The sequence below is a fragment of the Panthera tigris genome, chromosome B4, assembly GCF_018350195.1.
Source record: "Panthera tigris isolate Pti1 chromosome B4, P.tigris_Pti1_mat1.1, whole genome shotgun sequence".
In the NCBI taxonomy this organism is placed as follows: domain Eukaryota; kingdom Metazoa; phylum Chordata; class Mammalia; order Carnivora; family Felidae; genus Panthera; species Panthera tigris.
The window spans coordinates 124,594,260-124,729,785 of NC_056666.1; the positions used below are offsets into that span (position 1 = coordinate 124,594,260).

Below are 135,526 nucleotides of genomic sequence, written 5' to 3' on the forward strand. Positions count from 1 at the left end.
TATGCCTGAAACCTGTGGACTTCCCAATCACGCAAGCCAACAGCTTGCAAGCCAATCAGCTTATGTTTTCCTTAAGCTGATTCGACTTGGTTGGGTTGATTTGTTGTTGTTGGTGGTGGTGGTTTGTCACTTGTATCAAAGTCTTAATACATTTCCCATGATGCCCAACCTGACTAGAAATCGTTGGCACCATCTGGTCAGGTGGGTCACTTTCGGGCAGCAAATTTCCCACAGCCCTTCACACTCAGCGGGGGCTAGACTCCCTTGCAGCCTCCTCTTACGACTTTTCGGTCCTCAGCCACCAAGTGGCTCGGGTGGCATCACATCCGCAGCTACCCACACCGCAGCATTTGAAGCAGGAGGGACAGAGCAGAGGCAACGGGCTGGTGTCTATTCCAGGCACCTTAAAACCTGCAAATCCAGTTTTCTGAGGGAAAGTTAGTGGAGTGCCAGCCGAGCAGGGGCAGCACAGAGCAGTTACAGTTTTCCTGTCGCCCAGACGGACGGCTTCCAAAGCTGGTACCACACGTCCAGTGTGTGCTCTGCGGAGAGATGCAGTTCGTCTGCCGTGGCTTGTCTTTGTGCCACGGGGAGGGCGGGGCAGGAAGAGCCAGCCCCTCCATCCACAGGACACAGAGACGTGAAGTCAGCTTGCATCCGAAGACCATCCTGGCCGTGTGACATGTGACCAGGGCACCAACTTCCGAGGAAAGCACAGCCCCACGTGTTCATTGGATAGTCCAGGGTCTACCAAACAGACCTGCTCCTGTCACCGCCCCAGCCCTGTGGGTGACAGCGCATCCGGGAAGTAAGAATCCACAGCTTGATGGCATTTCCTTCCCTTCGGACCCGTGAGGGGCTCTCACAGGAGTCGGCTCCCACCAAGTCTGAGGACAGGAGGAGGGGACAGGGCAGGAGTGAGTCTCTTCCGTGTGTTTCATGAGGAGAGAATGAGGTTAAGTGACAGCAACTGCTTCCTCAAAGCCACATTGTCAGCCCCATGCCTCACTTTCCCTTCCTCAGCCTCTCCCAGCTGTACCTCATCTTGGCCTCTGGGCCCATCCACCCACAGAACTCATGAAGACTTAAGCAATCCTGTGGCAGCCTGCCTGACCAGCCGGGACTGAGGCAGAAGTTTCTTCAGCACACACACAAGTAACCACCTAAACACACACACATCCTTACACGCATGCCTATACACACGAGCATACACTCACATGTTCCCACGCACATACGTATACACTATACATTCACGCATACAGGCTCGCGACAAGCACACACGCAAACGTCCATGCAAATAAATACGCAGCAGAAAATCACACCCACACATTCACCTAGGGTGGCCTATCGTACCCTGGCACATTTTTTAGTCAAGTTCATAAAACTGAGGCCTTTTTCCTCCATTGAGCTGAGTCACTGAGCCCGTAAATCCCTCCCCTCTACCCCCCATTCCAGTTATTTCATCCAGGATGAAGATCTGAGTTTTTCTTCACTTACAGCCTCTCACGGATGCTCCAAAGATATAGCTCTGTCATGACAGCTGGAACAAAATCTGTCACTAACATATGTGGAAATGAAACAGAGAGGAGCCAGTGGAAAGACCACGGACTCACTTGCGCCAAAAGCCCAACACTGAGAGCACACAAATAAAAAACCATAGTCCACAGGGGCGCCTGGGTGGCTTAGCGGGCTAAGCATCCGACTTCGGCTCAGGTCATGATCTCGCGGTCAGCGAGTTCGAGCCACGTGTCGGGCTCTGTGCTGACAGCTCGGAGCCTGGAGCCTGCTTCGGATTCTGTGCCTCCCTCTTTCCCTGCCCCTTCCCCTGCTTGCATTCTGTCTCTCTCTCTCTCTCTCTCTCTCTCAAAAATAAATATTAAGAAAATTTTAAAAAACCATAGTCCATATTTACCGAAATAGATGATAAATTCCAAATGAATATTAACAGATCACTCTCAGCACTCTAATAACTGAAATACAAGCATCATGAAGTAAGGCATCTATTATTGTAATTCACTCCATTAACATTCAAAACTAGTTATTGTGTTATTTGAATACTCACTCTTTGCCAATGTAGTATTGGCTTCATTACAGAGAATCAGAGCAAAATAGATGGATGAATATGATGACGCCTATAAATACATTAATAGGAGAGGAGATTCCAGAGACGGACCCACACAGAGGGAGAAATTTAATGGTAAAGGTGACAATTTTTTTTTAATTAAATATTTTTTTAATGCTTTTATTTATTTTTGAGAAAGAGAGAGAGAGAGACAGAGGACCAGCAGGAAAGGGGCAGAGAGAGAGGGAGACACAGAGTCAGAAGCAGGCTCCAAGCTCTGAGCTGTCAGCACAGAGCCCGACACGGGGCTAGAACTCACGAACTGCGAGATCATGACCTGAACCAAAGTCGGATGCTTAACCCACGGAGCCACCCAGGTGCCCCAGTGACCGTTTAAATCAGAAAGGAGAAAGGAAAGACCATCAGTATGTGGCCCTGACACAACAGTTCATTTACAGGGGAAAAATAAAATTAGATCCTGCCCCACGTCATTCAAAACAATAGATCCCAGATGCATGAAGCTTCAGTATAAAAACCCAAACCAAGAAGCTGACTCGTAACTACAGAGAACAAACTGAGGGTTACTACAGGGGAGGTGGGCGGGGTGGCGCCTTAACTAGGTGCTGGGGATTAAGGAGGGCACTTGTGATGAGCGGCGGGTGTTGTTGGAAGTGTTGAATCACTATATTGTACACCTGAAACTAATATTACACTGTGACTAACTACCTGGAATTTAAATAACAACTTAAAAAAAAAAAAACCACCAAAACTACAGAGCATGCCCAACGGCAAATGAATTCAGGTAACATGACGGGGCTTGCCAATTAGCAGAGTAACACTGAGTCCACATTTTGAGCCATAATACTTTGGGCCCCGCTTCCAGCATTATGCTGGGGTTTCGGTATGCTAGGAGAGAACACGGTAGAACATTCTTACGAGCTTCGGACGGAGAGACGGTCTTCCTAAGCAAGAGGGAAATCTCGAAGCTGCAGAAGGAAGACTGACAGATGTGGCTGAATCAGAATTTAAGATTCTAGGGGTGCCTGGTGGCTCAGTTGGTTGAGCGTCTGACTTCGGCTCAGGTCATGATCTCGAAGTCTGTGAGTTCGAGCCCCGCATCGGGCTCTGTGCTGACAGCTCAAAGCCTGGAGCCTGTTTCGGATTCTGTGTCTCCCTCTCTTTCTGACCCTCCCCTGTTCATGCTGTCTCTCTGTCTCAAAAATAAATAAACGTTAAAAAAAAATTAAAAAAAAAAAGAATTTAAGGTTCCATCAAATGACCACCAAGTGAAAGTTCAGATGTGAAGCGCTACATTTTTTCAATAGAAATATCATCAGTGTGTTCGATTACATCATTTATTATACAGCCTTAAGTAGTGGTTACCAAAAATGATGCAAAGTTGTATATACAGGTTTGGTAAAATTTCCAAGACACAGAGCTAAGGGTCCAAAACAAGTTACAGAGCTGACTAGATAGACAGATAGATCCCATTCATGTTTAAAAAGTGTGTGTGGTTTGGCCATAAGAGACTCTTAAAAACCGAGAATAAACTGAGGGCTGATGGGGGATAGGAGGGGCATTGAGGAGGGCATCTGTTGGGATGAGCACTGGGTGTTGTATGGAAACGAATTTGACAATAAATTTCATATTTTAAAAAAAAGTGTGTGTGAGGGGCGCCTGGGTGGCTCAGTCGGTTAAGCGTCCAACTTTGGCTCAGGTCATGAACTCACGGTTTGTGAGTTTGAGCCCCGCGTCGGGCTCTGTACTGCCAGCTCAGAGCCTGGAGCCTGCTTCGGATTCTGTGTCTCCCTCTCTCTCTGCCCCTCCTCCACCACACTCTGTCTGTCTGTCTCTCTCTCAAAAATAAATAAACATTTAAAAAGTTTTTTTAAGTGTATGTGAAAATTATTATAAAACTTCGTGGAGACTCCTTTTTAAATTTTATTTATTCTTGTTTATTTTAGAGAGAGAGAAAACCTTAAGCAAACCATGCTCAGCGTGGAGCCCGACGTGGGGCTCGATCCCACATCCCTGGGATCACGACCTGAGCCGAAATCAAGAGTTGGACGCTCAACTGACTGACACACCCAGGCGCCCCAGCGGGGACTGTTATCAATAGAGAACAGACTGAGGGTTGCTGGAGGGAGTGGGTGGAAGATGGACTGGATGGATGATAGGTATAAGGAGGGCACTTGTGATGGGCACTGGGTGTTGCACGTAAGTAAGAATTACTGAATTCTACTCCTGAAACCAATATTGCACTGTGTGTTGGCTAACTAAAGTTAAACAAAAAAAAAACTTTATGGAAAATGGACTATATTCATCCATAATGAACTGTTCGTGCTGGTATCTCTGGGCAGGCGGCTGGCATCAGAGGGTGAGGGATGGATTTCACTTTCTAGTCCATAAGCTTCTGAATTACTGAGTTCTTACAAAAAGAACGGATGCATGCATTTCATTGTGTCACAGGTAAGAGACAAAGAAAATCATAACATTTGGAATCGGGCCATTGTCCTGACTCCCATGTATTTTTAGCTTTGTCGCCTGTGGCAATTGGCTCCATCAAAATGAGGCAATAACCGCCTGCCTCATAATAATGATTTGAGCACTGACTAAGATAAATTACAGCTACCCTTTATTGAGCGCCCACTGTATACCGGGCTTTATAAATGCACTGTTACCTTTTCAATATACTATCGGCTAATTTTAGTGATTTGCATATAAGGAAACTAAGGCCCAGAGAGGTGAACTAACTTACTCAGGGTCACAGAGCTGCTACGTAGCAGAGCTGGGGGGAAACCTAGATTGTTCTGATTCTAAGATCAAGCCCGTTCACCCATGTTTGCCACTCGAGCTCCTTTTGTTTGCTCTCCCAGAAGGGTTCTGGCACTGGCTTAGGCAACACCCAGGGATCGACCAGCTCTAGCACAGCCCCCAGGCTGGACCCTGCAGAAAGGGGACCAGGAATTCCTGACTCATAGCCACAGCCGATTGCTCACAGGCCATGTCTGGAAGCGCCCATCTCCCACTTCCTCTGAAATAGATAACAGCTATTTTAGCCTCAAATGCCCCTGGCATAAACACATGAACAGTAATAAATCTGAACTGAAAAAAAAAAAAAAAAAAAAAGAACCTCCTAAAATAGCAGCCAGGGACCTGCATTATAAAACTCTCCACCCCTCTACAGCCTGCTAGAACCCTCACTCTGGGGACCCCACCCCCCCCCCCTCCACCAAGGAAAGGGAAGGAAGAAGAGATCAGGAGACAGGTACCACAGTCAGTAGGGACTAACTAGAAATAATCAGTGGCGGAGGCTATACATATGTTAAGGACTAGGAATGGCTAATTGGGTATTCTAACTTTTCAGAGTATACACAGTCTGACTTCTATGAACCTGAAATTGTAGGTGAAGTCAGATATACCTACAAATACTAGCTAAGCCCGTTCAAGGACTTACTATGTGCCAGCAACTGTTTTAGGAATCTTCACAAATTAACACATTTAATCCTCCGCAACAACTCAATTGTTACCCCAATTTTCCAGATGAGGAAGCTGAGACACAGAGAAGGCAGGTATGTTCCCAAAGCTAGTAAGTGACAGGCCCAGAACCACTTCAAACCGCCTCCCACATGCTTGGCGTGGGGAAATTGTTTGCACTGAAATCAAAGAAGGAGCTGGAAGTCTGGATTTATGCAGTGCAGAGAGGTTAGCCTCAAGACGAAAAAGACCTTGAGGATATCAAGATACTCAGAAGTCTGGAGAGAAGAGAGTTGGACTGGCCAGTGAATGGAATGAGGTTTCAAGCTGATCTTATCTGGATCAGAAGTTTCAGAGACCCAGCTGTCACCTGGGTTATGTTTCCAAAGGATGTTACCCTTCCTCTCCTCCAGATCGCCCTTGGGGGTGAAGAAGTCCTACTGTGTGCCTGGCCTGGCATCCTCTGGTCCTTGGCTACTGGGGTTCTCCCTCCCAGTTCCCCTTCCAGGTGTCCCACTTGTGCCATACCACTGTCCTTGCTTCGTATCACTGGGACTTCGTATCATTCTAACTCTGCCCCACGACCTCCAGGACAAAATACGTCTAGAACTATAATCACAGAGGTCAAATGAAGGATACACAGCCCGGCTATATTGTTGGTATCGCCTGAATGGAGGGCATGACTGGTACTCCCTGGCTAATTGGTTCCATCAGCTTTCCCTGAAGTCTAGCCCAGTGCCATCCAACGGAACTTCCCGCGATGAAGAAGATGTCCTGTATCTGCTCTGTCCAATAGGAAGCCACAAGCCATGTGTGGCTACTGAGCAGCTGAAACGTGGCTAGTGCAACTGAACAAGTACATTTTAAATTTGTACTTAATTTGAATGCCAAGAGCTATATACGCCTAGTGGCTACTGTTTGGGACGGCACAGCTCTAAACCATGGGGAAGAGCCAGACACCATGGCAGCAAGAAGGGGAAAAGAAGCCTAATGTCACTCGAGTCTGTATTTGTTTCCTATTGCTGCTATAATAAATTACCAGAATGTAGTGGCTTCACGCAACACAGCTCTATTATCTTATAATTCTGGTCGTCAGAAACTCAACACATATTTATTTCACTGGGCTAAAACCATGGTGTCACAGGGCTGCATCCCTTCCGGAGGCTCTAGGGAAGAATCTTTTCTTCATTCCTTGGCCCACAGCCCCCTTCCTTTATCTTCACAGCTGGCATTATCAACACATCACCTTCCCTCTTACAGGGATGCTGTGATTACGTTGGGTCCACACAGATAATCCAAGAGAAGCTGCTCATCTCAAAATCCTTAACTTAATCACATTTGCAAAGTTCTTTTTTGCCATGTAAGGTAATATATTCCGAGATTCAGGGAATTAGGATGTGGACATCTCTGGGAGCGGAAAGTCATTATTCTGCCTACCACAGAGCACCAAACTGGGACAGTGAGAAATGGACTTCCAGATCTGCCTCTAAAGCCTGTCTCTGGGGCCTGATCCAGAGGTGTTTACCCCATTGGGGCTGGAATTGGAAAAGAATACAGGGTACCTGGGTCAACTCCAGGGAGTGCAATTTGCTCCTTTTATGTAAAGGAGACGCCATGGAGTTTTTGCAGCGCACAACCTGAGCAATTGTACATGGGGCTCTGGGAGAAAGCTTCTATCCAGCAGACAGGCCATCACAAAAGGAGAGAGAGAGAGGAAAGGTAAGCACACACACTCAATTCCTTTTCCTGGTTTGGTGAATCAATAAGGCCTTCTTCATCCCTTGGGGAAAGATTCAGTGAACAAAAGGTAGGAAATGCATTACTTCCAAGTACTTTCCGCCTCTCCTGGAAAGTGGGGTGAAAGTTCCTCATAGAAACATTAGGATAGGAAAAGAAATTTCCACTAAGGGGCTGTCTAGCTCAAAGTATCCAGATCCTAGTTGGCTGGAGATTCCTCCCCACACCGCAAGACATACCCAATACCTCCCCACCCCAAATGCTCTTGGACTGACGCAGCCACAAGACTGATAAGACCAAATGTCCCTCACTGGCAAGGATCGCCCTTTACGACAAGCCCACAAAAATGTCCTGTGACACTTGGCCTTTCCCCACTGTGGAGGACTCAGTGAAATCAGCATTTTTTACAGTTCTCTCTGCCTTTGGCCAGTTAACTGAATCCCAGCTCCCTTAAAGAAGAGCGTTTGTCATTTTAGCCTAAATTTTCCCCCTGAAATTCCCAGAATTTCTCTGGCTCCTTCCCCACAGTTGGGCAAGCTCTAACTACCACGGGGGAGTTCTCTGGGAGTCCTCGGGGAGGGCTCATGGGTACTCACCAATGTCCCCTCGCAGCCACAAGGTAGCCTCATCGGACACTTTCTCTGCTGCTCCAGCAATGACATCTCGTGGCCCCTCCCAGCGTCCAGGTGCATCCGGGCCTCTCCAACTTCTCTGATGGTGTGGCCGGCTGGGCCTGCTCCCAGCTTGACCGCTCTTTGTCCCAGCCCCTCCCACAAAGGCTACCACCTGAGCTGCCTCGAGTGTCCAGGGTCTGACGAGAGCCACCGGCATCATTCCCTTAACGTCGCCTCCTACTTTGTCACCATGGCCCCTTTCTGGGGCTCTGTCTTAAATAGCAATGAGTGTCAGGAAAGCAGTGAAACACAGAGCTATGTGTGTGACTTGAGGGCGACGGGAGGGTAACTTTAATCAGGTGGGCATGACGTCTCCTCTGAGGAATAAGATTTGATCCCTCCCTTAACCTGAAGGAGGAGACGAAGCAGCCTGCAAGAGTGCCCCAGGCAGAGGCCCCCAAGGCCAGAGCAGGCTGGCTTCCGTCTGAGGAACAGAAAAAAAGAGCAGGGTAACTGGCACTAAGGGAGTGAGGACAGAGGGCCCAGAGACAAAGTGGGTAAATGCAAGAAAAGAAAGTGGTCAGGTCATCAGGGCTTTGTCGGCCACAGCCAGACATTTGAGTGACTCCTAAGTTGGGGGGTCTCGGAAACTCAGTAGTCGGGGTACCATTTACTGAGGTGGACAAGTGGGAGAATAGAGGAACGGGTCTGTGAAGGATTGTGAGGTGGAGTCAGACTTCCCATCCAATGGAGCCAGTAGGACTGACTGCCGCGAGCTTGACGCTTGGGACCGTTGTCCCAGCGAGAAAGGTGATTTGAGCAGGGTGGCCCAGTCTCTCTTGTGGCTGCAAAATCAGAACGAAACTCATAGACACACTGACAGACGGCATTCTCATTCCATTAGCCCCACCCTCGCTAAGTCAGCTAACAAACTACTCTGTCCGAAATATTAAAGCAGCCACGATTTAAATCAGGTGGTTTTGTGCTCCCGCTGAAAACCTTCTGCTGAGCTCCCATTACAATTAAAGGAGAAAAAAAAAATCATGCCCCCTTTCCAGGTGTTGAGGCAGCACTAGCTGCCTCTCAGGCACATCCCCGAATCTCAGTGGCCAAACCCAATAGAAGTTTACTTCTGGCTTATATGCTTTAGACTGAGTGTGTGCCCTGCAAAGACATATGTGGAAGACATAAGCCCCAGTGTGATGGTGCAAGGAAGTGGGGCCTTTAGGAGGTAATTAGGTTCAGATGAGGGGTGAGGGTGGCGCCCCTGTGATGGGATTAGTCTCCTTCTAAGAAGAAGAGACTAGAGCTCTCTCTCTCGCTTGCTTTCTCCTTCCTCTGCCACAAGAGGATACAGCAAGAAGACAGCCTTCTGCAAGAGGGCTAGCACCTGACCTTGGACTTCCCAGCCTCCAGAACAGTGAGAAATAGATGCCTTGGCTAAAGCCACCCAGTATGGTATTCCATGATAGCAGCCCAAGCAGACTAAGACAATCAGCACAGTCCAAACAGGTGATCCTGGTGAATGGTCAGCAGGCCTCCAAGTAGTGACTCAAGAATTCAGGTCCCTGTCATCTATGCCTCCACCATCCCAAACATGTGGCTTCTAATGTCACCATATTGGAGAAAGAACAGCAAGCACTGCACCATTGGAGGTGCCATTGGCCAGAGCTCAGTCACATGACCACACCTGCCTGCAAAGAAGGCTGGGAAATGTAGTCTAGTTGTGTGGCCAGGGGGGTGAGGAGGACAACATCTAATGGGCTCTGCCCTCCACGCTTCCAGAGTCCCTCACAATCTGGCTCTTGTCTACATCTCCAACCTCATCTGCCACAATTCTCCCCTCACCTACTATGCCTCAGCCTTCTTTCTGTTTCTTGAATACCCAAACCCAAGCCTTCCAAGCCTTTTCCTGCCTCAGGACCTTTGTACTGGCTGTTCATCTACCTCTCACTGGCCGATTCTTCCCATCATGCTCACTTTCATTCAGAAATTACCTGCCAGACGCCACAAGATTCCAGCCTCCAGTCAAGTCCCAGTCCTTGATTGGGACTTTGATTGTCTTAATTACATTTGCAGCATCCAAAACTATATTATTTATTTGCTTATTTATTGTGTCTTCCTCTATTAAAATGGAAACATCAAGAGTCCAGGAACTTTGTGTTGTTCTCCGCTGCACTCTCCAGCACACATAGGGGCTCAATAAGTATGTGTTGAACAAAAGGATCAATATCACCAGGATTGCATCTCTATCAGGGATCCCCTCGGCACTTTCAAGGCAGCCTGGAGCAGGGCTTAAAGTGTGAGTTTTGCAACCACGCAGCCTGGAATCAAATCTCATTTCCACATGGTCTGGGACAATAAATTGACAAGCCTCTTAGCCGTAAATCGTAATTATACCGACTTCAGTTTTTGTGAAGATTAGCAGTAATGTCTCTTAGATGCCTGAGACGTTATAGGTGCTCAGATAGGTGGTAAGTGTTGAGAGAAATAAACGGCTATTTTAACTAACTTTTGAAGAGATTCCACTCCATGCCAGCCACTGGGCTGATGACTGGGATGAGCGATCGTGGTGATCATATCATGATCATAAGAGAGGGACTCCTCCTATTCCTACTGTGCAAATGAATAGGGTTGCCAAATAAAAACATAGGATACTTAGTTTAATTTGATTTTCAGACAAATGAATGATTTTTCAGCATAAATGTGTTCCATGCAATATAGGAGACATACCTATGCTTTAAAAAATTGAAACACAATGGTACAACTGAGTTTTACGTTGAAATCTGTATTGCATAATAGATGTCAGGCACGGCCTAGTAAACAAAGGTAATAAAACCGAATCCCCGTCCCTTGAGGAATAATGTTGTCCCAGCTGCGAGCATTCTGGATCAGTCTTTTGGGGGGAAATTTGGCAATGACTATCAAGGGTCTTAAAGACATTCTCATTCCTGGGGCACTTGGGTCGCTCAGTCAGTTAAGCATCTGACTCTCCGTTACAATCTCTCAGTTTGTGAGTTTGAGCCCCGCATCAGGCTCTGCACTTTGGATTCTCTCTCCCTTTCTCTCTGCCCGTCCCCTACTCATGCTCTCTCTCTCTCTCTCTCTTTCTCAAAATAAATAAATAAACTTAAAAAATATATATTCTTATTCCTTAACCTAGAAACTCCACCGCATATGAATTTCTGACATATTAGCTGATTTTCTAAGTCCTTAATATATTTCACAATTTTTTTTGGCAAAGCAGGTTACACTTGCAAAACATCTGTTGTTTCATCAAGAAAAATAAAAAAGAATGATCAGGACTAATATCCTTACGGTAGTAATTGGGAACTGTTATCGATTGAAGTGTGTCCTCCCCCCAAAAAATTCTGCTGGAGACCTAACCCCCAGGACCTCAGAATGTGATAGTACTTGGACATAGAGTCTTTGCAGAGGCAAACGAGGTAAAATGAAATCATTAGGGTGGACTGTTATTCAATATGACTGGAGTCCTTATAAAAAGGGAAGGTTGGGACACAGAGACAGACACACAAGAGGGAAAATGATAGAAAGAGGCACAGGAAGAAGGTGGCCAACTATAAGCCAAAGAGAGAGGGGACAGGTCATTCCCTCACAGCCCCCGGAAGGACCCAACCTTGCTGATATTCTGATTTTGGACTTCTGTTTAAGCCATTCACTTCGTGGTATCTTGTTACGACGGCCGTAGCAAACTCACACAGGAACATCTTAGCTCATTTTCAAATTGGGGTATGAAACTAATCATGAGTTTCTTTTTCCTGTTTTTTTTTTTTTTTTTTTTTTTTTTTTTAATTTGGCACACGATTTGAAACCCATCTACCTTTTGGGTTAAATGAATCGTGGTATAATAGAAAACACGGCAGCCATAGTTATGCACAAAGCATTACTATGGCAAGATATTCCCATCTATTGTTAAATGAAAAACATCGGGGGTCAAGCTGCCAAGATTCAAATACTGGCTCCATCACTTATCGCTGTGCCACCATATTTAACCTCTCTGTGATTCCGTTTCCTCATCCCTCATTTGGAGATGATTGTATTAATACTTACCTCTTAGTATTATTTTGAGGATTAAGTAAGCCAGAACAAAAAAAAGATTAGAATAATGCCTGCACATAGAAGGTCCTCTATAAATATCAGCTATTAGAATTAGTACAGTTTGATTCCATATTTGTAAAAATCACTTATTTAAATGATATAAACGGTGTCAGGGATAGAGATAGAGATGATAGAGAGTGAGATATGGAGATGATAGAGCGAGAGAGAGAGATGACAGAAGAGAAATAGAGATGATAGAGAGATAAATGTCCTAGGTAAATAACAGCTATTAATTCTGGAGGTGGGATGACAGGTGATTTCTATCTTCTTTTTTTTTCTTTATATTTTTTAGCTGCTACAAGAAGCATGTGTTACTTACATAGCACATTTTAGTGAATATTTTCGTTATTTTAGAAATGTTGTGTCTTTTGACATTCCTAAAATTATACTGCATCACAGTAATACAGAAGGAGTTGATCAACAGCCAGTTAACAAAAGAGCATTTCATCCCTGTGGCCTGAGCTTGGGCTTTTGGTGGCAGAGAGAGAGACCAGCAAGTTTGCCATTGACAGAGCTTGGCAGTTCTTGTTTTGGGACGGTCAGCCTGAGGAGGAGGACTGTGGGCGAAAAGGGGAAGGGGTCACGGACCGCAGCCCAGGAACAGAGGGAAGAGCTAACCTCTGCCAACAGGTGGCGTTTTGATGATTGCTTCCTCTGTATACGATGTGTGCCTACATTATATGACGCGTGCCTCACGTATCTACTCACGTATGTTCGTTCTACTTACGCGTTCAAGAAACATTTATGAAGCGTCTACCGCACGCCAGGTCCTATGTTAAGGATAAAAAAGACAATTCAGATGTAGTCCATGCCCTCAAAAAGCTCACAGTCCAATGCCGAAGACAGACGACAGATGCCACACCATGAACGGTGACAATACACACCAACAGCCGCAGCGACGATCCACGCGGGAATGCAAAGGCCCTCAAGAAGGCCGATTGAGCCACAGGAGCTGTGGCCAGCATCTCATCTCAAGGACTCCCGCAGAGCCTGTCTGGTTGATTCGGAGTTGTTACGCCCCATACCAGATCCCCTGCACCCCTAACCCAGGGGCAGGGTCAAACACTGCCCTTGACATTTTGTTCTTTGTATTTATACAACCAGCTGCGGAGATGAACCCGGACACCTGAGAATAAAAAACATTCCAGTCCCACCAAATGCAAGCATTCCACTTTCGGACACAGGTATACCCCTGTTGGCTTAATAACAGGCATCGTAAAAGATCCCGGCCGGTGTTGAGAGATACGTCAATGTTCCAGTAACAAGCAATCATAACTGGATAGCATTCGATAAACTCACTCCTGAATCTCAGGCCTCGGGCCAAGAAACCGCCACTGTTTCCCGTTATGGTCTCCGGGGCCTTGCCTTCCTCCTCAACGCTGAGCCGTCTCCTTTTAAAAGCTCGCTCTGTGGGCTGTTCTTTGCAACAGGTGCTGCCCGTTATCCTCAGGATGCCAGAAAGACCCAGGGCGAGGCTCTGAGGCGGAGGTAGGTCGGAAAAGGAAAAACAAATCTGAACCTGGGAAGGAAGGAGGAGATGAACGAGTCCTTCTCGTCGCCACCGATGCCACTGCCACCATCACCGTCATCAGCCTGCCCTTGAGGAGGTTTTATTGAGCACCAACTGTGTGCTCAGCATTACTGGGCCTGTGGCATGAGCAGCACAGAGGAACTCACGTGGAACTCCCACGCTCCTGGAAGAGAGACAATAAAAAGTTCTCAGAAATTTCCAGATGATGATGAATGTTAGGACAGAGATAAAACAGGGGCACCTGGGTGGCTCCGTCAGTTAAGGTCTGACTCTTGGTTTTGGCTCGGGTCATGATCTCACAGTTGGTGGGATTCTCTCTCTCCCTCAAAATAAATAAACATTTTTAAAAAAGAAAAGAAAAGAGCTACAACTAGGTGATGTGCTAGCGAGGAGCTTGGGTGAGAAGAAAGCTTACTAAGGTGATGAGAGGGTGTATCATTGGAGGTTAGAGCCTGGTGATAAGAAAAAGCCACGAGGCCAAGAACCGGTGAGGAGAGTTCTCAGCACAGAGGGAGCCGCATGTGCAAAGGCTCTGAGGTAGGAATGGGCGTGGCCTGTTTGAGGAGCCGAAAGATTGGTGAGCTTGCACAGCAGACGATAAACTGCTGGGAGAGGGTAGGAGATGGAGTGGGAGACACACAAAGGGCCGGATGAGGTGGGGCTTGTAAACCATGACCAGGAGATTGGATTTTGCTCATAGCTTTATTGAGCACCTATTGTATGCCGGGCGTTTTACGGACACCATCTCTTGAAGTCCTCCCATAGTGGACGTAATGACCACCACATGATAGACGACGATGGTATGACACAGAGAGATTACAAGATGTGTTTTATCTTGGCAGAGTTAGAACTGATATCCACATTTGTCGGACTCCAAAGCCCGCACAGCTAACCACTACACCATGCTTGGTAAAAAGATAGGACTTTAGCGGTGACAGTCCCTCCACGGGATCCCCTCTCCTCTCTCCTCTTCACACCCCCCAACTTCCTGTCCCCCCCTCACTTCCCCTGCTCTTCCCCCTCAGACTCCTGTAGTATAGGAATAACTGGAGGGCCGGGGCAACACAGCCTCCCCCAAGCCTGACACGACTCTCAGAGCCCAGGACCCTGCACCAACGACCAGTCCTCGTGCTTCCTCCCATGCAGTGCAGGAGCTCCCCTGGGGTAACTCTCTCTGCTTCTCGGGGCCCCTCTCTCCCCTCCCCCCAGGGCAGAAGGGCTGACAACGTGATTGGAGAGGTTGAAAGGAAGCCCCTTTCCCTTCCCTCTCCTCCTCTCTCACTTCTTCCTTCCCCTTCCTCTTAAGACCATGTTGCCCCCCCACGGCACATCCGCTGTGCCCTCCCACATCATGGCAGGCTCTGACCTCACTGGGGTAGGTGGGCCAGGGCTGGCTGCCTGTGGCTAGTGGGCAAATTCGTCCATTGCAGGGTTAGCATCAGAACACCCACGAGTCCGCCATCTGACCCACAGCTAGCTCACCTCGTGCGTTCTGAGGAGCAAATGGCATAGAGGAGCCATTAGTGTTCAAGGGTGTAATGCCTTTATTAAACAGCCAGTGCATGCCACCATCATCCACAGGCCTCCGCTTAGGTCCCCTGAGCGTGGTTGGCACAGCAGGAACAGTTGAGTTAATAATCTGAGCTCTGCTTACCTCCCTGAGTTGCTGTGGGAACCAGCTGGAACAACATAGTGAACAACAAGGTGGTCCATATTCAGAGACCTGGATAATTGGAGCATGAAATTGCACTCATAGCCAAGGTGGCTTGTTCAGAAACAGACACATGAATCTCTTCTCATTCTGAGACTTTAATGGAAACTCTCAAGAAGAGGATATCATCCGATTTTGAAGTGGGTAGATTATCAAACTGGAGCTACTGGAAGAAAAAATTGTCCCAACAGGCAGCCTGATTGAGAAGCAGATCCAAGGGGTAGAGAAAATAAGACGAGGGCCTGATGACATTTTCTGAACTCCTGGATCTAGCCATACCTGAAGCACAAAACTTTTCCAATGCAAATAAATTATCTTTATTTTGCTGAAGCCAGTTGGAGAGATAACCTGTTACTGAAAGTTTCAACTAATTGAGCATTTAATTTAATAATGTAGTCCAAGTGCTTCAAGCCATGCCTGGCACACCGTAGCTACTCAATATCTCAAGGCCATTATTCTCAAGCTTGTATGAATCCACCTCGGTAATAAGGCCTGAACTGAAGGTCTTAAGGAGGTTTAAGTTAAGTCTATATCATAGAAAGCAAAGGGCACTTTAGCCCTCTTCTACAGCTTCTTGCCTCCTACAAGGAGCCTGTGAGGCATCTCTGACATTGGAGCCTCTGGCTGCCAGCCAAGCACTGTCTGACACACTAAAGTTCTGCCATCCTCAGGACACTGAAGGAAAGGTCTGATCCCTTCTTATGCCTCAAAGCAGATCCAGTGACTTCCTTCCTCAGTTACATCTAAGTCAGAGTTCCTTAACCTTGGCACAATTAACACTCTGGGCCACATAACTCTTTATTATAGAGGACTTCCTGTGCTTGTAGAACATCCCTGGCCTCCACCTCCTGGATATCAGTAGTGCCCCTAGGATTGCAACAACCAAAATGTCCCCAGACCTTGACAAATGTCCCCTGGTGGGGGGGGGGGGGGGGCGGGGGGGAGTCATCCATCTGAAAATCACTGACCTAGACCAAAGCCATGAATGTTCATTTCATTGAGTAACCTTGGTATTGAAATGTACAACCCAAAGACTCCACAATTTTCAAAGCACAAGCAGTGTGAGGTTAGGAGAATTTAGTGGACAGCTTGGACAGCAAATTACATGATAGTGGCGAGAACCACTCCGTGGGCAAAAAATACAACAAAGCTTATGAAGCATTGTCATTGTCATCATCATCTCCATCATCATCATCACCATCATCATCACCATCATCACCATGACCATGACCATCACCATCATCACCACCATCACCATCACCATTAGCATCACCATCAGCAGCATCATCACCATCATCATCACCATCAGCATCACCATTCTCATCACCATCACCATCACCATCATCACCATCACCATCACCATCAGCATCACCATCATTATCATCATCACCATCATCATCACCATCAGCATCATCACCATCATCATCACCATCACCATCACCATCAGCATCACCATCAGCATCATCATCACCATCATCATCACCATCAGCATCACCATCATCATCACCATCACCATCAGCATCATCATCACCATCATCATCATCACCACCATCAGCATCACCACCATCATCATCACCATCATCATCATCACCATCATCATCATCACCACCATCACTACCACCAGCATCATCACCATCATCATCACCATCACCATCACCATCATATCATCACAAACCAGCATGTATTGTGTGCTAGCAAGCACTTTTCACTTATTATCTTTTATAATCCTCATTGAACAGCCCCATAAGAGGCACAAATATTAAGACATAAAGCACAGATGGGTAAACAGAGGCATAGGGAAGTTAAGTAACCTGGCGGAAGTCACACAGACAGCAAGGGGCAAAGGGCTTGTCTGGGATTCAAACATAGGTAGTCTGACTTCCCAGCCCAAATTTTTAACCATGATGCCATATTTAGATTTTGTCTGAGATCCATCAACTGAGTGCTAAATTTATTTGATAATAATCATAGGTGACATCTAAAGAATTCCTGAGACATAGCCTAGATAGATAGATAGATAGATTATTGATAGATGATAGATAGATAGATGGACAGAAAGACAGATGATAGAATCAGAACTATGGAGCCAGAAAAGGTGTTCGATATCATTAAGATCTGTGAGTCCCATCTGGAGTCCTGGTATTCCAACACTGTTTACACTGATTAGAAGCCCTATTTGGCTACCAGGGCCATCATAAAAATTCCTAAAATGTGATTTCCTTATACAATCAGAAATACTTCCATATCTGAATCATAGATAGCAGAAAAGAAAATTAGTTACTATTTAACAAATAGTCTGCCCCGAAGATAGTATCTTTCAAAACACAGGGAGGAAAGGAATCAGAAAAAAGTCCCAGGCACTGAAAAGTGTGAGACCCTGCTTCAGTCTGATCTTGTTGCTTCTAATGAAGGTGGGAAATTATGTGAGCCAACGTAGACAAAACCATAAAAAGAAAAATTCAATTTTCCTAAATTCATAGTCCTGTCATAGTCCTGAGGACACTATCAGAGGAAGATGTACACATACAAGTGTATTTTTTTTTCCAGTTATGCGTGGACTGAACTTTCCAAAGGACTTCTTATTATGGCCAGCTAGTTGGCCAACCTTTCTAGAAAGGGAAACATTCCCATAGAGCCTCATAAGATGATCATGTGACCAGCAGGTGGCTCTGGAGAAGACAAAAGAACAGAATCACCAGCCTCCTGTATCCTGCCCGGACTAAGCGGGAGTCGGAAGAAAGGCTGGCTTGTCCAGTTCACACAGACATCGATGCAACACACACACATTTGCAGAAGGAAACTATAAACCCCAACAGTTTGCCCATTTACTGATCTCCCTTACAGGGAGACTATAACCTCCTCTTTGCATCTCTAGTGCCCAGCACATTTCTTGCCATACACTCTATGAATGCTGGTTGAGCCATACAGTAAGCACTCCATAAATGTTGGTTGAATTAATTCATTTGAACAGACTAAGGTGTTACTCAACAATGATTAACACAGACTTACAGAGGACTTACGGACCCACAATTCAAAATCTGACTCTCACTGGAAAACTTTGTGACCCCGTCTAGGCCTCCTTGACTTATCTGTAAAATGAGTAAATTTGAAAAGTAAAAACTCTATGTCGTGTTGGTGGAAAAGTAAGTCATTACGGACATTTCAGAAAGCAATCGGCCAGCCCTAAGTGAAATGAAATGTGTATACATCCCGCTGCGTGCATGTATCCCAGAGAAACCCTGGCCTGTGGTAATGGGTGACACTGTCGAGGGGCGGTATGGGGGGGGGGGGGAACAAAGTGAAACTGTGATGAATACGGTCTGTGGGAAGCAAGGCCGCAGAAAGAAGCAAGAAACTAGACATCCCTAGAGCAGCGTGGACAGATTTCAATGCAGTGTTAATATGCAAAACAGGCAAGCAGCCAGAAACACATAGAAAGACCTACGCAAACTAATAATAATAAATAGAATGGAAGCAACCTGAATTTCCAGCAACAGGAAACCGGTGGAACAGCAGGCAACTGAAAAATCACCACCGCAAAGAAAGACCAGAAACCAATGTTAATAATGGTTACTCTTAATGGGTATGGGGGCCGGAAACAGGCTCGAGGGGGAGGGATGCAAGGGAGAAACCTTCGAGCGGAATTTGTAATTTACTTTTGCCTGTTCAACTATGCAGTTTACGTAGTCAAAAAGTAAACCAAAGAGAGAAGGGGTGGGTGGGAGACAAACCTCAAAACTGAAAGCAAGCTTTTGAACACAACGTCCTAACTGTTCCTCCTGGAGTGGACTTTATTCAAAGAACCGCACAACAACCCAGGAATTTTGCAAAGAAGTCTTAAGCTTCACTCAGTATCTTTATCGTCAGTCGTAACATTTGTGCTTTTAAAAAAACCATAGTCTTGGGTGAGAAACTAAGGAAAGAGTAAGATTTCTAGCACAGTGCCATCTGTGAACATTAGAAACACATACACCGATGCCACCTGACAAGGACGCACCCCTATTTGAAGATGGAATTAGAGGGAGTGCCTTCTTGGGGAGAGGGAAGGTCACAGGTGTTGGGAGAAAGCGGGAGATAGAGGGCGAGAGTCTTTGTGGGACTAATGGTGACAATGTGCTGTGACTGGAGTGACTTACAAGGTTCTCAGAGCTGAGGGAAAAGGTAGTAGGGACATAAAACAAATGAAATGAATGGTCGGACTTGAGTAAATGTCTGGAATAATTTCTCCTTGCTCTTATCTAAATTTTAAAGAAAGAAAATTTGAGAAGGAAATGAGCTACCTGATGTCATTCTTTTGCTTCCAGAACCCAGAATGTCTGGCTTATGACAGGTGCTCATTAAATGTACATGGAGTCGATGCACATACAATATGAAGTGCGCTTGACTGCCACACGAAAGAGAATTAGAAGTAGGCAGTCCAGGACAAGGATGGTGGATCCCTGGTCGTTAGGGTCACAGACATTTATCTTTCTGCTCCACTGACCCCCATCTTACAGCTTTTGTCCTCAAGGTCACTTCATGGTCCAATACAAATGCCAGAGTGCCGGTCATTTCATCTACATCCCAGGCCAGACGAGGGGGGAGATGTGGAAGACCAAAGAGAAAGAAGAATAGCTTGTCCCCTCCCTTTTAAGGAAACTTTCTGGAAGTACTAAAGAGTACTCGCCATTACATTTCATTTTATATAACTTAGTCACTTGGTCGCACCCAGATATAAGGGCCCAGTAAGGGAAGCTGGAAAATATTGTCCCTTATTTTGGATGATGTGCCCAGCTGGAAATTGGGGTTTGTTACTGAGGAAAGATAGTGATAGTTAACAGGTGTTGGGTAGACAGCCAATAGTCTCTGCCACTGGAGAAGGAAACGATTTTGGTTAGCAAAGCCGAGTAATCCTATACCCTTAGGATTTAGTAAAGGTTAGCAGTTGATTGGGAGGCATACGGCTTAGTGGTAAAAGAAGGCAGACTCCAGAGTCTGAGTTCAAATCCGCATTGAGGATATGAACTTGAATAATTTCTTAGCCTCTTCCTACGCTTCAGATTCTTTTAATCAAAAAGTCTCTCTTAGGATGCGCTTGTCAGGATTAAGATGAGCTACGTGAGCAAAGAACCTAGGGCAGAGTATGTCTAAATAGATACAGGAAGTGGGGTTTGGACAATGGACCCCAGCCATCATCTTGTAGTCCCACCTCTCGGACACCCAATAGGCTGTGGTCCAGATAACACCTGTTACCACTGACCCTATACGTTTTGTAATCATGACTATGACCAATCATGATGATTAATCATAATAGCAGCAATTGTAATCATCCATCCACTGCACTTGGCAGGATAGGAGACCCATCCCCCGCACATTAGATCTTCACCGTATCATCTATAAAACACCAATGACGACACCCACCAGTGGCTGATACGGCTAGTGAATGAGATCCTGTGTGTTGAGTGCCTGGCGCATAGTAGGTATTCAGCAATCCTTGCACTTAATTCCTATACTCGACCGCATAGCCCTAGGTGTGCAACAAATATCAAAGATTTATGTATTGACCACTTTGTAGATTTGAGCATTAAATGTATATTTATATGTGTCTCGAGTATATATGTATGTATTAAATATTTACCAGAAATAAATGTCTAAAACGAAGCGATTCTTGCCAGAGCTACTAGTCACCCTCGCAGATGACTTTTCCTGGTGTCCCCTACTGCGAGATCTGAGTGTGGCTTGTTTGCCTGTAGCCTGGCCCTCGCACCAGTAACTCAAACCTCTTTCGATCAATGGCCTGTGTCTGGATGTGCTCCAGAAACCCCGCGTCAGGAAATAGGCTCCAAATGAGGGCTTTTTAGTTCTTTCTGGTATTGGCCTGGATTCAGAGCGAAGGGGATAGGGGGCAGAAGGAAAGAACTACACAAAGGTGCCAGACGGTGCCCAGAGTGCTGGACGCACCAGGGGGATCCCATGCCCCACGAATGCTGAGATTTGTGCCGTCGTGCCCAGGCACAGTCCTGGGTGAGTGGGATTCTCAGGACTCCATCTCACTTCCTTTGCAATGTTGAGTGGGGAAGGACAGCGAGGCTGGGAGAGCGTTGATGTCTGGTGTGGGTGGGCAAGACAGAGACAGGTGAGCTCTCCCGATGGTGGTCTCCAGAAGGGCCTCAGACATCCCTTGTCTACATTTGAGGTTGACAGAGGGCAGGCCGTGTCACAAAATAAATGGTACAAAAGGGGACCACCTCGGTGTAGATATTAGAAAGCGTATTTTACCAAATAGGGAAGATAAAGTTCTGCCATGCTCAGGCCTCGCAAGCAAACGGGACAGGACTGTGTCTGGCGGGCTCCTGCTCCCATTCAATCCATCTATCCAGAGTCCTCTGAGCCAAGGACTAAACAGGATCCACCTGGCTCTTCTTTCCTCGGAAGAGATCTGAACCTCGACTTTCACCCAGCAGCGACATCCCATGTGATATTCTCAAGGCTTAGGTGACCCGGGTTCAAGTCACTTTACCTCCCCAAGGGGCCTCAGTTACTTCATCTAAATGGGGATAATAAGAGCCTCTTGTGGATTAAATGAAATGACATAGGATGATCTGTCATTTGTTGTGGGTCATTTTTTTGGCTTCCCTACATCTGAAACTTCTAGGTCTACAACCCAGTCCAGAGAAAGCAGGCGCACCTGCCCAGGATTTCAAATCTCAGAGTGAGTATCCACAGAAGCAGGGAAGGAGGAGGGTCCATTTTGGCCATTCTGACCCGGACCGTCTCATTTTCTAGGGCAGCCGAGCCCTGTGGCCAGAGGTCAGACCCGGCTGAGGTAGCAAAGCAGCCAGGAAGGTGGTGGAGGTCTCCTCAGCAAACTGGCTCTGTGGCCCGATTCTGGCTGAGGTCTGGCCACTCGCTTCCTTTATATTCCCAAGCCTTTAGTTTCCCAAGCCTTGTTTCCCAGACCTTCTGGAGATTCTGGGAGTCATCTCCCGTCCTCTTCTGCTGAGATCAACTGGGGCTCCTCTCTGGTGTTTGCCGCTCAGGGCGTGGTCCGGCCCAGCAGTGGGAAGGACCCACCACAGTGCCTGGCCAGGAGCAGGTGCACAGGGCGTGCTCAGCTCCCTCGGAACTGGCGTCCTGTTTGTACGAGTTTGCTAGGGCGGCCACGGCAAAGTACCGCAAATTTAGGGGCTTAACACAGCAGCCACATGTTATCGCACAGCTCTGCAGTTCAGACATCTGGCTTGACGTGGCTGACCTCTCTGCTCAGGGGCTCACAAGGCCGTAATCAAGGTGCTGACAGAGCCGCATTCCTTTCTGGAAGCTCTAGGGAAGAACCCACTTCCGAACTCATTCGCAGTGTTGACAGAACTCAGTTCCTTGCAGCAACAGGACTGGGATTCCCGTTTCCTTGACCTGCGGCCCCTCCATCTTCAAGCCAGCCATGGCTGGCCACTGAATCCTTCTCGTACTTGGAACCTCTGTGGCTGTCCCTTACTTAGCCTCCCTCGGCTGCCGTGAAGAGTTCCTGTGATCGCACCTGGCCCACCTGGTTCTTCTCCCTATCTTAAGGTCAACTGATTCTCACCCGAATTACCCGTGCCAGGTAGGTAGCCCATTAGGGCTGGAATCTCGGGGGGGCCCCAAGCGTGCCCACCATACCCTTCTTCCCAAAGCCACTCTGCGATGCGTGAAATGCCCCTCCTTGCTAAGCAGGTCGATGTCACCTAGAAAATGTCTTGAAGTGGGGTCGGATGTATGTTTTAGAACGACAACTCCAGAGTCTGCGTGCCTGCGTGCAGGCGTGAGAAGGGGCAAAGCAGTTGGGGAGTTCGGCTCCTGAGAGAGAAGGTGAGGGTGAAAGCCAAGGTGATGGTGATGGTGGTGGTGGTGGAAGGAGAGGCAGCCTGGAGACAGAGAGGGGGAGGAGGAGGGGGGAGGGGAGGGGAAGGGAAGCAGGGCTGGCTCCTCCCAGGTTTCCATCCTGTACATCCGGTGCCATTAAGCAAAATGGGAAACCAGCGAGGACGGGAAGCACGTTTCCTGCGCGGGAGGAAGGGATTCTGATTTGAACGCAATGAACTGGAGAGGCCTGAAGTGTATCAAAGTGAACATGCATCCCCAAGCGCTTCGAGGAGGCAGGCGAAACCTGAGAACACCGCAGCTGAAGCAAAAAGAAAAAAAAAAAAAAAAAAAAGAGCGAAAGCAAGTGAGAGGGGAGGAGAGGAAGCCGGAGAAAGTGCAGTCGAAGGAGGAAGGATGAGACACATGGCGAACATATGACCACTCTGCCGGGGAGTCAGATGCTGCTGGCTGTGGCCGCGCCGCTCCGCCGCGCGATTTAGGCTCCCATCTGCAGCAGCACCCTGCGCGGCCGCCTCTTCCCAGAGCACAAGGCTCGTGTGCTTCCGTGCGAAGCTACAGCCCAGCATGCACCTGCTGTCCCGATTTTGCGGGAATAAATGCTGCTTTGGGGCTCCGTGGAGCTCCAGATGGCATTCCGGGATTCCTGCCCACACGCCTTATGCTTCCCAGCCCCAAGAGGGTCGTCGCCACCTGAATGCCCCTCCACTGCCGCCCACCTTCTCCAAATGTCCCGCGCTTCTTTGCCTCGCTCTCCTTCGCCCTTCCTCTCTTGCCTCGTGCCGCTGCCCCATGACACGATGGAAGGATCATGGGCTCTGGTATCCGACAGACCTAGGTTACTACCTTACTTAATAACCCAGCTGTGTGGCTTTGAGCAAGTTACTTAGCCTCTCTGAGACCGAGGTTCTTCACACATGGAACGGAACCCATAACACCTGTCTCAACGGGCCTGTCACATTAACTGCCTAGTCCCTTGTCTGACACAAAGATGAAACCCAGTCGATGTCAGTCCCCCTCCTCCAGCCTGGCACGCGGGCCTGCGGGTCTCTTGGCAGAGGCAAGAAGGCACAGCCAGAGGCGCCACGGGGACTGGTGAGCGCGAGCTGTATAGTGAGGGGAACGAGCCGTCATCTGTCTTTGCCACATCTTATTGCTAGATCCTTGGGCTTGTTATCTGGCCGACCGCTGAGCCTTGGTTTCCTTGTCTAGAAAACAGGGACAATGGCAGCATGTGCCTCTGCTGGGCACCTCCCACCCGCCCCTCCAGAGACACCCTCCGTCTTGCCCCACTTTGCTCAAGGTGACCAGTGGCAACTATGCCAACCGAGATCCCCGCCAGCGTGGTCATTTCTGAGCTTCCTCCCCACAGGGTCACAGTCGAGCAGAATTCCGCACACCAGCTCCAATCCCAGCAAGGACTCTAAACGCTTCTGCCCCCTGCATCTTGGTACCGGAGTTGCAAGAAGAACATGACACAGCCAAGTACCGAACAGAACAATGCTTTCCATACACAGAGAAGAGACAGAACAAGGTCAGCTTCAATAGTGGGCATGGGTCCCCAGGGCTGGTAGGTCTCTCCCAGTGGCCAACGCAGGGAAGTCGGCTTCTGGGCACCCTTCTGTGCCACGGCAGAAGACAACTCTCCTCTCCCCATGGAGGACAGATCATTAACAGTGGGGTTGGCCAAGCACCATATGACATGCATGCTTTGGACAGAAGAGTATCTGTCCTGCCTGAAACAGGGGAAGATATTCCCACACAAGGGGATAAGCCTGGCACGGGCCATAGAGGGTCCTTATCTCCCGGGAAGGCCTGAGAAGGCCTGTTCTTGCATGGCCAAGTGGGGCTCGAAAAACTGCACAGGAGACAGCCTTTTCCAGTGGTCACCCCTGGCCAGCCGCTTGGCCTGATGACAGCCCCTGTCACGGAGGCCTTCCTGACATAGCTGTGTCCTTCTAGAGCCCAGGACCCGCCCCATCCTCACTCCTTCTTCATTACCCCTGGGTACTGAAGTTCCCTGGCGTCTGCCCTACTCCCTAACCATACCCCCAGAAACTGTCCTTTTATGAAAATCTCCTCAAGTTATCCTATTTCGTGCCAGAACCCTGCTGGTGAGAAACGAGTGAATAGATGCCAAGGGCTTAGAACATTTCCTGGCATAAACACTAAATATGTGTTAGCTCTTATTGGGTCATTTCATCAGGTTTTCATGAGAATTCAATGAGATCATTTTTATAAAGTGCTCAGTAGCCTGTCTGACACAGAGGAAGACCTCAAGTAATGATGGTACCAGGAGAGCATTTACTGCTCCCGTTTGGACAGAGGAGGGCGGATGTCCCTTCCTCTTGACAGAAGGGAATATTGGTAAGAGGGGCACACGCTGTCCTTACCTTTTCTCCTCTCTCCCATGGTGCGCAGCAATTATCTGCCTGGTCAGACCGGAAAAGGGGCATAGGGCAAGCTCCCCTGGGGCCATTTGGGGTCACTCTTTTCTTACCATCTGCCCACAGGAATTTCAGTTTCTTCCCCTGGTCCCAGGTGATACATCCTGCATGGGGAGGCTGTGTCCATCCAGTTTCTCCACCTCTCCCTGCCTCCCTTAAAGACAGAAAGAGCAAAAGCCCCAATATGGCCGAGGGCCCAAGCCATAGCCTCTAAGTTTTCTTTATCAGCAATAAAGCTAGTAATCAAGCTAACTACCTAGGTGGGTTTCTCCATAGACTCAGAGCTGAGAGTAGAAAAAGTGAGATTATTCGCTACCTTATCAATCTCAAACTGGAAGTTAATTTTGTCTCATGATTATTATTATGATTCTACTAGAAGGTAATTTGCAAGCAGGAAAGAATCAGCGTTCGTTGTGTGGCTTCATGGGGGAAAAGGCCACATGCACCTACTTTGCAAAGCTCGTCCGACCTGGGCCTTCCATGCAGCACACTTCATAGTTTTTGGAGTTGGGGCTGAAGATGGTATGTGCTCAAACTTAACCTTCCCTAATATGGTCAACACTGTGGGAATTTGTCATCCTATCTGGCTACCTAACATATTTAAGGCATGTGCTATGTCCAAAGACGTCCCCATCTTGTGAGGCATGATGCAACGTAGAGGTTACTAGAGAGACCGGGTAATCACTTCCACTGCCATCAGAGTGCAGGCATGCAACCTCGTCCCCACCAAATCCATGCTTAGCTTTGACCCAGGTACAGACCCCACAGAGGGTCTATTCTAGGAAACGTGGTGGCAGCTACCTCCAATTTTGAGAGGCAGTCACCGTGACAGATACTGTGTTAATAGTGGCCTGTCCCCAGCATTACCCTGTCAGATGTTGGCAGTGCAGGGGGCAATGTCTATGACCACTGGGGCTGGCTGGGGGGGGGGGGTCCCCTCCTGACAAGTTCTACAACAGAATTCTGTTTCTGCACCTATAGTCTCAAAGTCTGGCCTTCCTGAAGGTTCTGTGTTTACTGAATAACCTTCAATAATTTCCATTTCTGCATAAAAGAACCAGAACTTGGTCTGAAGTGTCTGAAGCTAAAAACTCTGACTAATACAGCCATTGAAATGACAGCCCTTTGGACCATGAACAATGTGAGGGCAGAAGCCAAGTTTGTCTTCATCACCACTATTCTACTAAGAGTTTCTTTTGGCTTTTGAGTCCATGTTATGCTCAGAGACTGTATCAGTCAAGAATCCTTCAGTTGCAAGGGACAGAAATCCAAATCAAACTAATTAAGCTAAAAACCAAAACCCAAAGCAAAAAACAGGGACTAAGTCTCATAATTGTAAAGTCCTGGGTTAGTGTTTGCTTCAGGGACAGCTGGACCCAAGAGTTCAAATAAAGCTACAATACACATTTAATTTACCTTCTTAGTTCTGTTTTGTTCTCTCTTGGCTTCATTCTCAGGTCATCTTTCTTACCACCTGGTGATAAAACTGGCTGCCATTAGTATCTCTAGGTTTCCATCAGTCCCATGGTCATTCCAAAAAGAAAAGAAAGAAGGAAAAGAATACAAGTCACTCTACCCCAACATGCACACTTAACCACCCACATGGTACTGCTGGGCTCTGTTTTGGAGTGAACCCAGGACCAATCATTGGGTCCAGGAGAAAAAGAAATCCAACCAGTTAGGGTGGGTGAAGAGCTCATTCCTCCTTCAGGGTAGAAGGTGACGCCCGCCTGGAGCCACCTTGCATTGGGAGTGGTTGATCCCCACAGAAAGTGGTGCAGGACCAACAAAAAGAGCAGATTTGTATTATAGAGCTTTCAGTGACAGAATATTATTCAACAAAAGCTACTAGAATGGAAACTAAACGGGCTCGTCTAAGACTGATACATTTCTCTGTGTCCCTCTCTCTGTCTCTCTCCCTCCCTCCCTTTCATTGTCCCCTCCCCCCATGCACATCTCACATACGCATACAAGGCAGCGATTTCAAACAGTCCCTGTGCCACTAACAGAGGAAAAGGACCGTGAGGATCAATCCCAGAATTGCTCAGAGGACAGAGCTAAAGTCTCTTGTTACATCAAGAGGAAAAGAAAAATCATGAGCTGAAGCATAAACTTCCAAATTGTAAGGACCATGATTGCTGGGCAGCGAAAACCTCATCATTCTCAACTAGACCATAATCTTCAGGAAGCTTTCAATAAATAACCTGCTACTTTGACATGAATAAAGTTGAGAAGAAGTGACCTGTGCTGTGACAGTAAAGGCTGAAAGAGAAAAACAAAAGTTGTTTCTGATGTCCCTTGGTGTCGCTCTCTTATCCAGACACTGAAATTGAAGCACCACATGAGCCAAGTATCATATTCTCAAAAAATCTGCCAGACATTCCTGCCATTTCAGCTTTATTGAATTACTATGGAGTGCAAGCTTAGAAATATAAATCAAGGGGAAGCAGGAAGTGCGTTTATTTCATTAACCCATCTAGCCTTCATCTGAGGCCTGCCGGTGCCTCTGTTGTAAACAGCCTTGCAACCTCACCCTGCAAATACGTTGCATTTTGTTTTCCAACGGCAGCAAACCAATGATAGGCTATCGCTTTGTTCCTGCTCTCCTCAGAAGCGTTTTCTGCCCAATTTAGTTGCCCAGATGGAGCGCAGAGCTTTAAGATGAGAACATCTCTGTGTCCTTTTGTTTGTCATTTCTTGGTCTCCCAGGCGCTCGTTGGCCAGACTTGCTTTTCACATCCATTCCAACCGACCAGCCACAAAGGGGAAGAACTGGTTCCCAAGATGGGCCACAAACATCTGGAGGACACCCATGAGCCCAGATGACCTTTGGCACAAAACGTAGTGCTGTGTAGAGGGGTTGCACATGCAAAATGCTTAATAGATGGCAGGGGTAATGAAGGTAGAGATTTTTTGGTCAAAGCAAGCAACTTTGCATTTTCAGATGACAGAGCAGACTTGGGACGGGAATCCCCGTAGTCAGATTGACTGAGTTCAGGTTCAGACCATGCACTTACCAGCTGCATGACTTGAGCCCGTGACTTCCCTTCTCCAAGCTTCCATCTCTTCTGCGGTGTTGATGTTTACTTCCAGGGACTATCGAGAGACAGGACAAAATGAGCTTGGGGGGGACCCGTAACCTACAAGATGTCACTCACCTTGGTTGTCATTATGACACCCAGACCGAAGAGGGCAAGAGCCAGCTCCTTAGACGGCTCAGCTTGAGGCAAAATTTCAGTCTCTCTTGCCACCTTTCTTGTGAGAATTCCCTTGCCTTCGCCTTCTGTCCCAAGGATTCCCAAGGGGTCTGTGCTGTTCTCCATTCTTACTCCCAGTTAGCACTTAATAAATCTTTCCTGAAACATTAATGGCTGGCTAAGGTTCAGCTGACAATAGCTTAATGTGTGATATCCTCCCAGGGATCCTGGTGCTTATTTTAATATGGGAAGAGGCCTTAACTTCCCTCCTAGCCACTCAGAAGCTCCACCAGAATCCAGGGAGAGACAAACCTACAATGTCACCATCTGGGCCCTTTCCACATGCTCACGTTAAAGGTTTGGGGGAGTGAGCAAGGAGAGGGGGAAAGACAGTGAAAGAAGATCTTTAGGAGTTCCCTCTCCCTTCCCCTCTCAAAGAGAAGCCTAGTGCCCGGAACACAGTAGGTGTTCCATAAATAATCTTGAATGGATGAATCAATGATAGAATTGGTAAACGAGTCAACAAATAAATGAAGAGCTGTCCCACGCTTTCTCCACTCACTCACCGGGGAAGAAAATAAATGAAAGCTCTCTTTGGCAATGGCACCTCTGAGAAGCAGCCCAACTATAATAGCAAACTCCCTGGCTAACCCTTTTTACTGAAATTACCAGCAAGCAAAATAACCAATTTGCTTTTCACTGATAGAATTTTTACTTGACTTCTTTCTGGAATGTGATATTTTAAAAACAGAGAGAGAGAGAGAGAGAGAGAGAGGTTGGGGGGAGAACAGGATCTTGATAAGAGTGAAAAACATAGGGGGCCCCTGGGTGGCTCAGTTGATTAAGTGTTCAGCTTCAACTCAGGTCACAATCTCACAGTTCATGAGTTTGAGCCATGGGGCCCTGTGCTGGCAGCTCAGAGCCTGGAGACTGCTTCGGATTCTGTGTCTCCTTCTCTCTTTGCCCCTCCCTCACTCACAGTCTGTCTCTCTCAAAAATAAATAAATATTAAAGAAAAAAAAAAGAGTGAAAAACATAGGCTTTGACGTTTGTCATATATGAGTTTAAGACCCAGTTCTGCCATCGCCTATCTCTGTGATTGGGCAAATGGCTTAATTTCAACTTTTCTTCTATCTATGAAGGAGAAACTCCTATGAAATACCTCCTAACCCCATTGTAAAAACAAAATACAAGACAGAACAGATTATATTAAACAATTGTGCTCAGACATCAGGCAACAAGCAATGTAGAACTATGATCCCCAGTAGAAAAGAAAACACAAGGTAAACCCTCCAATTATACCAGCTTAACCTGGGGGAAATTTCTATGATAAATCTCTTCCCCAGAAGGAGGAACCCAAACAGAGATCATGAAGGCCATGGGCAGCTAGATTGTAGGGCACAGAGTACTGGAAAGGAGGGCACTATACAATCAAAGAGCTCCAGAAATCTGCATGGGGATACTGAGACTTTAGATAAATACTGATCTGTGCATGTGTAGGGAGAAAGCCCATGAAGCTGGGCAAAGGAAAATAACAGGAAGAAGAAGAAGAAGAAGAAGAAGAATCATCACTGGGAAGCTACAAGCTAAACAGTTCTCAGAGTTCACCCAGGGCTGGAAATATTCATGTTTCCACCAGCCAGAGTACAGAGACATTGCTGAATGCATATGTATACCAAATGGAACTTATAGGGATGAAAAACACAAAATCTGAAATACAATTTCACTGGGTGGAATTAAGAGCAAATTAAACACTATCAAAGAAAAGATCAGTGAATTTGAAGACACACCAAAAAAATCCAAAACAAAGCACAGAGAGAAAAAAAGATTGAAAAATGTCAACAGCCTCATTGTCAGAAATGTCGACAATATCAAGTGGCATAACATGTATGTAACTGGAGTTCTAGAAGGAGAGGAAGAAGAGGAATAAATATTAAAAGTACTTGAATACATAATGGAAATTTTAAAAATCCAACTTTTGGGGACACCTGGGTGGCTTAGTTGGTTAAGCATCCAACTTCAGCTCAGGTCATGATCTCGTGGTTTGTGGGTTTGAGCCTCACATGGGGCTCTGGGCTGATGGCTCAGACCCTGGAGCCTGTTTTGGATTCTGTGTCTCCTCTCTCTCTCTCTGCCCCTCCCCTACTCTCACTCTGTCTCTGTCTCTCTCAGAAGTAAAAATGGAACATTAAAAAAAGTTTTAAATACAAGTTTTGATGAAATCTATAAACTTATAGACATAAGATCAATGAACCCAAAGAAGGCTAAACACACACACACACACACACATACACAAAGTATCAAGAGAAATCATAATCAAATTGCCAAAGGAAAAAATAATAAATAAAAAATATTAGGTGTTGCACAGAAAAGAAAAATGTCACAGAGAAGAGAGAGAAAAATGATCACAGACTTCTAATCAGAAGGTATGCAAACTAGAAGATAATGGAGTGATAACTTTGAGGAACAAGAGACAAAAATGATCACCTAAAATATTATAACCAGAAAAAATATCTTTGCAAAATAAAGTTGAAACAAAGATTTTTATTTCAAAGAAAGAAAACCTGAGAGAAGTAGTCTCCAGCTGACCTTTACTAGAAGAAATGTTGATGAAATTTCTCCATGAAGAAGTATGATACCAACAGGCAGCTTGGAACACAGAGGATAGAAAACACAGCAAACATAAAGTTATGTGTAAATATGAAAGATATTGTCTGATTTTTAATTTTTAAGGTAATTCTATTTATTTGTTTCTTCATTTAAAAGGTCATTTTAAGGTCATTTAAAAGAAAACCAGTAATAATGCACAGCCGTCTCAACAAATTGCTCTCCAACAACTGAAGATCTGTATGTAAAAAAAATGAAACTCGACCCTTTCCCACACGGTAAACAAAAGTTTACCTCAAAATGGAGCATACACCTAAGGGTAAAAAATTCAATGTAAAGCTACTAGAAGAAAACAGAGAAAACATCTGCAACACTGGTGTAGGCAAAAATTTCTTTGGACACGAAAAGCACAAACCATTGAGTATTTTATGAAAAGGATTCTGGCAAGATTCAAAACATCTGCTTTTCAAATCACTCTGTTAAGAAATACAAAGGCAAAAAAAACAGAATGGGAAAAATATCTGCAAACATATATCTCATAAAAGCCTGTGTCTAGATATATAAAGAACTCCTACAACTCAACAATATGAATATTACCAACCAAATTTCTAAAACTGGCAAAATTTTGGAGAGATACTTTACAAAGGAAGATACTCAGCCCAAAAGCACATGAAAAGGTGCTCAATATCATTAATCATCAGGAAAATTCACCTTAAAACTATAATGAGATACTACATACCCACTAAAGTAACTAAAATTAAAAAGACTGACAACGTCAAGCGTTGGAATAGATATGGAGCAGCTGGAACTCGCCTATGTTTTCGGAAATACTGTCACACGGTACAACCACTATAGAAAACTCTGCGGTTCTTTTAAAGTTAAGCATACATGTACCATAAAATCCAGCGATTCCACTCCTAGGTATTTACCCAAGAAAATGCTAACATATGTCCCAATAAGGATTTTTACGCAAATGTCGAGAGAAGCTTTGTTCGTAATAACAAGTGGTGGTATGTTCATACAATGGAATACCACATAGCGATAAACAGGAATGAACTACATGGGGCGCCTGGGTGGCTCATTCGTTAGGCATCTGGCTGTGGCTCAGGTCATGATTTTATGGTTCATGAGTTCATGCCCCGGATCGGGCTTCCTGCTGTCAGCACAGAGCCCACTTCGGATCCTCTCTCTTTCTCTCTCTCTCTCTGCTCCTTCCCTGTTCACTCTCTCAAAAATAATAAATAAAAAAAAATTTTTAAAGGAATGAACTACGGCTACTTGCAACCACATGGATGGATCTCAAAAGCGTTGGGCTGAATGAAAGAAGCTGGACACAAATGAGTACATGCTGAAAACTTTCATTTATATGAGATGGTGTCAGAAGGCAGATTGGGAGTTTGCCTAAGACCAAAGGTGTGGAGCGTAGACAAACTGGGAAGAAGCATTAGAAAGACTTGCGGGTGGTGAAAATGTTCTCTATCCTCACTCTGGAGGTGATCACGTGCACATACTCATTTTTCAAAACCTCCTCAAAACTAAACTCACGTATGTTTTATTGTATGTGAATTGTACCTCGATAAAGCTTATTTTTAAAAAGACACCCCCTTTATAATGGTACAGATAATGGAATAATAGCAGCCTCTAGCATTCTAGGTCGTAGTGATGAGGAGAGATGAGATGTGAGCACCGCGCCATGTGTCACTTCCAGTGGAAACGTAAAGAGCCAGGACGCATTTCCGCACCCTCCCTTTCCAGTGGGGCACTGGACACAGAAGAAGCACATGTCAAGATGCTCTCTCATTAGCTCCAACAGCCTCAAGGGCAGCAGCATCCCACGATTCTGGATCCCAAAAGGATCTGAGCATGTGATTACGAGTTGTTTCTCTGAAAAGGGGAGCTGATGTTTCCCAAGCCTCCACGAGTCTTTACTTTATCACCATGGTGCCCAGATTTACATGTTTATGAGAAGCCAGTCTAAGCAGCTTCCCCTGCCAGGAACCATCTGTAACCCACAGGGACTGAACCCACAACCATGGCCTCTTAGGAGCTGACCAGCAGGCCTGGTTCAGAGGTCTGCATCTGGCTTTCTGCTCTGCACACATCCTTTTGTCTGGGCTCCAAAGCCTAATGGTTGAAGCTTCTGGAATGCCCCAGGCACTGCCGCATCAGATGTTTTTCAGCTTCAGCGATTCACAAATTTCTATTTGAAGTACTTTCTCAGGATAGCTATATTATTGGAGCCCCTTTTCTCCAGCTGCCTCCAAAATGAGCTGTTCCCCACCCTCAGTTTCTCCTGACAGGGAGGTGTTCCTCTGGAAGTCTGATTTGAGGCCATGCCTGTATTGTCACCTTGCCCTAGGTTTTGAAAACACGGTGATGTTCTGTTTTTTGTGATGGAAGTTTTCGCAATGCCTGATGCCAAGCAGGTCCGTGCAGCCAGCCTGGCATCCTGTGTTTCCATGTGACTCCAAAGCAGTTGCTTTGAGCTTTCAGCCCTCCGATAGTGGGCTCCCCTGAGATGACACATCAGCACAGGAGAGAGTTTATACAGCACTGTTGGGTGTGTGTGAATACACATCTTTGGACAGAAGAAATCTAGCCACTGAAGGCCTACTACTGAGTTCGGAGCCACAGCATGTGCTCAGAATAGAGAAGGACTCATTCTCCATCCCGTTCCACTCAAGAGGAGTTAAGACGCCTGAACCCACTCTATTAATTTTATCTACTGAGATGAAATCTTCTAGACCGTGACACCATATTTGTTCGGAGAGTGCATTGATTTGGGCCCGTGTCTTCATTCCCGATTGTGTCCATTTAGCTCCTGCAGGAAAATGCCATTTACATGGACAAGGATAGTGACAAGAAGGGCCTTATGATCAAGGAGTTTGACTTAAGGAAGGATCATCCCAGGGGCACAACACAGCAGTTAAGAGCTTGGGCTCAGAAGCTAGTCAGCCAGGCTTGAATCTAGCTCCACATTTAATAGTTGGGTGACTCAGGCAAGATGCTGCACGTCTCCAACACCGTTTCCTCATCTTTAGAAATGGAGATCAGGAAACATTGAAACATTAAAGAGCATTAAAAGGGATGATGTATGTAAAGGGTAAGCACACTGCCTGCAGCACAGTAAGCACTCAGTTAATATCAACAGAAATGACTTTTCTTTGTGCTGGACCTCCCTGTGGAGAGCAGACATAAGCTGTGGAAGAGCCGTTGTTATGTGCCCATCTGACTCCATTTTATTTTCCACTTTTTAAGTATTATAGGCTCAAAGACTACCCGGGAAATTAGGTTGGAGTCAGGTGACTGAGTTGTGGCCAACGGGAGGAGGGTACACGTGACGTATACACATTCAGGCCTGACCCTTACAAGGTCCTCACTCGTGGTCTCTCTATCCCTCATTTGCATAGCTAGAAATGGAGGACCCCAAGATGGCGGACCCACAGGATGGAGGAAGCTCAGATCCCTGAGCGCCTGTGTGGAGAAGACATGACAAAGAGAGCTGCCCCACATGTTTTGGACTTGGTGACAGTAAGAAATAATCGTTGATCATATTGAGCCACTGACATTTCGGGACTTGTTACTTTAGCATAACACAGCCTATCCCGACTGATTCACAAATGGAAACCAGCACAGGGGCTGGATGGGGAAAAACTAGCGGGTCGTGACGCAATGCACATTCCCAGTCAGGTGGAGACGAGCACCATAAAGTTTCCTTCACTAGGAAAATAATTGTCATAATTTAAAAACATTGACTGCCAATCCCCCCCCCCCCCCCCCCCCCCCCGCCAATTTCCCACTGGAACTAGACCGTTGTGACAGCACGGGGCAGGTTTTGTGACATGAAACCCTTCGTCTGAACTTTCTGGTCTTCATAGAGCACTACTGTTGCTCTGCTTCCATGCCCCAAGCTTTGCATGAGTCTGCGGATTAAAAACATCTTCTCCATAAATTTCAATAAATTGGCAGTGATTTTTCTGCAGTGGAAACATATTCTTATTTAAAATTGCACGTCATGGCATGTATCTCATCTGGGGACCACCTGTCAAAGGAGGCAGCCATTTGTAATTAAGGGTACACAGAGTCCTAAATGATCATAGCCAGTCCATGTTAGAACCTGACCACATATGTTTAGCAAAACCCCAGACTCCCGGGACCAGGATTGTCCTATGCCAATGGGCCAGAAATTAACCCTGTAAAGCTCTGATTTGAAGACCCCAGGGCCTTTGCATATACTGTTCCCTTTGTCTAGAATGCTCCCTCTTCATAGAACTAGTTCTTCTTCCAATCTCTTACCAAATGTCACCTCTTCAGAGATACCTTCCCTGACTATTCTTTCTATAAAAGGTACCCCCTCCCTTAATTCTCTATCTCTGTACCCTATCCATATCCTTCATAGCAATTATTACAATCTATAATTTGGGTGGGTTATTTGTTTACTTGTTTATTATTCATTTTCTCACTCCAGTCCAGTTTGAAGGAACCGGGCCAGTAGTCTCTTCTGGAACCCAGAACTGAGACTACCTGCAAGGTATGGGGTAAGTCATAAAATCAGGGAGAAAGCAAGGTTACAAAAGGAGGAGAAGAAGAAAGCTGGTGTGCAAAGAAGGGCAGAATAAAAGGGCCTGGAGTTTTCTTGGCTCCTACTGCTCCAGTGCTGGTTCCAGCTGCATTTCCTTCTCCAAAAACTTCAAATAAATTCCCCTTTTGTGTTTCAGCTAGCTTGGGTGGGTTTCCGCTACTTACACCCAGTCTGTCACTTAATTAACTCAGAGGAAAACAAGCAAATAAAGAAGCAAGGTCCCAGTTCAGTTCAGTTCATTGCAATTTATTTAATTTAAAAAATAAAAATGGAAACAAAACAAAACGAAAAATGAAAAACAAAACAAAAATCAGTTTCCAATGAAAATACACACACTTTGGGTGGTTATCCAGCTTTTTCCCCCCTGTAGGCTGTTCTGGGCTCAAACCAATCAAATGAATGAAAACCAATTTTGACTGGAGCCATAAAGCATGTTGCACCAATTAAATTACACCAATATATTATTATAATACCTTTGAAATGCCTTTCAGACCAATAAATAAAAAAAGACAAATTCAAATAAAAAAGTCAACTTTTTATTACCAAAAAAAAATAGAAATTAAATAAAAGTCACAACACGGATTTAAAAAAAAAATGTGCAGTCAAGTTTCTCTCTCTTTTTTTTTTTTTTTCTTCTTCTTCTAGGAATGATACCATGCCAGTAAATCCCTACAAAACATTTCCAGTTTGGCAATAAGCAGTCAGTCGATCATTCACATTTGTACTCAAGACAGCAGGCCAGAGCAACACTCACCTGAATTCCCCACCCCCCGCAAAGGGCTCCCCATCATCTGAAGAAGCAGCACCTTATAACAGGGATGGAAAGTCAGAGAGCACTTAGCATTTTCATCTCGCCTAGGGTCTTGAAGCACTTCCTGAAAACTGATCATGCCTTAAAATTTACCTGTAAAAAGAAGTAGAATTCTACTCCTTTGGCAGATGTGTAAACTAAGACACCGAGAGGCCCACAGAGGCAGGGAAAGGACCAGGACAGCTGACATGGATTCTCCTGCTTGGTCCACCAGGTCATGAAAGTGTCTCTCACCTGTTAATTCCATGGAAATGAATCGAGCATGACTTCCTTGGTTGGGGATTGACTGGTAGGGATGATAGGACTTAATCAGGAAGCAGGGGAGCTGCTTGTCAAGAGCTCTTCTCTCTATTCCAAGGTTTTCCTTGAAAGGACACAGTCAACATGGCATCTAGAATCACAGGATGTTAGCAGAATGTTGGAACCAGGCAGGGCCTGAGAGACTGGCTAATCCACCCCTCCAGCCCTCGATGAAGGGAGAATTTAGCCCTCAAAACACTGCAGGTGCCTAAGGCCATCAATTGGTTAGCAGCACACCAGGACTCAGCTCGGAACCTCCGCCTCTGGGTGGAGGTTGTCTTTGCCACAACCCACTGTTGGTGTTTATTGACAAAAGAGAACACGCAGGTGTGGGGCTTTGGGGGGAGGGGGAGAAGCAGAGTGATTTTCCTTAATAGTGTCATTTTAGAAGGATGGAAAATATTAAACAAATGCAATCACTTGGCAAAAGGAAAAAACACATCAACCAGTAGGTAGGCGCTATACCTTCGTAGGTGTTATACCTTAAGTCATACTGACAGCCACCAACTAGGCTGGCCGAGCTGCCACGCGTGACGGACCAGCAGTGTGGCAGTATAGGCTGTTCAGAAAAGGTTGCATGAAACGAGACATGGAGTGGGGAGCTCACAGGCTGCAGGATGCCCTCCATGCACCCACACATCCCCCATACACAATTAGCTATCTACAGATTTTTTTCCCTTTGAACCTATACTGGAGTTCAGGAAGGAGGCGGCATTGAAGGAAAGAAAATCGAGAAGCTTCCCGTAATGCACCGCTCAGTTCAACCTGAAGGCACGCACAAGCCACAACCCCAGAGCTAGCGACAGGGGGCAACTGGAGCCATCTCCTCAAGAAAAGGGCACTTTCATTCCAATGACTGTTCTCAGTGCCTTAAGGTGAATTCTTTCTCATCTCTTTATGAACTACTGTCTATTGGTTTTCCCAAAAATACCCCCAAGACTAGTCCTCCTTATATATCTATGTGGCTACCAGAGGTTGGCCATCTTGAATCAAAGGGTTCAATTTTCCCAGGCCAGTAGGATCTGAAGTCATCCCAAATTCCCCAAAGAAACCACTAATTCCATACCCAGTATCTGAAGATGTCCCACTGTGAGACTGACATCTTACCACCGGCAGTCTGGGGGTCCAGAAGTTAAATACTTAGTTATATTACTTTTTAACCGAAGAGTCCTGCTACACCTCTTTCCTACCTCCTCCAGAACCATCTGGATGGCTCCTTGGGAAATGTTCCCTCTCCTGTACGCTTTCTCCCAACCCACTCTGCTCTTTCAACACCTTATTCATTTGAATGGATTCAGCTTTCTTTTCCCCCAAAGCCTAAGAGTTCAAACCCATGACAGAATACTTAGATATGGGCGGGGGGGGGGGGGGTGGTGGTGAGGAAGTACCTTCTGCCTAACTTTCCTTTTCTCATCCAAATATCCCACACCAAACACGAACTCCCTGGAAGCAAACTCACCTGCCTCTGTGGATTCCACACTCGGTGGATGGGAACCCATCTGCTATTAGCAAACAGGGTAAATGGTTGGGCCCGTGACTCCTATGGCAACATCACATCCAATTCGTGCAGGTGAGAACCCCAGAGGCAGCATTCCAGTTAACAGTGAGATGTTAAAGAAAGCGACAAGTTGCCCCCTTGCTGGTGAGGATCAATTTCCATTCATCTGCCCAAAGACCACAGAGGGTCCCGAGCTCAGTTACACACCATGGTTTGACCTCTGATGCCACCAACTTTTTCCCTGTCCATCCTCGGAAGGCTGTGCTGAAGAGCAAGGCAGACATCAGGAAAGAAGAGGCAGACGGCAAAAAAAGCCCCCAAATCACCACGGGCTGACTCTTTCTTCTAAGTCCTTAGCAGTGTTCAGAGCATTCTCCTCTGACCGAAGCCCTGTCTTCCATTCCAGGTAGACTAGCAAATTAACAAAGGTCACACTAGCGGCATGAAGGACAAACACAGAGCCCACAGGATGCCTTGACCCAACACTCCCAGGGCTGAGCTGGGTCCAGGATGGCGACTACGTGGCGTGGGCACTACCACCCTCTCTTTCCAATCCCGTGGCACCACTGCGGTTCAATCACGACACTCCTTCCCATTGTGCCTAGGCGACTCGAACCAGCACCCCCGGCAGCCACTATCAACAGATCACTGACTCAAGTTCAGGTTGCTGAAATCTACTTGCCGACCCCATGCAGTCAGACCAAGCCTGCCAATGTGAGGAGGAGAGAAGCAAGCTCTGAGCTCACCCCAAGCAGACGGCCCCAGGCTCTCTTGCCCCTCCTCCAGAAGCATTTGGATGATGTTTAGGGAGATGCCCCCGCTCCCATATGCTTCCTCCCCACCCTCTTAGCGCTGGCCACCACCACCTCCCCCGGACAGCCGGTCCTCCGAGAGGTGCCTCAAAGTAAATGCCAATTCGGACCCAAATTCTGACTGGCAGCTGGCAGGACTGGCAGAGAACCCACTTCTCCCTTTCAGGTGCTGGCGCAAGGCTGCGGACTTGGCCAAGCAAGATGGTACCGATCCTTTTTCAGTCTATCATCGTGGCCAGCAAAGAGGTAACCAGCTCACAAGCACAAGTCATTGCTCCCACTCCTCCCCCAAAACCCACCCACAACCCACCCCCTGCACCCTGGGGAGCTAGTTAAGCTTGTTGCAGATCTCCAGCGCTTTCTTGTAGACCTGAGTCACATCGTCCATGTCCACGAGGAGGGAGAAGCTGCTGTCTCCCAGCCGGTTCCGGTACCGCTTCAGGTACTGGGGCCGCGGCCGGTTCTGGAGCCCCTCAAAGTCCTGGATCTGGAGGAAGTTTTCAGCAGAGACGCAGCTGCGGATGCGCTGGCGGGCAGGGCGATTCTCCTGCAAGTCCAGCAAGTCGAAGGAGTCGCTGGACAGGACGCTGTCGTCACTGATGACGCTGGAGGGCCGGCTGTAGCTCCGGGAGAGGCCTTCGGCGGGGACGCCGGGCTCCAGCAAGGATTCCAGTGTGGGCATTTCGGGGCTGACGAGGGCCGGGTCCATGGTCCCTGCTGAGTACTTGCTGCTGTGTTTCAAGATGCCCTTCCTGCGGCAGGAGAGGCTGTGGGAAGTGCCCCTGGCTGGGTCTGGGGGGCTGGGGGATGGGATGCTGCTGCCCAGCCCATCGTTACTGTCCAACAGCTCGGAAGATTCGCTGCGCTCTGGGGAAGAATAGTACCCCGATTCTCTCTGCTGGGTCTTCTTCAAGATGCCCTTCTTGGGCATCGTGGCCGACTGCTTGGGGCTGAGTTTACCCGGCACCTCTGCCTCGGGGGAGCTTGGGAGGGGCACACCAGTCCGACACAAGTCCTGCTCCATCTTGAAAGCAGAGGGCAAGGCAGGGCTGACCACGCCTTCGATGAAGCCCGTGCTGTGGGAGCGATGTTCGCTGTTGCTCCGCTTCTTCAGGATCCCTTTGGGCCTCTTGGAGCTCAGCTTGGATGGGCTTTCGGGCACCGAGTCCTGGCCAGACTGGGCAAAGTCATTCTCTTTCTTGGACTTTTTCAGTGACCGCTGCCGCTCCAGCATGACTTCTGAGGCCCCGGGTTTGGCCAGGCCCTTCATTTTGGCTTCAGCCTCGGCCTGCAGCCCCGTGGAACGGTGATGCCAGTCGATAATGCGAGCCAAGAGCGGTGACTCGGAGTTGTGCAGTGCGTCACAGTCACAGACGCTGCTCTTGTAGCCCCAGTTCACCCACCAGTGGTTGGCGATGTCCTCAATGGTGGCCCGGCGATCGGGGTTCACCATCAGCATCCACCGAATGAGTCCTCGAGCGTCTATGGGACAAGAGAGGAAGAATGATATGTCGCACGGAAGCCTTTGGCCTTGACGGGGCCACCACTGTAGGGGTAAGGAGACCCTACTAGGGAATGGGAGCCAATGTCTTCCAGACAGTACATCAAAAGCATCATCAGGACGCAGAACCACAGGCCAGTGCATTGTCACATCTTGGCACATTTTTCCATAGAAATAAAGGAATGTCCTAGAACTACCAAGCTCTCCATCAGCTCAGATCTTCATTAAATGGGGAAGTCCAGGTAACCAGAACAGATTCCAGACCCGACCCCAAGCAGGCCCCATCATTCCTTCGGTGGCTATCGTTTTACCAAAAGGGAAAACAGGTGGAGGTTACCGAGGCTTTTCTTTCGACCTCCAAGGTAGGCTCGTGGAAACACACCATGCTCAAGGTCATGGGGAAAGTGTGTCAGCATGAAAAGGAAACTGAGGGCTGAGATGGTGAGGAAAAGGCTCCTCATCAGAGAAGGAAAGACAGAGAAGGGTGGAGAGGGGCTCACATCTGGCATACCTGGGCAGGGAGAGGGGCCATCCCCAAGGCTGGCCTGACCCCGGGCCTTGGCCAGGTTCTGAGACCCACACCCTGTGAGCTCACCTCTTCTCCCTCTCTGACATAAGCTGACGCCTACCGAGCTGTCAGATCCGAGAGCTCATCTAGATCTGCTATCTGCTTATAGCCTGGCTGAGATATACCATGTGCAAATCTCTGCTGCCAGAGGATTAGGGGAAAGGCCCAAAGGGATGTTGAGGAGGCCACAGGAACCAACTGACTCTCACAGCTTATAAATTGACTTTTCAGATCAAACTGTGCTTCCCCCAATGGGAGTTGAATTAGATCCTGGGAAGGATCTAAACTTCCCAGGCCCCACCTCCCCCTCAGCAGCTTGTGTAGGCTAATGAGTAGCTGGTGGGGGCCAGGCAATGAGACCAGGGGTGAGCTACACCCCTGAAAAGTAACAGGATGATCGTTCCCTTCAGACATTCAGGAAATATCTTCTAAATTCCTGCAATGTGCCAGGAACTGTGTTTGTGTGTTGGTTAGCCGATGAGGCAAATAAGACCACCGCGAGGGTCACCTGGAAATTTCTTAAAAAAAAAAAAAAAAAAATAAAACAAAAAACACCAGGCTGGCCTATTTAAATAAATAAATAAATAAATAAGCATCTACATATATACATATATGTATAACACAGTAGTCAAGAGTCAACCCTCATTCTTCACCTTCTCCTGCTCACTAAAATGGATTTGTAACCCCAAAACCAATACCTGGCCACTCTCCCTGTCATTTGTATACATTTGCAAAGTGGCAAAAATTTGAGTCACCCCCAGCCTGTATGTGTGTTCCCAGCTGAGTTCGAAGGAGGTGATGACGCCCTGCCTTCTTCTTACCCTCATACTGTAAAAATGTGTACTTTTTACAGCCTGTAATAGTCCATTTTTTTCCATATTTTTGTCCTTGTTTTTTGGTGATTTCACCGTGTAAAATGCTCCCCCCCCCCCACCATAGTGCTAAAGCACTGTCTATGGTTCTTAAGTTCGAGAAGGCTGTGACACACCTTATGGAGAAAATACGTGTGTTAGATAGGCTTCATTCAGATAGGAGTCATAGCGCTGTTGGCTATGAGTTTGATGTTAATGAGCCAATAAGATATTTCAAATGAGGTGTCTTTAAACAGAAATATACATAAAACAAGATCATATGCTGATCAGTTGACAAAAATATTGTGACCAGAGATTGAACCCTGTATTTCCTCTCAGAGTCGTGCTTCAGTATTCACTACCTCAGTGCTCAGAGCGACTTTGTAGAATGTAACTACTGGGAAGAATGAGAATCCATTGTGTGTGTGTGTGTGTGTGTGTGTGTGTGTGTGTAGCATGTCTATCTATGAAGGTCTGTGTTAACTACATTTCAAAGATGTGCACAGACTTTCCATCCACACATGACCTTCTCCTATCAAGGGATGAAGCTTATGACCTTGGCTGCTTTGACCCACAGAACATGGCAGAAGTGACATTATCTGGCTTCCCGGTGCTGACATGAAAAAGGCCTGGAAGCTTCTTCTTTCTCTGTCTTAAGAGCCCTGAGCTGTCATGTTAGAAGTCTAGGCTTCCTCCTGGAGAGAGAGGCCTGGGGAGGGACTTCGTGGAGGGGAGCCCACGCGGAAGGGCAGTGAGCAGGGGTCATACAACCAGACCCAGCCAGGTGGCCATCTGAATGCAACTGTAGGAGAAACCCAAGCACGGCCAGGAGAGCTCTAGCCAACCCAGGGAATCGAGAGATACGGTACCTAGTTGTTGTTTAAGCCACCGAATTTTTTTTTTATTGATTACTGAATATTTTATTTTGTGATTCAATTTTATTTTGATATGAGAAGAAAAATCAGGAATTGAATTAGATTTGTTATCCAAAGTAGTAAAACAGATCAGAAAAACTTCATGAAAGAAGAACCATTCAGAATCCTTCATGACCCAGCTCGTCTATTTTCATCCTAAACATACAAAGAAAAGAGCTAATTCAGAAACCACTAACTAGCTGGATGCGTTTTGATAATTGTTCGTGAGTAAGAATATTAGAGACCCAGCTCCTTCTAAACCCTTACGTAGCTACTATTTCTCGAGGTGTGTATAGTTCTTCTCTCACTTCTGATCGGTAACTATAATTCATGAGAGAACGCCTTATTCTGTAAGAGTAAATGTCCCCTGCTTTTGTATATTCAGCTCAGCTGAATTTGTTAGTGCTGTCTCTTACAGGACAACTGGTTAGGGAAAAATTTAAAAATTGGATATATTTAAGGCGTATAACATGATTGGTATACATACACATAATTAAATGATTACTACAGTCAAACCAATTAATTCATCTCCTGACATAGTTAAACTGTGTGTGTGTGTGTGTGTGTGTGTGTGTGATGAGAGCATCTGAAATCTATTATCTTAGCAAATTTCCAGTATAAGAAAGAAAGAAAGAAAGAAAGAAAGAAAGAAAGAAAGAAAGAAAATAAACCACCAATTTACTTGGAGTGGTGGGGGGAGGGGTAGAGTTGCTATAGCAATAAATGATGCAATAAATGATGCCAAGCGCCATACCACATGCCCCCGGGGCACAGCAGTGAAAAAGAGCGGTTGCCACCCTCCTGGCACTGAGTCTAGTTGAAGGTGGTTTATATGACTGCATGGGCTAGAAAGGACTTCATAGGATATCTCTTCCAAAATTTAAAAAAAAAAATTAATGTTTACTCATTTTTGAGAGAGAGAGAGAGACAGTGAGCATGAGTTGGGGAGGGACAGAGAGAGACAGACACAGAATCCAAAAGCAGGCTCCAGGCTCCGGGCTGTGAGTACAGAGTCCGATGCAGGGCTCGACCTCATGAGCCATGAGATCATGACCTGAGCCGAAGTCAGACGTTTAACCGACTGAGACACCCAGGCGCCCCTCTTCCAAAATTTTAATTAACAGTGGAGAGACTAAATCCAAATGGTAAGGGACTTGCCCAGGTTCGCGTAAGCAGGACTCCTAGCCTGCCTACTGTATAGAGCATTTGCTCTAGAAATTCCATTTGGGAAGGTTTGGGCAGAGCAGCGTTATCAAGCCAGCTTTGCCAAAAGGCAAAAATCTGAAGAGGAAAAACAGGAGACTCCTTATAGACATTCAAACAGAAGCAGCAAGTGTGAGCAAAGGCAGGACAGCCAACCACTCCGCTCGACCTCTGACCCTCCAAGGGCACCGCACCTGAGGGCTGCGTGGGCTCCCGATACTCTCCACTGCTGATCTGCCGAATGAGGTTTTTGTGATCGAAACCATCGAAAGGCATCGTTCCATAAACGAGGGTGTAAAGCAACACGCCCAGGGCCCAGCTGTCCACCTGGAGCAGAGAGACAGGGTAAACAGGAGCTCAGAAGCAGGTTCCAGGATGCCTTCCAATCCATCGGCCTCACTGCCTGTGAGCAGCCACCCACAACGACCCCAGGAACTGAACGTAGCCCCTGGCAGACAGGTTCCCGCCCGCAGCCTGACAACTATAGGCAAGGCAGCTGTGGGCTGCTTCAGAGCCTGACCTTTCCATTTCCAACAGAGACCGACAGTACCAATCTACGTGAGAATTTTCTTAAAAAGATTATCTTCTTGGATCCTCAGTATAATGTGAAATAGGTAGGGCCTGGATTATATTCAACCCCATTTGACAGATGAGACTACTGAGGCATAAGAAAGCCAAATGATATTTCCCCAGAGCCCCTCTCTGCCAACGTGATGGGTACAAGACTGGGCCATAGGACCCTTCATTCTGAATCCAGGAATCAATTCCTTCCTGCACCTTCTTCAGATGGGTCAGGGGCTAAAGACTCAAATGCTTATGAGAGCCAGGCACGCAACAAACATGAACAAAGCAAGAGAGAATCTGGGGTACGACGTGGAGCACTGGGGACGGAGACAAACTGTAGAGTGCATTGATCCACCTTACAGAGGCAGCCTCCCCTTGGCAAACTGCTTCCACATAGCCAGGCGAGCCCAGCACTGCCAGATCCTCTGGTTTTTCAGGAGAAGTCAGAAACTGGACTTTGATGTGAAATCTCCCAATTATTAAAGGTTTGGTCAATTTTCTTTTAGAAAGACTAATGTGGCCAAATAAAGCCTGCTTGCTGGCCAGATCGCAGGCTGCCAGCTTAGAACCTTGGGAAGAGATCATCGAAGATCAAAGAAGCATTTATTACCTCTGATAAATGTAGTGTGTCAGGTTTTTAGAGTTTCGTAAATTGAGTCTGATGCTCCTTCCTTACACTCTTATTTTAGAAAGACTTTCTCTTCACTACAATTGGTAGGGGGCCTTGGCATCCTTCTTTCACCCTTCAGCCCTGCCTTCAAACACTCTCAAACAGATAAATATTTGGAAGGAAACATTTCAACCCACTGAGCAGCTGCTATTTAAGGGATAACCAGCGGGTGGATCTCTCCATAAAGAGAACCTTCCTTTTAAAGAGAATAATCACTCACAACTCACGCATTTTCAAAACAGCATTTACACATACGCATCTCTCACAGTGGCCCTGAGAGCCTTTAGGCATATAAAGAAATAAACACATTTCTCTTGAATTAGAAGGTACAATTAAAACTGTAATTCCTTAATCAAAAATACATGCTGTCAAAAATACATGCTAAAAGACAGTCACTGCAGAGTCAGGGGTTTGGTGGTTTGTTTTTTGATTTGTTCCAACAGGGAAAGACTAAAAACAATCTGTCTAAATCTAGGGAAGTGATTAAGTTATGGTATATTCATACAATAAAACATGTCTTTATCAGAAACCGCGCTTTTAAGTAATAACAAATTTAGAAAATGTCACAATATGATTTTAAGCTAATAAAAAGCCAGACACACATATGTATACACATATACATAATGACTGCAATTATTTTTTGAAATGCAGAGATCTACATTGGAAAAAAGTCTAAAAGAGAAGTCACAAAAATGTTAAGGTAACTTTATCTTCTGGATTTCTCAAATTTTCTCCCAGGTGTCTACATTATGGCTTTTATAATCATATAAGGAAAAGTCTTCTTGCATGGCATGCTTTTTTGTTTGTTTGTTCTTAAGTATTGCTTAGATCCAATTCTCGCCCTCCCTCCTCCCTTTCCTCCCCCACCTCCACCCCCCACGCACCAGCAGCTTGCTCACCTCTGGCCCCCGGTAAGGTCTCCCATTGACAATCTCAGGAGAAGCGTAGAGCGGGCTCCCACAAAATGTTTGCAAGAACTTGTCCTTCTGGTACAGGTTGGAAAGCCCAAAGTCAGCAATCTACAAAGAGAAGCAAGGCCAAGGGGGGCCTGTTAGTGTTCCAGTGAATGTCTACATTAGATCATCTGAGCACGAGGGCGCCTGCGTGGGTCTGCGGCTGGGTCACCATTCTCTCTCCGGTCCTTAGTCTTCATAAAGGAAAGAGTCCACAGGACCGGGCCAGGGACTCCCAGCTGCAGTCCCTGCCACCCACCACAACTCTGTCACATCCGCCCACTACATGCTCTCTTACTTACTCAAAATTACTCCCCGCGTGGCCTTTACCTTCACTGCAGTTTAGGCCTGCCCTGAGAAACACCCAGGAAATCACTGGCTTGATGTTTCTGATGCACAACGAAGTACACAACTATTAATCTGGAAACCGCCCATCTGTGGCCCGGCTAAACTCACTCTGCACCCACAGAGCGTATCACACTTTGGAAAACCCCGACCAGTGCCGCTGATACCCCGGCATTTTCATCTGCCCGCACTCTGACCAGAACCGTATTTTGCCAAACCTTGTGACCCTAGATGAAATGGACCCGGAGCCCTGGATTTTGAGTCATTGTACAATCAGGCCAAGCTCTGCCGCCAGCCCTCTGTGCGACATGGAACAGGTCCCTTAGCTACTCTGAGTTGAACCACCAGAAAATGGGAACCCAGGATCCTTTCCTGTTCTGGATCACAGGATTATTGTGAGAATTAAAAAAAAAAAAAAATCAATCCAGATGAGAACATGAATGTAAACCTTTAAGTCTTCAAGCTCCATGCAAATGTTTTACCTAACCCTGTTTCTCTGGTACTGCACATCCCTTAGAATCACTGTCTTCTGTCCTGGTTTCACTACCCTCTATGGCAGTACTCTTCTCTGTGTGTGTATGCGTGTGTGCATCATGCATAAATATATACATCACATAAATACACACCCATATTTACAGATATTGTACATTTACGTACGTATATATACACACATGCCGTATATATAACTTTCCCTTGCCTGTTAGACTCCAGTCCCCGAGGCAGGTTGCATGTTCCACGTCTTCCCTCCCCACCCAACGAATACTTGCCACGCCAATAGGCAAAATATTTTGAAAAGCACAAGGTAATTAATAGAAAAATGAAGAAGGTGGAGGAGGAGGTGGAGAAGGAGGAAGAGAAGGGGAAAAGGAAGGAAGGAAAGAGGAAGGAGAAAAAGAAGGGGAAGGGGAAGGAGGGGAAGAAATTTGCACCACTTACTGGACAACCTCCAAGTATCGAGCACTGTTCTGAGCACTTTCCCCTTCTCTAATCTCATCCAAAACCCCATTTACACAACAATGCAAATGTACTTCATGCCACTGAACTGTGCAGCTAAAAAGATGGTTAAAGTGGCAAATTTCATGTTATGGATATTTAAACACAATTCTTTAAACAGATGAGGAAACGGGTTTAAGGAGACGAGGTGATGCATCTCAGGAGAGCTGACTAGTAGGCGGCCGTGGAAACCCCGTGCCTCTAAAGCTTCAGTCCACTGCGTGCACAAGACCACCCCCCGATAATCTGCAAGCTTCACCCCAGCCTTCCGAGCTGAGCTTCTGCCATTCTCCAAGCCAATTTCCATCTGGGGCTTATAAATAGGCTGAGTGATTCACATGCCCAGAGCTCAGCCTGGCCCCAGTGGCGCTGAGGCTCTGTCTTGAATGCAGCCCCCAGAATAAGGCTATTTTCTAAAAGTTGTCCCTGAATGAATGAATGGAATGTCATTGAAAGCAGCTGGTGTATAACCACGCTCAGAAAACGCATTCTCTGGGCTCACATTGCACTTAATTGCCCTGAATTCCACTTTCTTATCAAGGCCTCCGATTTGCTTGCAGGAAGTTGGTTGGAAGCTTATGAAGTGTGCCCTGTGGATCAGGAAAGGAAAGGAATGGCTGGATGCCCTGGGGCCTGCCCCGAAGTCCCAGGGCTTCGGCCTCTGCAACCGCAGCCAAGGCAAGGTGCAGACACAGCGAGCGCAGTGCGCGTCCCGAGGAAAACATATCCCCTTCCTACCCCGCGATGTCCACGGTTGCCAAATACATGCGTGAGAGGCACCCACCACCATGGCGTGCAAATCCCTGCACGCACACACTCGCACCAGACTTCTCTAAGTCTGGGCACCCTTGCTTTCTGTGCAGCTGTCCTGAGAAGCATGTTTATGTTAGGGACCCCTCCCGTCCTCTCAGACTGATGCTTATCAGCCTTGCCCAGTAAAACTGTCATTGCCACTGACAGATTTATAAAAATGTAGATTAGCCCCGTGTTCTTGGCACTTCAACGGAAAAGAAATATTAATCAACACACACACACACATACACAGAGTTCTTAAACCTTGAACCACCTAAACTTAGGCTCCAGCTCTAAGATTTCATACCATTGGGAGTGTCTATCGACTATAAGAGCAGAAATGGCCACTGGTTAAAACTTCTCAAAGCCTCAATTTCTTATCTGTAAAATGGAGGTAGGGAGGCGCCTGGGTGGCTCAGTCGGTTGAGCGACCCGCTTTTGGTTTTGGCTCAGGTCATGATCTCAAGGTTCATGAGATCGAGCTCTGTGCCAGGCTTGGCACCAACAGCAAGAAGCCTACTTGGGATTCTCTCTCTCTCTCTCTCTCTCTCTCTCTCTCTCTCTCTCTTCCTCTGCCCAGCTCATGCTCTCTCTCTCTCTCTCTCAAATAAAATAAAATAAAATAAAATAAAATAAAATAAAATAAAATAAGATAGAGTTAGGAACAGTACCCACCTCCACAGTGTCATGGTGAAAATTACATGACAAAAAGTATGTAAAATGCTTAGGACAGACATTGGCACAGAGTTGGGCCTCCATAAATATTTGCTCCCCACCATTAAATCTGTATCCATAGCTTTATCAACCTCACGATATTCAAAACAACACTGGCTTTCCAGTTCAGGAAATTATTTAAGGCCCCTTTTTCAAATTAATACACTTTTTACAAGTGAACGGAACAAAATAAAAATATGAAGTAAAATAGCACAGAAGATACGAGGGAAAGGCAGAAACCATGAAGACAGTGTAATACAAAAAATCTGGGAAATTTGAAAAACCTGAAATTTTGGAAATAGTGATTTTAAACATAATAAAACAAAAATAACCGAATTAAAGTCGTATTTTGCCGACACATCAGTAACCTTTGGAGAAGGGAACTACTTTGAATTTTTTCTGGTGATGGGCTTGTTCTGCCCCGTATCGGCTCAAAATCACGTCCCCACACTGGGCCAATACCCGTTCAGCCTGGGCCCCAGAAAAGAATCTGAGAAGACAACACGCAGGTCCTTAATTTTTGGAGTTTTTGTTATTATCAAGCCATTCTAGAAGGATGTCCTGCTGGATAAAAATCAAAGGTAGAAAGATACGGTAGGAAGTGATTATTCACATTTCCAAATAGCCTCGCGACAACACAGATGCACTTTGAAGACTCCCAGCTAAGTGAAACAAGCCAGACACGAAAGGGTAAATATTATATGGGTCCACTTATACGCGGTACCTAAAGGGGAGGGGCGGCGGTTAACCCTGGGTCTCTGTGAATAATTGCTGTGAGCTCACAGGATGAAAAAGGAAGTATCTGCTTGCCGGTGGGTAAACGATGGGGGAAAATGCTGACGAGGAGGGTGTTGGAAGCAATGGTCTGACGGTCATTTGCAGTGTCTAAGAGGAAGTGCAGCAGACTGGACAGATCAGAAGAATCTGGGGCTGACCGTGGACGTGGCACTGGTGGGACCTGCCACGTAACTCAGTTTCCTCACCTGCAAAATGGCACTAATAATAGAACCCACCTCGGAAAGCTGCGTGAGAGAGAAGAACAGGCACGAGACACCCTTGGAATAGTCCTGGGACGACAGACTCTAGATTACAGCCGTCATGATGTTGCTGGTGGTTTGGTCTGCTTAACAATTGTTTGCTAAGAAACAGTGCCCACCAAAGAGCCAAAGGGAAATTACCATCACCCGCTTCTGGAATAGGCATGCCCAGGGTGGGAGGCTGTTCTGCACGACGGGAGAAGTAAGGGATGAAGGGTTTGAGGGTTTGGGTTCAAATCCCAGCCCTACTGATTACCAGCACTGAGTTTAGGCGGTTCGTTAATCCTTCCCTGCTCCACTGAGGTCCGCGGGTCAGCAGCTTCCGCACCAGCTGGGAGATGACCAATCCCAAGTGACCTGGGAAAGCTCTTAACTGAGAGCACCTCCGAGAAGCAGCTTCTCAGGGGATGCTAATGAGCAACCCATCACGGCTCACCACGCACTCGACTGGGGCGTCCCGACACAGCTGCCCTGGCCATCATGACTCCGGCAGCCTGGCCGGTGGCTACCAACAGCTTTTGGAGAGTCCCTCCTAGGAACAACTGTCTACAAGCTGCCTCCAGACAAGGCAAGGCAGACTGAAGCAAAGGCCAAGAAAGTGCCCGTGTGTGATGCTCGCCTAGATTTGGGGCAAAATTGGGTAGTAGTGGTAGAAGGCAGAATTTATCAGGTGCCTGGGTGTTTAGAGTCCGGCGGCCTTAGGTTTGCAGCCAGCCCCATTGCCAATATTAGCTGCAGGAACCTCCTCATCTGTAAAATGGGGATAATCAGACCCACCCCAGTGGAGACATTCTGAGATCCAAATGATGTAAGGCATGTGGCAGGTCCGGCACAGGACTCCGGCTTCTAGCAGAGGCTCAATGAAGGTCACTTTCCTTTCCCAGCCTCCGTGCACTATTCTTGTGCTTGCTGCTCCTTCCCTGCAGAAGGCTGTCGGCACATTTCTATCAAACTCCTACCCATCCTTCAAAACCCAGTTCAATCACCACTGCCTCAGCAAAGGCTTTTTGGTCCTTTTATAATTAACAGAATCACTACCTCCTGCTCAGCACTTCCAGAGCACATTATACGGGCACTATGAGGCACATAGCAAGGCCATCTGGTCCTGCCAAGAGAGGATCAGGGAAGGCTTCCTGAAAGAAGAGGCATTCAAGCTGAGACTGAAAGGAGGGGTAGGCAAAGAGCAGTGGGAAGAGCATTCCGAACACAGGGAACCACGTGTGCAAAAGCCAGATTGTCCTCACCACCGGACAATTACATTCTGTATCTGTTCGTCTGTTGCTTGTGTCCCCAGCTGGAATTCTAGGTCAAATTCAGTACCTTATCTTCCTCACTCACCTCTATATCCTTCTCATGGCTCATTATGCTGGTTTAACAACTGTGAGATTCCGAGCTCCGAGAAGATAAGGACCTGGCCCTCTGGTTCACGCTTAAATCCCAGCATCCAGCACGCGGCCAGGTACACAGTAGGAACTTAGTACATGTCTGTGGTCGAATATGTACTGCCCATAGGACATAACTCAATTTGCTCAACAAGTAAGTGCGGAAATAGATGAGTGAATGCAGCCACGCACGGAGACACGCATATACACAAACACACACGTAAATGGGTAAGTGAACAAATGAACAGATTAATTAATGCACAAATGCAGAGTTCTCACGCGCATGTAATCAAAGCCCAGAGGCCATATCCTGAGCTGCCCCATTTGGCCTTGTGAAGCCTCAGAGATTTCTATCTCATCTTAGCCCTAGCCATTCAAATTTCTTTTCTTGTCCGCAGCCGCTTTGAGTCCATTGTCATCAGGGGCAACAGGCCATCTCCCCTATGCCCCTCTACTCTGAGCCCTGGGAGCTCACCAAATTCCCAGCCCTCTTTGAGGAGGCGAGCTGACCCCAGTGCTTGGACCTCTTACTTCAAGGCATTTTTACAGGACCCTTCTATGGGAATTGTCAGCATTCCATTCTCCCAGAGAGTGGGATGTGAATCTGGCCCATTTTTATTAATTGCAAATTACTGCTATGCCGGGCGTCTATTTTAGTAGACATAGGCTTACTCCACAGAGGCTTTAACAGGCCTCTCCGCAGTACGGAATGCAACCCAAAGAGGCACATTGCTCTCATTCTTTCTGCCAACAGACTATGTGAATATTTTTAGAAGCCACGCCCTCTCACAGTGGCCCGATAAATAATTTCCAGTGCCAGATGTGCCCTTTGCAAATCAACACCAGGCAGAGAAGAGGGGACAACGAGTTACCTGGCTCGCACCAAAGTGCAGCGGCATGGGTCACATTTAAACCAGTAGCATGCTCAGAGGCTTCCTGGGCCAAAGCCCCCCCTCCCCCCACCCCCAGCCTTGGAATCCCGGAGAAGGAATCGGAATCGAGGCTAGGGAGGCACCAGCGGGGGCTGTGAGAGGGACCTGGCTGCTCTTATCCCGCTGGCTTTCTCCCTCCGGTCCAGACGCTGATGCCACGGGCTCTCCAGAACACGGAGGCCGGTGTGTGGTCATGTGTCTGCTGCCTCTGCCACCAATGCCCTTTCTAAGTATGTTTCCAGCAAAGTGCTGAGTCAGGAAGAGAAGAGCAGGCAGATACAGCCGGAAGACAAATCAACACCAGCTGAAACGTATTTAAAAAAAAAAAAACCTTGGGAGTGCGTGTGAAATGATGAAAGAGAATTTGCCCAGAAGTCAAACATGGGAGTTGTAATCCTGGCTGTCATCCTTTCACCCCAAACCCAAACAGCTTAAGGGTACCCGCTGTGTGGCAAGTGCTGGGCCACACTCTGCAGAAACAGAGACACAGAAAGCCCACATGGATTCACTGCACATGATCATGGGCGTGTCACCTAGACCTCCTGGGCCTTCATCATGCAAACAAGGGGGTCAGAAAATGACCCTCAACGTTCTTCAAGCTCTAGGATTCTCAGATCCTAGCAGCATCCCTTGAACAAGCAGAAGGAAAAATTCGTGTTGGGGAATGGGGAGGTTTGGTTTCTGTGCGGAGGTGGGGGGGAGGGGCGCGCGTGGGCCCATGCTTGTGTGTTTCACCTTGGGCAATGCCAGGAGTAGAGATTCTTAACGAAAAGACAAGGAAAAAAAACATGACTGACAGTTCAATTTTATTAACGTTCTGTGGGTCTGCTATGCACCTACACAAAGGACAGGGAGCGCAGACTGAAGGGCTCAGTCCTGGGAGCCTTGAGGCCCAACACCACTGCCCTATGGCTCATTTGCATGAGCCATTCCCCTGGGCTCCTGCACCATTGTTCCCAGAACAATTGCCTTCAGAATTCTAACTATTCTTCTCCTCCATTGGGAAATTCTATGACTCCATAGGAAGCTATGCGCCTTATCACTTCTGGGACTACATCATGGGACCAAGAGGTCACATTGTCCCACAGAAGCCAATCCCCAAGCCAGAGGCTCACATTCCAGGCCTTGTAAAGACTACATTTCATTTCGAGAGCTCCCAGGGCAGGTGGCAGGATGAATCGCTGAGAAAGTTACTAGGATGGAAGGCACAAACCCTTAGAAATGTGTCCCTTGGACAAGAACCCAATTATCTAGCCATGGCCTGGCCACCACTCCCCAGGACCCAGGCACCTTCCCAGCAGCTGACTCCCTGTTCAACGTCCTCTCGTGGCCAACCATTTGCACAGGTGCTTCGGACACGAAGACCTGAGTGCCAAGTGCTCTGAGTATATATGGTCTAAAATCCTCACATTTGCCATGGACTCCCCAGGACTGGGCACAAGTCATGGCACATGGCAATTGCTCAGGAAGTACTCACTGTAAACTTGGACAAGCAGACAACAACCCCCAAAGACAGGACCAGCATCCCTACCGGACAGACAAGGAAACTGAGGCTTAGGCAAGTACTTTATCCAAAATACTGCCATTAGTAAGGGGCAGAGTTGCAGTTCAAATTCAAATTCCAGGCTACCCAACTCCGAAGCCGCCGCTCTGAACCCTGACTCACTGCATGGTGCTCAGCAATGTATGAAGCTACACACGGGGTATCTTGCTTAGTCCTCAAAACAAGCCTGTGAGCATCACGGTTACCCCGTTTTATAGTCATAGAAGCAGGATGAAGCGGCTTTCCCGATGGCAAACAGCTAGTAAGCCATGCGGGACAGAATTTTCCAACCACACAGTCAGTGCTCCAACGAGACTAATCCAGCCACTTTGCCAGAAAGGGAGAGACCTTGAGACTGCACCGCCTGATCCTAGGAAGAAATTGTTTGACCAATTGTTCCCTCCTTATTCTGTGGACTAACACAGAAATGTGTGACCACAGTCCACTACTCGCAAAAACAAGACGTCACCTTAACATGGCTTCTGGGAGCCTCTCAAAGGATGACGCTAACCCATGGTTGCCACCATGATCTGCAAACAGAATCCAAACTCCAAGAGAGGAAACAGTCTCCCTGTGATGCACCCCCTCAAATGAAAGCAACAGCAACAAAAAGAGGGGACGATGCGAGGTCATTCCCATGCTTTGTCCCGGGACCAGGGATGAGGCACTAACGTCACCAGCGGCCAATTAGAGGGATCCCCTGGTGGCGGGAGTACTGAGGCCATTTCATAATGAAACCCATGCGGCGGGCTCCGTTTATTTTGAAACCGTATTTGCTTATTTTGCAGACGTGATCAAAAGGACATTCAGAGAGCTCCGCAGGAGGCACTTGAACCCCGTTGGCCGGGAGAGCTTGCTTCAGCTCCAGCGGCAGCCAGCAATAACACTCTCCGTAAAAGTACGCCCATCCCTTGATGGTATGCTCCTTCCCGGCAGCACAGGCCATCGTCCTGTCCGGCAGCTGCCCAGTCCCAAGGCTGGCTACGGGGGTGGGAGGGTTGGGAGGGCGACGGAGGCGGCACGGCAGTGACAGGAGGGTGGCAGGGAAGGAGTTCCAACTCTTCCATAACCTGGGACCCTGCTGGCAACTCAAGCATTCAGGAGTCACGCAGACATGGGCTCACACCCCAACTCCACTACTTACGGCTGTGTCACCTTGGGTTGGTTACTTAACTTCTCTGTGCCTCACGTCCCTATCTGTGAAATGACGTAAATGACAGTGCCCGTGTCACAGGGTTGGGAAGATTAAATGAAAGTGATATCAGGCAAGTTGCATATCAGTAACATGTGCAACCTGTTACTGTCCTAAGCGTTTTTATGGAGATGATTATAGACCATGAGCTTCCTGGGGACGGGGACTGTATTGTAGTCATCCCAGTGTGAAAATCAATGTGTGGCATCCAGTTGGAGCTGGAGAAATGCTTGTTGAATTTCAGTGTTGGAACTGAACTGATGGCTTAAGCCCCATGACTGCCTGCACCTGCCTGCCAGGGCAGGACCCAGCAGCCGCCTGATGCCTGACTTCTGGGCTGCAGCCTGGGGCTGCTTGAGCCCCACCAGCCACAATCCCCAGGCTCCGTATTATCAATCAACGAGACACGAGCTTTACCTTAATATTGCAGTTGTCATCAAGCAGTATGTTTTCCAGCTTCAAGTCCCGGTGGACCACACCGTTCTGAAACGAGAACACAGGCAGGGGACTGAATGGGATGGCTGGGATGAGATCAAGAAAGAGGGAGCAGGAGCCGGGGAGCAAAGGGAACGATTTGACAGATTAAAGAACTGCGCCAGCCCGGTGGTCTTCGCCTCCATCCTTCAGGGCCTTTCTCACTGTCATGAAGCTCTCCGCCAGCCAATGACCAGGGACAGGAGAGCATTAGTCACTTGCTGTGTGGTTAAGGGAAAAATGACTGGAATCCATTCTCCCTCAGAGCCTGTAAAACAGCAGGGGGATTCTTTGTCGGAATGTAATTCCACTGTGTGAAAGCAATATAGTCGCAGGCAGGGACAAACAATGTCTGTCTGTAGTGTGCTTCCCAGGGAAGAAGCAGATATCTCTGCTGGAGACTCAGAAAGTGGGGCTCACAGACCTGGCTTGTCTGTCTGTCTGCCTGCCTGCCTGCCCAAGGCTGGAAAGGGGACTTGCTCAATCTATTCTGACCCATGAAACTAATCCAGATCTGTTCAGAGCAGAACAGTTAACACCCCCATGGAAATTTCCTAAGCAGCTGGGAGGGAAGGTTCAATAAGTCCCTCTCTGCTGGCAGGACTCAGGTGATGGGAGGCGGTGGGAGGGGCCAATGAGACCCTAGCCACTGGACTGACCAAAGCGGGTTCCTGCCATCCTATGTGACCTTTCCATTCAAGCCAACTCTGGCAAGGCTGGACGCTGAAGTGCAGTGACAGGCTGCTAGCCTACAGAGGGTGAAAAGCAGTCATTAACCAACAGACTGCTGGTCTATACAGCAGTAACAACTAGTACTCATGATCCTTTGTAAAACCCAATGATCTTTTAAAGAGGTGGGTGGGCGTGGGCAGAGAGGTGGAACGGAGACAACCAGCTACATTGATTCGGCTGGGTGCACAAACAGCAGGGAGGAAGTTTTTAATATCATTCGGCATAAAGGGCATTTGCAATCGAACCTGCTGTTGTAAGCAAACCAACTGGCTAGAAGCTCTTAGTGTTTCATTCAAGATTTCTTTAGGGGAGCCTGGGGGGCTCAGTCGGTTAAGCTTCAGACTCTTGATTTCAGCTCAGGTCATGATCTCACGGTTTGCGAATTTGAGCCCCCACATCAGGCTCCGTACTGCCGGAAGCTTGGGATTCTCTCTCTCTCCCTCTCATTCTGCCCCTCCCGTATGCACTCTCGCTCTCTCTCTCTCAAAGTAAATAAATAAACTTAAAAAAAAAAAAAAGATTTCTTTAGTTCAGAATCTGGCATGTTTATAGTTGGTGCTTTATTGTTTATTTTCCTTTCCATCTGACAGTTCCTAATATCCCCAAAAGCACTGGCTGAAGACACAAAAGTTGTATTTCTGCTACGCTTTTTCTAACACAAAACTTCAAGGATGTGTTTTTGAATTCAGAAATATACAAACCAAGGCTCCTGGAGGAAAGATACAGAATACAAGCTACCCCATTTTTCTCTAGTTTTAAATATTGGGAGTAGTTTGGTTTATATTATTGCATTCTTAGTTTTCATAGTAAGATGGAATGAGTCTGATAAAGCCCCATTGATACAAAAGCCTAAGTCTTCACCCACTACAGATAATGAAAATATGATCTGTAGTGCTTTAAGATGATGCCTGATGATAAAGCATAAAATACTGTTTGATCTGATCGGTGCCTTTGGAGTCAGCAAAGTGAAGTCCAACAGTGTTCATGTGGATTAAAGGTTTTAGATTTGAATTATCAAATTTTTTTCAATTTTTTTAATGTTTAATTTGAGAAAAAGAAAGAGAGAGTACCAGCAGCAGAGGGCCAGAGAGATAAGGAAACAGGGGATCTGAGGCAGGCTCTGTGCTGACAGCAGAGAGCCTGATGCAGGGCTCAAACTCCTGAGCCATGAGATCATGGCCTGAGTGGAAGTCGGCCGCTTAACTGACTGAGCCACCCAGGCGCCCCTGAATAATCATCTTCTAATTACTTACAGAGCCACTCTCAATTAACCAGAATATTTAACAAGCCAGAAGGCCCCATGTGGCAATCATTTGAATGAAGAAGCTGACTCTATTTTGGACGCCATGTTGGATTCAAGTCACTATTGTCCTCAAAGTGAAAGAATGTTCCTGAAATAAACAGCATGAATAGGATGGGATCATGATTAACATAATTAGTAACAATGATGGCTGAAATACGTCTTGGAATCATTTGTGCCCTTCATTTCCTTCTCCAGAGACAAAGGGTACCCAACCTGGCTGTATCATGAGCACATCCCATTAGGCGTGTTGCAATAAAACGTACGTGTAGGTACGTAACCTTTGTGGGTGTAACCTATGTGAGGAAAGATACCGAGAGCACAGGAAGTTCACAACCAGCGGCTTAGTAACTCCACTTCTGGAATATCCCTCAGGTAAATCATTCAGATGAGTGGAAGAGGTTAATATATAAAGATAGCGATCACTACAATATATTAACCAGAAATTGGAACCAGCCTAAATGGCCAACAATCACAATAATTACAGAGAATTTTTAGTAATGTGGGAAAATGGTTTACATTAAAATACTAAGTGAAAAGGCAAGACACCAATATAAAAAAATACACATACTGTGGTGCTCTGGATCCTGGAATGGAGAAAGGCCATGGGGGGGGGGGGGGCGGTGAACTGGTGAATTCTAAATAAAATCTGTAGTTTTGTTAACACCAATGCCTGAATGTTAGTATCTCGGTTTCAACAAACGTACTGCCATAATGTCAAATGTTCCCATTAGGATAAAAGTGAATGAGGGGCAAATGGGAGCTCTCTGTATTATCTTGGAAACTTTGCTGTACCTCTGAAATCATTCAAAATAAGAAGTTTGAATTAAAAAATAGATGTTAGGAGTAGGAGGAAAAAGACTGGAAAGCAATGCACAGAAGTGTCACTTGTGGGCTATGCCTGGATTCTGGAATCACGGGGGATGGTGATTTTCTTCTATTTTATAAGCTCTCCATGCATATGACAATGAACAGATATCACCTGAATTCTATGAAAAGGATCATGTGGCACCATCAAAACCATCTGTGAGCAAAGCCCCGGTGGGGCGCAGCCGTACCTTGTGACAATAGTGCACGGCGGAGACGATCTGGCGGAAGAAGTGTCTGGTCTCCCTCTCGCTGAGGCGTCTCCTCTCACTGATGTAATCGTACAGCTCCCCCTTGCTCGCGTACTCCATGATGATCACAATCTTGTCTTTGTTCTCAAACACTGTGGGGGGAACGGCAACACACAAACACCCTGTTTATCCAACAAGCTCACTTATGACCGCAGAGGGTGCGAGGGAGGACGACGGAGATGTCACTGAGCAGGGGCCAAGAGACAGCAGTCAGGCCATTCCACGTCACGAGGGGCTGGGCGAGTGTTCCGGCCAGGTAGATGATGACATCACGCTATTGTTACTGGACACACCTCTGTAACCCTAAGGGAAAGGTGTCTCTCTCCTCCGATGGCCCCCTGCCCTTGATCAGGATCATTTTCCTAAGCCCCGCCCACCAGAACAGCCCCCTGTACGACAAACAACTACCATCCATTAACCATTCGATATGGACCAGCGACCTGGACCTCACGAGCTACTCTGAACCCAAAATGGGTGGCTGGACTTATCACCTCTTTGCTCAAAACCTTCTAGACTTTTCCATCTCACTCAAAATAAAACCCAAAGTTCCAAATGTGGCCCACCAGGTCCTGTGTGGTCCTGTGGACCCTTCCCAGCCCTATTCCGTGTATTCTGCATATTTATTGATTTAGTCACCCCCACTAGAATGTAAATGAGGGTTGGTCTATTTCATTCACGGCTGTATCCCCAGCACCCAGAGCGCTGACATGGGAGCTCAATGAACAATTATCGAATGAGCGAGCTCAAAACTTCCTAAATGCGTTCTGGACAGTTACAGTAAATAATTACATAGCCTTTACTCTGTGCCAGGCGCCTGTATGGTTTTGAGTGCCCCACATGTACTGACTCATTTAGATCTTACAGCAAACTTTCAGGGAAATACCAGTAATTGAAAAATGAGGACACTGCGAGCGAGAGAAGTTCGGAGACTTGCACAGTTTGGCTGAGCTGCCAGACTGGGACACGGCTCACCTCTGGCTTCTGGCCTTGGTGAGGACCCGTGATGACATAGCCTAATGTGGTGGCATGTCAGGACCACTGCAATCCCCCCCGCCAGGCTGGGTTCCCTGACTCAGCCCCTTCCTACTCAACCCCCACACAACCAGGGAACTTGTTTTCCAAAACACTTGTAACCGCTTCTCTCTCCCCAACCCTGATACTCTCTCTAGCAGTGATGTTCACACTCTGCCAGACTAAGTCCTTGGGAGGGAGCATCAAGCAGATGCCCATGGGTGCTGGTCAGGGGAGGCCACAAAGCACAGGCACTAGGTCCTCGACACCACCTGCACCAAAGCCACTTTGCTGCTATTGGGCTCCACTGGGCTTTCACAAAGATGGACATCCTTTGAGCAAAGACAAAATAAAGAATAATTGTTTTGAAAGCCATCACTCCCAAGGGACATGGTATAAAAACCTTTGTAGGGTACCCAAGACCGTCCCTGAAGGACCCCTGCCTACATCCCTCCATCTCATCAGTCTCTACCATTCCCCCATCAGGCCCCTGATGTCCACCAGTGCTGGACCATTTGTCGTTTCTCACAATCTCTCTCTCTCTCTCTCTCTCTCTCTCTCTCTCTCTCTCTCTCTCCCCTTCCTTCCATTCAAACCGCATACATTTATGTGCTGATTTACATACCCATTTCCTCTGCCTGGACTGTGAGTCTGGACTTTTAGACATAAAACGTTTGGTTTTAGAATCAGACATGCCTAAGTAGGATTCCTGGGTCTGCCTCTTAATTGCTGTGTGACTCTGGGGGATTTGCCCGCCCTCTCTGTGCCTCAGTTTGGTCAACTGTAAAATGTAAATAACGTTAGTAAGCACTTCTTAGAACTGTTGGGAGTGTTTATTGACACTGGGTTTGTTAAATGCTGAGAACAAGGCCTGCACTTATGGCAGGTGCTCAGTGACATTAGCTAGTATTGTGACGATTGATATTATCGGACCCCAGGGCCTTAGCACTGAGCCAGACTCCCAGATACACTCAATGAGAACGGAATGGAACTGGAACATGCCCCAGGCCTGGGTCCTCTGTCCTCCCACACCTTGTCACTGGCTGTTAGAAGCTCAAGCCCCTCCAGTTCCTTCTTGGCTCCTTCAAGTCCAGCCAAACGTCTCTGATAAAATGAAGGGGGAAGGAGGAGGAGGAAGGAGAACAGCCAGGCAAAATTGGCTGCTTCTGCGTCTGCTGGCCTCGGGGTACCCTGCAGCCTTGGCTCCTGCCAGGGATATCAGCCTGTTGTGCCCTTTTCATTAACAATAAACTATGGAAACTGGAAAAGCTGCCTCGGGAGACACGGCTCAGGCTCCAAAAATGATGGAGCGATATGTCCTGGACAGGACGGCGGGCTTTCTAATTTTAAAAGGTGGGGAAGGAAGAAAGAGGGAAGGTTCCCTGACAGGGGAATAAAGAAGGAGCCTCACCCCCCTACACACAAAAGTCTGATGCGTCCCCAGGGGAGGCCAAACCACTGGTCCCCTCAGTGACTATCAGAAGGTGTGGGTCACTCGCCTGGTACAGACACAGGACCGTTTCGGTCTCTTTCCAATCGGCTGACTTGGTATCATGCAGACATAAACACACTCGTTTCAACAGTTCACTGCACCGGACGTTTTCCTACACAGCTTCCATCAGTAAGTCCTGCTAGGCCTCCCTCTAAAATACATCTCGATTCTGTCCTGTCTGACGTCCCCAGCCACCCCTTGCTCTGCAGGCCCCGTCCTCACTGGTCTCCTGCCTTTCACTCTTGCCCCTCAGCTGGCTTTCTGTATTTAGAGGGGGGCCGGGGAACGGTTCCAGATGCATGTGCTGTGGAGCACAGTCCTGCAAGAGACTCTGGAGGAAAAATAGGGTTCCGCGATCAAACGTAGGCAAAATGTTTGGAAAATGCTAATTAATGCTCGATCGCCCTAGGAGAGTCTGGTTTCTTTGACTCTGAGTTTGGCGGGTTGATTTGGCCATTTCAACACCCCTACTGACATCCAGAGGAACTAACCAGGAGCCAGGCTGGGGAACAATGGGTGAACGAGGTAATATCCAAGTGATAAAATCGGCCCCTCAACTGTTGCAGGCCGGGCTTGCGGGCAGCGGGTGACAGAACTGTCCAAGTGGCCACGCTGGGCTCTGCGACCCCACCCCCATCCCTCCCACAGGAAGCAGCACAGCCAAGCCTCAGGGTCAAGGCCCTGATTGTAACCCTAGATTAGCTAAATGCAAACAACAGTTCCGGACTTGGTACCTCAATGACTCACCAAGAAGGCCACACGGTGATATGTATGAAGCTTCCAGTCCCTCCTGGTAACAGCGCGCTTACTGAAGGCTACTGTGTTCAGGCACTGAGCTGATCAGTGTTTTGCAGGAATTGTGTCATATGGCTTTGGTCCTATGAGTATCCTCATTGCACACGTGAGAAATTCTGGGTTCACCCGGGTTAATAACTGCCAGGGCCACAGAAGAGTCTGAGGCGGAGCCAGGCCGAGGCCCGCAGTCTGACCACACCCACCACGCTCTTAGCCACTACACTAATACACCTATATGTGAACCCCCTGACCCTTGGTCTCATCAGTCAAACACAGGGCACTCCGTGAGCTCACGGGTCTTACTCCTCCAGCGTGCTGCCTCGGCCAGTGCTCCATAAACGGGAGCTCTCCTCAGAATTACTTCATCTGCCTCTTAGCCAGCTCCTGCAAAATAAAACCCTACGACTTTGCTCTCCCCGCTTCCATCGCTCTTTAAAACGTGTTGTGGCTGCCGCAGAATCACAAAATTTTCAAGCAGGAAGGACCTTAGAGATCAAGTACTATGTTTTCCAGAAGAGCCCAGGGTTTCTAACATATAAGAAAGCGCAAGGCCTTGGGGGTCTGTCCTGAAGAATAACCAGCTTCCGCGCCCTTGGCCCCAGACTCCTTGCCCACGTTAAGGTCACTATCAGCGAGGTGATAGGAACTCTTGGCCATTCTTCTGGCAAAAAGGGCCGCTTCCCTTGGGCACTTTTACAACTGGTTATTTATAAGCCCAGAAATCTTGTCTGTGTTTATGTTATTAGTCACTAAGCAAAAGCTTATTTTCCACCAGTTGGGAAGGGTTTCCTTTCTGAAAAATGAAAGCCTGTGTCTCTTGGCCAGTCTTACCCAGAAGCCCAGTGGCTCCAGAATGGTAAGGAAAACTATGGCCCTTGACATGCCAGGCCTACCAGGAAAATCAAAACCCTGAATAGAAACTTAGCTCAACTTGAGTCAGCCCACAGCACCGGGCCATGTCCATTTGCTGCAGATCCAGGATTTAAGTGTAACGATACACTTCTGTAAAGTACCCACGATGGGAATGGCACAGCGGGGGGGGGGGGGGGGGGGGGGGGGGGGGGGAGTCACTTGAGAGAAGACTTGACCAGGTTAAGACTGGGGAAGGCAGGCCAGGCAGAAGGAGCTGCATGAGCCAGGGCAGAGACAGGAGCAGAACCAGCGGCAGTTGGCAGGTGCTAGGAACTAAGGGACAAGAAAGGAGAGGAGGGCTATGAATGAGCCGCAGAGGCCTTGAATGCCCACAAGGAGTTCTGAGGTGGGGCGGGGGGGGGGGAGGAGTCAGATATGCCCAAACATTGCCAAGAACCATCATAAATAGACGGAGCAAGGGACAGGGCAGCACCCAGGATCCTGGGCCTAAGAAATAGACCAGAGCTCCCTTCCCCTCAAGAGCCTTCCCTGTCAGATGGTAATCTCTCCTTCCTCAGAAGGCTTATTTGTGATAACAATAGTTAACATTTAGTGGACAATTACTGCATGCCATGGATTGTCACCTTTAATCCTAACAATCCTACGAGATAGGTATTAACATTATCCCTACTTCATAAACAGGGAGCCGGCACTCTGATGGTGAAACAACAGGGCTGACCCCTGCAAGACTACATCCTCCGTGATGAATATCGGTCAATATCAGGGATAAATTTTGCCAATTTTCTAAAAATGGAATCATGCAGTATATCTTCTTTGTGTCCAGCTGGCTGCATTTAGCTCAACACTGTAATAATCCATGACTGTTCCAGGTGATGGAAGATCGTTCACTCTCCTTGCTGACCAGTACTCCGTTGTGTATGTCAAGGCTGTGTCCCTTCTACTGTTGATGGGTATTGGGGCTGTTTCCAGGTGCGGGTCATTGTGAATAGTGTTGCCGTAAACATTCTTGTGCATGTCTTTCGATGCTCATCTGTACGCATTTGTGTTGGGCGGGTAACCAATATGGATTTGACCCCAAATTTATATGACTTACAAGTTTCTGTTCTTCCCACGACTCTCCACCACTTTCCACCATCATCCATTTACTTTCCTTGCATAATACTCAATAAAGAGCCTCCTTCATTGAAGAGACCAGCATCACTGCTTTTCTGAAAATGCTTTTTTACCAATCTGGAGCACTTTTTGCTTTGTTTAGTTAAAGGGGATACAAAGGCAACATAAGGCACTGTTTTTGCCCTGAGGAGCTGCAACCTAGCTGGATACAACTAGCAGTGTTTATAAAATAAATCAAGTGCTAACCTGTGTGATACAGACTTTAAGTACCTAGATGATCAGAGAGAAAAATCTGTGAGATAACTCGAATGGCTTGAAAAGACTGCTAAAGAAACAGGCATGGAACTGGACCACCCAAAATGCCTTGAGAGTTTTGCTTGCATGAGATGGTTTTACCATTGTTTCTGCACACACTGATATGCAAACTCTGTCCATTTTCTTCTACTGTCCCGCAGAAAGGCCTTCTTCCCAGACACCAACTTGAATGATTTCTCTTGTTTTCTGTTTATTTTCCATTTCAAGGGAGAGTGGGGATTGGTTACTATAGCAACAGCTACTTCTCCAAATTAATTCTGAATTTCATCAGATGTTCAGTTTGACAGTCCAGCTCTGCCTTCTGATTGTCTGGCTTTCACAACCAAGCTAATTACCCAGCTCCTAACGACTCCCTCCTGCTGCCCCCGGGGGAATAACACAACTTGTATAACTCGAGAAAATGAGTATTACAAAACAATGCTCTGGCCTGGGAGAAATACTGATGAGTGAGGAGATCTTGGGATTTTAACCATCCGCCAGCCATTTTAGAACCAAATACACAAGGCCATTTGGGAAGAAGACGGGCTTGGGAAGGGAGAGGGTGGGAATCGTTTTACAGGATGCTCCGTGGAGAGCAGGTTACAAAAAATGGAGGATGTCTTTCTGGTTTACATGTAACGTCAGAAGAGGAACATTAGTTTCTGTCGATGTGAAGCAAAATGGCCAAGGGCCTTAGCACCTGGGTGGCTCAGTCGGTTAAGCGTCCAACTTCGACTCAGGTAGTGATCTCGCAGTTTGTGAGTTCGAGCCCTGCAGTGGGCCTCTGCTATCAGCACAGAGCCCACTTCAGATCCTCTGTCCCCCTCTCTCTCTGCCCCTCCCCCACTCATGTTCTCTCTCTTCCTCTCTCTCTCTATCTCTCAAAACAAACATAAAAAAAAAAAGACAAAGACAAAGCCAAGGGCCTAGAGTGGACCAGTCAGGATTCTCCTCATGCCTTTGCCTTCAATTAACTCCATATCTGAAATTAGTTCATTCTTTCCATGGGATTGCCTCCCTGCATGACAGCATTTTACTGCTTTCCTGAAACCTCAAACAGACACACCGTTCCACTCCTCAGAGATGTGCTCTTATTAAAGGTCATAGGATCCTCATGGAAAGTAGTTTATTTTTCATTTCAGAAATGGAGTTATCTTTCCTTTGCAAGAACTGTCTGCAACCTAATTATAGGCCCTTTAGTCAATACAAGATCCATTCTTCAAAAGTTTCCTCCCCAGAACTAAATTTCAAGCACCTCATGGGCTCATGGCTTCATAAAATGGTCCTCTGATCCCTTAAGTCCGAAAGCCCATGGCAGTGAGAGCGAGAAAATTAAACTGGGCTGGCAGCTCTCCACTGTCAATGAGTTGGTCAGAGTTGAATCAATGTGTTTCCTGGCTTAGACAATGAAAGGCTCTTTAGTTCACTAATTGTCTTTTCTTAAACCAAAACTCTCTCTGGATGTCGGTTGGCATGTGCAAGGAGAACCATAGCCAACCAGGCCACCCACTACCAGCAGTGGACCCCACAGAAGGCAGAAGAAATAGTAAGAAAGTGTATGAGCTACCTGCAGAAGAAAGGATGCAGAAGGCTTGTCAAGAACCATCCATTCCTGGTAGGACCATCAGTGCTACTTGGGAGCCCAATAACAAATCCTAGGAGGGCAGGGGATGTGGCCAGGAAAAAGGAAGGAGCTTCATGGGAGGGAGAATCAATGGCACCATGTTGGCCCAGCCATTGGACTCCATCTTCCTTCCACAACCACCCCCTGGAGGTATTTCCATGGAAACAAGCAGGGCTATAAGGTGATGTGTTCCATCAACCATCACCACACACTCATCAGCCATGCCCCACAGTCTCCCTGATCGTTTTCTCTATTGCTCTGTCCGGGCCTGTTTGTTACACACACACACACACACACACACACACCCAATCCTGAATCTGAGAGAGCCCTGACAATTGATCAGAACATCTCAGAACCACCCCAGGCTGATACTAAGGCTCTTGTACTTGACACAGTGAAGTTCCAAAAAAAGCATGCAGTTTGGGCAACGAGTATAGTAGAACCTCTCCCCACGGTGAAGACCACCTTACTGTTCCCCTCCCCACAGAGGGCTTTGCTACAGGGGCTCATCCCACCCTTACCAGCAGTCAGGGTGGAAAAGTCAGCCCTGCTGTTATCACACCTCTGCTTCTAGCCATTGTTTGCTCCACCACGTATGGTTCAGGACTATCTTGTCAACTCTGAATTCTGATCTGCCTCATCATGCAACACAGTACCATAGTTAAGAACCTGACTCCCTGAGCCAGGCTACCTGGGTTCAAATCCAGGCTCTGCCACTTACCAGCTGAAGGACCTTGGCAAGTTACCTTACCTTTCTGAGCCTCGGTTTCCTCATCTGGTAAGTGAAGATCACCTATCCTCATTGTGCAGATTATCACAGCACGTGTACATGTGTTAGCCTGTTATTAGTAAGGAGTGAGTCTTAGTCATGCCTGAATCAAATCCAGGACTATTAAGGATATGTATGGGCAAAATCTGCACCTGAGGTCACAAGTGTGCTCTTGAGGGATGAAAGGGAGGTGGGAGAACAGAGAAATAGAAGACTAAGACTCAGGGACATCTTACTCAACGCATGCCGCTGACCTCTGAGGCAAATTAGCAGAGCCATCCCACTTAAGTTCAAAAGATCCTATATTAAACGACAACACAGTTCCATTTTTTTTCTCTTTAAAAATTAACTTCAAGTGGTATTATTTGAGGCATTAGAAAATATTGAATTCCAGGAAACCCAAGAGGGCGAGGCAGGACAACCACGGAGTAGCATTAGTTTTTAGTTGTTTTATTTCTAATCTCCAGCCTCTAAAAAATTACTTGGGTGTAATCAAATGAAAACAATGAAAATAATACACTTGAAGGTCAAATAGCTAACTTAATAGGAAACTCATTAGAAACGTGGCTGGACAGATTCAGGGCCGAAGAGCTCGTTCGTCTGACTAACAGTGAAGAAAACTCCGGTGCTGTGTTATTAACCAGGGAAAGTCCTTACTTTTGGATCCGGTCTGCAGAGACGTCGCGTGGAACTTGCGAATCTGGCAGCAAAGGCAGTGTGTTAAAATGCTCAGCGATTCGCCATGGGTTCAAAAGAGTAAACACAAGCATAATACACTACTTTGCCAAGTTCAACAAACTGTTTCATGGGGCTCTGAGTCCCTGATGAGGGCAGCAACCAAATGGCTAAGTAAGTAAACCCAAGCCCAAAGGTATCGCTCACTGCTCACTGGGGATCACTGCCAGACACACGTTCTTCTCTGGAAGTCACCGATGACAAATGATCGGACCAAGACAACTTTCTAGAGCAGGGCTCATTTCCTCTTGGTTGCGGGATTAAGTCCATATTTCTCAGGCTGGCCAATTAAATCTGAATACCCAAGGGTGAGGCCCAGGCATCAGCATTTTTTACAGACGCCCCATGAAACTTCAGTGTGCATCCAGCATCCAGAATCCCTGATGTAGGCGATCTGGCCTCAACCTTCTCTTCTAGCACCTCCCAAAAGAAGGTGATACTCTAGCCATGAAAAGACCTCTCAGAGTCCTAAAGATCACATCAGGAATAGTCCATATGCTTTATTAAGCATATTTATTAAGCATGTACCTGCCACTGTACTTAGCAATTTTATTCATGATCTGGTTTAATCCTCACACCCTTATCTAGAAAGTATGGAGCTACTGGCCCAATATTATAGATAACAGAACTGAGCCTCAGAGAGGTTAAGTCACTAGCCCAAGGTCACATAATACCAACTAGAAGAGCACCTGGCTCATTCAAATCGAAGCCCACTTGGATCAATAAAATATATATTCACCCTACTGGCAAAGTACCTGGGACATAAGTCCTCAATAAATTTTTGTGAAAGTAGTAAGTGATCAAATGAATGCATGACTAGACGAGCGAATGAATGAATGAGAACACTGGGTAGAATTAATGACCAACAGCCCTTGTTAGATCAATTCTGCCATCCCCTGCCTTCAAAAAGGCCTCAGTCAGGATCTGCTTGCTGCCTGAGAAAGCTGGATTAAGGCACTCGAACCTGAGAAGAAAAATGTGAACTGCTTCGACTGAAGGCATTTCCAAACAATTGATGCTAGAAATGAGCCCTGCCTTGGTTTGTGACCTGCTGAGCTGCTGTTTCTCTAATAGAGTGGTTCTCAAACTTGAGAGTGCATCACAGTCACCCAGAGGGCTGGTTATGACACAGAACAGGGGACTCCACCTCCATCTGGGGGGGGGGGGGCACAAGCCATGTTGTCACTGTGGTCTGGGCTCCCTCTGAGAACTGTGGCTCACCTACATTACTGGAGTTTATCAGGGTTCTGCCATTCTCAAGGGGTTACTTTCCAGAGGCAGCCATACTCTGGGACTCCAGGACTTCTGCTGTATCCCAGGGACGCACGTCTTGCACCAGCCCCACTGCCCCTGGCTGTTAAGTTGAGAGGTGGAGGTAGAATGCTGTCCTCCAAGCCTGCAGCGCACAGTACAGCCTTTGCGCTCTTGCAAAGACCCTGTCTCTTGGTTTCTCCTCTGCATCTCTGGCTGGAGTTTTACGGCAGTGATTTTCGCCAGGAGGCAAGAACAATAATATGCCCTTCCGGAAAGGTCTATCACATCCTCAGGAGGCAAAGGTAGCTTGAAAAAGCATACTGTAATGTACACATCTAGGAAGGTGGAAGGAGCTTTTAACTGATAGAAAACCCACCCAAAGTGTCTTTATGGTAGGAATTCAGAGAATTTTCTAGAATGCAGACTCCTTTACATCTTCTCCAGGGCGGCAGGTCTAAGGCTCACAAGACTCATATGCTTATCGAGGAAGGCACGTTTGTTTGTTTGGTTTTGCTTTTTTAAGCTTCAGAAACTCTTCCAAAGGTGGGAGATCACAGCTGACCAATGCCCAATAGGCTTCCCACTTGGTTCCAGAATGCCAGGACCACCCTTACCTAAGATAGGAGACGTGATGAAAGAGTTGGCCCGGTCTAGCATATGGCAATGCAAAGGGCCAATGAGGCGATATAATCTTGCAGGGCCAGGAAGAGAGATTTCCAGGAACAAAAACCAAGGGCAGACACGTGAAGGCACCAGGGGAATCTCCCTCACTCACTCCACACACACCCCATCCCCCTCCCTCCCTCCACCCACCCCTCCCCCCCACCCCTACCCTGAGGGGTGCTGTTACCAGACGGGGTGCTAAGTTTCCCTAAAGTGCTGTGCGGCAAGAAGTTCATTTCTGGTGGTTTTGCGGATCGGGTCTCCTAGGCTTTCAAAGGGGAAGCCAGGGCGAGACAAAGTGCCTTTGATGTTTGCGCTCTGGGTCCTGAAATCAGAACCTCAGGCAAAAACTGTTTTTATCTCTTCCACCCTAGGCAGCCGAGTTGAAAGCTCTGGCGGGCACTTCCTTTTCAGCTGTTATTTCCATACTGTCAATTCCCACCCTGCTGAGAGAATGGAATTCCTTTGACTGGAAACAGGGTCCATCTCAGAGATGGTGCCGGAGATTTCTTTTTTCCTCTTCTCTCTCCATTAAGTGATTATCCTTAGTACCACATACTAGAAGGTGTAGGTCTATCCTCTTTTATTTACTTAGCATTAGAAACCAGTTACGGCTTGTGTTGACACAGAGTTGACAAATTTGAGGGTTAATCACCTTCACCCACAGGTCAATAGGAAAGTAACCCCAGGGTCTGGTTTGAGAAAAAAACATTTGAAAGGAAACACTTGATCTTCGAGTTTACCAGATCTGGGCCCCACACTTCTTCCTGAGATGTCTGCAGAAATATTTTCTAAAATACCCACAGAGCTGGGATTTAATGCTCTCACATATTTAGGGCAGCAACCCCTATGAACGCCAGGGAATTCTCTCAATCATGGGTTCCAGAATAACGCTTGTCCCCAATTAGGGGCATCTGTAGACCACTAGATGATCTGGCTTGGATCAGGAGCACCGGCCTCAGAGTGCCAGGGACTAGGTTCAGCTCTCGGGTCCACCACTGGTTAGCTGGTGTGACCTTGGGAAGTTATTTGGCCGCTAAGACAAAACTTCCTTACCATAAACTAGAGCTGTTAACAGTATGCATTTCGTGGACATAAGGAATTAACTGAGATGATGCAAGCACACATCCTAGCACAGGGTAAAACTCAATAACTCATAGCTATCATTAGTATTATTTTAAAGTGCAAATAAAAACTATTCTCTTCCTCAAAACCGGTGGCTTTGCCCTATTCCTGGAATGAAAGCCACAGCCCTCCTTTAGTCAATGTGGTCAAAATCTGGCCCTCCTCAGCCTCCTCCACCCCCTCCTGCTCACTGGCTCCCTCAGCCTCATAGACCCTCTGTCACTTCTGTCAACACGAGGTCCTTCCCTCCTCTGAGCATTGGTTCGTTTGCACATGCTGTTCCCCTTGCCTGGCATGCCCGCAACTTCGGCGGGCTCACTACCTGTCCCACTGAGGCTTCAGCTCAGTAGCCACGTATCTGTTCACTCACTGAATGTCAGCCCCATGAGACCAGAGCTTGTCCTGTTCACCCCAATATTCTTAGTGTCTAGAACAGGCCCTGGCATGTGATAAGCATCCAATTTGTATTTTTATTTTGTTAATGAACGAATTGCTTTTTCTCTGGAACTAGTATGTCAATATCATGGATAGTACAGTCCAAGATAGTGCCTTCCCCTTGTGAAAGCCCAAAGTTCCTAAACATACGGGGTTAGATACATCATTGCTCTGCCACATTGCTACTGCTGGGACGGCTGCTGCTGCTACTGGGGTGTGTGTGTGTGTGTGTGTGTGTGTGTGCGCACGCTTTAAATCATAACAGTCCTGGCTAAAGAAGAAATTGTAAGGATCTTCAATAGTCCTATTCACTTGGCTAATGCCCAAACAGCCGGTTAGATTCGAAGCACTGATTTTTCATTCGGCAAATTTCTACATTTCCGTACTCAGCTAAGGCTCTTGATTGGCCTGTCAGGCAACCAATCAGCTTCCAGGGAAAAGGTTCCCCTTCACACTGTGATTGGCTGAGAAACCACACACTCAGGTCCCCCCACCATTGTTGCCACCACGCTGCCCCTACCACACCCCAGGGATGCAAAGGATTGAAAAGGCCAACCTAAGGAGGATGCCTAGGGCACAGAGGTAGGCTGCGGAGCCTGCAAATTAAGACACAAGATCAGAAATACAGGGTTGAGGCCCGGCGGAGGAAAAGACAAATGGGGTCGCTAGGCCTGTGTGCCAGGGCCACCAGCTAGCCATGATACCCTGTGTTATGAACTCAATTGGGTCCCCCAAATTCATAGGTTGAAATTCCAATGCCCAGGACCTCAGAATGTGACCCTACTTGGAGACAGGGCCTCTAAAAAGATCATTAAGATTAAATGAGAACATCAGAATGGGCCTTAGTCCAGCGTGACTGGTGTCCTTATAAGAAAGGGAAATTTGGACACAGATGCATACAGAGGGGAGACCACATGAAGACACAGGGAGAAGATGGCCATCTATAAGCCAAGGAGAAAGGCTTGGAGGAAAGCTACCCTCTGACTCTGACACCCAGAACTGGGACTTCTAGTCTCCAGAGCAGAGGAACAACACGTTTCTGTTGTGCAAGCCACCGAGTCTGTGGCGTCCTGTTGTGGCTGCCACACCAAACTGATACCCCCAGCAAGTCCTAACCTTCCAGAGTCTCAGTCTGTACAACTGGAAAATGGGACACCCGGCCCGCCCACCTCACAGGTTTGCCACAGGGAGCAAATAAGGTGAGACGTGGGGGCGCTTTGCAAATTATACAGAGTTCTACAGATGAGATCGAGAGATCCAACTTAGCTCTCAAAGCCGGGTCCCAGGGTCCTGGGCAGCAAAGCAGATAAAGTCAGAAGACCCTGGAGACTGTGGGGTCACAGGTGGAGGTGTAGGGGCTGGAAGAGTGCCTTGGCGATCCCTGGCTCCAAACCTCCGGGGAAGGGAGGGGAGCTGCCCTCCTCCACAGTTATTTAGTGGATGTGGGAGAAACAGAACTTGCGTGGGAGAAGGGAAAGAGAACAGAACAGAAACCAGAGATTTCTAAGAAATTAAAAGCCAAAAAAAAAAAAAAATCCACATTTACGTCCCTGGGAGTTTTCTGGATAAAAACAATTCATTTCATTTGTATGGTATTCTGCAGGCCATAAAATGTTTGGTGGCAGTAGAGGTTTTTTTTTAACCTATTTGAGGTCAAGAATCCCTCTGACAATCTAACAAAACCTACCCACCCTCTCCTCGGAAAAAACTGATGTAGGCACTGCCCAACGTCTAAAACATTACATACCAGCATGGTCCTATCCTGCAAGGATGAACAAGATCTGAATCTACGCTGTCCAATATGGCAGCCAAGACTCATGTGGCTATCGAGGACTTGAAATGTGAGTAGTGGGGCTGACAAGTTGAATTTTTAATCATTTTATTTTAGTAATTCTAAGTTAAATATCCACCTATGGCTAGTGGCTTCTGTATTGGACAGTGCAGTTATACACTATTTCAGGGGATTTATAAGCACCCTGCAGTTCACCCACTGGCCCTTGCCAATGGACCAGGCCAAAGGAACCACTTGTAATGAGTACACTGTCTTCACGATAATTACCTTTTTTGAGCTTACCAGAACATGTATCATCTAATTTACTCCTGTCAACAACCCTTAGAGGTAGAACTGTTACCCCCATCTTATAGGTGTGGTTATTGATGCCCTGAGAAACCCCTCAACTTGCTCAAAGTCTCATGTTGAGGCCACGGTGAAGGATTTGGGATTAAAACACAACAGTCTCATGTCAGAACTCAGGCTCTTTCCTGACTCCCGAAAACCTATTGATAGGGTTTTATGAATTGAGGCCCAAACTCCCGCCTGAGACCTTGATGGAAATTATTTCTAGTCACCCAAAGAACTTTAAATTATGTGGTACCCATCTTTAAAATTATAAGCAAGGGCTTCTCTTCTTCTTGAAGCCTCCAGCAGGAGCTGAACCGAGACCAACCTGACCTTGATAAGAGAATGTTTTTCCATTAAGTTTCATCTCTGTCCTTCCCTTGAGAGTACAGATTCCTGTTCTCCATTCCACCTTCAGGATTCCCAAGGCCAAAGTGAGCACGATGCCAGTGAAGAAGTCAGGCTTCTCTGTGCCAGACTTCAGTTATCACAGACCATCTCCCAAATAATCTGCAAACTTCATACTGGGCTTGCACTCTCTCCAACTTCCTGATAAAGAAGGCTCCTCCCCTGAGCCAAGAAATCCCAAGCACAGCACCGCACACAGAGCATGGCACCCACACGGGTCCATATTGTACTGGTCATCCTTTACAGCTGCCTTCAGGTTTTCATGGTAATCAGGTCACATGGAGGAAAAACACTCAGAATTGTATAAAACTCACTCTCATCCTGCATTTTGTATCTCCACTCACTTCTAAACTCTAGAAATTCCCCTCATTGACAGGCATATTCAGATTCATTTTATCAACGTAGAATTCTACTTTTGCCAATTCTTCCTCAAAAAAAACCAAAACAAAACAAAAACAAAAACACACCTCCTTCATGGCCCAGCCTGTATGTCATGAAAACATCTAAGCTCCAGGACTCCACAGTGCTAGATATGTTGCTTGTATATCTACATAGTATTTTTCTATCATGCCTTGTATTGTGCCTTGAAAATGAGATTTTTAACCACATTTAACACAGTGCTTAACCAGACACTCGGTAGGCCACTGGTTCCCATCCTCGTTAAAACACAGACTTCTGGGCCCCACCCCAGAGTTGCCCATTCATCAGGTCCTCAGTGAGGCCCTTGAATCTGCATTTCTAACAATCCTAATTTATACTAATGTTACTGGTTCAGAGTCTGCACTTGGAGAATGACTGCAAGGGATGTTTGTGGAAAGAATAAATGAATGAACGAAGATTTCCCTCAAGCATTCTATCCTCAAGGGCTCCAAAAATGAGCTTCAGAAAAATCAAGATAAAACCTGTTACCAACATTTACTTCTGGATGAGGAGAAAAAATAGAAACAACAGGGGGGAAAATGGCAAAAAACAGCAGAGAACCAGAAGAAGGAGCACTTAGAATAGATACCAGAAAAACTTTCAGGTTACCATCTGGCTTCCTCTTACCCACTACTGTGTAACTTATTATGCTCAGACCATAATTAAAAATATTACGATTATACCAAATTAAAAATAGGTCCATTTTTCTGATTCAACTGTATATTTAAAAATATTCTGGAGAAACACTTTGACTCAGGAAGTCCAAGCCTAGAAAATTTCTCATAAGAAAAAAAAAAATTACAGAAATGAATATAAAAATGATTACAAGGAGGATCACTAAAGCTCTGTTTATAATAACTAGAAATCTGAAACAACTTAAATATTTAAGAAAAGGAATTAGATTCAGTAAATTATGATACATCCTTAATGGAATACTATAAAGTCTTTCAAACTGTCCCTACAGGGAATATTTATTGACATAGAAAGAGATGCATGGTATAAAACATGAAAAAATTTTAAGTTAAAAAATGGTATAAACAGTAAGATCTAACTTTGGATAAAAATCATGTACAGATATAGAGAAGTAGATAAAATATAAATAAATATAGCCAGAGTGATATTAGAACTGGGGGGTTAGAACTGAATTATTTTTTAATTATTTTTTAATTTTTATTTACTTTTGAGAAAGAGAGACAGAGTGCAAGTGGGGGAGGGGCAGACAGAGAGGGAGACACAGAATCCGAAGCAGACTCCGGGCTCTGAGCTGTCAGCCCAGAGCCGGATGCGGGGCTGGAACCCACGAACCGCAAGATCATGACCTGAGCGAAAGTCAGATGCTTAACTGGCAAGCCAACCAGGTGCCCCTGAAAATATTTTTAAATTTTAACTTTTGTATTTCAATAATTCCTGCAATAAATACATATTGCCCAAGTAATTTTTTTACAAGATATTAAAAAAAAGAAAAGATAGGCTATAGGAAGTTTATACTCTCCATTTCTTCCCAGGAAGGACCAACGAGTTGAAGTTCAAGCACTTTTGTGACTTTTTTCCCAGCCCCACTCTTCCACAAACACCACTTATGACTTGGACTCCATTTGTGAAGCATCTGCTCCGCCAAGAGATCCCTCCTCTATCTTGGTACTTCCCGGACCTGCTCAAAGCTAATTCCCAACTCAAAGAGCCTAACTTGGAGTAACTCATTACTCCACCACCGGGGCATTTGCGTTAGGCAATGACCTTTACAATGGATCCACCATGACCCTGGTCACCCAGCAAACTGCCATTTTTCAGAAACCATGGCTGTCTCGCATACTGGCTTTTAATAAGGCGGGTTGCCTAGCAACCGCCAAGGAACTGGCCGGGAGGCGGAAGAAGGCACCAGCCGGAGCTATTTATGACCAAAGGGAGCCGTGCTCCGTGTGTCTGGTTGCGTTCGAGGTAACCAAATAGGAGATAACACCCAGCTATTTTTGCATCATGAAGAAAAAAACTACTTGGCTCTTGCCCAGAAGGGCAATTACCTAAAAATCTTGGCAGGCCCCATGGTATGAGAAATGGTAACTGATACGCGGGTGAAAAAAAAAAAAAAAAATCACTGACCTTCATAAATACTGATGATATGAGGATGGTTGAGGGATGACATGATCTCAATCTCTCGTCTGATGTGAACCATGTCTTGTTCATCCTTAATTTTGTCCTTACGAATGGATTTTATAGCAACCTATAAAGTCAGGAAATGAAATGTTACTCAGAGGACTAAACAGATGCAAATCAGCCATTGGGGGAGTTTGGAAAATAAATACAGATGTTACTTGTTGGCAGAACCGACAATAACCAAAACAAAGCTTCAAAATACCCCCTGTCACGTCTTTCATTTATAGCAAAAACACCCTTCTCCTGACAACAGAAAACATCAGAGTCCAAGAGCCTGGGGTTTGGGACGCTGGGTTAGGGGGTTTTATTTTGGTCTTGTTTCCCTTGTTTTGTTGTTGTTGTTGTTTTTCCATAAAGCAGAGGTTGCTTCACGTGGCCAAATTCGTTTATTCTAGGAATCCTGATGCTTTGAAAAAAGGAAACCGAAGAGCTCAGTTTACAGGGTATAGATGATTAAACATGGATGGGTGAAATCAGTATCACTCAGCCCCAGCGGGCAGCTGCCGCAGCAATGGCTGGTAAAAGCTTCCTTGCACGGTGCTTCTCCAGGCCAGTTCTGCTCAAATGCAGGGTTTTAAGACTCCAGCCTATGCTGCGGTTGTGCAACTGCTCAGAGGCCAAATCCTTCCTTCATCCTTCCTCTGGCCCCGGGCACCTTCCATCGCACGTGACGTGACGTGACGTGACGAGACAAAAAGGCTCTGCTATAGAAAAATCAGGATGAAACAAAGGGAGGGACAGCCAGACTCCCTGCCTGGCCCCAGATGATCCCCAATTTGCAGATTTGGATCTGCAAATCCAAACTGTAGAGGGCTGCCAGGGCCAACGAGCAGAGCAATCGCTCAAAAGAAACACATAAATAAAAAGGCATTAAATGACAACGGGAATCTAATGAGGAAAAATATGTTGGCCAGTGGATTCATCTTTGCTCCTAAACAAGTTGCTTGGTAATTTAGTTCACCCTCGCTCTAAGGGAGGCAAAAAGTACTCTGGGGGTGAGGAGGGAGGAAGGTGTCCGTGGGTAACAAGGAAGCTTGTTACCAACAGCCAGCTTAGTCCCTTCCAAAGTGGTCCTCCTATGACGTCAGCTCTCACCTGGGCCACCCTCTCCTAGATGAAAGGCATTTAACTCATCCCTCTGGATCACAAAGACATGAAGTACTCTGGAGAGACAGCATCCTCATTACCAACAGCCCACGACCACACCTCGATTATGACAGGGGGAAGCCCTGTCAGCCTCAGCAGGAAGCTACTCACATCTGGGAACGTTTGCATCTTCTGGTTAACACCGGGTCCCCACCAGGCACTATACATGGAAACTACAATCAGCCCATCTATAATTCAATGAGAATTGGGCAGCTACTATTATTATTGCTGTTTTTGCCATTTGCTGCCCTCCCAACAAATGTAAATGGACTAGCAGGCCCACATATCCCTCCTTTGCAAAAGCCTCCCCAGCTGTAATGAAATCAGTATTTGTGTCATTACTTGGCTCTGAACTATCGGGGATCTTATTCACTGCTTTATCTCCCGTGCTTAACTCCTCGTTGGCACGTGGCAGGCCTGAAAAACCCTTAGTGTGGGCAGGCGGGCAGGTGCTAGGTAGACAGAAGGGGAAGGAGGAGGGAGGAGAAAGGAGGGATGGGAGGGGGAGGCAGGGGTGATGTCTGCGGTTAGGTGATGAGAGCCCAGACCAGAGAGGCGACAGTGAAACCGGAGCATAAAAAGAAGGACCCCTCTAGTCAAACACCACCATCAAGACAGGCACACTGGGAAGATGCTTCGTTTTTCTCTGGCACCCTACTGCAAGGGCAATCGAGGAATGGACAAAGCAGACTGGAAACGCTGGACGCCCTGCTGTAAACCCAGGGAGAGGCACCGTCCTCCCCTAGACTGGGAGCAGACCCCGAGGCGGAGGCTGGATAAAAGGAGGCTTCCCAGAGATGAATGAGCCTCCAGCTTCAAGGCCCCTTTTCACCAGGGTGCCGGTCTCAAGGCCCTCCGAAAGCCCCATTCAGTATGCAGCGAGAAAAGCCTCCCTGCGCTGACGTCAAATGTAAAGATATGACTGGAAGGCTTTATTTTGTCTGAGCAGGGCCTGCGATCCTGGGAGCTTGTTCTGGGAGGAAGCAGACAGTGAGCACACACAGGCCATGGAGGATGTGGGTGGCTGTTTGGACCACCTCCTGCATTCCTCCATGGACTAAAGATGGGCCAGGGGAGAAACCACCCCTTTGATTATGCAGCAGGCTGAACTTGGCCTCAAGGAGGCTCTACTGTCAAAGGACAATAGGAAGAAATTCTTTCCCCATCCAGGGTCAGGGGAGGGTAAAGACATTCTGGGGGGTAAGAAAATAAGCCCACTGGTCAGTTCCCCCCAACAGTGGGGCAGGAGGCCGACTGTCTCACAGCGCCGTTTGCCAGGGGGATGTTTCCAGCCCAGTGTGAAAAGGAAAGTGCTCACATTCTAACAAAACCCCACTCAGCACTGAGGAAACTAAAAGGGCTCCATAAATGTTAATAACCATGGTGGTTGTCCCTCCACAAAAGTTTCCCTCTTCCTACAATGAATCTTCTATTGAAAATGTAAAAGAGGGCTCATTCTGCCCCCCCCTTTCAAAGGGTCGGTGGGAAGTCCATCGAACAAGGCGGGCTAGAAATCACTTAGAACCATGCAATTGTCAAGGCCAGGGGGAGACTCTCGTTTCAACTCCCAAGGGCAGTGAGATGACCCACCCAAGGTCGCAGAGCCAGTTAATGGCAAACCACGGACACAGTAACAACCACTGTAATAACAGCAGGTGGTCGTGGAGCACTTCCTATACGGTGCAGACGTTACGCCAAGTGTTCTACACGTCACGGATCTTTACATCCTTATTCAGGCTTCAGCTCCAGGATCCCTTAGGGAAACCCTCCCTGACCCCTTTAGGGGATGAGGCAGCTCCTGGCCACCTCCCTCTCTCCACACCTTTCCCTACTTCATCTTCGTGGGGACATTCTGCACCATCTGAAATGCTTCTTGGTTTGCTGCATAGTCAGCCTGTGACCAAATCCAGCTCATGGCCTGTTTCTGTAGGTACCCAGAAAGCTAAGAATGGTTGTCACAATTTTAAAGAGTTGTTTATAAAAGGAGAAAGAGATCTATAAGTGTAGTTCCTGTAACTTAAGGTGGTGCCTGCTTCATGAAGTCGAAGGATAACCTGAGCCAGCACAAGGCAAAGCCGTGTTGTGTAATGGTCAGGAACATGGCTTTGAGTCCGGGCTAAAACCACTCATTAGCTGTGTGACCTTGGAGAGGTGACATAAGCTTTCTGTGCTCCAGTTTCCTCATCCATCAAGTAGGGAAAGAAGGGGACCTGCCTCACAGGTACCCTGTGAGGATGAAACGTCAGGTGCCTGGAACATGCGTGGCCCAGGATAAGTGTTCAATAAACGGCAGCATGTTTAACCTGAAGAGACTGCCCCCTATATAGGGCCTTCCTGCTTTCCTTCCTTTCATTCTTGGAGCACACTTGAATTCCTCCTGGTTCCTCATGGGCCAGCAAGTAAAGGCCTAGGGAACATATGTTCCCCAAGTACGTAAAAGTCAGGAGAATCTCTCTCCAGGTCTTTAAACTGTACCCTCACCTGACATGTCAGGAAGCCCAGAGCAGCTGGGGCTCACCTACCATGATCACCATGGCATCTGAGCCTGAGACCAGACAGAAGGATAAAGCAACCCCAGGACTATCCCCCCCCCCCCGCCCCCATCTCCTTCTTATGGTCACCTGTGCAGGTGACCAGGGGAATAGAATGGCCTAGAATGAGGCCAGAAGATGGCCTCAAGACATCCACTTCAGCCTCTCTGCATTTGGACTGTTCATTCACTTACTCCTTTTGGGTACCTAGCAGGCACCAAGCACAGTGCTGGGACTACACAAAAGGGAAAACCAGCAAGATTCTGCCCCAGCCCTCAAGGTTGGGGTGGGGGTGGGGAGCAGAGGAGGGGAAGGACAAGAGCCACAAGCAAAAATTACACAAGTGATCACGCAATTTTCCTCGTGACCGAAGGCTACCAAAGAAACACACACGGGTGCCAGAATTCTGGAGAAAACCTTCTCTCCAGTTTCCCTCAGTCCTCGCCCACATCGACAAAGAAAGATAGAGGTGGGGAAAGGGCCCAGCAGGAAGAGATTACCAAATGTCTGAAACCATACACCCTCCCCCCAAAACATCCAATTTGTTCCTGCACGAGCCAGAGAGATGTCACTCCGCCTTCAGAGTGACGGGAACTCACGCGCAGTACAACCACTTTCATAAATGTTCCCAAGTCTAGACAGCACCGTGTGCCTTATAAAACGGTCTGCCTTTAAATAAGGCCACCCTATAGTTTAATGTTTAAACCGTAGGCAGCAGCGGGGCTGGCTGCGGACCTGTGAATTCTGCCCTGCGGTGCCTGCCTGTTTAAGAGGCACACTGAGCCCAGCCAGTCCCCAACCCTTGTTAAATGTAACAGGCCCAGTCTCCTCTTCCATGGAGGCAGTTTTTCCTTTTTGGAATAATCACCATCAGCCACCTGTTCTGCAGCCTGCTGGGTGTCCTTTGCCACAGCGGCTGCTGTGAATGTTAAGAGCTTGGTCACTGGGCAGGGTTCTGGGAAGCAGACGGTGGCTGCGAAAGCCAGGCTTTTACTGACTAGCTGACCTCGTTCCGGGAGCCTGACCATCACAGATCTCAGTGCCCTCATCGGTAAAATGGGGCTAGCAAGGCCCACCTCTTGGGGCTGTTGTGAGGAGTGGGAATAACCTAAGTAAAGTGCCTGGAGCACAGTAGGTGCTTTTACTGATGGTGATGACTATAAACGAGGCCTGGCAGACACAGGGTCCTGGACCATGTTTTCGGGGGGACGAACCCACAGCAAATCATCTTATAGGCCTCTCCCCTCCCCTTTCGGTACATACCTCCTCCCCTTCCCCAGATTTGTAATAAGTAAGCAAGAGCAGGTTAAAATTCACATCCAGCCTGTGCGCCTGCAGAGAGGGGGGCAGCCAGCCGTCTTCCTGTCCTGCTTTGGGGAGTGGAGGTATTTCTGGGCAGGTTCTACATTTGCCAGGCTCTGACCAGGAGAATCACTGCCCTTTTCCCTCCACAGCCACCTCCCACAGATGCTCATTCACTGCCACGTCAGCCTGCAGAGACTGTCCTAGAACAGTGTTTCTCAGACAGGGGCCACGGACAGCTTGTTAAAATGCAGATTCCGAGTGCAAAGGTCTAGCGTGGGGCCTGGGATTCTGCACTTCTGGCAAGTGCACCCCCAGGTGATGATAGCGATGCACGTCCAGGGACCACACTTTGAGTAGTGAGGTCTTAATGCTCTTTGGCCAGGACATAGCAACAGTTTAAGATCAGTGGCAATATTCTTAATAATAGCAGTAACTAGCATTTATTAAGTGTTAGCTGTGTGTCAGGGGACCTTATCTCATTTAATCCTAACTAAAACCTCATTTGTTACAGGAGGAAACTGAGGCACAGAAAAGACAAATACTGCCCAAACTCACACAGTTTGTAAAAGATAGTGCTAAGACCTCACCCGCGGCAGCCTGAGTCCACCACCTGCTGATTCTAGAAGCTGTGGATGAAGCTGGGGTAGACAGCAAACACGGCAAGTGACAGAAGCTCTCAAAGGTCAGTGTGAAGGGACCCTCCAAGCACATGAAGTTTTATAGGGTCATATGTGAGGTCTCAGGAGGCAGAATTGGGGGTCTGAGTAGCGGGGAAGAAACATGACCATAAACACGGCATTAGAATCACTTAGTAGGAACAAGCTTGCATTCTAATCCCGGCAATAGGAGCTGGCAGCTTCCCGGCCATTCACAAGGTGTGATCTCATACCCGGCCACGTTCCACGGGAGCTCCAGGGCACTGAGTCAGAGCAGCTCGGGGATCTTTTCTCACCAAGGGGCCCGGAGGCCACTTGCAGTGGAGGTAAGCAGCCAAATCAGGGCGGAGGCCGGTGTAGGGGTTCCTGCTCTTATCTGGTTGATGGTCAGAGTTCATGGCAAGGCACAGTTCCACACCGGCCACACAGATCCAAAGACCCCAGGATCACCAAATGGCTTCCATTCAGAAAGGCTATGCGTGGCCACCACCACGGTGATGCCACCCAGGAGGCCATCCTGCAGCCAAAGCCCCTAATTAATTAAATGACCCCCAGCTCTTTGTGAGGAGCCTGGCCAACTCGAGACAACACTCGAGCAAGTTGCCATGATGCAACCGACCCTACAGGGACCCGAGCCAAGTCCTCCACGGGGCCCATGGGCCTCTTCCTCTCCGGCTTGTTGATTCATGTCATTACATGGATGTTTTTTCAGACAGAAGCAGGTTGGAAGCCAAGAGCTGTATCAACACGCGCTGAGGAGATGCGCCCAGACGCCAGGGAGCATGGCGTGTGTAAGGAAAAGCTTTTTCTTCAAAGAACGGCAACCCCCTTGTACCACCACCAGCCCTTTAATCTTGTAAAAGGTTCTGAAAATATAATCCTCTCTAAGTCGGTTCTCCATCCTTGATTTCCAAAAACTCCCCATCAGACATGATGTGTCCTCCGATGATGCTCGTTTTTCTCCTGCCATGAAAAATGTGTTCTATTTCCAGAATTTGAACAGCAAATCAGATTTTTATCCGACAGGGCTAGGGCCTGCTCACAGGACCCCCAGAGAGGCCTGGGATGTTTTTTATCGACGTGCACAAGGCTTCCCTTGCTCTCCATACCCCCTCTTCAAGGACTGGCCTAAGCGTGTCATTGTTGCATGGGGTGATGCCACAAAGGAAGTGGAATTCACAGCTCAGAAATTACAGGCACATTTACACTCCTTGTACTGCGCTGGGGTTTGTAAACACCAGATAGCGGCCATGGCTGACCAGGCAGGAATCAAAGGATGGGGGGCAGGGGTGCGGAGAAAGGCCAATGGAAAGTTAACAACAGCGGCCATGGCAAAAGCAAGCAACAAGCCAGTTCAGAACACATAATCTGATTGTCTGGGAGCACAGTTCCTCCCTCAAAGAGTGGGGAGCGAGAACACCACCTGCACCAGGCCCCGGCAGCCCAGTGGGGGCTGTGGGTGCTGAGTGTCAAAATGCAGCTTCCGGGCCCCACCCCAGATGTACTGAATTCCAGCATCAGCAGTTGCTACAAGCTTCCCAGGTGATTCTGCCGCACTTTGAAGCATGAGCACTGCCATTATGTTACTTAAACCAGAGTTAATGTCGCCATGATGGCACTTCTTACGCCATAACCCAAACACTACGCGGTCATATTCAACACTGGATGATTAATGAGAATTAATGAACTGCCCATCTATATAGAGGGGGACTGAACACAAGCTGCTTCCCTGAGGGGACGCTGAGACCCGCATTAATTTAACCCCCGGCAAATGGAAGGTTTGCTCCCATGCTGCGAGGCCCCAGAAGCTGGCTGCTAACGGGTTACTTCATGCTCTGCACACAACCTGGGGCTCCCACACCTGAAAAAGTAAATGTCTCCAAAGGAGGAGAGAGGAAGCGAGCCCCGGAGCCTCGCGTTCTGACCGCTCTGTGACAGAGGATGTGGCTGGGGCTGTGGGGAGCCTTCTCTTAGCAGAAGCCTCCAGAAGTCTCTCCAGGCTCTAATGAACAACCCTAAGCCCCCCTGTGTAAAAAAGGCCTCTGCTAGCACAAGAGATGCTACACAGACCACAGCAGAGTCACAGAGAGACGGAAAACGCAGGCCTGTTTAGCTGGAACTCGAGTGGCCAGGCAGCTGTTTATTTTTGGGCTTTCACGTTTCTAAAAGCCAAATGCAACACCAACTCAGAATTCTACAGTGCAGCTGCTTTTCTTCCAGATTCCAACTGTCCTGGGGAGGGAGAGGAAGGGCCTGGCCGGAGGGCAGAGGTTGGACAGCCTCGACCGGTAGCATCCAATAACTCTGATGCCGTTCGTAACCCGGCTTGGATATGCTTAGGGTTGTGTAACTTGTATTTATCAATCTCCAAGCCCAGCAGAACCACGGCCAGAATTGCCAAGAAACCACATCAGCACCTTGGCCTTGCTGTCAGTCACGGCAACTTGGCCAGGGGCCCCTGAACAGTGGTACTCAGGCAAGCCTACCATAGACTCAGTTTCCTCATCTGCAGATGAGGATGACAAGCGGTCCAGCCCCACCAGGTTGACAGATTGTGTACAGGGTGGAAGGCTGAGAAGGCAAACAGTCACAGGCATGAGGTGTAATGATCACTGATCACCGTTACATCAGATGTCAGAGCTGCGAGGACCTCAGAATGTTCTATGCCAACCCCCTCATTTTATAGGTGAGGAAACTGAGTCCCAGGGAGGTTAAAGCACAGGCCCAAGTTCACAGAGTTAATAACAGCACTGGAGCTGCAGGAAGATTCCTGAATCTCACTTCAGTCTGAGATTAATACTCTGGGCAAGGAGTGCTAATCAAATTCCAAGCCACAGCTGGCAGCAGGACTAAAACGGCCACCCAAAGATTAGCCATGCACACACGAGGCAGGCCCCAGAGCAGCCAAGCCCCAGACCTGCTGCGTTAGTAATAAGCCAACATGGGGAGATACTCCCAAGCGTGCTGGCAAAGTAGGACCTGTCTCACAGCACGGCACAGTATCTCACCTCCATCTAATGTCAGGGGGCTCTCTGCCCACAGACATGCAGGGGACGCGGTCTTTAGTCTAATTCAGTCCAAACCTCGTTCCAATTTCTGAAGCCTGATTTGATATCACACATGAATAGGCATACTTGGGAGGGTTTTATCCCATTATTTCTTAATTCACTGAAAACAGTGCTTTTAAATATTAACTTCAGGCTGCTGCTGTAGCCCTGACCTTGCGAACAATGCACAAGGGCCATAAAAGACCTGAGAAACATAATTAGTTTTCCAAAGGGGGGCAAAAAGAATTAGTCACTTGAATTTAGCTGATCTGGGTGAGCAGAACAAAGAAAAAAAGTGTTTTTTTTAATTTCTTAAGATGGTGAAATATATAGAATGTGCAAAAAAAAAGGGGGGGGGCGTAGCTTTACATTGCATGTTTTAACCACAGATGATTTTATAAATAAGTGAAAGGAAAGATTCTTCAGACGTTATTTTCATCCTGACAGAGCTCCTATTCGGAAAGCTGAATCGTGGCAATCAGAGTGTGTGCAAAGACATACCGGACAGGTAAGGAACAGTGGATGGGCTACAATCCGTCCTTCTGGGGGCCTCATTCAGCATCTTTTCACAAACCCGAGTTTCTTTTCCGTCCAAAGGAAGCTCTCATTGTCCACTGCCCAGAGAGTGAGCAGGCTGGGCCCTGCTCCAGAGCCCCACTGCACAATCTACCCCGATGCTTCCCAGCCTGCTAATCAACTCCCTACAAACCTGCCGGGCATGCCTGTCACAGCAGCACCTCCAGCTATACATGCCCAGCCCCAGGCAATGCAGCCTGACCCCCAAGGAGCACACTCAGTCCCCAGCGGGGCATCTTCTGCCACCCCCTTAGGCAGGTGACCTCCATGAGCTTCATCCAGCACCCATCACTCAGTGCCTACCCCCAGGGAGGTTGGGGCAGGGGACTGTGGTTCTTACCGGGACCCAAAGAACAGCCCGAGTGGAGAGTGTGATGCTTCTGGACATCTGTGCTTTTCATTTTTTTTTTTTTATTAAATATAGTTTTTTTAATGTTTATTTATTTTGGAGAGAGAGAGAGATACACACACAGAGTGAGAGCAGGAGAGGGGCAGAGACAGAGGGAGACGCAGAATCTGAAGCAGGCTCCAGGCTCTGAGCTGTCAGCACAGAGCCCGATGCAGGGCTTGAACTCACGCACGAACCGTGAGATCATGACCTGGGCCGAAGTCAGCCACTTAACCACTGAGCCGCCCAGGCTCTCCTGTGCTTGTCATTTTATCTGCCAGGATCCCTCCACTCCCTATCATCTGCAACTAGCTTCTTCAGCTGGCCAACTCCTCCAGATCTGTCCCCTACCATGAGCCCCCAGAATGCAGATATAGGTCTGCTTTGCTGACCTCGGTTGCCATTCACACAGAGACCATTTCTGTTTTACTCACCTTACTTCCATTGCCTTGCGGGCAAAAAGCTGGGGCTCAAATGGACTCCAAGATATTAAAAAGGAGCCTGAACATTTTGTTAAGTGAAATAAATCATACACAGAAAGGCAAATACTGTACGATCTCACTTATATGTGGAATCCAATAAAGCAAACCTCATAGAAATAGAGAATACGTTGGTGGTTGCCAGGGCCCGAGGGGTGCGGAAATGGGAGATGTTGGTCAAAGGGCACAAACTTCCAACTATAAGATGAATAAGTTCTGGGGATCTGATGTGCAGTGTAATGACCACAGTTAACAACACTGCCTTACGTACTTGAAAGTTGTTAAAGAGAGGAGATCTTAAGTGTTATCACCATGCATGAACTTGTGCACATGCACGCACACGCAAACACACACACACACACACACACACACACACACACAATGATAATTATGTGAGGGGATGGAATGGTTAACTAAGGGTTAACATTTTGCAATATATATGTGTATGAAGTCGTCACGTTCTACACCTTAAACTTACATATGTTATATGTCAATAATATCTCAATATAGCTGGGGGGGGGGGGGTGAAAAGGACCCTTAAAAAAATGTCAAAACACAGCCACCTGCCACTGAGTCTTCTTTTATTTATCTGCCTCTCAAGTGTTGAATCCCTACTTGTCCTGGAATCACTGAGCCTGACCTTGTCTCTAAAATAGAGATAACATGATGGTACTTAGAAATGGGGCCTTCGGGGAGTGATTAGGTCATGAGGGTGGAACCCTCAAGAACGGATTAGTGCCTTTAGAAAAGAGACCCCAGAGACCTCCCTGGTCCCTTACGACAAATGAGGACAATGTGAGAAGATGGTCGTCCACAAACCACGCAGGGAGCCGTCCCCAGACACAGAATTCCCAGGCACCTGACCTTGGACTTCAGCCTCCGGAACTGTGAAAAATAGATTTCCATTATTTACAAGCAAATAAATAAATCAATAAAATGGAGATAATAATAGTACCCAGAAGCACTGGGAGATAATTCACAATAGCTGAGAGTAAGCCTAATAATTACTGGTTATAAGCCCTGACTATGGGCCAGGCACTGGGCACCACCCTGTTTCTCAACCTTTCACTCATTAAATTCTTGCAAAAATGTTATTATTTCTGCTTTCTCAATGAATATAAACTGAGACTGAGGGAGGTGAAGTAACTCACCCTAGGGCACTCAACTAATACATAGGACATCTGGGTCTCACTAAACCTAATAACTGTATTCTTAAGCTCTGTATCTCACCCACAAAGTGAGTGCCATAGTGCCTGGCACATAGTGGGTATCTGATAAATATGAGCTGTATCAGTCTCTGAAGACACCGCCTTATCCCCACCCCACGTCTTGTTTTAAGCTAATATTTAAATGCTTCCATCTTCAAAAGCACATCCATTGGTCTTCCTTGGTTTTCTCTGTGAGCCCAGCCAATGCACTTGGGCAAGAGGCAGAATCGGAGAGGAGGGTCTGGGAGGTGTGGCTCCAAAATGAAGCAATCATGAGTCAATTCTCCTGCAAGCAATTTTGGGAGATCTGCTCTGGATAAGGCACTGATCCAGGTCCTGCAAAACATGACCCAGGCATTCCCTTCAAGTTGCTTGTAATCCAACTGGAAAAGGAGGGGGACATGGGAGCTCCTCCCTGTCCTGCACCCATTCATCCTTCTACTGGCAGAAACGCCCTGACTTTGCTCTGGGGATGCCATTAGACGCAGTTTTAAAGAGACTGTCAGTCAAGATAAAGCACCCTCCCAATACCAGTGGGTGGACCCATGATCCTAGAATTTGGCTAAGAAGACGCTCTTTCCCCAGAATTGAATTTTGAGTGGTTTGAAGATGGCTGGGGCATTGGGTTTTTTCCTTCCCCCAGCCTGGTCCTGTGGGATACACCAGACCTTACAAATTAATTTTCTCCTTAAATGAGTCACAGAGTCATTAGCAATGTCATTTCTGTCATTAGCAACCAAGACCCCTAACTTCTACTGGGAGATGTCAATGCATTGGCGTGAGAAAAGAGAACAAGGTTACTAGGGAGGCAAGCACCCTCGGTGTCGTGGGCTAGAGAAGTCAAGGCAGGTGCCTGGGAGCAGGTGGGGTGGGGGATGGGACCAGAAAATACAGAGGGTTTAGCATGGACAAGGAAACTACCAGTCCCTCCTGATGCCCATAGGTAAACACATGACCCTAGAGTTTGGCCAAGAAGATGCTTTTTCTAGGACTCCCAAGACCCTCCCCAGAAAAGTGTCTTTTTGTGAGATCACAGGTGAACTGATATATGTGCGCAGAGGTGGGGCCTCCTGAGAAGTCCTTCCATGCATCACCCCCCCCCCCACACACACACACACACTTCTACTTCCGTGTCTCACTCACACTCCTAAATAAGACCAGAATTGAGTCTTACTTTACCCACTCATTTTTCCATCCCTAAAAAGGACACATCTCCACTGTCCCTTTTGCTCACACATAGTGCATGCCTTATACTCAGTCACCTCCTCCATAAAATGGGCCATGTCTCACTTGACTGGTATGAGTCAAGATGCCATCCTCAGGAACCATCCAGATGTAATTTTTACAATAATTTCCTCTCACACCACAATAAAGCTGTATCCTATTGCCGTGCAGTTTTGCCTTTTTTTTTCTGGCTGGTTGGGGGTTCCGTAAGGATCATTTTGACCTATGTTGGTGGAAAAAGTCTAGCCATTATTCTCTGCCAAAGAATGTTCACGTGTATAAAATATTTACCAGTTATTATAGACTGAATTGTGTCCCCCCAAATTCAGACCTTGAAGCTCTAAACCCCAATGTGACTATATTTGAAGGAAGTGCCTTTAAGGAAGTAAGTAAGGGTAAATGAGGCCATAAGGGTGGAACCCTGATCCAACAGGGCGAGTGTCCTTATAAGAAAAGGAAGAGACCCCCCGCGAGCATGCAAACACCCACAAAGGAGCTGCGAGGACACAGTGAGAAGGTGGCCGTCTGCAGGCACAGAAGGGAGGCCTCACCAGACACCAAACCCTGCCAGCACTCCAGTCTTGGACGTCCAGCCTCCAGAACCATAAGAAAATTAATTTCTGTTATTTAAGCCACTTGATGTATGGAATTCTGTTATGGCTGCCTGAGCACATGAATATACTAGTCCTCATCCGTGCTACCTAAATCACAGTCAACATATAACCCAACAAAAGGGAGGATCATTCATGGTCAATACCACACACACAGCAAACAGAGCCTACAGGACAGGAACCCTAACTGCCTTGTTCACCCTCGTGTCCCCAATATCTAGGAAAGAGTCTGGCACACAGCAGACATTCCAAGAACATTAGTGGTGTTGAATTTAATCAGACATGATGAACATAATATCGTCTTAACTTCTGTAAGGATGAGAACATCCATCCACTCACTACCACCAAGCTGGCCCAAGATCTGCAAGCTGCTAGTCAGACAACCCACCCAGATAATATCCCGGATTCCATTCCAGTCTACATCGCCTCTGTACTTGTAGGTAAGACCACAAACCCATGGATGGAATACCCGGGTGTGCAAACAACCCCCACACACTATGTTAGAAATGCTGCCCTACTTGACTGTACTCTCCCCACTACCCCATGAGACAGGCGACTCATTTTGCAGGACAGGAAAATTGACACTAAGAGAAAAGGACTCCCCAGGCCCCCACAGGGTCATAAAGGCAACATGCAACTGTCAGCCCAGGTACTTGGATTTTGTGGCTGGTGCTGGGTCACACCTGTTCCTACGTTTCATCAAACCTCCGGAACCATGGGGCAAAGAAGAAACACCCTGAGTCCTGGCATTGCGACCCTCCCTTCTCCGGGAGTTCGGCCTTGGGGAAAACGAGCTCAGATATCAGACTGTTGAGACTTCGTGGACGAGCCGGCCAGGGAGCTAATCAGAACAATTTGAGTGCGCGGCTAAGCAAGCACAGCCCTTCCTGGAGCGAGCCTTGCCTTTATGGCAACACTTCATAAGAACTTTTCCCTTACAACAAAACTGTCAAATCCAGCAACCACAGGCCAGAAACATCCCAGCTGAGCCCCACCAAGCTGCTTTCTGATGTACTGTACACACAAATACCAATATTCCCCAGATGTTCTCTATGTAAAACATTTGGTTTGAGACACAGCCCTTTTTCCCAAAAACCCTTACATTTGTTTAATGGACTCATACAGTTCAGCTAAAATGTCCTGGATCAGACATCTGAGGCCAGCCCGGCTCTGATGCAAGCATCCCATCTGCAGAAAAGACGAACAAGTAAATAAGACAGTCCTCCCCAAGATTTATGCTCCCTGCATCTTTAAGCAGGTCATAAAATGTAAGCTATGTACGGATAATAATGCAAGTTGCTTTCAAGTGTGTTTCTGAGTCCATCTCGGTATTAATCTAAGACTGATGTTCAAACAGAGAGTGGGTCTGGTGTGCCGAACAGGAGGCCACATTGTGCTACTTACTCCCGCAGAAAAGAAGTTTAAAAATCTGTCATTGGAGCCCCCTCCAAGGTAGGTCTTTTCCTGGTCTTAGTTATTCAAATACAGCAGCATCTCCTTCATTCCAATGCCACATATCCCTTAACCCGCAAACACAGGGAGACGGTGAAATGGAAAATGTACTGGACCCAGCTTGGACGCGGGCTCCCTGAGTGACCCTGGCCAGCCCTACGCCCCCCACAATGGTTCATCCTGTTACAGGAGAAAACGGAAGTTCACTAAAGTCACCGTTGGGGCCTGTTCAGCTGTGAAGATTATACAAGGAAGGGAAATAAACCCTTAGGAAAGCCACCCAAGAAATGTCATCGAATCCATGCACTGAGCCCCCACAGATGGTAACCCACAATTCTCCTACTAATATTTATAACAAGCGTGGTCACAGCAAATCTTTGGGGAAGTGGAAAAATGGAAGTAGAAGGCCGCCAGAGGCAGCCTCACCGACAGAATCAAGACAGGACAACTTTAATCTTTAACTTTTCTGTGTTGTGTGAGCTTTCAGTATTGGGCACGCATTATTTTTGCTATAGGGGAAGAAGAATTTTATCATTTAAAAAGGTCACAAAAAGCAATGACAGCTGATGAGGGAGAAAGCAGACAAACTATAAATAGCAGACACAAGAACTCCAAAACAAAGTTCTGAGGACCATTCAGGAGAAGTTCCCCAAAGACATCAAAAAAAAAAGGTCTTATTTTCAAGGTACTTTGTTTTAAGAAGGAAAGAAAGCATAAGAGATTTCCATCATAAATGGCTATAATTTTTTAAAAGACTGGCTCTTCAGTGGGTGAGCTTCAATTACCTGCAAAAATACACTTAGAGTTCTCTATGGTAACTCAGTATGTCCACTTACCCGATGCATCAGATTAACCCGTATTCTCCATTTCTTTGACTGAGGCTCAAGGTAGGTTGAACACTAGAGGCTGTAGCACTACCCTCTGCTTTCCCTACACCCTCTGTGCAATCAGCCAACTACCCATTGTCATCCCCACCGAGTCGACTGCCCCAATATGGTGGCCTCTACAGTCCATGGAACCCTTCATCCTCTGACAAGGCCAGCAAACCATGACATGATTGTAAGCCCTTCCATGCTAGGGATCAAAAGCCCTAGATAGCAAACTTTACTCTCTCACTGCCAGGAAAAGGTAAAATACAATAAGATAATGCACAGAAAATGCCGAGCAGTGTGCCCAATGCTGCTAAGTGCTCCAAATTACTTTTATTATTATTGTTAACAAATGGGTCTTATGCAGAGATATGCGTAAGTAAGAAAACTACAATGAGACCTTCAAAATCTCAAGAGGTCGAGAGGACAATGTCAGAGGGTAGAGTGAGAAGGGGGTAGGAGAAGGGGACCAGCTGTGTCCTCTTTCAAGAGGACATTTCAGGTCACCCCCACTAAAAGAAATCCCTCCAAATGTACTTCTGTAGCCCCCAGGGAATTGATTTTGCAGGATGGAATTATTTCCCTGAAATAAACAGACACACAAAGGTCGCTACAACTGGGGCCTAGAAAGAAAACAAGCCAGCTGCCGATTTACGGGCAGTCTCTGATGCAACAGAGCAAAAGGTCCCGGCCCAGGTCCAGTGGGATGGCTTCGGACACACCACTCCTCCCTGGAGAAAGCAAACCGGTGGAAAGGCTCGGGGAGGGGACCTGCCTTCTTGTGGGGAAGGTCCCCACTTGGCCAGGCACCAACGGGGGCATCTTCAGGAGTACAGACCCTCGGACCTCTGCAGTCAGCGTGCGCCGGCCAGGGGCTCTCAACTCACTGCATGACAGTGACGCTGGGGGACTGTTAAAAAATGCCGATGCCCAGGCCCCATCTCCAGAGAGCTTTCAAAAGGTTATTTATTCCACTGCTCAGCCAGGACTGAGAACAAGTGGTGTAGTGGGAATTGCCCTCAGCGGGGTCGGACGGACCAGAGCTAACCCAGGTGCTGCCTTGACCCCGTGGGCAGATCAGCTACTCTTCTTTCACTGCAAATTGGTAGTTACCATCACCCCATGACAAAGCTGCTTGAAATGAGAAGTCACGTGTCAGCTGCCCTCCTTCAGTGTGTCTTGTAGGAGGCACATAGGGAGTACCTGTCGGTGTCTATCTTTCTCTCTAAGTGTCTCTCTTTCAAGGCTCTCACAAGTGAGTAGAGAATTCTGGGCCGCTCCCCACTCTAAGGGGTTTCCTGAATTTCTAAGTGGTTAAAAAATGGTGGGGGAAAGACCCCTGTCACACATACACACACACACACACACACACACACACACACACACACAGAGGCCCTACTGGGTGACAGGCATACAGCAGAACTATGTAACACAGCAAGAGTCACACGCAGCAAAATGAGGGAACACCTAGTTTTTAAGATGTACGTTGCTTTCCCTGTCCAGAAGAAAGCCTATCCTGGGTGTGACACTTTCTCAGGAAGCCCCTGCCTATCCCTCGTGTCCCCCATTAGGTCAAGTGCGAGTCCCTTACACCTGGCGGTACTGCGCAGGGCTGGCGCGTGGTGGGCTCAAGGGAGTATCTGACAAATGGCGTGAGTTAATTCCGCTCCTCGAGGCCAGGGATGGGCATTTGTAGATCAACAGAGCTCATAATGGCCACAGATGTTAATCCCCTAAACAGGCATTTCATCAACACACCTGAACTTCGCTTGCAAGCAACTGGCAGAAAAGGATATAAAGCCCCGTCCAACATTCAGGAGACAGCTGCTCAAAGCCCAGTGACTGTGAGCAGCGGCGTCACAGCATTTCAGGGTCTGAATTCCATCTACGGGTACCGCAAACGTGGGCAAGTGACTTCGTTTTCTGTGCCTCAGTCTATCCACTGTAAAATGGGAAGAGCCATGGTGTGCACCTCTTAGGGTTAGCACGGGGATGAACTTAGGTCAGTGATTTAACACGCTTAGGCTACAGCCAGGCACGATCACTGCTACGTAACTGTTTGCCATTATTATTACCCCATGGGAGGGTATCAGGCAAAGAGACCTCAAGCTTCAGGCCCGATATAAGAACCCCAAGGTCATAGGGTGCTCCGGTTACCACAAGAAAAGCTGTGCACTGAAGAAAGTGGGGTGGTGTATCCAGATGAATGCAGCAACTAGCTTCCCACTGTCCAGAGCTGTGTTTTTCAAAGCAGAGACCACGAACCAATTCCACCATGCTTACTTGAGTTGCTCGGTTACAATGCTAAAGACTCCCAGGTCCCCCTAAGTCCTACCCCAGCCGTGCTGGATCAGATTCTCTGGGGTACATGCCATGGATGGTGCATTTCGACAAGCAGAGGAGATTCACGTGTCCCCACAAATTTAAGAACCGCTGGATCGGCTAAGCTAGAGGATCCGTGTCTGTATCGCCCCCGGAGCCTCCCACATCGCCGGAGACACAGTACGTGCTCAACAAATACCAGGTGAATCCATTCAATGATTACAATCCTCTTAAGTGTTGGTTCGATTATCTGAAGGCCCCCTATGCATAAGCCACATGCAGACCAATGCTGAATCAGACGTCATTCATCCTAAAAATCTTTACTGGGTGCTTACAACATACCAGGCAGTGTTCTAGACCCAAGATACAGAAGAGACGATGAATGAGGTCGCTCAGAGATAATCACAGAGAGTGACAAACACTGCGTATGGAGCCAATAACGCCAAGTAAGGGGGTGGCACACTTCTCCCATTAAACTCCGCATCTAGAACAGCGCTGCCCTTTGGAATTTCTATGGCGACGGAAAAAACATTTTCAGCACCGTCCAGTGGTAGGCACTGGCCGCACAGGGTTATCAGACACTTAAAAGGGGGCTAGTGTGAGCAAGGAACTAAAGTTTTCCTTTTAACTGTGATTAATTTTAACAGCCACATGTGTCCTTATTAGACAGCACAGGTCTAAAGGCAGAACAAGAAATGGAAACGGGAAATGATAACACAGGCAATATGTACTACGGGGGCGGGGAGGCGGGGTGGGCGCTTAGAGCACCATGTGTTATCAGATGCCTCTCACCCAATTACCAGATGCCCTAATGTTCTCTGGCTCCAAGAATTGAAAGTACAAGGTCAGGTACAAGGCATTGTACTCGGGCTGGAATTTTTATAGCCCATGATCAGTTGGAAGAGGTATGCAGCCCAGCCAAGCCCCAGAGACTGCAGTTCAGGAACACAGCACCACCCGCAAAGCCTGCCCACAGCTGCCAGAGACATCTCTCCCGGCCCCGCCACTCTGTTGTTGGTCGGTCATTCTGTCCCTGGCTGGAACGTCCCACTGGGCCCAAGACACTGCATGGATTTTATGAGATTTCTCCGCTTCAAGCATAAGGACAAGGACAAGCCTCCTAAATTCCACCGGAAAATTGGTGGCTAATCCAAACATTTCATAAAATTAGAACTCATTGTGGGGCTGAAAGGAATTCAGACTGTGCCGCCACCAGAGAAATGCAAGATATTTGTTATAATTTTTTCCTTCATGAGCTGTTTTAAGAAGCAAGTGCGTTTTCTGCTTGAAATAAAGAAGGCATGCGGCGGGGGGGAGGGGGGCTGGAGGGGAGAGGGGCGGAGGGGCAGAGTTTTTGTTTTTGTTTTGTTTTCTCTGTGGTTTGCAAAAAGCATCACCAGATGACAAATGGAGGAATGCTGCCTGACTCCCTAATCCCACAGCTAGCAGAGATAATAAACCTGCCTTCCCAACCTTGGCTGCATCTTGCTTTTATAGAGACGGAGTTTTTCCTGGAACATGGTACTTCTGTGCCTTAATTTTCTTCTTGGGCTTGAGCCCCAGAAGTTTCACAGGCAGTGATTTTATTAGCAAGAGAGATACCTGAATCATTCATTTGGGCCTGCGTGCGTGCACGTCACTGACATTCATTCACCAGGCACGGGGCTAGGCGCTTGGGATTCATCGGTAAGAAAACCGACGAAATCCCTGCCCTGGCAGAGCCGGGATTCTAGTGGAGGGACAAGGGAAGCCTCGGTGACCGCCACTTCAGAGCAGCGTGGGCACAAGACACACAGACTCGCCGAATGCGGACTCTGGAAGAGGCTGGGAAGGGGGTTCTGGGAGAGCAGGAACCCCATCTTCTGACCATCACTCTCTCGCTATCACCCAGAGCAGAGCAGTGTTTGACACACAGCTGGCCCTCAACAAATGTTTGTTGAATGAATAATCAATCCTGACAAAAAAATCTGTCCCAGAGCCCTCATCTTACAGACAGCCCTCATCTTGCAGCCTAGCAGGGACAGTTCAACTTGTGGCAAGAATGGGACGGACCCCAAGACTCCTGACACTATTCGCTGACTCTTAACACCCCACAGCCATTCAACAAGTATTTGTTGCATCCTTCTTGTGTGTGAGGCCCTGAACTAGGCACCGGGAGGACATAAACGAGAAGGATAACTGAATTAGTTGAGATTATGCAACAAAGTTCCTCCAATTGCCATGTTCACAAGCTTGGAGACCACTTCTCTGAGCCTGGGTTCAGTGGGTGTTCACCATCCAGTGTGTGGGTGAAAAAAACCAAAGCAGGGGGCTCCAGAAGCTTCCAAGGTCCCATCCCACGAAAGGCTAGGGAACCGAGGGATTATGACCATGACCCTGATGTCAGATAGCCCTGCCCTAAATCCCAGCTCTGAGACTTTGGGCAAGTCGTTTGATCTTCCTAAGACTCTTCTTCCTCAACTGCAAAATGAACACACTGATGATAGAGGACAGAAGGCATATACTCAGAACAGCGCCGGCACACACACTCGTCACCCAGTAAATGTTTCCTGCTATTAAGACTGTTAGGGAACATACCCTCCATCTGCTCTGAACCTTCCTACACATTCGAGAAGGTGGATGGGTCTCAGTGGAGATTTCCACTTAATTCCTCCCCTCTCCAGGATTTCTGCTGTCAGCTGCTTGCATGCCCATTCATGCAATGAGGGAGGTTTCCCTCCCTCAATGTTGCTTTTTTTAAGTTTATTTATTTATTTTGAGAGAGAGAGAGAGGCAGAGAGGAAGAGAAAAAGAACCCCAAGAAGGCTCCGCACTGTCAGCACGGAGCCCAACACGGGGCTGGAACTCACAAACCTCGAGACCATGACCTGAGCAGAAATCAAGAGTTGGGCGCTTAACTGCCTGAACCACCCAGGCGTCCCCAGGACGTCCCATTTGATTCTGCCTGGGAAACAGATATCCCATGACCACGAAGAAAATGCAAGCTGGGGTTCTCCCTAGAGTGAGCACATCCTTGCCTTGCCTTTCCATCCAAACACATTCACATGCTGGGCTCGGAGCTCACCTACTCAATGGAGTGTTAGCCTCTTCCGCCCCACTCATTCTGCTAGTTGAAGGAAAAGTTCACTTTCAACTCTACTAAGAACCATTACAAGGTAATTATCCACCTAGGAGGCATGTTCTGCTATTACCGTCCCACTTTCCACATGAGAAAACTGATAGGTTCTTTGAAAGTGAGAATTTTCTGTCTCACACAGAATCTGGCACAGAACCTGCCTCACAGACATCCTTGAAAAAGCGGTGCCTGCCTTGAGCTGAAGGGGAGTGTATACAGATCCAATGGGATCCGAGAACCGGGAAGGTAATGGCCCTCCGCATGGGAAAAGTCTCCTTACACTTGTCAAAGCCTGCACCAGACAATCGGAAAAGAGTTTTGAGAAATAAAGACACTTCCCTTCCCCTGCAACAAGGAGTCCTTTGGCCAAAAACCAAGCAACAGGAAATGAAATCTACATTCTACCAATTTCCTTCAGTGAATCCCAGGATTCTCTTCCTGTGAGCCCGGAGAACAGTCTGTCTCAGCCCCTCGATTTACAGGTGAGGAAAGGGGGTTCAACACTAGGGTACCTACTTCAAGTGACACGCAGCACCCAGGCGGCCGGGGATACAAGGACAGCCGGCACACTGGCCTGCCTTTCCCAGGAGGGCTCCTTCCAAGAATAACACTTAAGGAGCGTTTGCTGTGGACCACACACTTTTCTCAGACCTTGACACACAGCTCATTTATCTTCACAGCCACTCCCATGTCACAGATGAAGAAACTGAGCCAGGCTGACCATCTCAAGGTTACACAGGAGGTTCAGGCAGGCTCTGAAACCCAACCCGCCCCCTGCTCCCTTTCAGATCCATAGATTGGATCATCCACTTCCTTTTCACCATCCTGTAGAAGACACAGAGTGTCCCTTGGCAGTCATGTCCCTTGGCACTTAGGCAAATCACACGTGAGCTGAGCCCAGGGCATGAGGGAAAGACAATGGCCAGCAAGGATTCCAAACCTGGAACAATCAGCGGTCTTGGCGGCTTTGGAGCCACTTGAATATGAGGAGCTTGACACAGAGGGCGTGGGGGAGGGGAGGGGGTCCTTAGAAAATTCTAACACAAAGAAGCAGCTCCCTCCTTCACACTGGGAAATTGCCCTTGGGCTCTGAGACACTGGAACCCGGCTGTCCCCCTCCCCTCCCAGGGAAGGGGGAACCTACCACACATGCCTCCTAGCACAGTCCCCGGGGAAACTTCATGCTGTCTCAGTATCTCTAATGAAAGTAAGCGACATGGAATTCTTCTCTTGAGTTTAAAAGGCAAATCATGATGGTGTTTTTTCCAGACATACATTAACTCTGCACTCCAGTCGGTTTACAATTCCTAAAGCACTTGATTTACAACCCAGGGAGAAAACGGTTTGCAAATCTTGCAAATGCACTTTGCATCTAAAGCTTGCCTCCTCTGCAGAGCTGACCACCAGGCTTCTCAGATGGGGGGCTGTGGGAGCAGCCCAAGGAGGCGGTGGGGGGCGGGCGGGGGTGGGGGGGCAGGGGCAGCTGCCCAGGGTGGGAAACAGGTTCCTCCCTCCTCCTATTCTTCTCCAGCAGGGGTGCAGAGCTGCAAGAGAGAGGCACTTACCTGACAATGCTAGGCTCTCCACACCTGTCCACACAGTGGTGAGGAGGGGGTGACCCAGAAAGGGAAGAGGGTGGGGACCCAAGGGACCTTTCCTGCTGCCTCCCATGGTCACAGAGCCCCCCTTCTCAGGATTGCTGCTGCACTCCCCAGTCATTCATTCATTCATTCATTCATTCATTCTTACTGAGCACCTACTATAGGAAGGGCACCAGGCCACAGGCCAGAATGCAGTGAGGAGTAAGAAGGCACCCCTGCTTCCCTCCTAAAGGGGGAGGAAGGGGAGGGCATACACAGACAATTCGTCAAACCCACATAGTTCATATGTTCTTTTTTTTTTAATTTATTTACTTTGAGAGAGAGTGTGCACACATGGGAGGGGCAGCGAGAAGGAGAGAGAGAGAGAGCGAGGGAGAGAAAGAGAATCCCAAGCAAGCGCCACACTGTCAGTGAAGAGCCCGACGCAGGACTCAAACCCATGAACCGTGAGATCATAACCTGAGCAGAGATCAAGAGTCGGACGCTTAAGCAACTGAACCACCCAGGCGCCCCATAGTTTACATGTCCTGAAGGGAACGGACCAAGGGCCGAGACAGAGTAATAAGGAAGTGGGAGTCTGGACACCCAGGTGGGAACCTTGAAGGATGTGGCAAATTCCGTGTTTAGCAGGGAGAGTCATGATCCAAGATAAGAAGGTCACCGGGTACTCTATGTGGTACTTCTCACCAAAATAGTAGCACCAGCCCTTGTTTTCAAGAGCCTGCTAGGCGCCAGGCTCTGCGTCAGAAGCTTCCAAATCCTATCTCTCCTACCAATCCCACTTGGTGGGATGCCGGCAGCCACACTTTCTAGACGAGAAAACAGAAGCTCGGAGACAAAGTGTGGCTCGCTCAGGATCATCCAGCTGCCAAGTAGCAGGGACGACACTGAACTTCTTCCTCTACACCCCACTGATAGCCTACCTTGCATGTTCCCAGATTATTCCAGATGTATTACTCACACGCCCCAACTAGGTTCTCAGGATCTCGGTGGCAGCACTTGTCATATTCTCTCCTCTGAAATTGCCAACAGTCCTGAGCACTTAGTACGCACTCATTCAATACATCTGCTTTACCACTAGATTAAAAGAAAAAGAAGGTACGTCAGCCCCCAGCATATGTTGTGTCTTTGTTATGTGTTTTTATATGTCGTGTCTGAATATCACAACTCAGCCACAGAGCAGCGATGAGTGGCAGCTAATAAGAATATTGAAAGCCACCGCCAGGTATGCCAGGTGGCGGTGTGCAGAACATATACACCCGGGGGCCCGGTGGAGGGACGAATGAATGGCATCGGTTCTCCCAGAGCCATCAGTCTGGGGCTGCTGCAGGCCAGGAGGGGAGCCTTTTCCTATTCACTCGCCTAGAGGGACGCCATTTTCTAATTCAGACAAATGTGCCCTTTTAGACCAGCAAAAGCCCCAGCTGCATCCGCTATGCATCTGTGCATCCGCTATGTGTGAGGCACGGGTCTAAAGGCTCAGCCGCATCGCGGCATCTTCTTCCATCTTCTCAACAGTCTGGGGAAGAAGAACCATCATAAGCCCCAGCTGAGGAAACAGAGGCTTAAAGGAGATGAGTAACACCCCCAGGTCACAAAATTGTCAAGCGGTGGGACGGAACGTGGATCCGGGCATTCCGGTTCCAGGGTGCTCTCGTGGCCACGGCACACAGGTCACTGCTTTCCTCGTCTTGTACAACATTAGCACGAGACTTCTATGGACCCACAGACTGGAATCTTGGCGGCCTGACAGACATGGGCCTCCACCCCCGAGCCCCTTACTCCCCCCACCCCCCTGAGCCCCGGCTTGTTGCTGTTTTGTTTGTCAATTTTTTTAACATTATTTATTATTGAGAGATAGAGAGAGAAAGAGCACAGCAGGGGAGGGGCAGAGAGAGAGGGAGACACAGAATCCGAAACAGGCTCCAGGCTCCGAGCTGTCAACACAGAGCCCGACGCGGGGCTTGAACTCACAGACCGTGAGATCATGACCTGAGCCGAAGTCAGACGCTTAACTGACTAAGCCACCCAGGCGCCCCTGTTTTGTTTTTTTAGTAATAGCTTTATTGAGATATAATTTTCATATCACCAAATTCACCCGTTTTAAATGTACAACTCAGGGATCTTCGGTATATGCCCATATTTGTGCAACTGCCATCACAATGTTAGAACATTCTCATTACTCAAGAAAGACACCTCGTGCCCGTCAGCAGCTGCTCCCCACTTCCTTCCAACCTACTCAAGCTCTAAGCACCCCCTCATCTACTTTCTGTCTCTACGGTTTGGCCTATTTGGGACATTTCACAGAAATGGGATCAAGCCATGTAAGATCTGTTGGGACTGGCTTCATTCACTGAGCATGTTTTCAGGGTTCATCCGTGTTACAGCACGTTTCAGTATTTCATTCCTTTTCACTGTTGAATAATAACCCATAAGTATTCCATAAATGGAATTGTGGAATGGATCAGATATAACATTCCACAAAGAAAAAGAACACACCACGTTTGATTTACCCACTCATCAGTTGACGGATGTTTGGGTTGCTCTTACTTAGGGCTCTTGTGGATCGTGCCACTGGGAACATTTGCGTTCACGTTTCCGTGTGGATGTGTGTTTGCATCATTGGGTAGGCTGACGAGTGGAACTGGCCATCCCCGTTTTAAAACGCAGTTAAAAGTTTACCGAAGGGCCCCGCCGTGAAGTCAACATCTGGCTGCTCTTGGGCCGTTTCCAGAGAATGTTATCAATACAGCCAGACTCTGCTCACGGGTGGGTCATCTGGCCGAGCCCCTCCTACTCTGGGGCCTGGGATCTTCTCATTCCTGCCCTGTGTAGCGTCGTCTGGGCCAGCGCGATGATAAATGCATTCTGCTTTAAAACAGATACTTCACAAATCATAACTTACAGATGCTCCAGGACTTTCATGTGGGAAAGACAAATGAGACTGAGGCTGTCTGACTCCGGAGCCACTGAGGACAGGAAGCCACGGCCAGGAAGCCGACAAGCCCTGGACAGACGTCTCTCTCCCTAACGAGTGCCTGAGCACATGTAACAGAAAGGGAATCCGTGCGGAGAATGGTCTGCCTGGCTTTGCAGACTTCGCTGTGTAACCGGCCATTCGTTTCCAGCCGTTGTTTTTTCTTCCCAGCAAATCAGAAAGCTCCTTGAGGTCAGAGACGATGACCTACGGCCTTTCCATCTCCTAAGATCTTCCCTAGCTCAATGCATTCACTTCAGTTCCATCCTACAAGACTTTGTTGAGGACCTACTATGCGCTTGGCACTACGTGAGGCAGTGACAGGAGGTAATAAGACAGGGCTTCCCAACAGACAAGATACTTTGCCTCAATCCTCCTTTCCTGCGGCTTCCCAGGAGGAAGTGAGACGTCCTGTGCGGTGTGGGCACATCTCTACCTGTACGCGGGGAGGTGAACCAGCTGACCTCTCCAGACCCGCTAGGGATTCCACAATCAGAGGCTACTCAAGGAACAAAGAACTCAGTGTGTGTCCAGATGGAGAGCTCCCTGACTTGACTCATTAAAGCATACTCACGGCCCAACAAGCAGTTTGCCAGAAGCAGACATATCAACGCGGTTCCGATCCTTATCTTCTCATACCTCAATTCTTGCGAAAACCTGCAGGCTAGCCTCCCCTCTCCAAGCCAGCACACCAGAATGTTGGGCTCAGAGCCCCGCTGCGACCAGAACCCAGGTCAGCCCACCTAGAGGAAGAGATATGGTCAAGGTCTCTGCGTTCACACTGCCTGGGTCCAAACCCTGACCCTGCAGCTGCGTGTGACCTTCACAGCCGGTGACTCGGTTTCCTCGTCTAGAAAATGGGCTCATTATGAGAATTAAATCAGTTAATATGTACGTGGCAATGGGGGCGCCTGGGTGGCTCAATCAGTTAAGCATCCGACTCTGGCTCAGGTCACGATCTCACGGTTCGTGAGTTCGAGCCCCGTGTCGGGCTCTGTGCTGACAGCTCGGAGCCTGGAGCCTGCTTCGGATTCTGTGTCTCCCTCTCTCTCTGCCCCTCCCCTGCTCATACTCTGTCTCTCTCAAAAGCAAATAAACATTAAAAAAAAATGTAATATGTACATGGCGATGTACCTGACCCATGGTATAAGCCCTCATAAAGTATTAGCTGCTATTACCATCATGAAATATTATTATTACTAGCCCCATCCTATCTTGTCAATCTTGCCTCCCAGCACAAACCCTGCATCCTAAGCAACACGGCCTGCTCACCCTAAAATCTCCCTTTGTCTGAAATTCCCTGTATCTCAGTCTCCTGAAACCCAAATCAAGGGTCATCTTGAACATCAACTGCCCTCACTAATCCTCCACTATGCCACTGCCCCTTCCCAAACAGCGCAAAGAAACCCCCACCCCCCCCCCCGGGGAAAAGAATCACCCCATGGCTGGTCTTCTGACACCATGAGCAAAGAACCACGCCCAAATCCAGAGGCCATCCATTGTGCAACATGAGGAAGGTTCTCCGTTTCTGTAGCAGCAGCGGGTTTCGAAAACGACTATTTGACATTCTTTAGCTGTATGACCCTGGGCAAATTACCCAACTTCCCTAACCATCATTTTTCCCATCTGTTAAATGGGTCTAGCTAGACTGCACACCTCTCAGGGTTGTTGTAAGGCTTCAATGGGAGGAAATGTCTGTAAGGCAGTTAGCATGGCACGTCACACCCCAAGCTTTCAAAAATATCAGCCAGTAATAATCACAGCAGCGGCGGCAATCGGGGAGGGGGTGTTCCTGTCCAGGACTGAACTCAGCAAAATGTACTAAGCTTCAGGGAGCTACATTCCAACGTGAAAATCACCTGATATGATCCAGTCCTACACAAAGGAGGTACTCAGACCTAGTGACTGCTTACTGCCTCCTCCACCAGATGGGTAGCCCCGTGGGTCTCAGTCATGCCTGTGTCCCGGCCTTTCACACGGAGAGAAACACAGGGGAGATGGTAATAACTCTTGGTTGAACTGCACAGAATTAGCTCAAAATTTGTAAGTACATTTTATCTTTGCTACTGGACTACGAGCTGTTTAGGAGTGAGCATCACATCTTGCTCTAGTAAAGATTTATTAAACAAGTGATGGAAAAACACCAAAGTGAGAATCAGATTGGTTAGACCCAGCTCGGTTACTTCCTGGCTGTGCAACTGCAGAGAAATCACTTAACGATTCTATGCCTTATTTTTCCCGTCTCCAAGAGGAGAAGTTTGGACCACGTGTTTGCCAATGTCCCTTTACTCCCTGAAAGTGGGTTGGGGCCATAATTGCAATAAGGCACCCCAGCCACCCCCACGGGACAGCCACACGTCACCTGCCTCAGCAGGCCCGCTTACTACATTGTGCCCCTCATTTGCAGTTTCCCGGCACCAGGCTAGGAGCAACTTTGGGCTAGGGTTTCAAACACCCATTTTTGGTGAAAGCAGTTCCTTTGCTAAGTGAAGATGCCCCATCACCCAAGCTAGAGCTCCGGCAGCCAGGAACGCCGCGGCAAACCAGGGGCACACTCTGCCCGCTGATCCGCCACTCCCGGGCCAGACCCCTCCTGGAGACCTCGCCCCCCGGCTCGGGAGAGACGACCTGGTGCAGGGGAAAAGTCGAACCCTTGACGGTGAGGTGATCACATGACACCTCTCCTCAAAATGTTGTTTGTTTTGGGGGTTTGGGTTTTTTTGGCAATAGTTTGAGCAGCCTGAAGGTCTGCGCAGTTTGGCTCAAAGAAAATGCATGCCGTGTTATGCCACAGGGCTCCACTCAGCAGCCCTGCCCAAAACTGTATCAAAACAAAAGTTGTGCAAGAAACAAAGCCCAAATTCAAGGCTGTAGAAATGCTTTCAGATCCTATCACAATCTGGCTGATTGTCTCGGCTCCTCATGGGCGCACTTTTCTGTTCACCTTGTGTTCCCTAATCAAGCCGAGAAGCCGACTGTTTCCCCTACCACTCTGAGTGATACAAGGCTAATTTGTCCCATGCACCATGTCCCTCTGATGGTCTTAAAATCTAAATGAAAGTCCACGTGAGATGAGGAAAAAAAAGAATCTGCTAAAAGAAAGCAACTAAATTGGTGAATTTCACTTTTTGAGGCTTTCTATAGACGATTTTATTCAATTATTACAACAGGTCCATGAAAATGGTACCACTGCCAGCCCATTTTACAGATGAGGAGGCTGAGGTTTCAAAGTAACATAGCCTGCACAAGGTCACAGAGCTGGCGAAAAGTCAGGATTTGAATGTTGGCCAGGGCTCTCAGCCCCTGTGCGAGAGTGCTTCCTGGTCGGATGTGTTCATCTCCGGAACAAGCCACTCGGAGCCCTTGTGTCATTGACACCCTCAGGCAGTGGCCACAAACCACATTTGGGAATCAGAGGGGAGCATGGCTGGACCAGGCCAGGCCGAGTCGGCCACTCTGAGCTCGGGATCCTGCAACTCTCTTCGGAAGTGGCTTTCACAGAACACAGAAGACGGTGTTGTGCAGTGCTCTGTTTGATTCCGAAGGCCCTTCCAGATGTGCAATTAAAAGCCACAACATTTTCATTTTTAAACACTTGTCTGCCTCTGAGCTGCTTTCAACAGGGGGAGGGGGTGTCCCACTGATTCCACAGCATCTCCCACCTGGGACGCCAGCTACTCTCACAGGCAAAGCAGCTTCAAGCCTCTGCACCTCTTGAGAGGACGTGGGCACAAATGAAAACAAAACAGAAGACTGAAAAGGCAGGCCGGAGACAGTGCTCTCTCGGGTTTCTTCAACCGCACCCCAAAAAGCAAGGTGCATCCTTAGAACCAGAAGCAAACTCCAAGTCCACACTTCAGATGAAAATTTCTTGCTGCTCTGGACAGATTCTGAATCGCCAAGCGCTGGACAGGCAAGAACGACTTGCTGACCGATTTTTTTGTGTGTTTGTTTTATTTTCTGTTCAGCCAGGCATAGGGAATTTTCCACCTGACAATTCCTGTTTCTCACTTAAGTTCTTACACCATCTGTGAGCACTGTGCTCAGCAGGGGGAGGACTCAAGGCCAAGGAGGCCTTCCCATCTCCAAACCTCAGTTTTCCCATCTGGTTAATGCAAGGTTCTCACCACATGATTGTGCTAACATTCGTAAGTTTATGTATCAAATAGAAAGCAGTTTGAGGATTTCCAGCTTCTGAGCTGGGATCTGCTACCAGACTCAAAATCTTCACCTAATTTTTTAGTAAAACAAGAGATTTAGCTGAAATTAAGAGCACAATGGGAAACAACCAGAGCTGGACAATAAGAGAGCAGGACTTCAGTCTCCCTGCTGAGAAAGGAGCTTCTCCCGTTCTCAGGGCGCCCCCTAGCGGCCGTCCAACTAAATCCCGACGGAATGTTCAGAGTTTCTGCAAATAAAGGGAAAGACACCCACCAAAAGAGAAAGGCAGGCTCCCGTCTCCTGATGCAATCCCTTTCACTCTAGCCTCGTCTGTGGATCAGACAGCAAGACGAATGCTTGACAGGAAGCCCCAGGGAAACTCAGAAAGGTGTCTCCCATAAGACGAGATCTCATTCTTTCAAACAGCTGGCGGCCGCTCCCCAGCATTCGGGCTTCTGTGTCCTCCAGACACACCCTTACCACTCAACCCCTCACAGGCTCACATCCTCAACCTGCAGCTCCAGCCGCGTCTGTTTTTCATTATTCCGCTTTCCAGCTTCCCAGCGCGATTCTTCAACAGCTATTAAGACAACACGAGCAAGGAGCGAGGCTTACTTCTTGCTTCTTCAACATCCAACCTGGGGAATATCACCTCAGAAGAAAAGCATGAATGAAGTGCACGTTTCTCAGCCTCTTCTTCCACCAACCTGAAAGTGCGTTCCTCAAAGTACATCTTTACAACCGTCTCTACAGAATTTTCAACCTACAAAAAAGTGGCACCTGCCCAGAATGAATTCTGAACCACTTGTTGGCTGTAGGATTTGTTTACTGAAGACCCCTTTCAAAATACAATGCACAACGTCTCGAATTTCCAATTAACCTATCACAGACCCTTTTTTTTTTTTTTTTTTAAGCTATAGAATACAGTTGGATCAGCCCAAACAGGGAAACTTAGGATGCGGGAGTTATCCAGGTATCCAAATATTTGAGAATTGAGGGGCTAAACTTTCTGACTGGTACCCCCTACCCCCACCAGAACTGTTCCTGTAGAGATTGAAAAGAAAAATACCAACATCAATCTACCACTTCCCTCGCCAGTTCGTTTTGCTTTTTTGCCGTGGTCATTTGTTAAGTGTATAAGCAACTCTGGGCCCCGAAACACCCCCCAAAAGTGCACGCAAGGAGTATCATAATTAGTTCCTGACTTTGGCCCTAAATCGATTAAAATACATCTGATACGCTTCAAATCAAAGAACCATGTTAATTTTCTGCCACACACCACACGAAATCTTTCTGCAACAGTCAGTCACTTTGAACCCAACCCTCTAGCCACAAGCGGTGTGGATTTCAAGGGCCTGTTCTGCAGAAAGGAAAACGACAACAAACCAAGTTCAGGACAACGCAGAGACCCCAAGGCACTCAAGGAGCTGCAAATGGGGCTGGGACCCTGGCAGGGTTTCAGCTGTCACGAAGAGTGGGGCGGGTGGGCCAGACCCCGCAATTCAGTAGCCCTGAAACCAGGACCTGAAATGCAATGGAGTCAGCTGCAACTCGGCATCGGTGTGGCTACCCATGCCCTGGGCATTTCAGTCCTCCCAGAAGCAGGAGGCAAACTGTCACAACCCACAGGCATGCAGCAGCCTTTAACTTTTGCTCCCAAACCTTCTCTTTTAAAAACAAACAACAACAAACAAAACAAAACAAAACAAACAAACAAACAAAAAACAGAGGCAGGAGCCCACCCTCCCTTGCAGCTACAGCAGCATCAGGGTGATAGGGAATAGGAGTGGGAGTGGGGGGTCGCATTCATCTACAGGACACAGGACTTGGGGAACCACAGCACCCCGCTGAGGATGTGGGTCTGTTCGGAGTTAGAGCAGCGAGGCATTCCAGGGCTTGGTCTGAATGCGTGCCCGCGAGGGAGACCTCCACGGTCCCAACGTTGCAAAGTGTTTGCAAATCATAAACACTACTTTGCTGCTGGGAGAAAAACCCCCAAAATATGCGCAGACAGGATGTAACAAGTGTTTCGAGAGAGAGAGACACGCCTGAGCCACGGCGAGCTGGGGAGAGCGAGGAGTCTGTCTGGGGGTTCCTGGGAAGCCGCTCTCCGACGAGAGAGTCTCGGTGCCCAAGACCCCCGCCCCGCGCGCCCTGGGTCCGCCGCCGCGTCCGACCCCGCGCCCCCGGGGGCTTCCCGCACTCACCACTCGGCCCGAAAACCTCTCGGTGGCCCTCTTGACTTTGCCGTAGGTGCCTTTGCCCAGGGTCTCCTGCAGTTCGTAGCGGTGCTTCAAGTTGTGCTTGTGGTGATGCCGCTTCACCCCGTGCGGCTTCCTGGGCTCCGGGGCCGCCGCCACCGCGGGGGCGGCGGTTGCCCCCGCCACCGCCTCCGGGGGAGAGCCCGGCGCCCCCGGCCGCAAGTCTGGGCCGTCCCCGGCCGCGGGCGCAGCGGCCCCCTCCATGTCCGAACGCGGGGTGAGCCGGGCTGGAGAGGGCAGGACCGGACACGGCGCTCGCGGTGTCGGGGTCCCCGCCGAGGAAGCCGGGGCGCGCTCAAGGTCGCCCCCGCAGCATCGGGGAGGCGGCCCGATCCCGCTCGGGCTGCGGCTCGGTCACTGGCGGCAGCGGCGACTGCACATCTGGCGCCCCTGGCGCGCACGGTCCGCGCACCGCCCCCCGGCCGCGGCGAGCTGCGGAGCGTCAGGCGAGGTGGCGGCGGTGGCAGGGGAGGCGGCGGTGTTTGCAGGAGGGAGGGGAGAGGGGTGGCTCCGAGCGCAGGAGGGGGAGTGTTATGTGGGGCGCCGCGCCCCCCGACCCCTCCCCGGGAGGACGCGCAGACGGGGCGGGGGCGGGGGCGGCGCGCTCGGCCGGCCCCGGGGGAGGGGAGCGAGGGGCGGCGTGGCCGGGGCTTCCCCACCTCCCCGCCGCCGCCCGGGGCCCGGGGCCACCCGAGCTGGGAGGGGGATGGGTGCGTGTCGCGACTCGCCCTTTGTGCCGCGCGGGGTAGGCCGCAGCGGCGGCCAGGGGGCTTTGTCCTCGCTCGGCCGGGCCGGGGCCCGGGGGCTTCCAAGCCCCAGCGCCCCCTCCCCGGGCTCGCCCGCCGCAGCTACCGCGGGCCCGCTCCCGCCGCCGCCTCCTGCTCCGGCCGCTCGGCCTCCCTGCCTGCTGGCGCCCGGGCGGCGGCGGCGGCGGCGGCTCGCCGAGCCCCGAGACGGGGGAAGCGGGAGCGCTCCGAGCCGGAGGCCGCCGGGCCCCGCTCGCGATCCGGCCGGGGGCGCCACGGGCCCGGGCGCCCCTTCATTTTCTTTTAGGTGTCGCCGCGGCCGCCAGGCCGGAGACGGAGGAGAGGCTGGGGGAGGGGAGCAGGGCGGGTGTTGGGTTACAGGCGGTGAGTCACGGCCCCTCCGCCGCAGTGCGCACCCCTCCCGCCCCGCCGGGGCTGGCACCCCGCCTCCGAGGCCCCCTCCTCCGGCTGGGGCGGCTGTGCTCGGCGGAGGACCCCAAGGGGGGGGTGGGGGCGCCTCGACCCCGGCCCCGCGCGCTCGCCGAGGAAAGGCGGAGTCGGGGAGGAAGGGAGGCCCGGAGGCTGAACCTGGGGCCCGCCGCGGGACTGCCTGCCCTCCGACACCAGCCAGGGCTCCGGCCGCCTGGGAAGGGAAGGCAATTGGGGGCGTGGAAGAGGTGCGGATCCAGGGGCGCCAGGACCGAGCCGGGCGCCCACCCTGCCCGCGAAGGCTGCCTTCGGAGGTGGGCGAACCGGGGACTTCGAGAGGGAGCAGGGCCGGAGCCCTCTGAGCAAGAGGCGACCGGCAGGCCTCTTGGTCCCCTTGGGCCTTGGGAGTTTTCCTCTAACTGAAAGGACCAGATCTCGGAGGTGGTAACGGTGACTGTACCCCGCAGGCCGAGGGTCGGGCGGAAGGGCGTCCCACCGCGGTGAAGCTGCTCCCCACCCCCATACAGACCTTCTCCTAAGAAGCTGCAAGGCAAGAGAAAAAGAGGCCTTAGGGAATTTTTTTTATAATGGTGCAGTATACCAGACTGGGATAGGGAGCATGAGGTATGAAGAATGTCCCGTGCGTTGTACAAACCGCCTGGTGGTTCTTTACTTTTCCACCAGTGAGCCGCTCTCCACCTTCCTCTGCAGCTCTCAGGTTCATCCCTTCTGCATTCCTGCTGTCTTCACTCATGTCTACCCCTTATCACCTTACCCTGGGCTCCCGCGACAGCCTGTCCTGCCTGGGAGCCCCCTCCCTGCTGCCAGAGAAATGGCCTAAAGTGCTGCAGTCATCGTGTCCCCCAAACCTGTGCCTCTGCCACACTCCAGCGTTAGGCATCCTTCTCTGTCCAAACTTCTGTCAATCTGCTGATGATGACATAAACCCCTCTCTGCCCCCTCCTGCCTTCCCCGAGAGCACACTGGTTATTGCATAATACAAACAGGAAGGCCATGTCTATGCAAATCCTATTCTATCCACCACACTTTGCAGGGCCCCCCCCCCACCCCCATCCTGAAACTGTATTCTGCTTATATATAAAGTCTCTAGACATTGTGCATGTAAATTAAAGAGTCAGAGTGAGCAAAGTATCGGTTTATCCCCCATGGATAGGCTGTGTGACCTTGGTCAAATGACTTAACCTCTCAGAGCTTTTGTGTCTTCTTCTTAAAATAGGGTTTCCCCGATCTGTTTTACAGGTAAACAGACTGCATAGTGGTGATGAAAATTGTTCATCAAGCATTTCCTGGTTCTCCCCCCCCCCCCCACCCGCCCCCCTTACTCCCAAGGGATGTGGTAGGAATCTACTACCTTATATGACTCACTTGGGCCAATGGAATGAGAGCAGAAGTGATACGCATTGCTTTCAGGTAGAAACTTTTAAGGGCCAATGGGCAAATCCGCATGTCTTGAGAATCCCAAAAGTTCAACCCTGGCAATCTTACATTGACAACCGTGGAAATGCAGAGATAGAGCCTCACCAAGCCAGTGTGGGTCTCTGTAAAGATGGCAGAGTAGGCCCAGCTAATCTGCATTAGAAAAGTAGCGTAAGCGGCGCCTGGGTGGCGACTTCGGCTCAGGTCATGATCTCCCCCCACCACCGTTCGCAAGTTCGAGCCCGCTGTCAGGCTCTGTACTGACAGCTCAGAGCCTGGAGCCCGCTTCAGATTCTGTGTCTCCCTCTCTCTCTCTCTCTGCTCCTCCACTGCCCGTGCTCACTCGCTCGCTCTCTCTCTCCCACACACACACACACACACTAAATAAATACATACATACGTACATAAATACATTAAAAAAAAAGAAAAGTAGTGTGAGCAAATATTAAACTTATGCTGTGTTATACCAGTGAGATCAGGGGTTTATTATAACAGTGTAATGTAGCATTCTGGCTAATAGTGTTGCTTCCAAATGCTTGCGACTTAATCAGTATTTGTTGAATGAATAGCACAACGTATTCTGATACTATTTTATGATAGTAAACCGTCCTCTGTAAGGTGGTTGTCATACTCCCTATTTTCAACTAAGGCCACCACATCAGAAAACTGACTTTGCCTGAGATTGCACAGGTCATAAATAGCAACGCCAGGATTTAAACCCTACCTGTGCAGTTCCAAAACTCATGCTCTTCCCCTTCTGCATGTGCCATGCTACCTCTCCTTAAATGGGAAGGGTGGAAACACCCAGTCCCATGCCTGGCACACAGTCATGCCCGAGCACTGGGAGTTCCTCTCCAGACTGAATTCCTATAGCATTTATAATCTGAGCCACACTTCAGCACAATGTTATCACACATTGTGCTCAAGTGTTTTCACATAGATAAAGTGTTTCCTCCAGCAAGATCCCAGGCTGCCTGATTAAGAGCTTGAGTTCTAGAGTCAGACTGCCTGGGTTCAAATCCCAGGCAATTGTCCTCCGGGCCTGAGTGTATGGATGGATGAGAGACTACTGACAGTCAGCAGAAGGCCACAGCGGCTTGTGACACTTGGATGTTACATTTGCGGGGTGGGCAGGTGGAAGTCGGAGGGGGGACTCCCTATGAAACTCATAAATGGGGAGCTGCCACCACCAGGCTTTCTATAGGCAGGCACTGCAATTCCTAGTGATTTGCAGCACATTTGATTGGCCTCTGAAGAAAACCCATTATCTTTGAGGAATTCGGTGCATTGTACAATTATTGACTTTAATTGCTTCTACATTTCCAGATATCTTCCCCTTTCCCCAGGCAATTCAATACTTCACTCGGCCCATACCACAAAGTACTCATTTAGCAAGTGCATTTCTCCACCCTTAGAGAAAGAGACGGGGCAGGGGGTTGGTGGGGAGCTTAAAAGCACCCACACAGTTTTCCTTCATTTGCCAGGACAGCAAGTGCTGTTACCTCTAGAGCAAAGGTGATTTTTCAGTATGAATTTTAGGGTCTTTAAAATCTGAGCTCCCCTGATTCTCTATTGAATATAACCTAATTATATCATGGTCTCTAAATGCTTGACGTAATATATCATATTGTTTTGGTGCAATTGACAGCAAGTTTTCAAATAAAGGTCAACGCATACAAAAGTGCCTATAATTTATGACAAAGTATGCGGTGTGAAGTGTTTCTGTAAGGTCGGTGACCTAATTACCTTGCAATTTCTACTCAGATATAAATTCTGATTTCTTTTCACTAGTTTCTATCTCCTGTATAAATTGTGTGAGGAGTGTTTTCCAGTAGTTTTCAAAAAAAAAGAAAAGAAAACAAATCTTTGACCTTCAGGGAAAGTTCCTAACTATGCAGTTATACTTGAGATGAGAATATTTGTTCAATGTTTCTTTGTTACATTGAATGGACTCCCTGCTACCTGATCCATAACCGATAATAAACTGTATTACTTATTTATAAAAAAAGAAAATAGGGGCGCCCGGGTGGCTTGGTCGGTTGGGTGTCTGACTTCGGCTCAGGTCACGATCTCGCAGTCCGTGAGTTCAAGCCCCGCGTCAGGCTCTGTGCTGACAGCTCAGAGCCTGGAGCCCGTTTCGGATTCTGTGTCTCCCTCTCTCTCTGACCTTCCCCCATTCATGCTCTGTCTCTCTCTGTCTCAAAAATGAAAAAACGTTAAAAAAAATTTTTTTAAGAAAATAAACAAGTTTTTTTTTTTTTTTTTTAAGTGTGGTGGTGGTGTTAGGGATGGTAACAATAGTATGTGTGAGGGCTGGTGTGAAGGTTAAAGGATATAAAGTACGCACTCAATCAGTCATTGTTTTTATTATGCTTATTTTTCATCTTGCATGACTCCTACTAGCATTGAGGCAATTAAAATCAGTTTAATCATACTACTCGATTAGACTCTGACTCCTAGCTTCATTCTGGCTACGTGACAGAGGTTATAACATCTGAAGTTGGAAGCATGACATCCACACTGTGCTACAACTTATATTTACGTAAGGCCAATGACTGTTCTGTATTACGCTTTCTGTTTTCAAAGCCTTTAAAAGAAAGGACGTTTGCTTTCTTGAGAAATACTTGTTCAGAAAACATAGTAATACCAGTATCGTGTATCCACGATCTGTCTGCCAGGACCTTTCTGTGTATTACCTCCAATCATCGTAAAACCGCAAGGTGGACATTATGATCCCCCGTTTGGCTGTTAAGAACCGGGAGGCTCAAAGAGGTCAAGTTGCTTATGACCAGGCAGTAGCTGCTTTAGTCAGAATTTGAACCCAAGTCTCTGACTCGGGTTTTGTTCTGACCCCTATTCCAAGCTACCTGGCATCTCAGTTCATCTCAATGAATGCCTATGCTTTGGTTGACGCTAGTCTGCCATTTTTCTAGATGAGGTTTTGGAAAATTACCTAAGACTGTGACGTTTCTGACTTAAGAATTTTGCCTGGTAGACATCTTACATTAAAGAGCAACCTGAGAAGTTACATATTCTTCACTGTGGCAGAAGCTTGCTAGCTAACCACCAAATATTCATGCTTGTCCTTTCACAGAGGAGCTGACAGACAGCTGGTCAGCTGGGGACAGATTTCCCAGCCTCCCTTGCCTCCAAGCCTGGCCATGTGATTAGTTCTCTCTAATGGAATTTGAGCAAAGTGATGTTCATTTCTTCCAGACCAGGGTGTTTAAAAAAAAAAAAAAAAAAAAAAAGCCTAGCTGGAAGCAGAGGGCTCCAAGACACCAGAGGATGGTGGAGTCACAAGATAAAAGAAGCCTGTGTCACCAGGGGCACCTGGGTGGCTCTATCGGTTAAGCGTCTGACTTCGGCTCAGGTCATGATCTCACGGTCCATGGGTTCAGGCCCCACAAGTCAGGCTCTGTGCGGACAGCTCAAGGCCTGGAGCCTGCTTCAGATTCTGGGTCTCTTTCTCCCTCTGCCCCTCCCCCAGTCTCTCTCTCTCTCTCTCTCTCTCTCTCAAAAGTAAATAAACAGCTGTGCTGACAGCCAGATCCTGAAGTCTGCATCAGATTCTGTGTCTCCCTCTCTCTCTGAACCTCATGCTCTGTCTCTCTTTCGCAAAAATAAATAAACAGTTAAAAAATTTTAAAAAGGGGCGCCTGGGTGGCTCAGTTGGTTGAGCGACCGACTTTGGCTCAGGTCATGATCTCACGGTTTGTGAGTTTGAGCTCTGGGTCCGGCTCTGTGCTGACAGCTCAGGGCCTGGAGCCTGCTTCGGATTCTGTGTCTCCCCCTCTGTCTGCCCCTCCCCTGCTCATGCTCTGTGTGTGTGTGTGTGTGTGTGTGTGTGTGTGTGTGTGTCTCAATAATAAATGAACATTACAAAAAAAATTTTTTAAATAAAAAAAAAAAGTCTGTGTCCCTGAATCACCTTGAATAACGGGAATGAAGACCCACCTCGCACCAGAACATTGGACTGGTACATGAGTGAGAAATAATCTTCTATGAAGTCACTGAAATTAGAGGGTTTATTTGTTACAGCAGCTAGTGCCCTAACTAATACATACAGCTTATGCTAAGTCTGTATCTACACGTGAAAAGCAAAATGGAAGATCCTAACAACCATCTGAAGACTTAGAACTGAAAGTGCCACTTTTATATGTTCCGTCTACTCACTTATTTAAGGAGAAAGCAGATCATTTGGGGCCAGAATTTTTCTTTTCATTTTTCCTGGATTACACGTATCAGGGATCCACTAAGCACAGTAATCAACAGTCATAAACCGGTAAGACAAATTTAGTCATTCAACAATATCTCTTAATTTTCTCCTCTACGCCAGGCATCTAACACAGGCCCTGTCTCATCCTCATGAAGCTTCCAACCTATGGGTAATAAACACAATTTACAGCATTTAACTGACCGCTGGCCACCAAACTTCTTGGGAGAACCCAGGCTCCTGGCTCCTTGAAGGTGAAACAGAGGACTAAGATAAAAAGTAAAATTTACTCACAAGTCAAAACAGAAAGCTATGTGTCTTCCCCTGCTGAGCAGCTAGAGAAACAGGAAGAAGGGCAGGTACAAGCCTAGTCTCCAGTGTCAAAACCAGCTCAGTTCAAATCCTGGCTCTACCACTTACGAGGTGTGCGATCTTGGGTGACTTCATCTCTGTTTCTCAGGTTGCCTCGCCCTTCGAATGGGGACATTCAAAATACCCAGCTCAAAAGGTTTTTGTTGAGGATTGATTGAGCTAATGCAATAAACAGCCTGGGATGGTGGTAGCACCCAATAAATGTCAGCTGCTAATACGATTTGCCACCTTCCCTATGATACGCTATCGATATCTTATATTCGGTCTTGTGCCTAACAGGTTACAAGGGAAGGCCAGGAACAGAATTATAAGTAGAATCAGTTGCTATTACAGGGGTTCAACTGAAATAACCCAGACCAAGTACGCTTGCAATGTTTCTCACCTATTTGGTGATGGGGAGGGCAGGGGATCCAACTGGGAAGGACAGCATCTGTTTAGGCATCCACCGTAGTATGGAGACAGCCAACAGGACGAGGTAGGGTTTCTGGTCCCTGTTGTCACCGGGGGTGTTGCCTCGGGCAGGTGCCTTCGCCTCTCTGTGGAATGACATCACCAGGCGAGATGACCTCTGATGCCCCTCTGTGCTGACAATTTTTGATTCCTTCTGGAGGCTGCAGCTTTGAGCCCCTTGCCCGTTTCTTCTTTTCCTCCCTTCTCTGCTCACGTGTGCAGAAGACAGAGCAAGCAGATGACTGCCAGTGGTTCCACTGACTTTGTTTCCTCTGTCCTGAACATTGTACTGGAAAAGAAGGTAGCTTGTCTCGGAGGGCATAAAACAGTGGGGATTCGTTGGAAGGGTCTCTTGGGGAGAAAAACTGAAGAGTGATAAACTCCCCATCAACAGGGGAAGTGTGGGCAGGACTCCAGAAGCAAGAGACCACACCTTGCCACCCTGGAAAGTGGAGAGTACATATATCACATGCAGGGATGCACTGGGGTCATGTGGGACAATAACTCTAATTGGCTATCATAGAATAGCCTTTGGATGTCATTGGGGTTACGTGGGGTGGGGGTGGGGGGTTGTCCAGGCAGGGAGATAGAAAGAGCTCATTTCCACATTTTGCTCCCTGGATGGGTGAATACACTCAACCACATTAGCTAATTATTTACCATGGATCTGTCACGATTCTAGGTACTGGGGATACAGATGTGAACAAAAACCCTGTCTTCCTTAGGTTGACAGATAAATAGTGAGCCACTGACAAATAAATGTACTACCAGTCAGGTGATGGTAAGGGCTGGCCAGAAGACTAAAGCAAGTTAAATAGGTAGAAAATTATCACAGTGGTAAGGAGAAGACTTTCTGACAAGGTGAGGTTTGAGCAGAGTCCCTAAGGAAGCAAGCATGTGTACGATCTGGCTATATGGGGGATAAATACGGATACCTCAGGGAAGAGCCTCCCAGGCACAAAGCCTTATAAGTGCAAATGTCCTGAGGCAGGAATATCCTTGGCATGTTCATGAAACAGTGAGGGGGTCATCATGAGTGGAATGAAATAGAGGAGAATAGTAGGTGTTAAGGCCAGAGAGTGACTGAAGGACAAAATCCTGTAGGCTTTGTGGAATGATGAAAGAACTCTGGGTTTTATACTGAGTCAGGCAGGAAACCATTGGTGGATTCTGATTAGAAGAGTGACATAATCAGACTTGGGTTTGAAAAGTCTCCCTCTAGCCATTGTATTAAAAATAGATTTAAGGGGCGCCTGGGTGACTCAGTTGGTTAAGTGTCCAACTTTAGCTCAGGTCATGATCTCACACTTCGTGGGTTCGAGCCCCGCATCAGGCTCTGTTCTGACAGCTCGGAGCTTGGAGCCTGCTTTGGATTCTGTGTCTCCCTTTCTCTCTGACTGCCCCCTGCTCACACTGTGTGTGTGTGTGTCTCTCTCTCTCAAGAATAAATAAACATTAAAAAAATTAAATAGATTGAGGAGGGAGGGAAATGATAGGGGCAGGGGACTATGAAAAAGGCTAAGGGGAGGCTCCCGCAAGAACCACAACACCTCAGTCTCCTCAGTGCCTTCCTCCTCGTGCTCACCGTGGTTCATTCCTAAAACACATATCTATCTGATTCTGTGTCTCCCTCTTCTAAGATTCTGCTGATCTCCTGTGGCCTTCGGGACAAAGTCCAAACTCCTTAGCCTGTCAGGACAGCATCCCAGGATAAGAAGAACATTGGCTTTGACCTCAGAAAGACCCAGGTTAGAACCCTGGCCTTGGCGCTCACCAGCTGTGTGATGTGCCCAAGTCGCTGGAGCTCTTTCGACCTCAACTTGTCCTCTTTCCTCCTTGTCCTGGGTGTTATCACCTGCGTGTCAGCTCCATGAGGGCAGGGACTACGTTTGCCTTATTCCTTGCTATATACTCAATACCCAGAACAATGCCTGGTATACAGTAGGCCCTCAACAAATATGGGTGGAGTCAACAAACGAGCTAATGTAGGAGAGAGCATCTGGCAGAATGGCTGGCACACAGGTGCCCAACAAGTATACCTTTTTGTGGCTGATTAATGCTCTTTCCCCTTCCCTGCAAGGTCTGACCCTAACAGTACTCTTCCTGATTCATATCCACACCACCTCCCCCCACCAAGGACCATGGGCTCCAGGGGCCCCTCTGTTTCATGCCACTCCACATTTATACATGCTGTGCCCAATGCCTGGGATGCCCCCTTCCCTGTCCTCCAGATAACAAACTCCTACTCACCTTGGAGACCCAGCTTAAGACATCACCTCTCCTCTGCTCCTATGCTAGACAGAATGAAAGTCTCAGTTCTCTGTCCCCAGAGTACTCAGTTCCTGGGTCTATTACAGCACTTACCTCATGGCATTACAATCATTCAGTTATGCGTCCAGCTCCGCCCCGTTGCCTGGGAACTCCAGGATAGTCAGGGATAGAATAGCACTGCCCAATTAGAAACATAATGTGAGCCACATATGGAATTTTATCTTTTCTAGCAGCCACATTAAAAACAAGGTTTAAAGAGAGAGAGAGAGAGAGAGAGAGAGAGAGAGAGAGAGAGAGAAATTAATCTTAATAATGTATTTTATTTAACCTCAGATGCCCAAGATATTATCATCTCAATATGTAATCAGTACAAAAACCCACTGATAAGATATTTTATATATCTTTCTTTTGGTACGAAGTCTTTGAAACCCGTAGTATATTTTCCACTTAAAGTAAACCTCAATTCAGAGCTACGTTTGCAATGGTCAAACTGAAATATACCCCAGCAAAACAATAAAGTTGTATTTCATAAAAAAAATTATTTTACACTGCTCCAGGGTTTTTTTAACTTATATTTTAGTTAATTGCATAAAATTAAATTTTTCATTCCCCCGTGACAGAGCCTCATTTCAAGCACCCAATAGCCACACATGATTAGTGGCTACTGTATCCAACAGTATAGATCTAGATCTTATTCTTCATTTGGATAGAAGTATAGATCTGACTTGTAATCTATGAGCACTGAAAGGATGGATGGATGGATGGATGGATGGATGGATGGATGGATGGATAAATGGAGGGATGGATGGATGGATGGATGGATGGATGGATGGACGGACGGATGGACAGACAGATGGACGGACGGATGGAGGGATGAGTGGAAAGATGTATAAATGTATGGGTGGATGGATGGATGGATGGACGGACAGACAGATGGATGGATGGATGGATTTTACTAAATTTACCCCCTCCCTAGTTTACCTTCTTATTTCTTACTCTAGAAATGCAGAGCCCAGGAAAGAGAGAAAGAACTTAAGGGAAAGGTGGATCCATAGAAATCTTCCATGGACTCCAATTTTTCAACTTGCCCCGTGGGACAAAGTCCAAAGTCATCAAAGTTCTACTCTCTAATCCAGCAGCTCGGCAACCCAGCATATTCAACTCTTTGCTTAGATGTCAAAGCCACATGGGGTCTTTCCTGGCCATCCTGTTTAAAATTGCAGCCCACCCTCTCCTCCTCCATCCCAACACGGGTCCTACTTACCCCTTTACCTGTTTCATTCTTCACCATTGCACTTACTGGTATGTCATCTGTTACACATTCTATTTGTTTGTTGTGTTTGTCTGGAAAACCAGGGATTTTTATGTATGTGATGCTCTCATAAATCCCCAGTGCCAGGAATATGATAGGTGCTCAGTAGTTATGCGTGGAATGAACAAATGGGTGGATGGATAACTTCGGTTCCAGCTCTTTCATCTGCCGGCTCTATGACCCCAGTAAGCAATTAAAGATTAGAGCTCAGGTCCTTCATCTGTAAAATGAGTATATGCTAATATTGACCATACAGAGTTGTCTGATATGATCCTACAGGGTTAATGCTTACCTTCTAGTACTAAGATTATGTCTATGCACTCAAGTACAAAACCTACGTTGGCATGTAGTAAGCACTGACAAAATCACAGCTATTCTTATTCTATTTAAATAATGATATTAGATCCATTCTATCAGGTCTTTAATAACCAGGTAAAGCAATTAAATTTCCCAAGTAATTCTGTCCCAGACAAACAAACAAACAAAAATAACTAGGTCAGGAAAAAATAGTCTTGGGATCTAGATTTCCTACACGAATGCCTATATTTACCTGTCTTGTTTTTATTTATATTTCTAACCATGGGATACAGGTCCCCTCGGCCCTGCCCTGCTAAGACCCAGGGCAGCTCAGTGTCAGGCCCTGAGGCTGCTATGTTTACTGTCACCAGGGACTTAGGCTCCAAAAGCAGGCACGAGAGACAGGGCATTCCACACAAGTCACCAGCCTGCCTGTGACGGCAGAAGCTGTTGGCCCCCCTGCTCTGGAGCAGTCGCCCAGGCCTCAGATGGCCCAGGGCCTGGCAGCTGGGCCCAAGGGGAGCCGGGCTGCCCAGGCGGCCAGCTGGTGACGGATGCATTAGCTGCCTTCCTGACAGATGAGACAAAAGCCCCAAACTCCTTTCAAGGACCTACTCCTCCTGCTCCCTCTCTAGCCTCATCCTCTGACACCCTTAATCTAACAGGCACGTTTCCAATCTGCCCTTCCCTCCATGACTCTCTACATCCACCTGTTCATCCATTCAACCAGCACATGTTATTTGAGCGTCCACGGCGATGCAGTCACCGTGTCAGGGCTGGGGATAAAGGGTAATATAAGACGGTCCCCTGCCCTCGGGAAGTGTCTAATGCCTCCCCCTGATGTGATGCTTTACAGTTTACAAAGCACTCACACATGAGTGGTCTCTCTTAGATCTCCTAATGCTGTTTTTCTTGGGATTAGATATTTTTATTCACCCCGCCTCCCGTATTTCACTGGTTGTGCTGAGAGACGGGATGCCTTACCCAAGGTCTCCCAGTGCACACATGAGGAGCCAGGACTCAAACTCAGGTATTTGCCTTACACCCCAGGGCGTATCCATGTGACATCACATCTCACAAACAGCAGTTCCGTAAAAGTCACAAAAAGTCAGCTCACCGAAAGATAAAGGCCATTTGATGGCTCCGAAAGATATTGCATGTTATACATGGGGAGGAGAGAGATGCTCCCTCCCCCACGGCAGCAGAAGGGGGAGCCTCGGAAACTTACAGGTATTCAGATGGATCGGGAACCTCACCAGATCTGCCTGTCCCTTCTTCCTCCAACGCAGGTGCCCGGCTCAGGATTCCTAGAATCTGAACACAGAGCCCAGACGGCCCAAATTAACACAGTGTGGACAAATGCTGGAAACACATGCGCGGGGACGAACCACACCTCTTTTCCCTTGAAGCACCATTTCTGGCGTCCCTATCTTGATTCCTGAAGTTTTCGGGGAGAAGCATCCAGGTGGCTTTATAAGAAAAAAACATCTTCCCACAGCACCACCAAGTGGCTGAGTCTCTGCCCATTAAAAACTCCATAAAACAGAGGCTCACTCCAATGAGCCAAGGCACAAAATATCCAACGACCAGGACTGGGAAAAAGAACTTGGCAAAACCGAGGTGGGGTGGAAAAATTCATTCAGGGGAGATCCAGGAGGCGTGGATGCCCTTAGGACAGGAAGAAGGCAAGTGGTCAAAGCTCTTTATCAAGAAGCAATTTGGCAGAAATTTATAGACTAGTACTGTGACAAGTGGCCAAACTTTCCCTTTTTATAGATGGGAAAACTGAGGCCCAGGGAAGTTCATGCTCTCGTAGGGTGGCATAAGGGTGATGATGTACTCTGTGCAAAGCTCATTATCTGTATGGTCTTAGTTAATCCACACAAGCCCAAGAGAGAGGCGTTACTGCTCCCCAATTTCACAGATAAAGATAGAATAGGACCAGCACACTATGGTCTTCGCCTGCTTTTTTGTGCCTTACACAAACTGAGAATGGTTTTTACATGTTTGAGCCATTGGAAAAATCAAATAAGAGCAATATTTTATGATCTCTGAAAATTAAGTGAAATTCAGATTTCACTGCCGTAAATAAAGAGCTATTGGAACACAGCCACACCCATTTATTTATGGCCATCGATGGCCTGCTTTTAAGCTATAAGAACAGAATTGGGTGTTTTGACACAGACCATATGACTGTCAAAGCCAAAAATATTTACTACCTGGCACTTTACAAAAAATTACGAGCTCCTGGGATAGAGACTCAAAGAATTTGAGGAACTCCGGGAGAAGCGATACAAGGAAAAAAAAATAGAATCTGACGTTACAGGACCAGGTCTGTCACTGACAGTGTGATCTGCAAAATGGGAGTTAATAATAAAATTCCCTATGGGGTTTGTTGTGTGCCTGAGTTAAAAAGCTAGATGCAAAAACTCTCTGCACTGCAAAATGTTCCACCTTCGTGTCCATTGTTGTTTTATGAGATTAAAGCCACCTTAGGACCCCAATCTTCCAACTCCTCATCCTGCACACTTTCTGCTATATCACATAGTCTCTCTGGGCCTCAGCTTCCTCATCTATTAAATGGGCATAATGATACCTTTCATCACACGGACACAGTGAAAATGAAAAAAAAAAAAAGAGCATGTTTGTGAAAGCCACTCTTAAAATATTTTGTGTATGGTTAGCCTCAGGGTCTCCATCTCCTGTTTCTAATGAAATGGAAGGCCATGAGTTTTCAGCATCCAGATTAGAGTCCTGGGAGCCAAAATGAAGAGCTGGGGAAAGGACAGGACAAGAAAATCCAGCCTGGCTTCAGCTTGGCCTCCTGCCCTTTCCGAAAGAGCAGCCCCTTCAGTGTTCTTTTGAAAGGGCAGCTGGTTGGATTCTCAGCACCTTCATTATGCCGGAAGGGCATTTAGGGAAACTAATGTGTCCTTGGGGTATTTCCATCCAGCAGTCCCCTCCAGCCTGACATTCTGCATCTCACCTCCGGCCCTGGGCCAGCGGCAGGCTTGCTCTTGAGCTGTGGTACCAGCCACTCACAGCAGGCATAGCACAGGGGATGAGGCCCAGGGACCAGATCCTGACACGGACAGAGCGGACCAAGGCAGCCAGCTGGGTAGTTAAGGAAGGGAAACAAGAGTCTGCTGCTGAGGCAGGAGATGGCGACCAGCCCACCCAGCCCACACCTGGCCACAGCAAGATAGAGCAATTGTCCAGAGTTTGGGCCCCCAAGGCCTTTACCTAAAATGTTCCAGCAGCTCTCACCAAATTGCTTGGGTCATGGACCCACCTGCTGGCTCAGATCTCCATTTGACTATGTGACTCCTTAGCATCCAGTTGCATCTATCTAACACAGGTCCAGCCAGGGGCGCCTGGGTGGCTCCGTCAGTTAAGCGCCCAACTCTTGAGTTTGGCTCAGATCATGATCTCACCATTTGTGAGTTTGAGCCCCACGTTGGGCTCTGTGCTGACAGCTCGGAGCCTGGAGCCTGGAGCCTGCCTCGGATTCTGTGTCTCCCTCTCCCTCTGCCCTTCCCTGCTCTCTCTCTCTCTCTCAAAAACACATAAGCATAAAAAGATAAACATTGAAAAAATAAAATAAAATAGGCCCAGCCACAGTTGAAAGGAATAAAATGCAGAGAAAGTCCAATGTAGGAGAGGCCATGTATATGGAGAAGGAAAGCTCTGGAGTCAGATCTGGGTCATACCTCAACTCCCTTTATTACTAGCTGTGTCACCTTGGGCAAACTGCTTAACTTCTCTGGGCCTCAGTTTCCTCTGTAGCTCCAAAATGGGACTAATACCTAACAAATGTAATTTGAAGATGATTATACTAAGGTATGCCTTATTGGGGAATATTGTTATTTTTTACTGTTTGACAGCAATTTCTCCTCAGGCATCTTGGTAGCCCTTTGTCCCTTAGATCAGGTCTGCAAAGAACCATTTGCTAAATGAATGAATGAACCAAACAAGGAAAACATAGTATGCTTCATTCTGGCTTCCCGATAACATCCAAGAGAGTTAAAGCGATTGCATAATTGTGTCCAATTCACAGATGAGCAATGTGAGGCACCAGAGCCTAGATCATCCATAGAAATGTGTAATCCCAGCCAAGGTTTTCAATTTTGGCTTCTGTTTGGGCGTCTGTTTCCTCATCAATTAAACAGGTATAATTGTCAAACCCATCTTACTGGATTGTCAAGGGCATCCACTGAGAGGAGGCGATGTAAAAACATCCTTTTTATGGTTATTAAGTGTAAAGGCTCACTCTCTGAGGAATGTATTTTAATAAGACACAGATTACCTGTTTGACTCTAGCCAGAAGGATGACATTCTAATTGTAGAATTAGATAAGCTTGAGAAGTGTCGATATAAGGGAAGGAGAACTGTCCATCAGTTTTGCAAGTAAATGGCATACGGAAATGATGGCCAGGATAAGGGTGACCTTGTCCTCTGAGGGTGTTTTCCTGGATTTGTGGAGTCCAACATTGACTGTGGCTCTGGCCTATTGAGTGAAACCTACAGATGGTATTTTATTACAGAGACAGTGGTGCCCACAAAATCTGCACATTTAACAGAAGTATCTGGCATAGTCCCCATTTAGAAGCACCCTGTCGGAGCCACAGGGGTCTAAGGCTACAGTGAGCTGTATTTCCTTCACTCTACTGGCCTTGTCATAAGTAGAAACCCATCAGAGTCCACTTTTTAGATCACACACACACACACACACACACACACACACACGGACTATTTAACAATAAAAGATCTTCCAATATAAAATTATCTAAACTGCCTAGACTAAACCTCCCTATTAATGTACATGCATATATTCCTTCGGGATAAAAGGCTTGATCAGTGCCTTAACATCCAGGGAGGTACCTGTAGGAATAAACAGAAGTTCTCACGCACGTCTCAGCAGCTGTGTCCACCATCACCGTGGATTGGATCCAATACAAGTGTTCTCATCAGAGCATGATCTAGGGCCTCTGGCCAAAGACCTTCAGAGTTACTTAGGGCAGTGGGGAAGGGGTGCAGAGGCCACGGGATGGCCTCTGCAGTGCCAACCAATGTCATCTGAGAAAGCTCAGTTCCTGGCAATGAGGAACTCCCTTTCCGATTGGTTTCCCTGGGGGTGTTGCTGTTCACACTCTCACTCTGATTGGCTATATGCAAAGAAGCAAACTCTAATTTGTTGATCCTAGACACATTGACTAGGGGCACTCCTGCTGGCTGTGCTTTCCCCATCCAACTCTCTGCCTTGTATGGATGTATGAATTAATATGCTGATGCTAAAAAGATGCTGGTCCTTGCTGGGAGGAAGCAGCCCTCAGGTGCCTATGTTGGATCCAGAACTGGTACTCCCAGTTAAAAGTATATATGTGTATATACTCCACACACCTTGTAGTAGATGTTTAATAAGTATCCTATTTTCTGGTACGATTTGCTCCCCTCCTTCTCCCCCGGCCATGTGGCTGGTTACCCTCCTTTGTACTTCCTACCACCATTGCCTTTTCCATTTTGTGGAATTATCTGTTCATCGATTTGTTCTTCTGCCTAGGCTGTGAGATCTTCGATGGCAGGATCTGGGTCTCTTTTTCAATGTGTGTCACTTAATGCCATGATACAGTTGTGGTACTAAGTAAATGTCGAACAGAGCTGAGCTGACTCAGGAGTATAACTATAGAGGAATGAGACGGACGTTTTAAAAATGCATAAATCCAAAATTAATGGTGTCCATGTCAGAGTGGTCACCAAAAGAGGGGGTACACTTGCTGTACTTGTTGTAGGAAGAGGCTTTTTAGCATGTGGCACGTGTTTTTGAACAGCCTTAGTGATGGTGTATCTGCCTCCGATGATGGGAGGGTTTCCATGAGAATGCGTTTAGTGACAAGGAAAAAAAAAAAAAAAAACGACTTAAGCAATGCAGACATGTTATTATCTTGCATGATGAGAAGGCTAGAGGTAAATCGTTCCAGGGTTGGCTCAGCACTCCTACATGGTGATGTATGGAAGTATTAAGTCACCATATTGAACACCTGAAACTAATATAACTGTATGTTAACTAACTGGAATTAAAATAAAAATGTAAAAATTTAAAAAAAGAACACAGGCTTTTAATATTCTGTTTCTCTACCATTCTTAACTTATTGACTTTTTTAAATTCTTAGGGTTATTATCTACCTCATGGTCATAAATGGCTGCCTTGGTTCCAGACATCACATTCTCATACTACTGCTTGCAAAGAAATGAAGAAGTGGCAGGGTGAGAGGTCTGCCAGGGCAAAGGGGAAGTTCCCTTCATATGTCTTTCTCTCCCTTGATGAGAGATGAAAATACTTCCCAGCACACCCCATTGACCAGAATTGGTTCCATAGTTACACTTAGCTACAAAGCAGCCTAGGGAAGCAAATACTGGCATATTCAGTCTCTACAGCAAGAGGCAGAGGAGGAGAAAGGAGGTTGGGGAAGGCTGCTAGGGAGGCAATCAAGAAAAGTTCTCAGAGACTTGATTTCCATTAGATGTCAAAATTCAGTTAAAGCTCAACCCAGGGAATCAAATGGTTAACTTTAAGGAGGAACTGTAAATGCTAATAACTGTTGAACACTATAGACCAGCTTAGTAATAAGTACTCGGCATACATTGTCTAATTAATCTTCTTAACACCCTTGAGTGACCTTGAGCCCACCATTGTTAACCCCATTGTATCTTTGATGAAACTGAGACCCAGAAAGTTTGAATTACTCACCCAAGTCACACAAATAATAAATGAGGAACTCCTGACTCAAAAGTAAAGCCTCTTCATCCCAACATTGGACTACAAATAACTCATAAGAAGGTTTCTCTATCATGGTTCATACCATTACATTATGCTTCACAGTTTATAAAGCTTTTCTACCAGGTCATTTGATCCCCAGAACAACTTGTCGAGGTAAGAAATATTATGCTGTAGGAGGATGTTTCATTTTTCCACACCATTCTACTTCTCTTCATTTGTGGCAGTAGAACTTACGGTTTTTAACTGGGTACATGGCACCCCAGAATAAAGACTGTATTTCCCAGCCTTCTCTGCAGGTCAGTTGGCCACATGGGTTCTAGAAAATGGGATATGAGCAAAAGAGACATGGGCAGCTTTGAGGTCATGCTTTTAGAGAGGATGGAGTCTTACCCCTTCCACCATCTTGAAAGTGAATCAGACGATGAGCCATAATGAACCACATGGTGGGTGAAGCTACAGGTCGTAGCCACCAGATAAATGCAGTCCAGCAGCTAGTATTTCAGCTGTGGTCTCTCTGCCCTGTACTGCTTATAACTGAACTGTTACACGGGAAATATTTATCTTGTTTCTATCTTATGTGAGCCACTGCATTTGAGGTCTCTGTTGAGCAAGTGAGTCTGTGTTCTGAGATACTCCCCTAGATGAATCTTGCCATTACTATCCTGCTTCGAGCAGGATACCTTGCCCATATGATTGTTCCTTAATGATGTTTATGCTCAATGACCCTGACTTCATGGAGACAGGAGTGGACAATAAACCCAAGGCAGGCCAATCAAAGTGTCTCTTCTAGTTATCTAAGTGAGTCTAGATCAGTCTTGGCTGACTACTCGAACAGAGAAGATGTAAACTCATGAGCTATGAGGTGTCCACCTTTGCACGTTTCATGAACCAAAGCACAGAAAGTCAGTCTACAAAGAATGAAGCCAATGGGCAGAGACAAGCTGTATGATCCCAGATGAATTTTACACTGCTGATCTCTTCCTAAGGCCCAGCTGTATCTCTTTCTTAAGTTCCGTAAAGCATCTCTGTATCCTTACAGTAATTCCTCCTTTTGCTTCCATAGTTCCAATAAGTTTTCGTTACTTGCCCGCAGAACTCTACAGAATGCTGTGAGGCCAGTAACATTAAGCAGATGGCAGAACGGACTCACACTTACCTTCTCTAATTCCGGGTCCAGTGGTCTTCCCACAGCAAACCTGTTATTTTGCAGCTTGCCTCGGAAACCTGATCTCACCTCTCCCTTCTCCTTTTCAACGGGCACATCCAAGTAGGGACAGGGTTCAGGACCTAAATTCCAGTTTGGACCTGGCCCCACTAAGTTCTGCCTGCTATTTAAGGGAGGAGCTAGGTCTCAGCTTTCTCCCTGCTTTCCTGCTTATTCAGCTGGATGTGTTAAAAGTTCAAATTTTATTCACATCACTGTCCTAAATAGCCCTTCAATAATTCTCATTTCCTTCAGTCTAACTGCAAAGACCTTGACCGCTGACACCTATCCTCCCCAGACTGTCCCTTGCCTGCTCTCCGGCCTTGAACCCCATCGTGTTGCTCTAGTCTCCCTGAACTGCTTGCGGCTTCCTGTCCTTGCTCATGCTCTTCCTCCCACTTAGTGGTCACTGACCATCAGCCAATTACACACTTTTAGTTGTCAGCTTTTCCTGCGGTAACAAACAAGAAATGTCTGTTTCTCGTGTCTGTGCTTCCCTCTCTTCTGTGGCTCTGCTGGGCACAGCTGGGCTCAGCACCCCCAGGCCGCAGACCAGGTTCAAGTCTGCTGCACCCGTCTTTTCATCGCAGGATCCAGGCTGAAAGACAAGTACGAGGGGTATGTATTTGATCCCATGACAGAGGCAGATGCCCAGGAGGCCAAGCCAAACAGAAGCACATTTCAAGTCTTGGGCCAGAGGTGACAGACATCGCTCTGCTCCATTGTGTTGGCCAGTGCAAGTCACGCTAGGGAGCAAACGTCCATGAGGCAGGGGTGTGTACATTTCCCGTGGAGAAGTGAGGGACAGTGAATATCCACTAGATAAGGATACAGTCTACTGCGCCGCCTCTCATGTCTACATGTGATCAAGAGAGCTTTCTTTCCTTCCTCTCTTGGGAAAGAAGAGTATTGAAAATTCACTTCCTCCCTCCATAATCCCTAGCTGTCTGAATGGGGAGGCGGGAAGAGGGGGACCGTCCCGTGTGGGGTCTCTCCCAGGGAACCTGTCTGCCTGCATACTGCCCAAGTCAATTTTCTCCTCTCCTGCTGCCCTGTGATAAACTCACCAGGGCAGGACTTAGCCCCTGAAAGGGGGTGAGTAAGCCAGTCTATGAGAGGGGCAAAAGGAGCAGGAACACCACACCAGCCTCAAGCCCAAGCTGAGGTCTCTAGTTCTAGCTCAGTATGAAACTGATCACGCCTCTATCTGACTGCCGTGTTCATTTCTCAGTGCACAACATGAAGGGGAGAAGTGAGTAAGGTCTCACCAAGCCCCCAACCCCAAGAGTGCTGTGACTTCTCCCAGGCCCCCATCTGACTAACATCTACTAATTATGAAAAATAATAATCCTAGTTTACACTCATATAACGCTTATTATGTGCTGGTCACTGTGAGAAGAGCTTTTCAAACATGAGTTCATTTAAAACTCATGCAAACGCTATGAGGTAGGCACTACTTTTAACATCCGCATGTTAAACATGAGGGAACTGAGACTCAGAGATGTCAAACGACTTACCCAAGGTCACACAGCTATATCAGCACTGGATTTCAACTTGGACAAAATGGCTGGAAACCATGATCTTAACCACTCCACATTACTGCCTCTAGCTTTTCTACATCCCACCCTGCTTCCAGGCTGGCTGAGGGAAGCCCTCATCTTACTGCAATATGGATATGTTTGCAATATCCCCCACAAACTACCATCACCACACTGACTACACTGTGTTAGAATGACCCATTTATGAGTCTGTCTACCCTCCTGGCTCTAAGTTCTTGAGGACAAGAATGATATCTTATTTTTACCATGATATTCTCTGCCTAACAAGATGCTTTTATGTATTTATCCAACATTTCCTGAGCATGACTAATGGCAAGCGCTATGCTGAGTGCTATCTCATTATTCCTCCCAGTCACATGATATCCCAGATGATAGCAAACTTGTACAGTTAGAAAGGTAGATTATTGGGGGGGGGGGGAAGGCCTGCAATCATGCAATCATATTTTCCTCCTTGAATCTGTGCCGACTTTAAGATTTTCTTTGGCCAATAAACCGCAGTGGAAGTGATGTCCAGATAGTTCTAAGCTTGGACCTCAAGGGGCCTTGTCCACTTTCATTCTCTTGAGGCCTTGGGCCACAGGAACAAGTCCGGGCCAGCCTGTTGGAGGATGGGAGGCCACATGGAGCAGACATGAGCCAACCCAGTTGGTGCCATTTTAGACCAGTCAGCACCAGGCCATCTTGGAGCCGACCACTGATGCATGAGCCAGCAGCTGTAAGCCCTACCCACTTCTGCCCCTTCCGTTCTTCTCTCCCGCCAAATATAGTCACGTGGTCTGCAAGATGAGAAAGGGCCACAATGGTTCCAAACGCTCTGTGCAGAGAAACCAAACAGGCAAACAGGTCTTCCATTCCCGCCTCCAAGGATTTTAACGCACTAGCTCTCAAACCCTACGATAAATCCTGCTCTACCAAGAAGTGATTATTGTGTATCCCAGAATTAGAGCATCTCAAAGGAATGTTCAATGAATAAAATAAAGTGCCAGGAAAGCCTCTTATGTAATTCAAAGGGAATGAGGCCAGTCCCTCTGAAAGTGACTTGGATCTTGGAGAGGACACTTGTTTTTCTGGTTAGTGATGAAGGACTCAGCATTTGTAGAAAGGGATGAGAATTTTGCTGTTTTCTTGCAAAGTCTTGGCTCCTCTGCCCCGAAAGGTTTTGAATTTTCACCTAGTGGGCTCTATCTCAATAAACTCAGATAGCTCTGCCTCCTCTGGGAGGGAGGGGCTGTCTTTTTTATTAGCTTCTTAATTGCTCTGCTGCTTTTGTGTAACCTGCCAGCTGCCTGAAGACGCATGTCTAGGAGTGTAAGTAGCAGGGCAGAGACAAGCCTTTCCTAGGAATAGCCTTTGTTGTTCATTCATTGAAAAAAATTCTAGTATGCTGGCACTTTGGTAGGCTCTGGAAATAGAACAGTGCAAAGACAGAGGACCCGCCTTCCAGAAAGAAGGAGATGGAGAAGGAAGACAGACAAGAAGATCTTTTTTTTTTTTTTTTAGTTTATTTATTTTTTGAGGAGGGGGGGTGGTGGGGCAGAGAGAGAATGGGAGAGAGAGAATCCCAAGCAGGCTCCACACTCTAAGTGCAGAGTCCAATGCGGGGCTCAAACTCATGAACCGTGAGATCATGACCCCAGCCAAAATCAAGAGTCAGATGCTTAACCGACTGAGCCACGCAGGCGCCCCCGGGGGGAGAGAAGATCTTATAACTGCCATGGCTTTTATTTCTTCGCTTAGCGGTTTTGGTTTGTTTTGTTGGAAGCTTTCACGTATGGAGAGCCCCGCATTGCGCTGACTAGGGAAGACAAGAGTGTTTACAAAATAAAAAAGGATATACTTTCGGAAAGATAATAGTGATTGCCGTTAATAATCATTATAATTTCCTCAGTTTGGTTTTGTACACTTTTTGTAACAAAATATACATAACATAAAATTTACCATTCTAATCACTGTTTTAAGTTTATTTATTTGAGAGAGACAGAGAGAGCACGAGTAGGGGAGGGGCAGAGAGAGAGGGAGAGAGCGAGAATACCATGCAGGCCCTATCGTCCGCGTGCAGAGTCCAACGTGGGGGCTCGAACTCACAAAACCGTGAGATCGTGATCTAAACCATGTTCCCCTCAAACACGGATTCCCTGTTCCTGTGTCCTCCCTCAGCCCCTGGCAACCCTCATTCTACTTTCTGTCGGTCGGAATTTGACCCCTCTAGCTCCCTCACAGAAGGGGAGCCAACCGATATGTGTCCCTTTGCGATGGGCTTATTTCACTTAGCGTAACGTCTTCAAGGCTCAGCCACGTTGTTGCTCTTGCAGAGTTTCCCTCCTTTTCAAGGCTGAATAAGACTCCAGCGTATGTGTCTACCACATGGGGTTCATCCGTGTGTCCATCAGGGGACATCTGCTTGCTTTCACTTTGGGCTACTGCAGGTAACGCTACTCTGCGTCTGAGCGTGTGAATACCTCCTTGTGGCTCTGCTTTCATTTCTCTGGGGCACGTACCAGAAATGGGATGGCCGGATCACATGGAATCTCCATGTTTAACTTTTTGAGGAACCGCGTGAGTGCATGGCTCCACATTCCCATCAGCAGTGCGTAAGGGTTCCGTTTTCTCCATGTCTTCACCAACACTTAGTTTTTAGGTATTTTTTAAATAAGTCATCCCACTACTGGGGAGGAGGTGATAGCTCACCGTGGTTTTGATGTGCATTTTCCTCACGATCAGTGATGTTGAGCGTCTTCTCATGTGCTCATCGGCCATTTGCATATCTTCTTTGGGGAAATGTCTACCCGGGGCCCCTGGCTTTGTCTTTCGTGACCATGTGCTGCTCTCGTGACCGTATGTTTTGTGCCAGGCACCGTCGCAAGCTCCACAGGTGCGTTATTGTGTGTAACCTCACTACAAGCGAATTTGGGAATATCGTTCCCATTTTCCAGGTGAGAAAGCAGGCTCTCTTCAAGACCCATGACCTACAAAGTGGCAGGGAGGAATGTGAGAGGGGGCCTGGCTGACCTCACTGAGCCGCCCTGCATTTCTGGCAGCGGAGGCCTATGGGAAGGCAAGGAGCAGTGCCCATCTGGCCCTGGGAGGGCTGTGTGTCTCACACATTCCCTGTGCTCCTCTGTCACACTCCCCCCTTCCTCTTACTTCCTTCCTTTCCCCGGTCTCTCCTTTCTGATCCTGAGCCACTAAATGTCTCCTGCCTGCCAGCCAAGATCTGATAAATTCTTAGCACCTCAGTGAGAACGGCTCCCTTCCCAGGAGGATTTTCATTTTCAAAGGCATAAACTAGAAGAAAAGTGCCCATAAAGACCCTTTGGAGAGTCACCCCTGGAGATATGACTGGGAAAGTGCAATCTAACCTGGGGTGAGCCAACCAGAGAAACGGGGGGGGGGGGGGGGGCAAGCTGACAGCAGCCCCCACCCCATAACCCGGTGACTGGCTCTTTTTATTTTTTTTCCACAAAGTGATATGACCCAACTACTCCTTTGTTCTTAATACAATTCTACAAACTGAGCATCTACTATGTGCCAGGCACTGTTCCAAACATCTTACACAGATTCACTCACCTAAGCCTCCCAACCACCACTGGGCCCGTTGAGACATGGAGAAACTGAGCCTCCGAGAAGTCAGATCACCAACTCAGACAGACTCCCACCACTGTGAAGTGGTCCAGACACGATCCCGGCTCACGGGCACTGGATCCAAAGCCTGCACTTAGCTGCTGCCTCACACTGCCTACAGTATTCTCCTACAGGAATTTAGAGACAGATATACATGCTAGATACATGGATGGATGGATGGACAGACAGACGGACAGATAAGGAGTTGGGTGAAAGCAAAGGAGAGGCTTTTGCTCCATCCCTGACTTTTACTTACTTGTAAAGTAGCTGACCATCAACATCAGCCTCCTCCAGCTCTCACCCACCCCTCCCCTGGCAAGGAAGTCTCGGTTGTCTGTTCCTTCGCACCTCTCACCACCGCCAATCCATTGTGCTCTTCCTCTGGGAAAGAGCCCCAGTGGTGCTGCCCCCTGTGGCCTACACCACAGGGCAGCCTTGACCTCTGGCTTTCAGAGGACACAGCCAATGGAAGGACCAGCAAGGGCCAAAGGGTGCCCGATTGCTGGCAGTTTCCACATCCTCCTGTGACCATGCACCCTGCTCTGTAGCCCGCTTCAAGGCTACAGCCTCTCCAAATGGAATCCCTCTGCCTTCCTGGCATCCTTAGGGCATGCACGTCCTTCAGCCGTTGCTGGCCTCGAAGCGCCACACCACTGCGTATTTGTTCCTTCACTCTACCCACACCTCTGTGATGTTCCCTCCTCTTCATTTAGATCTTCCCTGCCAGCTCTGCAGACTCTCTCAAAATGTTCAGAGAGCGGATGGGGAAGGGGGCTGTGTCTGCTGGATCCTATAAACACATGGACAAACACATGCATATACAGACACATACACACACACGTATGCACACACAGTGCACATGCACGCGGACATGTGCACATGTGTATACATATGTACACACGTGTACATGTGTGCACATACACACATGTGTGCAAACCCATGTACTCGCATGTGCACATGCACACACATATATGTGCACATGCATGCATACACACACACCCTCAAATACCAGGAGAACACAGCCCAGATGCTCACAGTGGTTTTCTCTGGGCAACAGGATTATAAGTGATTGTTTTTGTTTTTTATTAATGTGTTTCTGGATTTTCTATGATATTCATGACTCTAAAATTTTGTGTGTTCTCTCTGTTTTCAAAGAAATGCTGATCCATGGGTGAGAAGGCAGAGCCAATGGTGGGGGAGGCAGCTGCAAATATACTGAGGGGGCAGAGTTCTTGTTTCCCCTGCAAATATACTGGTGGGAGAGGACTCCCCTGCCTTTGCAAAGACCCCCACCCCCTTCGCAAGCCCTCCTACGGCCCACCTCTGCTCTGAGCCCACCTCTGCTTTCTCACCAAGGCTACCTTGAGGCCTTGAGATTAGGAAAGGCTCTTAAGAGCCCTTCCATGCCTCTGAAATGACCAGAAGTGTCAGCTAGCCCTCTGCCTGGACCCCTGTCCCCCAGTAGCCTCCCCACTCAGGTGTTGAAGCCTCCCCAGCCCCCTGCTTTCCATCTGTGGGAGGAGACCCTGGACTTTCCAGGCAGTGAGAAAAATGTGTGTCCCACAAACCAGGTCCTGACTTCCTTATTCTCCCCGTTGCCCCACCCCCACCCCTACAAGAGCTCCATTCAATCGTCTCTCAGGACCTGCCCTGAGATCTGAGACACTCTCAGGCAACAATAGCAGGTCAGATGGAAAAGTATTTATTAACGTTTCAAATAGAGGAGTTCTAGAAAGGCAACCCTAAAGAAGGCCTTTCATGGCAGCATTTCAGGCAGTGGTCAGGGCAGTCTGTTGAGAAACGGAGGGTGTCACGCTTCCCTTGCTGCCCTCCCGCCAGAACAGAACCAACTTTCTATTGCATTTCAAAGCAGGGCCAACCCAGGTCAGCCAGGTCACTGCCCATGGCTACCTCCGAGGAGAAGCTAATCTAACAAGGATCTAGCAGCACCAGAGGGAGGAACCGGTTATTGAGATGTAAAATTGGGTTAAAGTAAATGAGTCCAGCCCTCTGCTCTACTCCCCAGCCCTGAGGAACCTGTGAGGTAGCTGCAGTGGACAGACCCTGTGGGTGGTAAACAGACCCAAACCCAGAAGTTTAAAACTCCTATGTTCTGCGCCTAGCCGGCTCCTAATCTGCTGTGTGATGTTAGGCAAAATTCTAAACCTCTCTGAGCCTTGTGACACGGCTGGTAACGTGAAGAGCTTGGACTGGGTGGATCTAAAGCCTCCTCCAGCTCCAATATGCTGTGATGTCCCCTGCCCTTCCCTCTTCCACCCCCTTCCTCACTCCCTTTCCCTCACACACAGACACACACACCCCAGTCCCAAAGATCGAATCCAAGAGAAAGGCAGAGTTTGGGTCAACTCAGTCCAGAGACTTCTGGGAACTGCAATGAACCTACAGCTTGTATTTGGCCAACTGTCTTAGGGACTGAAAGAGCTTCTCTTCCCAGGTCAACCAAAGGTCCAGGCCTAGATAAAAGGACTGCCCCACGCT

The 135,526-nt window shown here is 47.8% G+C and overlaps 1 protein-coding gene and 1 long non-coding RNA gene across 8 annotated transcripts; one reads left to right on the top strand and one right to left on the bottom strand.

Annotated features, from left to right (window-relative positions):
• Positions 1–36,507: 36,507 nt before the first annotated feature.
• Positions 36,508–108,817, bottom strand: NUAK1 (NUAK family kinase 1). 7 transcript variants are annotated; one of them, XR_006220194.1, is made up of 8 exons: positions 108,282–108,817; positions 76,353–76,473; positions 59,063–59,214; positions 55,916–55,981; positions 46,515–46,634; positions 44,576–44,708; positions 38,494–40,826; positions 36,508–37,125 (listed from the first exon to the last, which is right to left on the bottom strand). XR_006220194.1 is itself a non-coding variant. In XM_042993081.1 (8 exons), exons 3-8 carry the CDS (start codon positions 76,423–76,425, stop codon positions 39,673–39,675), a joined length of 1,698 nt encoding a protein of 565 aa, XP_042849015.1. In that variant the 5' UTR covers positions 76,426–76,473; positions 99,898–100,013; positions 108,282–108,353; the 3' UTR covers positions 38,395–39,672. The 7 variants fall into 7 exon arrangements, 6 of the variants coding, with proteins under 6 accessions (XP_042849015.1, XP_042849012.1, XP_042849013.1 ...); XM_042993081.1 differs by lacking the exon at positions 36,508–37,125 and adding an exon at positions 99,898–100,013 and having other exon boundaries at positions 38,395–40,826; positions 108,282–108,353; XM_042993078.1 differs by lacking the exon at positions 36,508–37,125 and having other exon boundaries at positions 38,395–40,826.
• Positions 53,564–58,119, top strand: LOC122240448. The gene is made up of 2 exons (XR_006220196.1): positions 53,564–55,223; positions 57,960–58,119. It is a non-coding gene; the product is annotated as an uncharacterized LOC122240448 (long non-coding RNA).
• Positions 108,818–135,526: the final 26,709 nt, after the last annotated feature.

Excerpts from the sequence above, each read along its gene's own strand:
- NUAK1 (XM_042993078.1), bottom strand. The coding sequence starts at position 108,539 with ATGGAGGGGGCCGCTGCGCCCGCGGCCGGGGACGGCCCAGACTTGCGG. Across the intron at positions 46,635-55,915 it reads ATGACAACTGCAATATTAAG|ATTGCTGACTTTGGGCTTTC; the intron begins GTAAAGCTCGTG and ends TTCTCTTTGTAG. Across the intron at positions 44,709-46,514 it reads GACCTTACCGGGGGCCAGAG|GTGGACAGCTGGGCCCTGGG; the intron begins GTGAGCAAGCTG and ends TCTCTGCTCCAG.